This window comes from Pipistrellus hanaki (assembly GCF_964339955.1).
Source record: "Pipistrellus hanaki genome assembly, chromosome: 1".
NCBI classification, from domain to species: Eukaryota; Metazoa; Chordata; class Mammalia; order Chiroptera; family Vespertilionidae; genus Pipistrellus; species Pipistrellus hanaki.
Window position 1 is genome coordinate 31897634 of NC_140503.1, and position 144179 is coordinate 32041812.

Below are 144179 nucleotides of genomic sequence, written 5' to 3' on the forward strand. Positions count from 1 at the left end.
TGAATGATGAATATGGACGAAGCTTTCACTTTATACCTTTTGTTACTTTGTCCCCAAATATGGATCAGGCTTCTGGACTTTTCGCGGGCTTTGTAGCCCTCTGTGAGTTAGAATAGGGCAAGTGAGATCACACTCAGAGGCCTGTCCGGTGCCAACGCTGCCAACCCCCTCAGGGGGTTGTATATGGTTCATGGCTTATGGTCTCTGTAAAATGGGAGTATTCCAGAAAACAGGTTCTGCAAGGCAGGACAGGCATCACAGGTAGGAATGGAGCTTATCGGCAAGCAAGAGTGTGCGTCAGAATGCAGGTTACTGGCACAGATTCAGATAGCTATGTCTTATTTTCCCCTTGAGGACCAATTCTAAGGAGACATGATTAAATTGAAATATAAATGGGAAGTACTGACTTGTAATCTGATCATTCAAGAACTAATTTGAGAAATTGGTAAATTGACCCAAATAAAACTGCCATTTTGGTAGATGGTCAAATATTGGAAATTTCATTGGCTTAAATTAACACCTGGAAAAGATTTTTGGTAGTTACCAGGAAAGTTATAGGGCAAGTGCTTTGGTCTGAAGACCCAAGATTGGACCTAAACTATAGCAGAGAATAGACGATACATGTAGTGTGTTTAGGAAATCCATTATTTAGGTAACAACACAGCTATTAACATCAAACACATGAACTAATAAAAAGCTTTTTAGAAACTCTGAATCATTTTAATAAGGTATCAGGACAAATAAATATAACTCTCATGTACACAATAAGAAGTAGCAGAGCACATGTTTTGTGGCAAGTAAACAAAAGTCTTATGGAGGGCACGCAAGCCAAGGTTTTCTGGGGTAATTAATCTACAAACAGACTTTTTAACTGGAACAGAAATTTTTGTGATTTGATGAAAATTTCAGTATGAGCTATTAAGCAGTAACAAGGGAAAAAAAGAAAGATGAGTACCCCAGTTATTAGTTTCTCAGTGCAGTAAGTAATCAAGTAGGGGGGTAAATAACTGAAATAAATCTTTTACTAAAAACAAACAAACCTAGCTTCAACTTTCAAATGAAAAATTAAAACACAAGGATACACCTTGGCAAATGAACATATATTAGCTACATATAGCCAAGTAAATACTTATTTGCCTTAATCTTACTTACTTTTAAAGACTTTAGTTAGGAGGCCCCATTATTGTGCTTTCATTAAAAATTTTACAACAAACAAAATAAGTTCTTGCAGTCACCGAAGTTCACTTACATCACCAATTCAACTTATTCTAAAGTCCCTCTAATTTAATTGGATAAGCGTCTAAGTCACACTTTTAGACAAGAAAAAAACACAGGTAATACAACCACTTAACGTATCAGCAGAGGAAGTAAGCATCCTAAAACACCGCCCCCCACACACACCCACACACATGCGCGCACCCATACACACATATACACATGTCTACTATGAAGCGGGCTGCAACCCACGTCAGAGTTTATACCAGGAATACTATATGGGGAAGTTCTATTCCTAATTCCCAATCTCAACTCTTTAAGGGAATAAGAAATATATATTATCTATAAGAAGACAATAGGAATGATCTTGCCAAAAAAAGTACCTTTGGCTTCTTTATTACTGGAATGTGTTAATTGAAAATAATCATCAAACCAAACTTACTGGCTTTCAGTACTTTTCCTTAAATCAAGAAGGAATAGGTGCAGCTCAAACCGTGACTATCAGATCCATTATTTTATAGCAAATTAACCAATTTCAATAAAAACAAATTTTGAGGAAGGGAGAGGGATAGAGAGTTAGAAACATCAATGAGAGAAGCATAGATCAGCTGCCTCCTACACCACCCCTCCCATCCCCCTCCACTGGGGATGTGCCTGCAACCAAGGTACATGCACTTGACCAGAACTGAACCTGGGACCTTTTAGTCCGCAGGCCGATGCTCTAACCAGAGAGTCAAACCATATACCAATTTCAATTAAAAAAAAAAATTCTTAATGTATCCTAATAACTAATTTAAAAATGGCCAGCCCTAACCAGTTTGGCTTAGTGGATAAGAGTGTTGGTCCGCAGACTATAGGGTCCCAGGTTTGACTCTGGCCAAGGACACATGCCCAGGTTGCAGGCTTGGTCTCCAGTGGGGGACATACAGGAAGCAGCCAATCAGTGATTCTCTCTCATCATTGATGTTTCTGTCTCTCTCTCCCTCTCCCTTCTTCTCTGAAATCAATAAAAATATATATGTAAAGAAAGTCCAGATTTCTTTTCTAGCCAGAAAATGCTGTTTTCAATATCAATCATAAATACACATTGTGCAATTGCCAGTTTACTTAGTGGCACCAGTTTTGCAAACTAGAGATTATTCCTACTTTTCATCTCACATATAATTTGCAACCATTCAAAGGCTGAATGAAATTTATCCAACAGACTTAAAAACAAAAAGTACATTCTTAAAGTTAGAACGAATTCACTTCCTTCCCTTGGAACAGGAAATGATACGTGATACAAAATATACATTTATGGAATTTCATTAAAAGATTGGATCACATAAATTGCAGAGTTGATGAGTAACTGTAGAGAATTTTGTTATACACTGTGTTTAGGAAAAATATTTCTGCAGTTGTATTAGTTTTTTTACACGTAGAGATTTAAAAAATCTACATATTATACAACATGCTTTTAATATGTATATGGTCTCTCCACTAGTAACAGTTATCATTTATACAAATTAAGAGAAATCATTTCAAGAGTGAAACTAAGCAGAAAAGGACATATTACTACAAACAAGTTACTTTCCTTCCGGTATGCTGTTGACTTAGTTTGGGCTAACCAGCTAAGAAAATGAATGGTTTTGTTTCAAAAGTACCACAAATGGGAAGTAAATAAGCTGTAAATAAACATCCAATTTTGGCAACAAAATGGAACAGCTAGTGATTTTTTTCATGGTAGTTATATTTTAGTAAAAATCTCATTAATCCTGTATATTGGTGGCTGCATGTTAACATTCTATATCAGTAAGTAAATATCTAATTCTTTGGAATCTGAAGTGAATTAAACATTTAATGAACTCTAACACCAGGAAGCTCAAAATCTGAGATCTGACTTAGTTAAACACGTTGTTTGTGAATATATTGCATCTGCACCATGAAGGTCAGAAACATTCCAGAAACACTCAATTTCTGTTTTAACTCTTTCCTGTTGACTTTTCCTGTGGCAAAGTCAGAGAATAATTTTATCCTCTGAAACTAGTTTTTCACCTTTAATAAATCTCCATTTCCTCAAAACACAACCTTTAAAAAGCATATTTTAATTACAGGCTAGGCCCACATCTATCTTCCCTATTTTTCAAAAAGTGAAACAATTCCTTAAGAGTCAAATTATTTTGATGCCCTTGAAATATTTCTTATGGCTTTGTAGGAAAAGAGCTGATGCCCTATTGTGCTATTGTATGGGATCTTAAGCAGGGGTCCCTAAACCACGCAATATTGTATACTTTGTGGAGTTATGTAAGGAAGTCCCTAGGATTCACCAGACTCAAAGGGCCTATAACCCTAAAAGATTAAGAAATTGTTATAGTGAATTTAAGCTTATACCCAAACCCAATCATTACCCAATCTCCTACAAAAATCTAACTTCAGATAGTACCATACAAATGCAAACATTATTAAATGTCTTTTACTGGGTCAAGAGTACTGTGTAAAAAGAAAGGAAAAACTAGATTTTTCTAAACATTTAGTTCAATGACAAAGCTATTAGTAAAAAACTGGGTTTGGAGCAATGAAAAGAACTGAAGATTGGGTTTTGTGGTGAAGAACCATTGCATTCATTTTTCTCAGTTTTTATGTTGAAGAAACAGTTTTTATTATTTCCTTTGGTGGAAAAATCATATTATCTGAAGAAGCAAAGTTGGTTCTTGCAGGTTTACTTAATGCAACAGTTTTTAATATATAGCTGGGTCCAAGGAAGACCTTCCTATGACCTTAAAAATAATTGAGTAATCCTCCTCTTTTATCTTTACTGCCATATCCCCACTCCTCCATCTCCCAAGTTTTCTTATTTTTGGACATTTTACATACTATTAGTTGGCCTTGGTGAGGTAATACATTAAGTTTTCTTGCTCAAAAAAAGAACTGGCCAGTTTCCATCTGAAAAAAGAGAAAACACCAAGAGGCTAGTACAGGAAATGAAGCAACATTTCATGAAGAATAAGTGAAAAAGAAAAAAAAAGTCACTTTGCTATTATATCAATTTAACCCCCTCCCCAAATCTATTAAAAAAGTATAAGTTTCCAACTACAATTTCAATACAGTTGAGTTTCTCTAATTGGCACACTCATACCTGCTGGTAATATATTTAGAAAAAGATGAGATCAGAAGCCACGAGTTCAATATATAAAGCAGGCAAAAGAGAAATAATCTGTTGTGGTGAATAAAAGTGGAAATGTTCATTTGACAACGAAGTGGAACCTAATGCTTCTCAGCATTTCTGCATACAGCATTCTATCAGTAATAACTAACACATAACTGACACATTCTGATTAACAAAACAATAAAGTATTAAGATCATAACATTTAGAAAGTGTATTCTTAAAAATTTCAAGCATATTCTGAAGTAATGTTTAATTTAAAACAAATACAATCCAAAACTCATGGCACATTATTAAAAGAAATAAAGTAAAATTAGGATTCTAAAATTTTAAGCTATAAAGAAGTCTTCCTAAATCCTAAAAACAAATACACCTACACAAGAAAACCCTTACTAATGAAAAGACTAGATGACTCAATTAAAAAATGGTCACCTCACCAGCAGGATCTGCAAGCAAAAGTATATAAACCTCTTTAAACTTCCTTCAACCTCAAATGAGTGACATTTATATCCTGAAATATTTACATAATATTTTCTAATACCAAATCCTAACATAAAACTGTACAAATAGCAACCAAAACATTAAAAGGCTTAAACCTTTCACTCAAACTTTATGAATTAAAAGCATATACATCATGAAATTCAAAATTAAAACAGCAAAAGAGAAAACCCTTAACCAATTCAATCATTTCTTTCAAAAGTCACAAACTGAATTCCCATTTGAATTTGTCCAATAAAAATAGGCAGTGAAATTATTTTTAAAAATTAAAACACATAGTAATAATTTAACTAAAATTGGATATTAGCACTGGCAGTATGTTTTCAAGTAAAGAACAGAGTTTTACTTAAATAAGATAAATTTAGCTAACTATATATATTTTAGCTAAAATTTCAAAATCAACCAAAATTTTCAGGGTTGCAGAATGCTATGAAATCCATTATTCTTTTCTCTAACTTGCTGCTCTCAGCAGGAAAGTAAAGGCTATCAAGCATACTGTTCAAGGCAGTTAAGCATACTGAATAGACTTGAGCTTCATCAGTCCAACCTTATTCCTATGCTTAGCAAAATTTTCTTTTGAATGAAATTTTTAACTTTGTGGAGAAAATAAGCAGATTTTTAAATGATAAAAGAAGCATAAATCAGCTGTGTAGGGTAGAGACCTGTGTGTTCAGGAAATTATCTGGCAGACAGGTGGACAATAACTATTTTTTGGATGAGTAACCCAGTTTTATTAACATATCTACTCAAATGTAAACTCCTTGAGGGCAAGGACTTATTTCTTCATTTCTTTATAGTACAAGATGTTTTGCCTAGCACAGTATTTTGCAGATAACTATTCAAAACATTTTGTGGAAAAGCTGAGTTATTAATTGGTCAATAGATGATCACTAAAAGTACTGCTAGAATTCAGAGCATCTGAATTACGTAATTTATTCTCTGACCCAAATTAGTTATTAAGTTAGTTTTTTTTAAAAACTAAGTGGCGGAAGCAGTACACTCATTGCATAGTACTCTAGAAGCAAGTTAATGCTTTATAAAAAAAATTTTGTTTCAAATAGTTCTAAAGCTGAGTAAGAAAAATACCTCTAGGATTTTCAAAAGTTTACACTAATATTAAGAACTGCTTTTGTTATCTGTAAAAGTATAGTCCCTAAGAAAGTAGAAATTAAGAGTTTAACTTGCTAAAACAATAAGAGATCAGTGAAATTCTTTAATGTTAGGGTAACAAGAGTTTACTATACAAAATGGATCTCCCACAAAAGCAGCAAAGTGGGTTCATACTATTAAAACATTTAAGCGAAAGCACAATGAATAGTATATTATCATCACACATGAACTTTTTCCCTCCAAAGAAAATAACATATAACACATCAAACAAATTTTGAGGCAATGCCCTGAGATGCTAATTAGCACACAAAAGGGGGTGGGAGGTCAAGAATTTAAGTGGTACAAAAATGAAGTGCACAACAGAGGTGCAAAAGTGCCTTTTAAAAGTGTGGTTGGTTCCCAACCACCACCATTACCCCCAGGAATGAAGAACACAGTTTGCTGTTATAATGTATATTTTTTCCTATATTTTTATAATGAAAAAACTATATCTAGTATGGCAATGCTGATTCATGTAGAAAAGATTTAGTTTTCTCAGATCACGCTTTATATAGTTTTCTCTCACTTCCAAGCCTAATTTCAGTACTAATAACTTTAACAGAGGAATATTTAACTTCTTTTTTATTTAAAGATCTTCAAATTTTAAAATGCTCTATATATGCTGTTATGATTTAAAATATAGCTTTCTATCACATATCTTCCTTGTGATTTAAGATTTTTCATTTCAAAAACTAATTGAAATTTCCAGAACTAAAAACTGAGTCTACTTAAAAAATTAAGGACCTGGCTTCTCGCAATAGGGATTTAGTTTTCAGTACCAGTATGTCTGGTAATCAATCTATACTACAAGCACTGCTATTCATAAAATGCACATTTAGATGCTTGCAAAGCCATAACTTAAAACATTATCATACTTTGCACTTTACCACAGATTTTAGACATTAAGCATTTATTTGTAAGTTAAGTATGGAATTGGTTCTGTAATTCCAACTGTTATGAATTTCTAAATATAAATAGTACTTGTTTTTCTTCATTCATGCTAGATTAAAATATAAATTAAGTACAATTAAGTTACATTTAATCACCTCATGAATAAGAGGGATAATGAAAAGATTTTGTTGGTATGTAACTACTTAAATCTGAGACATTTCACATCACTTTTCCCACTATTCCCCTACCTTTAGATTAGTTTTAAGTCTATATATACAAATATGTATATTTTCAAATTATGGAAAAAACAAAAGAAAACTGGTTATATTACCTTTTATACACAAAGTTTTGATCTTGTATTCAAATGTATTTTAATATTTTTCTAGTGGGGAATCTGCCTACCGAATGATTAAATTACATGGCGATAAATACAATATTCAACCTAAAGAGACAAAAAAATACAGAAGGGCACAGAACAGTAGTCATTTCAATGTGACAGATTTAAAAACTTACTTTCACATGCTTAATCAGAGGAATTTAAGCCTAAATTAAATTAGTTATTTTTATATCTACAGTTCTTTAAACTTTGAGTTATTTTAAAGGCCAACAGCTAAATATTATCAACATGCTATATTTCAAATTACAAATACATCTTAACTACTTGGATTCTAAAGACATGGGCCAATTAAAAATCACAGGCAAACACACTCACAAACACACACACCTACCACAGAAAGTTAGATTGTCAAGCTCTGACAATTATTTTAATTAAACAGTAGGCAAATTCGAGCTGATACATATCTTAATGAAAAATAAGCAGCCAGAAAGAAACCCATTTAAAAAATAGATTAAGGGACAACAGAGACTAAAATCGTTTAGTCTTGCCAATGGAAAAGAAACAGTTCCATCTATGCCTTGAGTAACAGGATGTTCCAATTAAAAGAGACTAACATCTTTCCCCCTGAAGAACTTCTCATTTTCAATGGCATGGTGCTTTAAAAGGGCAAGGTGAAGGAGGAATTACACATACATGATTAAATTTCTTGTTTGTTAAATCAAGCTTTATTGATAAAATGGAATTCAGAATATCTTACTAGGAACAGCAGCAGGCCCAGCCAATCATGATAGCAAAATGTGGCAGTCCCCTACTATCTGTAGGAAGCTGCTGCTTATCAATTAATAATTAAATGTAAGGACTTGTAAAAGAGGTGCAAAGAATCAAGGCATTTTAGCCCCAAGACTGATATTCTTATGAATATACTGTATAACCTGCAATACTCATGGCAACAAGAAGAGAACAACCTAAAAGACAATTAAGTGAAGGGACCAGCTTTATCAACAATGCCAATCCCACTGCCAAGAACATTAAGATAGTTTCCAATTCACTCCCTGGATGCTCCGCTTTATAAGATTTTGGAATTTTTCTCCATAATCATGTGCACAGTTGAGCGTCTAAGAGCTGACATGGCTGCTGCTCTCTCTGTCCCAACCCCAAGTCCAAACACAACATGACTTGAAAGGTCTATATATTTGTTGCCTCACACAACAAGCCAAACATTTCTTATAACTTTGATAATGATTTAAAGCAGTTCATAATTAAATATGAGCATTTTGTACAAGGACAGTTACACTTTACAAAAAACAAAATCATACAACAAAAATTGCTGGAGTCTGATTTACAACATGAATTATGGTTTAAAATCACGTTTACATAAGTCTCAAATTTACAAAAAAAAAAAAAAAAAAAAATCAGTTCTGGGCTAGCTGTTGTACTGCTGAAGTTCTCTGGTGTGTAATCACTCTCACCCATGTCATATGCTCTTCTTTAAAGTTGAGGATGAATGTTAAAAGGTTCAATGAAGTTGAGTTGTACTCTCCTTTGGAGGTGAAGATAAACTCCATGGCTAGATGAGCAGTTTTACCACATATCATCAGTCGATGTAGAGTCCTTTAAAAAGGAAACAAAACACAAAGAACTAAAGTAAAGCACAGAGGTGCCACAATACATTACTTTCTGGATAATGAAGAAGTTAGGTTTTGTGAAGTTGACTTTCAGAATATGTTTCTTAAAGCTTATGTGTATATGTGTATATGAAATATCAATGTTTAATCTTTCAAAAACAATTGTTAGCCCTTTGTTTTGTTTTGTAGTACAATACTACTTGAAATATGATTTTACCATGAGTTTGACCAAAAGTATTTCTAAGCCAATAAAACCACTAAAATTTTTTTCTTCAATAACTCAATTTTTTAGAACATTATTTTTATAAACTTTTTTATTGCATAGGAGATTAAGACCTCAAGTAACGTGCTATTTGAGGAGGATTCATATATAATATATAAAATATTTCAGAACTTGCCCAAATGATTTGAAGTTACCACTCTTCTACACTAACCATACTATAACATAACTATAATAGGAAACTTAATTGAAGAATGGCATTCCAATGTCTATTTACATAAACAGAATTCTTTAATATTTAAATGAAGTATTAGTACTTCAGGTTCTTGGCAAAAGTATTCCCAACCATAAAAAAACTACTTAGTGGAGATGGGCATTCTTAAGTTCTGTTGTAGCTGCTTACAAACTCAGAATAATTCAAGATTCTGAGTAGATATATTATTACCAACTTCAAAAAATATTCAGTGCAGGCAAACCTCTTGAAATTGACTGCTTGTAGAGGCTTAAAAAACCCACAATAATTCAAAGGGACTTTCTTCTTTTTTGAGAGAGGTGGCCACTCACCATGATTATGTCCTCAATCACTAGAACTGTGGTGCAGGCAGAGTTCAGAGCAATCAATCAGGGGTATGTGTAAAAGAATGGGTGCAGTGAACAACTCTGCAAAAACAGGTAGGAAGGATATGCATTTAGAGTGGAGGGGAAGGAAAAGCAGAGGGAACTAAAATGCTACTTACAGTGTCATCATTTTTGTAAGGATTCAGTCTATTGTAAACGGCTTCAATTATATTCCGCCTAAATTTTAAAAAATGCAGAAAGTTAATTTCTCTTCAGAGCGTAAAGTTGTTTAATAACTCACAGACAGGTGTTCATAAAAATGTCAAAGGTAATTTTATACTTGGAAATTATTTTAGTTCTATTTCTAACTGTCAATAAGTGAGCCTCACTTTAAATACTTGAGGCCCAAAGTTAAAGTAGAGGTAAATTTACTCTAAAATGTAATATTCCACCAACCTAATTAACAGAAGACTAAAGTAATGAAAAAAAAAAAAAAATCAGCCACTATGGTCCATTCCTATTTAACTGTTTAGTGGTTGTAAGTTGGCAATGATGTTGCAGTTTTTAAGACATATTATACTAATATATTCTGGTTAAAAGTTGAAAGTTTTGAACTGGAAGTTAACTTCAACCTCTGTGGTAGTAAAATAATTTACATATACTTTACATTTCCATTTGTGCTTTTTGTAATGCCCCTTTAAAACAGCTTTATTAAAACTTAATTGTGCCTGGACCAGTGGCTGAGTGACAACTCTGAACCATGGTTTGGCTTCCTACCAGGGAACATGCCCGGATTGTGGGCTAGATTCCCAGTTGGGGGGACATGCATGAGGCAGCTGATTGAGGATTCTCTGTAACAGGGGTCTTCAAACTACGGCCCGCGGGCCACATGCGGCCCGCAGAGGAGTCTGATCCGGCCCGCCAGGTTTTTTGGGCAGTGAGCGCAGCCGAGGTGTTACAGTAGGAATTAGTAGTTCATATAGTCCGGCCCTCCAGCTCTCTGAGGGACCGTGATCTGGCCCCCACTTTAAAAAGTTTGAGGACCCCTGCTCTGTAACATCAATGTTTATATCTGTCTTAAAAAAAGAAAATCAATAAAAACATATCTTTGTGTGAGGATTAAAAAATAAACTGAAATGTAAAATATAGTATTTCCATGACAAGTCTAGGAATTCGTTTTTGAATAATATTTTATAAAAAAATCTGTAGTGGTATTTATAAGTTATAGCTTCCCTACTTCCAAAATCAACTTGAAAATTTTATAGACATTTAATTCACAGAAAGTCATATTGGAAAAAAGTGTTTCATAAAAACAAAAGCTTCAAACAGGAAGTTTTATGACTAAATGTGAAAGGATGATAAAAAAAATATGGTTACACTTACAGAATACAGTGGAGAATCAATGAAATTAGTCAATATAGGTAAATTATATAGATATCTGAGGTAAAAATGTTTTAAGCCTTAAATTATAAAATGCCTTAAAATCTTAAAATCTTTAGTTTCTAAAGATGTAAGCTTAATATTTAACATAGTAAGTGCAGCTCTGTGAGATAAAGTGCAAAGAGAAAAAGACAAGAAATGCAACCATACACCAAAACCCAACCTATCAGCAATCAACAACTAAAAACACTGGGAAAAGTCAGATGTAAAAAAATGGATCCAATGGAGGAGGAAAAAGATGCTAATCTCTGAGGTAAATTATCCAGGGCTTGACATGATCAAATATAATAGTGGAAATAGAATTTTGTAGTGCTATGGAATTTAATTAAAAAATTCTTTCACTATATTATCTCACTTATACTATATAAGGAAATCCAAACCTCCACTAAGGACAGCTTTCAGTGTAATTAGTTAAAAACAGTAACATTCTGATATCTATTCTAAACAAGCATCATATATCATTAATACTGGAAAACACTGAATCACAAATAAAATGTTCTGAAGATATAGATTATTGCATCACTTTAGAAATTATGTACTAATAAATATATTTAATCAGCATACACCTAACATTTTCATATACTGAGATAAATCATAAGAGTATGCATAATGTAACTTACTTGCTTGCCAATTCACCTCCTGGTGGGAGGCTGGGGATGTTCTCACTTGCTAATGTGCGCATCACATGGACTAAGTCAGGGACGCCTTCTCCCTGCTTCTTTATGATTTCTGGGAATCAGAAGTACTTTTTTTGTAAGTGTTATCCAAATTTAATTTTTAAAAAACTGAAACAAAGATAACTTAGGTTTTTAAATATGGCATTTACCATATCTGAGATTTTCTAAACTGGTGTAGGGGAAAAAAAAATCAAGTTGATCTTTGAACATTTGTGACAAAGGGATGTACAAAAATGACACAAGACATTTTCAACAATTAATTGCAAAGTGAAAATAAACAAGACAAAAATGTAAAAACAAAATTTCATGTTAAAATCAATGTGTTATATAATAAGATATACATGTGTACAAATGAAAATATTCTTAATAAGCCAACTAGTTACTTCTGAAAGCAACTCCTCTCTTTAGACTAGAAATATATTCCTTGAACTTTGCCCTGAAAATACACTACACAGATTAAACAAAAACAATTTCAAGACTTGAAAAAAAAATTTAACGTTTAAGTACAGAGGAATTTATTGATTATATATTAATGCAAATTATTTTTACATATAATTTTATATTTCCCAAAATGACTCCCAAGTACCCTGTTTCCCCGAAAATAAGACAGTGTCTTATATTAATTTTTTCTCCCAAAGTTGCGCTAGGTCTTATTTTCAGAGGATGTCTTACCTTTCCATGCACTAGGTCTTATTTTCGGAGGATGTTTTATTTTCGGGGAAACACGGTAGCATGTGCAGATTAGGTTATATACTAACATATCATTCTGTTTATAATTTTTGTCTAAAGTATCTTTAAGCAATACAGAGATACATAATACCTTTTCCTTAGTTGATTATTGGAAAAAAGCCTATAGAATGTAAAAGCCTAATTTTATGACCAAATTTTTAAAAAGAAAATTAATAAATTATACAACTGTATTTGAAATCAATAATTCAGTTATTAAATGAGTATAATATGATCCGCAGTGATGCCATGCAGATGCATTCATACCACAAAATACCAACAATTATGTGCAAGCAACCTAAACAACTCTCAAACTATTCACTTTAAGTATAAGTCTTTACTTGAAGTTTTAGCATATTTAATTCTAAATGCAAGATCATGCCAAAGATATTTGTGTAAGTTATATGTTCAAGTTTGTTCCATTTTTTTTGTTTTGTAATGTTTATTATACTAAGATATTTTCTTTGTCACCATTGGGGCAAGAAAATTATCATTCTAGTTCTCAATTTGTAAATACCTTTGAGAATAACAATGTATATAAAGATCTTTCATTCTTTGATCGAATCTCAAGTATTAATAATTAATTCATCTTTAAAGCCACCTATAAAAGACAGACAATACTACCAGGTTTCTTTAAATGGCTCAAACTATCCTTTTAGAATTAAGGCCAAATTTTACCATCTATTATATTTTGCCTTTAAAAAAGAAGAGTCTTAAATCTGAACAAAAAGCAAGGATCTCAGATTTGGTTTGCCAAGTTCCTTTATTGTATAATCTTTAACATCTAGTATATTTATTCTACATGGTTCTAATGCTGGAAATCTGCTATACAAAAATAAAGGGATTTGATGTTTACCTAACTGCACAATTTCACAATCTATAGCTTTCATTACACTTAACATACAGTCTCTGCTAAGCCAATACAATTATTGGGTAGATAACTAGACATAATAGAAATGAACACTGATGATAAATTCAATCAATGATGGTTTCAGGTCTAAAAAAATCATTACCTTGAGTCATCTATGCTTGATGTATCTTACATCTCCTTTGTTAAAATATAAATTAGGATATTTTAATTGTTAAGAAAATTACAGGAAGACAAATTCTTAAAAAAAATAATGTAAGACTTTAAAAACTGTTAATATCTCCTACTCCACAGGGGTAATACATGTAAATTATCTGACCATTAATACTACACTAGCCTTGCTTCTTTCTGCTTTGAAAAAATGAAAAGAAAGAACTTTAATAAGTATTCCTTAATTGTTCTTGGACTGTACATTTTAATTAGAATTGTAAAAAGACTAAATGTCTTTTACTGAACAACATTTATGTATAGAAGATTGATGTTTCATGTACTCATATAAAAACACATTCTGCTCTTCCATCCACTAAGTCTGAGAGATTCTAGCAGTTATCTCCAAATTAGCAACTTTAAAGCTTGGGCACCCAGTAGCAAAGATTTAAAAAATATGTACATGCAAGTATAATCTTAAACTGACTTAGCAGGACCACAATCTTAGGTGATATGGTTTAAATTATGAGTGCAATCTTTTCACACACCAAGAGAGTTAAGTTTTAGATAGGTACAGATAACAGCAGGAGAGCTGAAAAGTCTGTTTTGTTTTTTTTCTGTGATGTGGACAGAGAAGCCAAAAGTATTCAAAACAAATAAAATGAGGTTTAGTAAGTCACAGCAATTTACTAAAGGCATATATTTAAAGAAATAAAGAAAAAGGTATTCAATGTCTGTTTTAGAAGCTAAATGCAGTATTTTTCACTTTTTAAGGTATAATTTTTATAATGCAAATAGTCATATCCTTTCTGTTTTTTAAATATAGTAGTTTTAATGTAATATTTATCCTCTAGTTGCAGTCTCATCAAATCTCAGTAAAGAATATCATTTTTAGTTTATGACATAATAATCTTCAACTGAATGGTATAAGTGTAATAACACTACAATATATAAAAAACATTGAGTATTAATATAAACTGTTCAGGTGGCAATTCTTGTTCAATAATAAGCAACATAAAACTCAATAGTGTGCCACAAAATTATATATCTAAAGCAATTATTTAGAATAGCATCAAAATTAAGAGTGCACATTAAAAAGTAGCAATTTATTTCTAAAATTTGATCCCATTTCATAGTTAATGAAACTACTTATTGTATCTTTAAATCGATAAGAAGACATCTATGCCCAAGTTACTTTAAAGTGCCAATAAATTAAATATCAACTTATCCCAATACATATTTTTCTTATGGCTTCATACTTTTTCAATAACCAATGTGATATGATTTGGTATCACTCTAAATATTTTATTTTACTGTATTATATATAAATAACTTACATTTAAATGATTCATTTAAAATATAAAAATTCTATGATCCTTGTTGAAGAGACAAACTCACTGAATATTATGTCCAATGAATGAAATATTAAACAGTAACATATACACAGTACTAAATATATCACTATCAAGTGGAGAACTATAAAAACAGCAGCTATAGATAGTACTGCAAATCAAAAACAATCATGATTCTAATACCAGACAGATTATAACTGATATCAAACAGTAAAAGGGAGAAAACAAAATTAAAGTGCAGATTGATTTTAATAATGCAGACACAGCAGGATATAATAGTGTGTAGGTCAATGCTTACATGCTAGTAGAGGTCTTTAGCGTGCAAATTAATGACATTAGGAGCCCAAATGCATTTTAATGCTATTGTAGGCATGCCAAGTTTTTCTGCTTAAAGAAACTGCATAATTTACATGCTTATGGCATATCTGCAGTAAAATGGAATTCTCTGAGATTTAATATTTATGTCAAATAGTAACTGCATTAAAGATCATTTAAATTTTTTCAAGGATTTAAAGGCATTACATTTGAGAGTTACAAACATCTTTCTAATCATCTCAAAATAATTTGCAGAATTCTGACATATACACTCCTAGAATTCCAAACTTATTTCTTGATTTTATTCAGCATTTATATTTCTGCCAGGTAGAGACCTAGTGTGTCCTCTCTTCAAGTCTATGTTGTCCAGGTGTGGCAGTTTATGATTTTGGCAAGAAAGTCTTAAAAAAGTTTAAAATAAAAATTTTAAAATGGTGGCACATAGAAGTTGTTAACAACCACGCTGTGCTCTTCAAGTTATTAAAAAACAAAAATAAAAAAAATAAAAACCCTAAAGATCTCAACTTTATATACATAGCTTTACAAAGATGGTAATCAAATTATCACCATCATCAATACTGTTTATAAATAAATGAACCACAAATTACTTTCCTGGCATAATATCACTCATATCAGTGAATTCATCAGAATTTTAAAGCATACAAACACTTGAGCCTTTTAAAACAAAAGTATCCTGAACAGAATGTATAGGACCACACTGGTTGTTATTTCTAGTGATAACTGTGATAAAAACAATCACAAACATCTAAACAGCTACTACAGAAATGCTCTTTCCCTCTTTTGTACACTAAACACTAGATGTCAAAGGCATTTAAAGATATAAAAGCTAATACGTTAAAGTTTGATTGTGTTGAGGTTTTCTTTAATAAAGAAACTTATTTTTTGTTAAATGATCCACCTTCTACTCTGCTTTCCAGGTATTTGTCCAACTCTGCCTCCTTCTTCACTGCTTCTGGCAATACTTTGGGTGCATTTGGGAAACAGATCAATATCACACTCATGTTGTCTCGACTTCCCTGGGAAGAAAAAAGTTTGAGAAAATATTTTGGTTTTCTTTTTTGCTCTTGGAAGCCTTGAGAACCTTTACAGCCATGCCAATTATAAATATACTTGTTTTAGTGAAAATATATATTGTTTTTAAGGAGGAAAAAAGTTTATGAATATGTGGAAGGTACACCTATCCTAACACATATTGTGTGCGCATATATATATATATATATATATATATATATGTGTGTGTGTGTGTGTGTGTGTGTGTGTGTGTGTGTGTGTGTGTATATATATAGTACACGTATAATCAACACTATAAAAACAGGACTGAAACACAAGTTAAATTCTACTGCAATAATAATTTTTAAAATTCTATAAAACAAAAACATTTTGAACATTTGTTGGTGGCCTACTTAACTTGAAGTGATATGATACCTAAAGACAAGTACACATATACACAGACATTCATTTAATTCAAGAAAATAGAAAATTCCAGTGGTGTTTTTAACTATAAGACCTGTAGTTACATATATACTTGACAAACTTACATTTAGAAAATTATAATAAATTGTGAGGCTAATTTACTTAAGTAGATATACATCAAGTTTATAAACCAGATTTAACTTTCAAAATCCAAAGAAATTGACAACTTTTTGAAAGCACATTCATTTTTAAAGCACCTAGATATTCAAAATACTATAATTAAAATACTTGAATCAATATGGAGTGCCTATACTTTCCCTTCCTATTAGTAATTGGAGTTAACATTTTATATTTTATTTAATCTCACTGTATGGGAAAACCGACCTTATATCATTAGTTTAAGCAACAATACAAAGATTTAATAATAAAAAATCTTGGGAAATTGTATAAAATGTGGCAAATGATAAAGTACTGAATAATTTTTTTATGAGAATAGCTTATTTTTAGAGAGAGAGGAAGGGAGAAGAGAGAAACATCAACTTGAGAGCACAACATCAATCAGCTGCCTTCTGTATGCCCCCTATCAAGGATTAAGCCCACAACCTGGGCATGTGCCCTGATCAGGAATCAAACCAGCAACCACTGGTGCATGAGATGATGCCCACGCAACTGAGCTACAACAGCCAGGGCTGAATAATTTTTAAAACAGAGTAGAATGCAGAAGAGAAAAAGTGGAATCTGAACCATATTTACTAATATCAGAATCTGACAACTCTTAAGAAAACAGCTTTTAATTTAGCTATCAAGCATTTAATTCTCAAATGCTATAGAAAAAACCCCAACAAATAGATGCTATTTTTATGCATACTAAAAGGGACAAAGAGCCGGGACCGGTTTGGCTCAATGGATAGAGCGTCGGCTTGGGGATTGAGAGGCCCTGGGTTCGATTCCGGTCAAGGGCATGTGCCCTGGTTGCGGGCATATCCCCAGTGGGGGGTGTGCAAGAGGCAGCTGATCGATAACTCTCTCTCATTGATGTTTCAAACTCTCTATCTCTCTCCCTTCCTCTCTGTACAAAAATCAATAAAAAATATTTTTTTAAAAAAATAAAAGGGACAAAGAACATATGCATCATTGTTTGATTCTCCTCAAATTCAAAAATTAATAGTGTACACTATTAAGTTGCGGCTCTATTGATTTTAACTTAAATGCTGAATGTTACATAAACTTGATTCGTGTTGGATGATACAAAAAACTGGTCTCTAAGCACGATCAGATTTTAATTAAGTTTAAGTAGAGCTGGCAGTGTGCATATAAAACTAGAGTATTGCCCTGGCACATGTGTTCCGTGGTTAGAGTGGTGGCTTGCACACCAAAGGGTCATGGGTTTGATTCCCAGTCAAGGGCATGTACCTCAGCTTTGGATTCAGTCCCCATCCCTGACCAGGGTGCATGCGGGAGACAACCAGTCAACGTGCCTCTCTCACATCGATGTTTCTCTGTCTCTCTGCCTCCTACTTTCTTTGAAAAGCAATGGAAAAAATATCCTCAAGTGAGAATAAACAAAAATTAAAATTAAAAAAATTTTAAACTATAAAGGGTATTATGTTGACTTTCTATTTCTGTATGTTAAAAGAAAATGAAATACATATAGCCTCAGAAGAGTTATACTTAATCAATATTTGTTTAAAACAATAAAAAATTTAGTCAAGGAGCATTACTGACAAGAGAGAACAGTGTGGTAGAAAGAACACTAACTCTAAGTCAAGGCTCAGATTCTAGCCTTAGTGCTACCAGAGAAATAAATTGTATAACCCTCTAGAAGTCATTTTTAACTTCTCTAGGATAGGGAACAGCATGTACACAGTGCACACTATTTGATAAACTCAGCACTTCATATCTATACATTAGCTCATTAATTTAGTTCCTTAATAATCCCAAGTTAGATATTATCTTCATTCAATAGCTGAGAGAAATTGACAATTTGTTCAATACTCTAAAGTACAAAAGTAATAGAAGTAAGCCTTGATTCTAGGTGTGTATGACTAAGTCAAAGAGCCTTCTCTGGCTTCAGCTTCCTCTGTAAAATAAAGGTGTTGAGCTGGCTCATGTTGACTCTATGTCCAAGACTATTTCTATTACATCAGACCAACTGATCACTCAGTTCTCTTTGTTGGTGCTATAGATTCATTAGACCACAGTCTCAAAGCAATAAATATACTGAGATATCACAAGATAAAAATAAAAAATTAAAATTCTAAAATATTTTTCATTTACAGATACTGAGACCTAACCTTTTGCTATCCTCCTTTTTAAAACATGCACTTTTATATAATCGTTTTACCTTTGACAATGTTATACAATATTAAAAAGCTCAAGTAGTTATGGTTACTAAAGGACTAAACATTCAGATTATAACTTGCATATTCAGTAACGGGGTTATTTATTTATAAAAAGTGTTCCTATAGTTTCATAGTGAAGAGTATCCTGCAATTATGGCAAAAATCTTATTTCTGAGAAGTACCAGGTTCTAAGATGATTCAATATTAGAATAGTAATTAAGATGGCATAAAATTATTTTATCTTAAAAAAAAAGTTTAGCTACCTTATACAAACAGGTGTCGACTACTTCATTGCAAACTTTCTCAAGGTCATCAGTGACTTCAAGTCTGGATCTTACAAAATCACAGAGCTCTTCATTTCCCATAACATCCCAAATACCATCACATGCAAGGATAATGAACTGATCATCTTCTTCAGATCTTTCAATATCATGGACTTCAGGCTCTGGAGAGACAAGCTGCTCTGTAGGACCTTTTCCATGGACACATTTGTAATCAAAGTCCCCAAGTGCCCTCGATACAGCCAGAGAGCCATTCACACGCTGAATCATTACAGAACCACCTGCATTCTGAATCCGTTCTTTTTCCAGCGGATTATTTGGTTTGTGATCTTGTGTGAAGAAATGAACTTTTCTGTTTCTACAAAGTAAACCTCTCGAGTCTCCACAGTTAATGAAATAAGTATGGTGAGGAGAAATTAACACACCCACAGCTGTTGACCCACTTCTATCTGCACCATGTTTCTTCTCTGACATAACTCTCATGTGTTCATCGATCTCCAGAAAACCTGTTCTGATTCCATTCTTTACATTTTCAACAGAAGGTGCTCCTGCAGACCCTTTAAAATCCTGGTTATTGGTGATGTGATCTAACAAATGCTCACAGCAGTATTTGGCAACCTGAGAACCAGCATGCCCATCATATACAGCAAAGAATGACCATGTTTCAAGTCCACTTGGCAAACCAATCACAGCTGTATGTGCATCCTCCATTTCAACTCGCCAGCCTTGCATGCTGCTTAGCCCATATCGCAACCCATTACCCTGCCCCTGGGCATTATGCTTTTCCATCTTTGGCTTGTCTAAAAATGCTCCCATTATGTCTTGATCCTTTAGGTCTGCAAAGGAAGAGAAACAAGAAAATTAATAACTATTTTGTAATCAAAATACATATACAACAACCTTTTAAAAGTGAAGGAGATACAAAGAAAACTTTCAATAAGAATTTACAACTCTTGTGATAAGCAGACACTCATTGTATTGCTTACTTGGAACCTAGATATTAAGAAGGAAAAATTGGAGGAAAGACTGACCAGGAATAGCTAAGAATGGACAACAGGCAGAAAGAACTCACGTATCAGGATAAAAACGGCAGATTCAACACTCTTCAAAGCATAAACACTTGAGGCAGAAAGACTTGGTAGTAGCCATCAACTTATATAAACTAGGCTTCATATTTGGGGATGCATTAAACATGTGAATCTTTTAGGGAATCTCAGAATTAAGTTGTATGTGTAAATATATTTTAAAAAGCCAAGTTAATACACAGGATATATGCAAGGCTTACTAAATCAAAAATCTTAAATTTTTAAAAATACATTTTATTGTTTTTTTACAGAGGAAGAGAGAGGGATAGAGAGTTAGAAACATCCAAGAGAGAGAATCATCCATCGGCTGCCTCTTGCACACCCCCTACTGGGGATGTGCCTGCAACCAAGGTACATGCCCTTGACCAGAATCGAACCCAAGACCTTTCAGTCCCCAGGCAGACGCTCTATCCACTGAGCCAAACCGGTTTCGGCTAAATCAAAAATTTTAATGAAACATTAAAACTTTCTTAAGTTTAATTCCAAATTACCTAGTTTTATTCCTACTCCATCAACCCTCTGAAAAAGTAAAAAGTGATCTATTCACAAAGGTCCAAATCTGCACCCTTTCCTTTTAAGTCTTAGCCATGTCAATCCCTTGCCTTTCCTACTTATTTAAAAAAAGCATACCTTTCCTTTAAAGTTTACTTAAATTCTACCCTTTCTATTCTATTGGTTTTTCAGTCTTTGATAGCCAGTAAGTTATTAAATTACCATAAGTGGTCCAGCTTCAAATTTCAAGTTGCAAAATAATTATACATACATATAACAAAGCTTACATATTAATTAATCTACTGTAATGTACTGGTATTCTATTAATCTAGTGTTAATAGCATGTATCACTATTATTATACTCTTCCAGAGGCCCAGTGAACGGATTTGTGCACCAGTAGGGTCTCTCAGCCTGGCCTGTGCCCTCTCACAATACGGGACCCCTTAGGGGATGTCGGAGAGCTGGTTTCAGCACAATACCCGCAGGCCCAATCCAGACAGAAGGGAGCCCGATCCCCGCAGGCCTGATCTAAACAGGAGAGAGCCCAATCCTGTGCATTGAGTGTCTGTCCCCTGGTGGTCAGTGTGCATCACAGCGACCAGTTGACTGGTTGTTTGGTCACTTAGACTTTTATACATATAGATGGTCATTAGGTATAAATTGTAAAGGAGACGAAAGGGACAATGGACAGCACTGTGGACAGCCTGAAAGTTTACCTAATCTAATGCTTAGCAATAATCAAAAACTAAAATCCCTGGTGTAAAAGGAGCCACACAGGCAGGAAGACAGTTGGTCAGGATTTAGGTTGGCCTTTACTTGAGTAATAGTCTAGGAATGTAGAGACTTAGGGTCCAAGTCATCAAATGAGTCACAACTGAAAACAAAGCAATTTGAAAAAAGATAGAATGAAATTTGACAGATGAAGGGGAGATGGGTAGTAGGGAGTAGGAATGGAAAAAAATTACCTAGATAAATCAGGGTACAGTTATGAGACTAGGGGATTGATGAAGTTAGTGATGCTAAGCTCTGAAAAGAAGGTAGGAGAGAAAAGGAAAAAAAGAAAAATGAAATAGTTTACCAGCAACCTTTCCTTGTTCCTTTTCCTACTAGGATCAAACAAATACACTGGCAGAGAAGTCTGGTCAACTGGTACTATAAAATAATCTCCTGCCTACTCCTCTACCCCTGTTGTAATTCCACTAATGGAAGGTAAATAATGAAAACTAATCACCATTCGTTTCTTACTTGGTATTCATCAGAGTGCTGTTCTGACACAAAGTTGATACATATTACTTTGGTAAATGTAGGGTGAATGTTTTGACTGAACAAAAATTAACATGATGACACCTTAATGGCATTGCTTAAGAATTCTAAAACTTTTTAGTGTTTTATAAGCATTATCTCATTCATTCTCCTCAAAAAACCCTATAAAGTACATAATAATAATATTTCCAATTTACAGGTGAAGAATCTTCGTGAGACTAAAAAACTTGGCCAAACTCATTCAATTGATCAATTTAGAGGAATCAGGACTCTAATTCAAACCTGCCTGACTCTAAAGCATCACTTATTACTAAGGCAATGGTTCACACAAAAATTATCTGTGGATCTTCTGAAAACTTAAGATGAACAAATCAGAATTTCCAGGATAGGGCTAGAACCTAGGTATCTGTGGAAAAGATTAGAGATAATGCCTAGAGAGGTAGAGAAGTCTGGTAAGTAGATGATTGAGCCAGATGAAGGTAAGCCATCTGCTGAAGGTAAAGCAAATTGCCTCATCTTGATACCTTTAGCTAGGCTAAAGAGAAAGGAGGAGGTATTATATTTAAGAGCAGGGGTCCTCAAACTTTTTAAAGTGGGGGCCAGATCACGGTCCCTCAGAGAGCTGGAGGGCCGGACTATATGAACTACTAATTCCTACTGTAACACCTCGGCTGCGCTCACTGCCCAAAAAACCTGGCGGGCAGGATCAGACTCCTCTGCGGGCCGCATGTGGCCCGCGGGCCATAGTTTGAAGACCCCTGTTTAAGAGGCTTGATGACCACTAATTTAGCATTCCTTATCTGTGCAATTGGGCATATTAATATCTCTGAATATTGTTGCAAGACTTAAATGAGGTTATGAGTGCAAAGTAGCCATATAGAGTCTAACAAAAATGATGCACTCAGCAAATGGAAACTAATTATTATTACACTAGAGGCCCAATGCACAGCTGTGCACGGTGGGGTCCCTCCGCGCGGCCTACAGGGATTGGGCCGAAACCGGCAGTCCAAGACTGCCTGCCACCACTTGATAGGCTCGCTGCAGCTCTGCTGCAGTCTCTGGGCTGCGGCCAGTCATGAGTCCTGTGTCTGGCACTTGTTGGCCAGCTGAGTGGCACTCCCGCTGTGGGAGCACACTGAACACCAGGAAGCAGCTCCTGCATTGAGCGTCTGCTCCCTAGTGGTCAGTGCACATCATAGCGACCAGTTGACCAGTCATTTGGTCGCTTAGGCTTTTATATATATAGAAGACAGATTCCTACATACGTAGCCATATCTAGATTCTGATTATCACCTAACAGGAGCCTGTTCCCTTATAGAAAAGTCCAGAAATTATTTTCCAGATGGACATATGAAACTACCAAATAATTCTTTGAAGACAAATAGGGTATACTTCCTAAAACCAAAACCCAAACTTTTGAAATACAAATATTAGAAATATAAAATTTTAGGTCCAGCTCAATAGCAAATGTACAATATAGTCATGGCAAACTAATTTTGTGGTTGAACTTTTAATATACTGAAAATAGGCAATTCATAAATCTTACCTCCTGGAGTTCTGAATAATTTATAGAATCCTGGTGTAGGAGCCAACTATAGCTAATACATACAGCAGATGGTTGTGTAAATATAATTCTTACCAGGAATTATTTACTTACAAATACTACGTTTACATAGTCATCTTCCATAAGTGAACTACTAAAGAATATTTTATTAAATTATTAAATTGGCATATATTTATAAGTAATAGATGCCCAAAAAAGATTCAATTTGTCCATGAAAGTTTAAGTTTCTGAACTTACTTAAGAAATTTAGTTCTCACCAAGTCTTAAATCTACTCTCTCATATCTGTTTCTCTCTCTTTCGCTCTTCCTTCCTCTCTCTCTAAAAAAAAAAAAAAAATCAATAAACATCCTCCGGCAAGGATAAAAAAATAAAGTGAAAACTGGTAAATTAAATATTCAACTCAAGTAGTGAAAAGTACAATCAATCACACACAAAACTTAAGAAAAGCTGAAGGAGTGTATTATGAAAAATTAAGGTAAACATGATAAGTTATGAGAGACAAATGAGTAAAATAGATAAACCACCAGTTAGCCTAATTGAGAAAATTATTAAAATATCAAACTAGCCCTAGCTGGTTTGGCTCATGGATAGAGTGCCGGCCTGTGGACTAAAGGGTCCCAGGTTAGATTCCAGCCCAGGACACATGCCCGGGTTGTGGGCTCAATCCCCAGTGGGAGTCATGCAGGAAGCAGCTGACCAATTATTCTCTCTCATCATTGATGTTTCTATCTGTCTCTCCCTCTCTGAAATTAATAAATTTTAAAAAATTAAAACAAAATCTAAAAAAAATAAAAAATAATAATAATCTGAAACAGGCTATCCATACCTCATAGATAGAAAGAGGTTTTATTTCTTTGTTTTACATTTTATAAAACACACTGTACAATTCTTTGCTAATAAATTTGAAAATATGAAGGACACTGACAATGTTCCTAGAAAAATAATTACCAAACTTTTTCAAGCTTATAAAGACCTGTAACCCTCAAATGAAATTAGAAATTTATCGAAGAACTATCCCTCAAAAAAAATGTTCCAGAACAAAAAGACCGAAGAACCATTCATTCCAGGTTAAATAAAACTAAAAGATATTATATCAAAGTGTAATGTGTGATCATGCACTGGTTTATATATATTTGTGTGTGTGTGTGTGTATGTGTGTGTAAAGAATTTGCATGTGCATACACAGAGAGTAGAAAAATTTATAAAACAAATGCAGCTAATGCTAACAGTGGTTGGCCATTTACATAAATCTGAAAGTTCATTGTACTCTTTTCAAATTTTCTGTAAGTTTACAAAGAAAGCTCCCCATTTTTCACAAATCTACCATAATCTACACTAAAAGAAACATGCAAATTAACCATCACTCTGCTACACCCACCAGCCAATCAGGAGTGAGTATGCAAATTAGCTCAACCAAGATAGCAGCCAGCCGTGGAGTTGTAGCAAGCAAGAGGCTTGGGTTGCCCTGGCAATGGAGAAAGTCAAGCTTCCTGCCTGCCCTGGCCTCTGCTCAAGGCTACAAAGTTTCAATTATAGAAGATAAATAAATCCCAACAAAGATGGTGGCGGCCACGGAGCTGGAGCTGAGCAGGAGGCTTGGGTTTCCTCCAGCGATGGAGGAAGCCAAGCTCCCATCTATCCTAACCTCCACTCAAGACTACAAAGCTTCAATTATAGAAGATAAATAAATCCTAGATATTTGCTTCCAGCCAGCCCTGGCCTCTGCTCAAGGAGACACTGGGGGGGGGGGGGGGGGGGGGAAGAAAAGAAAAGAAAAAAAGGAGGGGCTGGGACCTTGGGTAGCTGAAGGGTGATCAGGCCAGGATGGGATGGCAGGGGCTGTTGGGGGTAAGCAGACCAGCAGGGGGGCCAGTTGGAGGTGATCAGGACAGCCGGGGGGGGGGGGGGGGGGAGCCTGTTTGGAGTGAGCAGGCCAGCAGGGGGGGCAGATGGGGGTGAACAAGCCAGTGGAGAGGGAAGGTGGGGGCAAGCAGGCCAGCAGGAGGGTGTGAGTAGGCTGGCACAGGGGACAGTTGGGGGTGAGTTGGCTGGTGAGGGGGCAGTTGGGGGTGATCAGGCCAGCAGGCAGAGTGGTTAGGGGCAATCAGGCAGGCAGGCAGCAGCTAGGAGTCCCAGATTGTGAGAGGGATGTTTGCCAGTTTAAGCCTGATTCCTATAAACTGGCAGTAGGACATCCTTTGAAGGGTCCTAGATTGGAGAGGGTGCAGGCCAGGCTGAGGAACACTCCCCTCACCCCTGTGCAAGAATTTCGTGTAACAGGCCACTAGTACTGATATAAAAACTGACAAAGATAGCACTAAAAAAACCTATAATCTAAATACACTCATTAATACAGATGTAAATAACCCTAAGTAAAACATAAGCATTTTTTACAAATCACCGAGGATACATTTTAGGAATTTAACCCTGAGCCAACCTATTAATGTTTCATTTTTTAAAAAGTTCCAAGTAAAAAAACATCACATCATCTCTTTATATGCTAAAAGGAATCTGATAAAATTCATTCCATAATATGATAATATATACATTTCAAGCCAAACAGGGAGCATAGTGATTAGAACAATTTCCAGAAAACCAGGATACATGCTCTTATCCCTATTATTTAGCAATGTCTAGAAATAGTGATCAATGAAATGAAGATTTTTTTAAAGGGGCAAAAATTATGAGACAAAATCAAAGTATTATTTGCAGATAATGATTATATGATGGCAAACTCAAAATCTAAAACATTAGGAATAAAGAAAGTTCAATAAGATTGGAAATGCCGTATTTTTCGGACCATAAGATGCACCGGACCATAAGACGCACCAGTTTTTAGAGAAGGGAAATGAAGAAAAAAAGATTCTGAAACAAACAGTGTCCTAAAATATTTTATGTGTATTAAAACCCAACATCACAGTCATAAACACATGTAATCAACCCTGTAAAGTAAACAGCAGCATTTAGAACCATTTTAGAGCCGGGCAAGCACACAGAGACCACACAGAGCCGGGCAAGTAAAAAAACTTTTTTTTTACAGTATATGTGTAGGCTATAATTGGACCATAAGACGCAGGGACTTTTCCCCCCCACTTCAGGGGGGGAAAAAAGTGCGTCTTATGGTCCGAAAAATACGGTAATAATCACTTAGAGAAAAACCAAATCTATCTAATTTAAAAATCAACAAGAAATGATTCAAGATCTTTAAGAGAGCCTCAGGATAAAGACACTACCTTTTCTTAGATAGTAAACATCTAAAGCCCACTATTGGCAAAGAAGTAGAAATATATCCTTTTCTTACGCAGGAGAGCAAACTGGTACTTTTCTGAAGGATATGTATTATATACATTAATTTTAAATGTTGACTTTTTTTTTTTAAATGTTGACTTTCATATAAATGTTATATTTACATTTTGAAGGGCTTCTCTGTTTCAAATGTTTTTTTTTAAAGTAGATAACACAGAACATTAGAGACCAAGCTACCTTTGCTAATGATACACTCTTAAGATACAAAGAACTTTGTGAAGCTGAAACTGTGAAACTTGGGCTCAAGTAACAGCGACAGAGAGAAGTCCACATTCTTCAGGGAACTAACAATGTACTGTACAAGGCTGGAATAGACCCCAGGTTTACTGAAGTTACTAGTATGTGCTTAGTGAACAGAAGTATAGAGATATATAAGCCTAATCATTTTTTAAAAGTTGAATTTATTGGGGTTACATTGGTTGGCAAAACCATACAGGTTTCAAGTGTACAACTCAGCAAAACATCTGCACACTGCATCGTGCGCCCATCACCCCAAGCAAAGTATCTTTTCATCCCCAATCCCTAGCCCCCTTGCTCTCCTCTAGCTATCCCCCTACATTCCCACTTTCCCTCTGGCTTATCACTATGCTGTTTGTCTAAGTCTATGTGTTATGTATATATGTTGTTTGGCTAATCCCTTCACCGTCTTTCATCCAGACTCCTCCTCCTCCCTGATAGCTGTCAGTCTGTTCCATAGATCATGACTCTATTTTGTCTGTCAGTTTATTCTGTTCATTAGATTCCACATATAAGTGAGATCTTATGATATTTGTCTTTCTCTGACAGTCTGAGATAAGACTAATCTTGATGTTGTTATCAATAATGAGGGGAACCAAGCGTTTAACCTAAGACATGGTTCAGACTGGGTACCCCAGGGACAAGATGTAGGCACATGCAAAAACATTAAATAAGAGCCGAAACCGGTTTGGCTCAGTGGATAGAGCATCAGCTTGGGGACTGAAGGGTCCTGGGTTGATTCCGGTCAATGGCATGTATCTTGGTTGTGGGCACATCCCCAATAGGGGGTGTGGAAGAGGCAGCTAATCGATGACTCTCTGTCATCAATGTTTCTAACTCGCTATCTCTCTCCCTTCCTCTCTGTACAAAATCAAAATAAAATATATTAAACAAAACAAAACAAAACAAAAAACATTAAATAAGAAGGGTGAAAAGAAAAAGAAAAAATAGCCCAGTTGTGTGGCCAGTTGTTTGAACATTGTTCCATTCATCAGGAGCCTCCCAGATTGATTCCTGGTCAGGGCACATGCTGAAGTTGTGAGCTTGATCCTTGGGATGGGATGTGTGGGAGACAGCTGATCAATATTTCTATTTTCTTTCCTCTCTCTAAAATCAATAAAAGATTTTTTTTTAAAAGCAAGAAAACAAAACTAATAACTTCTATTTAACATGAGATTGCAAAACTGAATTCCAACATACCAGTATATAAGGAAAATTAAGATGGACAGCCAAAAAACCCAATTGTAGGAATTCAATCTAGAAGAAAAAAATAGCACTGGCCAGGTGACTCAGTTGATTGGTAGTAGTATCATTCCATAAACCAAAAAGTTGCAGGTTCCATTCCCCATCAGGGCAAATACCTAAGGTTTCTGGTTTGACCCTAGTCGGAGTGTGTACAATAGGCAGCCAACTGGTATTTCTCTCTCACACTGATGCTAGAGAAACATATCCAAGGGTGAGGATTAAAAAAAATAATAGAAAGAATGACAATTTGTAAGTAACTTAAAAGACGTATGTTTAGGAGCCTCCTAAAGTTAAGAACAGTGACATGAAGGAAATTTTTTTTTAAATTCATAAATCAAACCAGAATAGGTAGCTGTTAAAAGAGAGAAACAGAGACGCAAAGAGAGAGAATGTGAACAGGAGAAACACAGTCAGAGAAACAAAAACTGAGGCCAAATAAACTCAAGGTGTAAATTAGTAAATTGGAAAATAATGCTTAGGAATTGCCTAGAACAGTGGTCAGCAAACTCATTCGTCAACAGAGTCAAATATCAACAATACAACGATTGAAATTTCTTTTGAGAGCCTCATTTTTCAAACTTAAACTTGTTCTAACGCCACTTCTTCAAAACAGACTCGCCCAAGCAGTGGTATTTTGTGGAGGAGCCACACTCAAGGGGCCAAAGAGCTGCATGTGGCTCACGAGCCATGGTTTGCCAACCACTGGACTAGAACACAACACAAAGATTAAGAGGAAACACTGGAAAAGCAATATTCAAAGACATGAAAACTAAGGAATTTTCTAGAAATGAAGTTTTCAGATCAACAATGTATTTCAAAGAGTACCCACAGATAATATAGCATACACATACCGAGGCGTATCATGGGAACATCAAGAATGCTAAACAAACAACAAATCCTAACATTTATATCATACTTAAAATATGTAGGGCTCTGTCCTAAGTGCTTTACATATATTAATGTAATCATCACTACAAACTGCTCCCCATGATACAGACATTATTTCATTATCTCTGTTTAGACTTGCCCAAGATTTCACAACAAGCAGTGGTGACAAGATACAGAATAGGAATAAAAAAAAAAAGAGAGAGAAATTATATATAAAGGTATAACAATTATATAGAGACCAGCCTTCTCAGAGATCAACTCTGCCAATTTTCATAATATGTACAATGAAATATCCTGAGGGTGTTAATAGGAAGGGGGGGGAAAAACCTATGATCCAAGAATTCTTTATTTGCTTTAAAAAATATCTTATGCAAAATACACTTTCAGATAAAAACTAGCCATACTCTGTTATTATGATTACTAAAGGATGCACTTTAGCAAGAAGAAAAGTAAACCTAGGAGTGTGATACAATGAACAGTAAATACCTCAGAAACTGGCAAAATATACTAGCTGATTAAATTAGGTATTAACTATATTTTTTAGAAAATCACTTTTTTGCTACAAAAAGGGGAAATATGGCAATTCTCAAATGGCTGCAGAGTATTAGTAAGTGGAAGTTAACATTGACACTCTCTTAGGACCAAACTGGAACTACAACTAAAATACAGAAAAACTGCCTGAAATATCAATGTAAAACTAGCTGGAGAAAACCCTAATAACCAAGTTGGAAAATGGAAACTGTATAGAGATTGGTAGGAAGTGTGGAGGCATAAAAGGGTTGGCCTGGCTCCCACAGACAGCATCTGAAGCTCTGAAGATCTTTCTGAGCTGTGGAGAGCTCCCACTGAAAACTCCGGGATCTAAACCCCAAGCTGGGCACCCAGCCCAGAGCACCAGAACTGAGAAAGGTGCATAATATCTGGCTGTGAAAAGCATCAGGGTTGCTGTCTGTGAGAGACAGTTGCAAATGCAAGCACCCTCTAAAAGAGCCAACACACAACACTCACCTTGGGCTCCAATGAAGGGAGAACAGAGTGGACCGGAGCAGTATAAAGAAGAGTCCAGGGTTAAGAGCATTGGGGTTGGAGCCTGGAGGGCAGACACCCTGGTTTCCTGTGCTGAGTCATTCCCTCATGCTGCAGAGGACATCTTTCTCCAGCAGAACTTTGCCATGTAAGTAGATATTGCCAGGTGCAAGGCAGTTGCTCCACCCTGTTTGAAGACCTCTTGCTCCACTGTGTGGTTGACAGCCTGAAGCTAATAAAGTTTGAGGGTCAAGTGGACTGCAGGCAAAGGCAGATCTATGGAGGATTTGAGTCTTTGCCTGATCTCTTTCTGGGCCTGAGGCTAGGAAAAGCAGATCTTGGTGCACATCTTGGTATTTTCCAAAGGCACCCAGTCCCAGCAGATGGAGCTACAACCTATGGATTGCTGACAGCTCCAAACAGGGTACTCAGTCACAAACAGCATCTAGCAGATTTCTGCACTAGATATTGGGAGTTGTAGCAGAATTACCTAATGCAGAAACACAAACCAAAAGAGGCGGCCAAATAGGGGTGACAAAAACAAAACAACAAAAAAAAACCGCCCAAAATAAATGAACAAGAAAATTCTCCAGAAGAAGAGATAAATGAAATGGAGAAAAGAAAGTTATCAGGCATGGAGTTCAAATAATGATGGCAAAGATAGCCAACAGCATGAGTAAAGATATAGTAATTATGAAAAAAGACCAGTCGTGAATAAAGAATGACAAAGCACTAATAAAGAACACAGTGGAAGGAATACACAACAAATTAGGGGAAGCTGGAGAACAGATCAGTGAATCAGAAGACAGGACAGAAAAAAATTACTCAGGGAACCAAAAAAACAGGAGCTGTGGGCCAACATGAAATGGAACAACATTCACATAACAGGAGTGCCAGAAGGGGAAGAAAGTGAGCTAAGGATAGAGAACATATTTAAAGAAATCATGGCAGAAAGTTCCCCTAAACTGGAGAAGGAAAAAGTCACACAAGTGCAGGAGACACAGAGAGTCCCAAGCAAGAAGAACCCAAACAGGCCCACACTCAGACACATCATAATAAAATTCAAAAAATTAAAGACAAAGAGAGAATCTTAAAGGCAGTGCAAGAAAAGCAATTTGTTACTTACAAAGGAGATCCCATAGGCTGTCAGCTGATTTATCATCAGAAACTCTACAGGCCAGAAGGAAATGGCATGAAGTATTCAAGGTAATGAAAAGCAAAAATCTGAAACCAAAATTACTAATATCAGGCAAAGCTATCATTCAAAACAGATGGTGAAATAAAGAGTTTTCCAGACCAAAAAGAAGAGGCTAAATGAATTTATCAACACAACTGCAAGAAATGCTAAAGGGACTGCTGTAATGAGAAGAAACAGAAACATAGGCATAAAGAAATAAAATGACAATAAATAAGTACCTATAAAAATAACCTTAAATATAAATGGATTTAGTGCTCCAATCAAAAGACATAGTGTAGCTGAATGGATCCAAACCATAACCCAATTATATACTGCCTATAAGAGACCCACCTTAGAACAAAAGATGCCCAAAGGATGAGAGTGAAGAGATGGAAATTTTTTTTTCATGAAAATAGAAAAAAAAAACAAAAACAAAAAGCTGGGGTAGCAATACTCCTATCTGACAAAAGAGACTGACAAGACACAATAAAGATCACTACATGATACTAAAGAGATCAATCTAACAAGAGAATTATAACCTTGGAAAAAATATATGAACCCAATATAGTAGCACCTAAATATATGAAGAAAAAAAAACTTCTAGAGGACTTAAGAGAGAGATAGCAAGACAATCATAGTAGGGGACTGTAACAACCCACTGACTTTCACTGGATAAATCTTCCAGACAAAAAATTAATAAGGAAAGTCGGACTCTAAAGGATACACTGGATCAGATAGATTTAAGTAATATTTATACAACATTTCACTCCAAAGCTGTGGAATATATTCTTATCAAGTGCACCTGGGTCATTCACAAAGACAGATCATATGTTAGGACACAAAATAAGTTTCTTACAAGTTCAAGAAGATTGAAATCATATCAAGCATCTTCTTAGATCACAGTGGAATGGAATCAGAAATCAACTATAGTAAAATCACTCAAAAAACATTCAAACACATGAAGGCTAAATAGCATGTTATTAAACAATAAGTGGGCTACCAATGAAATCAAGAAAGAAATAAAAAACTTTCCGGAAACGAATGAAAATGAATACACCACCACCCAATATCTCTGTGACACAGCAAAAGCAATCCTAAGTTTATAGCACTTACAGACCTACCTCAAAAAAACAAAAACTATTAACAATGAACCATTTAATCCTACAATTTAAAGAATTAAAATGTTGCCCCCCCCCCCAACTGCCCTCCCTTGCAGGCTCTGTTTCTCCCCCCCTCCCCCCCAACTGTCCTCTCTTGCTGGCCTGGTTCCCCCCAACTGTCTTCCACTGCAGGCCTTGTTCCAAATGTCCTCCCCGCTTGTCTGATCTCACCCACAACTGCCCTCCCCTGCAGGCCTGGTCCCCCCACCTGTCCTCCCCTGCAGGACTGGTACCAATTGCCCTCCTCTGATGGCTTGGTCCCCCCTAACTTCCCACAACTGCCCTCCCCTACAGGCCATCTTGTGGAAGCCATCTCTTGGTGGCCATCTTGTATCCACATGGGGCAGCCATATTTGACCACAAGGGGGCAACCATCTTGTGTCTCAGTGTGATGGTCAATTTGCATATTATTCTTTTATTAGATAGGATAATGAATTCTCAGAAAGAGAAACTAAACAATCCCATTTACGACTGCAACAGAAATACTAAGATACTTAGGAGTAAACTTAACCATGGAAGTAAAAGACTTGTACTCAGAAAAATATATTGAAAAAAGAGATAGAAAAAGATATAAACAAATGAAAGAATATACTGTGTTCCTGGATTGTAGAATTAACACCACTAAAATGTCTATACTACCCAAAGCAATCTACAGATTCAATGCAATCCCCATTAAATTACTGATGGCATATTTACAGAGCTAGAATATTCCAAAAATTTATATATAACCAAAAAAGACATATAACTGAACAGTCATAGCAATCTTGAGAAAGAAGAATAAAGTTGGTGGGATCACCAGATATCAAGTTACTAGTATATTACAAAGCCACTGTAATCAAAACAGCCTGATACTGGCACAAGAACAGGTATATAGGTTGATAGAACAGAACAGATACCTCAGAAATTAACCCAAGCCATTACACTTAATTAATATTTGACAAAAAGAGGCAAAAACATACAGTGGAGTCAAGACAGTCTCTTTAATAAATGCTGTTGAGAAAATTTGACAGGCACCTGCAAAAAAAAAAAAAAAAAAGAAACTAGACCACCAATTTATACTACACATAAGAATAAACTCAATAAAAGACTTAAATATAAGTTGGGAAACCATAAGAATCCTAGAAGAAGCCATAGGCAGCAAAATCTCAGACATCTCTTGTAGCAGTATGTTTATGGATACACTAGAGGCCTTGTGCATGACATTTGTGCCCTGGTAAGGTCCCTAGGCCCGGCCAGCTATCTGGGGCGATCTATGGGGAGACCGGCGGGGCAAATGGGGGACCCCCCACTGGCACTGGCCTTGGCTGGCCTGAGGGCAACTCCTGTGTTGAGCTTCTGCCTCCTGATGGTCAGTGCACGTCATAGCGACTGGTCATTCCACCATTAGTTCAATTGGCATATTAGGTTTTATTATATAGAATCTCCTAATGCAAAGGCAACTAAGGAGAAAATAAACAAATGGAACTACATCAAAATAAAAAGCTCTGGACAGCAAAAGGAAACATCAAGAAAATAAAAAGGGAGCCTACTGTATTATTTACTGCTGTATAGTGTTCCATGGTATAAATGTACCACAGCTTTTTTATCTACTCATGTAGAATCTATGTATATTTGGCAATGATAATCTGATAAAGGATTTTTTTCTTCAAAATATATAAGGAACTCATACAACTTAACAAAAGGAAGACAAACAATTCAATTTAAAAATGGGCAAAGGACCTAAATAGATACTTTTCCAAAGGGGACATACAGATGGCTAAGAGACAAGAAAAAAATGCTCATAGTCACGAATTATTATATTATCTGAGAGACACAAATTAAAATGAAAATGAGGTATCACCTCACACCTGTCAGAATGGCTACCATCAACAAATCAACAAATAACAAGTGCTATCAAGGATGTGCAGAAAAAGGAACCCTAGTACACTGTTGGTGGGAATGTAGACTGATGCAGCCATTATGGAAACAGTATAAAGTTTCCTCACAAAATTAAAAATGGAATTCCCATTTGATCCATGATCCCATTTCTAGGAATATATCCTAAGAAACCTAAAACACCAATCAGAAAAAATGTATGCACCCCTATGTTCAGAGCAGCACAATTTATAATTGCTAAGATTTGGAAACAGCCTAAGTGCCCATCTGCAGATAAGTAGATAAAAAAGCTGTGGTACATTTACACCATGGAACATACACAGCAGTAAAAAAGGATCTCTTACCTCTGAGACAAGCATGGAGGGATTTGGAATATTATGTTCAGTGAAGTAAGCCAGTCAGAGGAAGGTAAGTATCACACTATCTCACTCATTTGTTGAATATGATGAACAAAATAGATCCAGAGATATAGAAGCATGGAACAGACTGTGGAATATCAGAGCATAGGTGGGAGAGGGTGGATGGTAGAATGAGATCAATAAAAATTTGTATGCATATATGCATGACCCTTGGACACATACAATACTGTGAAGGCTTGGAATGGGAGATGCAGGAGGTCTAGAAGAGGTCAATAGGCAAAAAAAGGGGACATATGTAATACTTTCAAAAATAAAGATTTAAAAAAAAATGTTAAAAAGGGGGAAAAATACAATTGCAGGTAATTATACAGATGATGGAGGAAAGTTTATTAGTGTTTAATCAAGTATGAGCTTTAAAAAATCACTAAATATAGAAGGAAACAAGCTGCTATGAATAGGGGTCAACATATAATAAATATATATCCCTTAAAACTTCAAATAATTGAAATCAGAGAATATAAGATATAAAATAAATATGTATGAAATGTTTAACAAGATTTAAAAAAAGAAACAGAAAAATGAGTATTTAAAAAATTACCAGGCAAATTGGGAAAGAATTAAATAACTATTTATTTGTTTATTTAAAATATAATTTATTGATTTTTTTTACAGAGAGGTAGGGAGAGGAATACAGAGTCAGAAACATCAATGAGAGAGAAACATCGATCAGCTGACTCCTGCACACCCCCCACTGGGAATGTGCCCGCAAACAAGATACATGCCCTTGACTGGAATCAAACCCGAGACCTTTCAGTCCGCAGGCCGACGCTCTATCCACTGACCCAAATCGGCTAGGGCTAAATAACACTTTAGAAATTAAATAAAAAATTGAACTATTAAAAACTCAAAGGATGATTTAAACAATGGATTAGAAACAAATGCAGTATATTAGCTCACTGAGTTAAAATAATTTTTTTTTAAAGTTTGCTTAAAAAAACAACAAAAAAACTTCAACCAAGAATGACAGAAAGGGGGAGAAAAATAAAATTCTCCAATGATAATAGCATAAGTACTCTACAGATGAAGGAACTAAGAAATTTAAGACTAGGACACTAATACCTATGAAAGTCCAGAAACTATTAACTAATCTCTATGTTAAATCCCTGCAATAGGCAATGTATTATAATAGTAGAGTTCTGTAGATTCTTACTATCAACACACTCTACTGAAAGAATCAGAAAACACCAGCCAAATGATGTTACCTTAATACAGTAAAGCTTAATCTCACTGAACAAATGCTTCTCTGGTATTTAATTTTTGTTCTAAACATATGCATAGCAATCTTTAAATTCTCACATCTTTCTTTAGTTAACAGTAGAAATTTCTTATAAGACCTATTAGTTTGCAGTCCTCAGGATCATGGTCTTTATGTTTCTCCAATTTCCCTCAGGACTAAATTTTCACAGGTTTTTCTGATTAAATATTCATTTAACAAAGGGAAATATGCCGAAACCGGTTTGGCTCAATGGATAGAGCGTCAGCCTGAGGACTGAAGGGTCCCAGGTTCGATTCCGTCAAGGGCATGTACCTTGGTTGCGGGCCCATCCCCAGTAGGAGATGTGCAGGAGGCAGCTGATCGATGTTTCTCTCTCATTGATGTTTCTCGCTATTCCTCTCCCTTTCTCTGTAAAAAAATCAATATATTTTAAAATAAATAAATAAAAAGGGAAATATTACAGATTAGTCAGTTAAATCAACAATTATTCTTAAGCCTCTTCTTCTACAATTTAACTAATATACAAAATAGTTATGAAAATTTATAGCTGACCTTTGAACTACATGGGAGTTAGGAGCACTGCCCTCCCCCATGTGGTTGAAAATCTGAGTATAAGTTTTGACTTCCCCAAAACTTAATTACCAATAGCCTACTGTTGACCAGAAACCTTACTGATAGATTATATAAAAAGTCAATAAAACTTATTTTGTACTAGTGGTCCAGTGCAAGAAATTCGTGCATAGGGTTGGGGGGGTCCCTCAGCCTGTCCTGCACCCTCTCCAATCTGGGATTCCTCTTGCAATCCAGAACCACTGGCTCCTAAGCGCTCACCTGCCTGACTGATGCCCCTAACTGCTCTCCCCTCCTTGTCTGATCTCCCTAACTGCCTATCTGCACTCTCCTCCTGGTCTAAACCACCTAACTGCCTAGGTGCTCTCCCTCCCTCTCTGAACCTTCAGATCCTGGAGTAAGAGTGATAAGAACTCTTAGCCAAGACTCTGCCCCCATCCTGATGCCCCCTCCGTGCCGGGGGGATCCTCAAGCCTGCATGTACTTCTGCTGGGGGGAGGGAGGGGCTGCCATGGCCGGTCCTGATGCCCCCTGCATCCAGCCTCATGTCCTGGTGGTGCAAGTCCCCGTCCACCAGCTCCTGTGTGAGCACACCTTTGACTGGTCGTCACCAGGACACCGTTAGGACCAATTAGCATATTATCCCCCTCCCTCCCTCCCTCCCTCCTCCCCCCCCCCCTCTCTCTCTATATATATATATATATTTGTTTTATTATATATTGCATTCTTTTCTTATCCTCACCCCTGGATATGTTTTTATTGGAGAGAGAGAGAGAGAGAGAGAGAGAGAGAGAGAGAGAGAGGAGAGAGAGGAGAGAGAGGAGAGAGAGGAGAGAGAGGAGAGAGAGGAGAAGAGAGAGGAGAGAGAGGAGAGAGAGGAGAGAGAGGAGAGAGAGGAGAGAGAGGAGGGGGAGGGGGAGGGGGGAGGGGGGAGGGGGGAGGGGGGAGGGGGGAGGGGGGAGGGGGAGGGGGGAGAGAGGGAGAGAGGGAGAGAGGAGAGAGGAGAGAGGAGAGAGGAGAGAGGAGAGAGGAGAGAGGAGAAAGAGAGAGAGAGAGAGAGAAACATCAATTGGTTGCCTTCCATACATGCCCTAACCAGGAATTAAACCCACAACCTTTTTGGTGTACAGGACAACACTCCAACCAGCTGAGCCACCTGGCCAGGGTATATACTTTATTCTTGCAATAAAGTAAGCTACAGAAAAGAAAATAATCCACTTACAGTATTTATTAAAAAAAAAAAAAATTCTGTGTATAAATGGCCCATGCAGTTCAAAGCCATGTTGTTCAAGGGTCAAATGTACAGGATGGGCAAAAGTAGGTTTATAGCTATGAGTATACAAAACAGTATATCTTGTACTATTCTCTATTAATTACTGCATTATTTTTCCATACCCACAATTGTGAACCTACTTTTGCCCACCCCTGTATGTAATGCTCTTTAAGAAAGGAATACTTGCTACCTCAGAGGGAAAGTAGGGAGGGTGGGGATAAGGGAGAGAGATCAACCAAAGATCTTGTGTGCAAGCATATGAGCCTAACCAGTGATCATGGACAACAGGGAAGTGAGGGTATGTGTGGGGAGGGGTTTGGGATGGGAATGGGGGGATGACAAATATGTGATACCTTAATAAAATAATTTTTTAAAAAGAAATAAATTATATACACAAATATTTGGTTAAACTTAGTTTCCAATACTAAAAACATTCATTTAAATTATATAATATACTTTACCTGTTAAATAACAAACCTGTTATTCTAAAAAAAAAATATGAATAAATTATTCATAGCAGGCTATTTCATGAGATATACAAGATGCTGATATAGGCTAGAAATCTCTGATCAAAAAGTTAGCTAGATTCTACCTATAGGAAATACCAAAAGGCAAAAACCTATAGAGACAAAAAAGTAGACCAGGGCTGGAGAGAATAGGGAGTAACTGCTGAGTACAATGTTTTTTAGGGGTGATGAAAATGTTCCAGCCCTACCCGGTTTGGTGTAGTGGTTGGAGCATTAGCCTAAGGACTGAAGGGTCTCGGGTTCAATTCTAGTCAAAGGCATGTACCTAGGTTGCAGGCTCCATTCCTGGCCTGTTGGGGCATGTGCAGGAGGCAACCAGTCAATGTGTCTCTCTAACATCAACATTTCTCTCTCTCCCCTTCCCTTCCCAATCCTTTCTTTAAAAAAAAAAAAAGTTGTAAAATTAAATTTTGTGGTAATGGTTTTACAATCCTATCAATATAATAAAAAACTACTGAGCTATAAATTATTTTTTTTGAGCTATAAATTTTAAATGGGTAAATTTATGCTAAGTTATATCTCAACTAGAGGCCTGGTGCATGGGTTCATGGACTGGTGGGGTCCCTCAGCCTGGCCTGCGGGGATCAGGCCGAAATCAGCAATCTGACATCCCCAGAGGGGTCCTGGATTACTGTGAAATGTCCAACTGGAAAAAGAACCCCAAAGTATTTGTCTTGAAGAGATAAGACTTATATCCATACAAGCTAACATTCTTAAAACAAAATTATTCACTGAGTTAGTCCATGAGATGCTTTGTGTATATGGAAAAGGGTGCTGGAAAAATTGTTAAACAAAGTTTTTTTCAGTGAAAATTTCATCTTTCTAAACACACATACACCCTCCTATACTTTATTAGCCTCACGTTAAATGACATGGCCCAAAATGGCATTTCTCAATTCCCTACCACTTCTCCTACCCAGTTCCATGACTCAGGAAATAAATCTACATTAGTCATGAGCTTACAGAATCCTGTATTTTCCTTATCAAAGCATATAAAACCCTGTGAAAGAATTATCTCATTTTAGATTTTAAGATCCATGAGGGAAGGGATCATGCCTTTTTATTCATAGTGCTTACCATATTATAATATTTGATTAATATGTAAGACAAATGAATGACAGCCATCATTGTGCCTTCTTCCTCCTCAATAGTTAGGAATTCTTTTCTACCCAGGCATTCCCATAGAAATTGACTTGCAAATAGTATCTTGCCATTTCCATTTTGTTATTCTTTAGAATATAGATCACACTAGGTGGCTCAGTAGCTGTTGAAGTACTCGCTTGTATCAGGAGGCATGTTTGCAGATGGAGAAAATGAAGACAACAGATAAGGAGTAACACAGGATTAAGTGGTGGGTTGTCTACGAAACAAAAGCTGCCAATTCTAAGATCAGCCTCTTGACATCCAAAACAGCCTACAGACTCTCAGCAAAGATAATATTCTACTGCTTTATAAAAAGTGAAAATTTTATGTATTGCCTATTTACATTCTGACGCATGATGGCATACTTCAAAGATGTTTATCAAAGCCTGGTTAAGTTTTATGATTCTGTTTGCAAAACCAAACCAAAAATTATACACAGTCTTTCTTCCCTTATCCTTACCATTAACATTTTCATTTCTGAATTTTGGCAACAAAGGTAGTAAGCAAGCAAGTTGCATCTCCTAAAGATGAAAGTCATAAAATTGTGTTTGGCTTGTGGTACTAGTTGTATTACAGGAGTATCTTATATGTTTTTTTAATATTAAAAATTGAATAGTTCTTCTTGGTGAAAAGTTTTTAAAAGGAGTTGACATGACATAATACTGTAACCTCAAATTTAGCATACACTTCCACTTCAGAACCCAACACAATCACAAGATTCACTTTTTGGGTACAATGAAACCAGTCATACCCTCCCCATACAGATTTTCTAATCCATCACAACTGCCAGCATATTTTCTTTTAGCAATAGCAACAAAACTGCTAGTAACCCACAAATATAAGTACCTTGAAGAGTCCAATGACATGTGTTTGGTTTCTGTCAAACTTTGGGCAGGTAATTTAACCTCAGTCTATTTCTTCACCTATTAACAGATAGATAATAGTATATATCCCATATAGTTATGAATATTTAATGAAATAATACTTGAAATTTTCTATAATAATACTTGGCATGTAAGTGCTCAATTATGCTCTATAATTATTAGCTAATGTCAAGGCTAGAAAAAATGAAGAGGCACACAAAGAATCAAATTCATGATTCTGGTCTCTTTAGTATCATTCACCAATAAATTACTCTAAGCTGCCTATATAAAATTTCCACTTAAACATTTAATAAAGGAAATTTTATAGGTATTTTGAAAATATATTTTATTGACTTTTTACAGAGAGGAAGGGATAGGAAGAGAGAGTCAGAAACATCGATGGGAGAGAAACATCGATAAGCTGCCTCCTGTATACCTCCCACTGGGGATGTGCCTGCAATCAAGGTACATGCCCTTTACCGGAATCAAACCTGGGACCTTTCAGGCTGCAGGCTGACGCTCTAGCCACTGTGCCAAAACAGTCAGGGCTGTATTTCCTAAATACTGGAAATAGTTTTAACAGTTTGATAAGGTTTAAAGTTTAGCTTAGAGGTTTTAATGAACAAACTATTCATATATTAAACATTGGTTTGGTTCACATTAAATCAGTTGATAGTTGTAATACACAATTCTTCTGTTTAAAAGAATGTATAGTTCATAATATCTGCAAATGTAACTGGAAACAGAGATGCATGTTATGAATGTCCTATGAAGCTTCGAAGCTTAAATACAGAAAATTAAAATGAAACCTTTAAGGTCCAGAATCAGTCAAGTTAATTTTCTATACCGACATAAACTCTGCCACATTTCAGATTTGCGTAATATTCGCTCTTAAAGGTAATACTAACTTCTTCCACCACTGCCTACAGCAATCACTCCCACTCTCGGGTAGATTTTGCCTAATCCTAACAAAATATCTGAAAGGCATTGTGCTAGGCTTTGGGTATAATAAAAAGTTCTTGTACTGTCCTAGCCAGTTTGGCTCAGTGGATAGGGCGTCGGGCCTGCAGGGGACGTCCCGGGTTTGATTCCAGCCAAGGACATGTAGGGTGGTTGCAGGCTCCCCGCCTGGTTGGGGCTCGTGCAGGAGACAACCAATCGATGTGTTTCTTTCACATTGACATTTCTCTCTGTCTTTCCTTCTCTCTTCCACTCTCTAAAAATCAATGGAAAAATATCCTTGGTTGAGGATTCAAAAAAAAAAAAAAAAGTTATTGTACTTTGTGGAGAATTGTATAATTAAAATGAACAAACAATTATAATTAAAACACAAATACAGAATAAATTGTATTACTAAAGCAATAGATATAATAGATATAATACAACAGATACATATAAGTACAGAGAAAAAGAGAAGAAATACTCTGGTGATCAGGGAAGTTTTGTGGAAGAGGAAAAATTAGAAATGAGCTTTCATAAAGGAGAAAACAAAAGGTGAAGAAAAAGCAAGAATTTCAAACTACTAGTTAGCATAAACAAGGATTCACTGAAAGTACAGGGTACATTCCAGAGATGGCAAGTGTACCAGTTTGGTTGAAATTAGGTCAGTGCTGAGGTCCAATCATGGAAAGTGTCAAAAGCCAAACCAAGATTTCCAAACTTTATTGTAGAGGCAAAGAAGTTATTGAGTATACTGGATAGATAAATAATATGATGAAAATAGCATTTTAGAAAGAATTTTGTTGTTTATAGAATGGGGGAGAGAGACACAGTACAAGATGCTGGTGGTAAAGACCAGTTAAGCATTCTAAAACCATGGTCTGGGTCTGAGGTAAGAAGACTAGAATTGTTCCAATGCAATTCTTCAACTTTAAGTAACCCAGGATCCACATATAAAGTTTTATTAAAACTCCCTATTTCTTTTTTTACAGGAACAACTAAGTTCATTAGAATAAATTCATTTTCTTACTCTTTCATCTTTTCCTGTAGCAATATCTTCTTGCCCATTTCTAATCATGAACTGTTAACTCCTCTTTGAAATATCAACCCTTGTATTTCCCTTACTTACTGAACATTCGCCTTTGCTTTATTACTTACTTTTTTAATCCTCTACTTAATTTACTCCAAACCCATGTCTCTTCTCCAGCTTCATAGTCAAATAAATCTACTCATATGTAACTTTCCCATTATCTCTTAACTTCTCATCTATTCATATGTAAGTTTTATAACCCCAATCTCTTCTAAAGTCGCTACTCACTCTCTTACAGTTCTTTTAGCTTCCAGCTCAGCTGGCATGGCTCAGTGGTTCAGCATTGACCTATGAACCAGGAAGTCACAGTTCGATTCCCAGTCAAGGCACATGCCCAGGTTGTGGGCCCGATCCCCAATGTGGAGGCATGCAGGAGGCAGCTGATCAATGATTCTCTCTTATCACTTACTAGAGGCCCGGTGCATGAATTCATGCACCAGTGGGGTCCCTCAGCCTGGCCTGTGGGATTGGGCCCAAACCAGCTCTCCAACACCCCCTGAGGGGTCCTGGATTGTGAGAGGGTGCAGGCCAGGCTGAGGGACTCCACCAGTGCATGATTGGGGCTGGGGAGGGCTCCAGGGCGTGTCTGGCCTGTTTCACTCAGTCCCAATCAGCCCAACCCCATCAGCAAGCTAACCCACCAGTGTCTGGTGGTCAGTGCACATCACAGTGAGTGGTTGAGAGGCATTAGCATATTATACTTTGATTGGTTGAATGGATGACCGGACACTTAGCATATTAGGCTTTTATTATATATGATGTTTCTATCTCTCCCTTCCTTTCTGAAATCAATGAAAGTATATTTTAAAATAAATAAGTAGCCGAAACCAGTCTGGCTCAGTTGATAGAGTGTCAGCCTGCGGACTGAAAGGTCCCGGGTTCCATTCCGGTCAAGGGCATGTGCCTTGGTTGCGGGCACATCCCCAGGAGGGGTTGTGCAGGAGGCAGCTGATGGATGATTCTCTCTCATCCATGTTTCTAACTCTCTATCTCTCTCCCTTTCTCTCTGTAAAAAATCAAAAAAATATATTTAAATAAAAATAAAATAAGTAAAATTATACTCAAAGACAACCCTCTCATACCCACTAAGTTTCTATGTCCCTAGGTATCTGAAGATTTCATTTACTCAATAATAGCATATACTCAATAATAATAGCTACCATATTTCTTTGGTACTTCATGGTAGAAAATATATCAATTGCTTTACATAATTATTTCACTTAATCTTCAAGATTACCTTATGAGAATAGCTTTTCCATTTGACAGATAAAGAAAACTGAGGCTTAGAGAAATCAAGAAGCTTGTTTAAGATCACCCCACTAGGAAGTGTTACCTTCTCTTTGTAGCCTTCAATGTGGCTCTACACAATGAGAGTACCCAAAAACATTTCCCTTAGTATCAATTTTTCAGTACATCGATTCATTCCTCAATTTGAGCAGTGGTAATTAAAGACATAAAATTAACTCTGCTGACTTCTGAAACTTTGGGAATGGGGAAATGAACTTAGCTTCTTAAATCTTTCCCGAACGTTTTAGAAGAGACCCTTGCATTCAAAGATTTAAGTAAATGTATAAATACTCTTAACTCTAGGAATCTGGATCAAAAGTATTAATATTCAGCTTTTCAAATTTTAATTCCTAAGAACAAGAAGGATCATTTAATTGGGAAAAATCTACTAAAATATTTTGGAAATAATTTTATATCTATACAGATCTGATGTTGGCATGTAACTTTAATTCTGAGCCAATATTTCATTTTTGAAACAGAGATAGCAACATCAGATATTTTAGAGGGCTGTGGTGAAAATTACAGTTTGATACAAATAAGTAGTAACAAATTATGGCTTTTCTTATTCACTTTCTTCTGATCTAAAAGTACTTTGATCTCATAGGATTTTAATTAAAATCTTTTCAGCCACAAAAACTCTAATGACTTTCAACCTGAATCCTAAGTATGAATGCTACATAAAACTGGTCAATGGATTCCAAATAAACATATTAATAATTATAAAAACTCAAGTTCCCTCATTTATTGCACATTTAACTCAAGCAATATTTAAAACTTTTAATTTTATAAACACAGTAGCAAGTTTAGTTTATTAATATATGCTAATATCCAGTATCTTTCCCTCAGTTTCTCACAAAAACTCTAAAGTGTGTATTACATTTTAGATAAAGATTACTGAAGCTCACCTCTCATAACTGTTTATTTTCTCTAGCTTCTCCTACCTGCCTCAGCAAAACAAGAGTAGAGATTACCTAGGTAATACAGAGACAACTAGGACATGCAAAGGTCACGGAATACATCCTGGAGACTCAAAATAAAATATAAAAATTTTACTTGAATAATATGGTGCACATTAGATATTAGAAAGAGGCAAAAAAGGATATAATCAATCTCTTGATTTTGATATAATTTATCCCAAGCTTCTTTCATATAAGGATCCAGGTGGGAATAATCCCAGGTGGAAATTCACAGAATTTATACATAGAAGTTAACAGTAAAATAATAAATGAAACAATTCAACTTAAAAATTTTTGGTCTCCAATGTGATTTGAGATGGAAAGTAACATATTCTGGAATAAAAAATACTACTCAAAGGAATAGGAAGACAAAAACTTTTCCTAGTAGCATCAAAACACCTTCCTTCTTCCCAAGTCCATATATTTTACAGGGCCACACCTTGTTTTACCTTCTTGTTTAACCCTTATAGCACTCCACAAGAGCATTTTCTTACATGGCTGCCTCCTTCCTCTGATTGGATTAAGGATGGAAAGTAGTCAAGAGTAACATTCATTATCAAGTCATGTTTATGCCCTCATTTTATACACTTGTATCTATCAATAAACATTGTGATACTTGGGGGGAGTGGGGGCAGGGAGAGAGGTAACATTCAGGGTCAGGTGCCTAAGCCAAGAGTTAGATAATCATTTCGGGTGATCAAACTACCAAGGGTCATGTGATTGTTCAAACCTACAGTCTCAACCACCCTTTGTCTCTTGTGTAATTTCAATCACTCTTCCTCCCAAGAGTTTTTCCAGACTTCCCAATCCTGATAGAAAAGTCAATAAAAGCTACCTACTGGATATCTTTTCTAAAGAACAATCACTAACTTAAAATTCTTTTAAATAAGAGAAAACCCCAGGCAGAAAATTAGCTTTAGAATGCTGAAACATTAAAGTACATACCAAGCATTTGGTCAAGGCACATTGAACAAGATAAAAAAAATTAAGAACTGGACAGTACATCTGATAATATAATCTACTCTTTTGGCTTTACCAATTTGTAAGCTGAGATTCAAAAGGTTAAAAGACTTGTCCATGGACACAGATATGTTGGAGCACAGCCATGACTAAACAATTCTCGTCTCCTAGTGCAATGTTCCCTTCAATAGTTTATACTGTAATTATGGTCATCACTCAGCCCTTCAAACTAAAATATAAACAGATACAAACCATGTTAAAAATAATATATATCTATATCTATCTATATCTATATATAGATAGATATAGATATATATACACATATACACACACACACGTATATTTATATTTATTTATACCTATGCCATGTACAAAATTTTGATGAATGCAGGCTTCAAACATGTTACTTCTCAAATATATGAGGTACCTAACCAAACCTTACTTCTCTCAAAATGATTTCACTGATGTTAAAAAAATGTTTATAGATATCAAATAAAAAATATCTTAAATAACTTCCATGTGTAGTTCATTAAATTAAAAGCAATCATGCTTACATGATTGAATGTTTAATCAGAAATGTGAGTTACACACAAGAAGAGGACTGTAAAATGAGACAAGGAATGTTTGTGCTTCAAATTATTTACAGGAAAAGGAAATACTAAGTTAATAAAGGTAACACGTATGATTAGGAAACAGGCAGTTGGGTGGGTCACTGTCTTCCTAGTCCGTTTTCTAATCTGTAGAGTTACAGAAATACCATCTTTGGCATAGGCCCAACATATAAATAAATGAAAGTATAAAAATGAGGTTGTTCCAATTAAGGAGTTGGGAGAGCAAGCCCTGCTGGACCTCTGAGGGCTCTGGAACCCCTAACGCTCAGCAGAGTACTCTTTAAGTAAATAAATCCTCTTGACTCTTCAGAGCTGTTTGCATCTAAAAAAAATGGTTGTATTTAAAATCCCAATGTGCAAATTTGAAAAAGATTAAGCCTTATTCCTCAAAAACAATTTTTAAAATGTCTGATTTCTTTCAATGTCAAAATCATTCACTGCCAGAAAGTAACTATCCCCCGTACTTTTACACCCCTGAAACTCTCCCAATCACTTATTAGAATGCATTAGGTTCATTATTTCAATTAGCAGACAATGTAAGGGGGGAGGTGGCGCATAGATTTCTTGGCTTGGACAACTGATGACCTCTGTGGATTTTTAAGTGCCACGTGCTTGAGGAAAAGGAAAAATAACTCAGGTGATGAAATTTTCAAAACGTATCTAAAACTGGCTCTCCACAGCCAGAAAAAAAAAATATTTCAAAAATCTACAAGCAGAAAAGAACTAGATACCTCAAAACCAAACGTTACCATCAAGAACTTTCACCCACACAATTAACACGGCTAAAGAGACGGAAAGAAACCAGTGGGATTTACTTCAATGGATCTGTTCGATGCCTTAATAATGAATGAATCGGAGGCATCACTGACTTGAGTTCTGAATCGGCCTCACTCTCAGCTCTGCGCCCTATAAAACCTGAAGCAAATTCTACAGAACTTGGTGTACCGAGGCCAAATTCGGTCCCAAGGAGGGCTCCCCCCGCCCCCCCTTCTCTCTCGGCGGGCCGCCCTCCCGCTGGTTGGAGTCCGGGGCGGCCAGGCGGGCGGGGGCGGCGGGAGCCCCCTGGCCGCTCGGGGAAAAGTTCCGCCGGCCCGGCCCGGCCCAGGGCCCTCGCCCGCGTCGCCGCCACCAACACCCACCCCGGCCGAGGGTCGCGCCCCCTCTCCTGCCCTCGCCGCCGCCGCCGCCACCCCGCCCCCGCCTCCTCGCCGACGCCCTCGCGGAGCGTTAACCCCTCGCCGCCCGCCCGCCGCCCGCCGCCGAGGAGGAGGCCGGGCCAGGGGGAGGAGTTGTCGCGTCTCCTCCCGGGAGCGCCCCGGCAGACGCCCGGCTTGTTTACAGGCCCCAGGCCCCAGGCCTGGCCGCCGCCGCCGCGCAGGCCCGCGCCGCCCGCCCGCCCTCCCTCGGCCCGAGCGTCGCGCTTACCCGGAGCGGCCGCGGGCGGGCAGGTCCCTGGTCGGCCGAGGCGGCGGCGGCGGCCGGGCAGAGGGCGGGATGGGGGTCACCCCGGCGGCTGCGGACCAGGTCAGACTGGGGAGGGGGCAGAGGAGGGGAGGAGCCGGGCTGCGTCCGGGCCCCCGGCTCTCGGCGCCCTCGCGGCTCAGATCATCCGGGCGTTGGAGCGGCCAGCGGAGAGCGGGTCCCTGAGGAGGAGGAGGAGGAGGAAGAAGAAGAGCCGAAGATTCATCGCTTTCGCGGCCCACCTGCCTGGAGTCCCCCCCACCCCCCTCCCCAACCACCGGTTCCGGAGCTGCAGCCGCCCGAGCACCCGAAGCTGCGGGCCGAGCCGGCCCGAGACCACTGCTCTGTCGCTCCTGCGCGCGCTCCCGCCCCTAGAGCCGCCGCCGCCGCCGCCGCCGCCGCCGCCGCCTTGAGCGCGTCCTCGCGCAGGCGCGCTCACGACGGAGCCCTGCGGCCCCTCCCCCACCGCTCCGCCCTCCCCGCCCCGCCCCGCCCGGCTCCGCCGCCGCCGCCGCCGCCGCCACCGCCGCCGCCGCGGCGCGGCCGGGCAGCCGAGAGACCCGGATGTCGTCAGGCAGGAACTGCGGCGAGGGCCGTCCGGCGGGCGGGCGTGGGCGGGGCGGCCCCGGGTGACGCCACTCCCTACCCAGGTCTCCTCGCCGCGAAGGCCGGGACACCAGGCCGAAGTCAAGGAAGTATTCGAATCCCCGTTTCGGAACCGGGCACCGGCGCTGGGCAGTGTCGCCGACTGTTAGGAGCAGTGCGGGGGGGGGGGGGGGGGGGTGGGGGTGGGCGGGGAAATGGAGGGCCTCTCCAGCCCAGCAATTGGCCGTGTCGGACTCGGAAGCGCTCCCTCGGCCGTCCGCGCCTCCCGCCCCGCGCTTCCACCTGTCTGCAAATCCACAACCCACTCCCCGCCAAGACGCCGTCCTCTGAGCCCCGAGGACGGACCTGCCCTTTGGCCAGGTCCTCTCTCCAGCGCGGTCCCGGCCTGTCCGCCACCTGGCGGCTGCGTGTGGCTCGCTGGGTTCTAGGCCGCCGCCGGACCCTCCTCCCCTAAGCTTGCCCTCTGTGGAGCCATTCTCCCCCAGTGACCCCAGGAGATCTCTGCAAGCACCCCGACCACAAACCTCGCGGCCGAAGGGTGAAGACACACGTACAATCTCACACACACACACAATCTCACACACGCGCACGCACTACCCCCGCCCACCCACAGGCACGCACAGGGCACATGCTCGGATTTTCTGGCAGGTTTTCTGTCCAGCTCGTGGGATCCCACACTGTGTTTATCTGCACATGTCAGTCACATGATCCTGCCACTGGGAACCGCCAACGACCTCCCGTGAAATGAAAGGAAAAGAGGTTTTTCAAAAGCTAGAGTATAATCTGCTGCTGTGAGGAGTCAGAGATGGACTGAACCTAATTGAAACTGCGCGCAGGAGGCCGGAATCCAGTTTAGCTCGCTGGGCTGCAGAACACCCGACCCACGCCGTCTGTAGACGCGGGGGTAGGATGACAAACCCTAGCCGGCCAATGAAGGAGAGCTTGGGAGCAAGTACATCACCAGCATGGGTTCCCATTGGCTGGGTGCCTTTCCCTCCTCTCTTGTCAGAAAGCTTAACCTGTTCATGGGTTTGGCCTACACCCCATTGGCAGGAATAGAAGTTTAAAAGAAATACCTGTTTTTAAATGCTCTGATATATACAAAGAGAAGAACAAACATATACATACTTGACTGTAGTAGACAGGTACTTTAAAAAAAATATTAGGTAGTCAGATTGGGTTCTGGACAATGAAATGGTAAATTTGTTAGGAGGCCTCTCCATTTTATTTCAGGAACTTACTCTAGAGGGCAAGTTGTATCTCTCCTAAAACCACTTTTTTGCTCCAACTCTTATTTTGTCTTTCTGTCATCAGCAACCATTTAGTTGCTTTTAGAGCTGTAAAAGTCATCTCCAATTTCTTCAACATGACTTTTTTGGGAAGATTCTGTTTATTTCACTTTTAGGGCTGGGATCTAACAGGATCAAATTATCACCAAATGGTCACTGGCAGGCCAAATCTTTAAGGAACCCCCAAATCATTCTACCCAATATGTTTGAGGTTATAATTTCTTAGAGTAAGATGAAGATGGATCATTTCCATGTATACAAAGTAAAATAAAATTCACTCCTGCACTTAGTCCTAGTATCATGTGAGGACACATTTCCTAAGTACCTCTTGCCAAAAGAAAAAAAAAAAAAAGGAAAATTAGATCAAAGATCTTTGAAACTGAAATCCCTAATACTTCAGACATGTAAAAGCATGATTAGCTCATGTGGCAAACAGTTTTTGGAGTGTCTTAGGAAACAAATTTTCTTATTCATAAGGCAGAACCAGGGTTGCCAATGGCAACAGTGGCATTGAACTTGAAGGTCTTGTCTGTCTTTCTACTTCCTTTAGGCATCCATATCTTCCTTCTCTCTGCTCTATATTTGTAGGAAAATCTGGGTCAATTATAGAAGAAGAGGAAAAAGAAATTCTGAGCATAAAGAGATTTTTAAGGAGTCTCTACAGTATCAAAAACTGCCAATAAAGTTGCATTTCTATTATTATTATTTTTTGATACAGCTTGCAGGGACATTTTTGAAAACTAATGGGAAACTAAGAAACTCGTGGGTTATAAGATTATCATTTAAAAATTTGGAGCAAAGCTATGTTAATATTGCCTGAATATATATGCCTGATATAATATTCCCTTCCTTATAATAACTATTATTTCCTTAAGTTTTATATAAATATTTATTAAATATTATACTATCTAGAAAGGGGTAAAAGGACATTGAAAAATTATGTTAAGAGTTTTGTTTTCTTTTGAACTATAAGGATTTTATTGGGCCTACACTTGTTAGGGATGTTCATAGTTTTTGTGAAATAGTTTGAATAGACTGCAATAGCTGTAGTTTAGTAATTTTTATAGGTATATTTTTAAAACTATCCTACTCTGCTTTGGAAATCTGTTTATATTTCAGTTACCAAAGAAGAAGAAGATGTTCTGACAGATTGCCTTTCAAGTCCTGAATTTAAGTACTATATGCTATTAGCCTAGTAATCGGGAGGCTTAGGTGGGACAGGGGCTGCAGTGAGCAGTCTAAAGCTTAGACTGATGAGTAATACTCTTTTTTTCTTCCACAATCATGATTTTTTTTTTTAAAAAAAATAACATTCCTGGTTCCAAAATTACTGTTGTGAATCCACCCAAGAGAGTCACCCCTGAGCAGCCTTGCTTGGACCCCAACAATTTAAGTGACTCCTCAGGGAATCCCCGAGGATCCCCCTCACTTGACCCATTCATCCTTTTACACTAAAGCCAGGCACTACCCAAGTTCCAAAGCCCAACAGAACATAGGTTCAGCTCTTCCATCCTCCTCCTCCTCTACTACCTGCTTCATGTTTTTTCCTCATGAACATCCTCTTCATTTGTCGTCTTCTCTCTTTTCTTTTTATTATGCTTTTCTTCTGTTTTCTTTTTTTTTCCCTTACCCTTTCCCCCATTCTTTTTTCCTCTCTTTTCTTTAGCTTAGTCCAAGTTACAGCTTCTGCTAACCACTTTCTACTGAGGCAACGCATATTGGCGAATAGTGCCCCTACCCTAATTTTGTTGGGGGGTGCACCCTCACTCCAGTCCTCCTTCCTCTACTCCCCTTTACCCCAACATATCAGGTTATGAAAAACGTAGCTGTTTAAAGGACTGTTACAGAATGAAAAGGGTTAGAGAATTCTATCCTGTGTGACATCACTGAGGCCCATTTAGGGTGGAGCAGAGGGAAGTGAGCAGTCTTCTGCTGCAACTTGGGCTCCTCCTGGTCCCTGAGAGCAATGGGCACTGTGAACACCACAGGCCAAGCCTTGGTTACGCTTTAGAATAGGCTCTTGCCTCAAGAGAATTGTATATTGCTATGCCTTACGACATTGGTGTGGTTCTTGTCAGACAAGTTCATCTGTTCAACAAATAGTTATTGTGTGCTGGGTGCTGGGGGTAGGTAATGACACCACTGGGCAAATGCCTCAGCTCCCAAGGAGCTGACATTATAATGAGGGATATAGACAAAGAAGTAAATAAATGAACAGATTATGATCAGTGCTGTAAAGGAAATAAGAAACTATAACAGGGAGATGGCTTGAAACAAGGAGTCCCTTTTAAGAAGGTCGCATTTGAGCTGAAGGATGAGAGTCAGCTTTGCAAAGAATCACGGCGAGCTCTCCAGGCAGAGAGATCAGAGTAGACAAAGGGCTTGACGGGGGAAAGATTGTTGGCAGAGAAATAGTTGTCTGTCTATAGACCCAAGAGAAGTTCTGCAAATTCAAGGCAAATATTTTGTAAAGCCACTCAACTTTAGAATTTCAACTTAGGATACTTGGGATACTTAAGCCAGTTACAATTAGGCCACTCACTGGTTCCATGACTTTAAGCAGAGGAACATGATGCATACAAACTAACTTAGTGAATTGGTCTGGGCCAAAAAAGCAAAGCAGCTTGAAAAATCAAAAATTAAAAATCAAAGGACCTTTATGTAATTGCTGAAATTAAGAAGCATTCCACAAACCCAGGGAGAGTTCCCTTCAGACAATCCAACAGCAGCTAAAAATGAGTAAATTGTAAACTTTGAAAACATGGTTTTTTCTCCCAATAAAGATAGCTGTTCTTGGTGAGTAAAGACTAGCAAAAATTTGGACTTCTTGAGAGCATTTTTTTTTTTTCTTTTCTGGGCATTTACTGTCTAATGCGGGCAACACAGAAGATCTCAAATTAAATCATACCTTTGAAAGCTGCAATACATTTTGCATCCTTAACAATGAAAACCAGTGATGAAATGACTGTCAACATAAAGGTCTTTTCCTATTTCTGGCTTTGAATTGCCACTTAAACCAATCAATTTAATCCTCACAAGAACTCTCGTGGGCAGGCAGGGCAAGGACTGTTGTCCTCTTCCTTAACAGAAGAGAAAACTGAGTGTAGGAAGGATAGCAAATATACAGAGCCACCAAAATAATGGGTACCCAGGTTTTCCCGGTAGCCTATGGATCAAGCCTAGCTTTCATATGCCAGTAACAAAGGCAACAAAGAAAATCAAGGAGTAGAAACAGCATGTCATGGTGTGTGGACCTGGCTTGTACTAGCTCAAGAGTGTTGGCTGTTAAATCTTTAGCAATTTTGCCAGCTGTAAACTTCTCATTAAGAGAATTTTAAACAAAGGTAAGGTATACTTAAAACTCATCACTCTCAAATTATTTTAATATATTTTTATTATCTATACTTGAGATTACTTATATGTATTGTATGTGTATGAGAAAAATTCTCTATAACATGTTGCTTCACATCTCTTCTCAACATCACATTCAGTGACTTCACTTTGGTAGCTTGAAATTGGCTGTGGAGGGAGTATTTACACCTCCACAGATCAGGGCTGACTTATAGCTTTGTTGATTGTCTAGACCTAAGAAAGTGACGGAAAAAATGTTAATAATGCAGATTAAACTTAAAAAGCATGTTGTGTGTATATAGCTGTTACATGGTGAATAGCATAAAAGCATCTGATTCAGCAAAGAAGTCACTCAATCATAGACAAGTATGTTCCCATATAGTATATTTTTTTGTTTCACTTTTATCTTAAATGAAAATATTAGCCTACTGGCAAATGAACTACATTTGAAGAGCTGGTTGTTAAATATTTACCAGAACACCACTGGACCTACATCCACTGTGCCAGCTGGCCACTCACTGGTTCCATGACTTTAAGCAATAAGTTACTTAACTTCAATAAGTCACTTAACTTTCAACAAGTCACAAACTATAAGCCCAGTTTTATTCTCCACAAAATTCTCCCTCTCAATATGTATTAATGAGAATTAGAATAGATGAGACACTCTTGACCATGTCCTTCTTCCTTCTCACTGGTAGACCCTTCCTCTCACTAAAGTTTATATATGGATACATGTTCTCTGGATCTCCCATGTAGCCAAGAGCAGAGTGTTCTATATCTTTGTTCCAGCATACATTGGTATGTCCTGAATGGGTTATAGACATGATGAGATATTGATACCTTAAACCTCAGAACATTCAAGGGGAGTTCAGCCTCTGAAGTTCTGAGATGATCCCATCTGGCCACAGGCAACTTCATCCAGGTACCCCTTTGTTTCAAAACATTCTATTTGAAACATGAAAAAAATTAGGGAGCACTGGCTTAAGGCATGGGTAATGTGATGCAATTCTGACAATGGAACCTCAGGGAAAGACCTGGGGAGATGGATGTGGGAAACATTTTTCTCCCTAATAAAAAGAGTCACAAGAGAGATAATGCCTTCTTCGGCCATATATTGTTATATCTATACTAAAGGCCTAGTGCATGAAAATTAGTGCACTCAGTGCTGGGGGTGGGGGGTGGTGTTCCTCAGCCCAGCCTATGCCCTCTTGCAGTCTGGGACCCCTGCAGTCTGGGGAAGTGGGCCTAAGCCATTATTTAGACATCCTTAGTGCTGCTGTGGAGGAGGGAGAGGCTCATGCCACTGCCACTGGGCTGGCCAGCCATGAGCCAGCATCTGGTGCTCCCCTGTGGAAGCACACTGACCACCAGGGTGCAGCTCCTGTGTTAAGCGTGTGCCCCTAGTGGTCAGTGCATGTCATAGCGACAGGTTGTTTCAGTTGTTCTGCTGTTAGGGTCAATTTGCATATTACCCTTTTATTATATAGATAGGACTAGTGGCCCAGTGCACAGAATTCGTGCATTGGGGGGTATCCCTCAGCCCAGCCTGCACCCTTTCCAATCTGGGACCCTCAAAAGATGTCATACTGCCAGTTTACAGAGATTGGGGCTAAACTGGCAGTCAGACATCCCCTTCACAATCTGGGACTGCTAGCTCCTAACTGCTCACCTGCCTGCCAGCCTGATTGCCCCTAACCACTCTGCCTGCCAACCTGCTTGCCCCCAACTGCCCCATGCCACTGGCCTGCTCGCCCCCAAATGCCCCCTCCTCCACCAGCCCGAACACCCCCAACATCTCCCATGCCAGTATGCTCACCCCCTAATGCCCCCCCTGCTGGCCTGCTCCACCCCACCTTCCTTCCCCACTGGCCTGCTTGGCCCCAACCCCCCCCCCCCCCACTGGTCTGCTTACCCCCAACAGCCCCGCCCCCCACCAGCCTGATCACTCACAACTGCAGTCCCATCCTGGCCTGATGACCCACAACTGCCCTCCCCTATTGGCCTCTAACCGCCTCTACCTCGGCCCCGTCATCATGGTTTTATCCAGAAGAATGTCTGGAAGGTCTCCTGGGAGGTCTCCCAGTCTAATTAGCATTTTATTAGTATAGATAGAAGCTTGGTGCATGGGTGAGGTCCGACTAGTTTGACCTGAAGAGTGTCCCAGATCAGGGTGGGAGTTCCCTGAGGGCATGAGGCGGCCTAGTTGAGGGGCCTGTGGTGGTTTGCAGGCTGGCCACACCCCCATGGAGTGAGGGTCCCTGCTGGGGGGGTGTCGCCAGCCCGGGTGAGAGGCTGAGGGCTGTTTTCAGACTAGCCACACACCTCCGGCAATCCAGACTCCCAGCCCCTTCTTTTTTCTTTTTCTTTTTTTTGTTCAGCACCTCCTTGAGCAGAGGCCAAGGTTAGTTGGAAGCAGGTATCTGGGATTTATTTATCTTTTATAAGTGAAACTTTGTAGCCTTGAGTGGAGGCCAGGACCTGCCAGGATGGGAGCTGGGAAGCTTGACTTCCTCCCAAGCCTCCTGCTCACTCCAGCTCCATGGCAGTTGCTGTCTTTGCTGGGTTAATTTGCATCCTTGCTCCTGATTGGCTTGTGGGCGTGGCTGGTGGGTGTAGCAGAGGTACGGTCAATTTGCAAGTTTCTCTTTTATTAGTATAGATGTGAGCCTGGAACTCCTGGGTACTGTGAAAAAGGGGAATAATGGCAAGAGTTTGAGTTTTTCACCTTGTTGAGCCATTGAGCCCTCCCTGGAATTGTCTACCTTGGGAATTTATTTTTTGGGAGGAGGGGAAAATAATAAATGTTCCTCATTGCTTAAGCCACTTTTGTTTTTGGTCATTTGTAGCTAAAAGCACCCAAACACAGTATATCGCTGACTCCTAGTGAGTGCTCAAAAAGGTTAATTACCAAAATAGACCCTTTGACTTTATTTTTATTTATTTTTTAATTGATTTTTAGATAGAGTGGAAGGGAGAGGGAGAGAGAGAAACACTGATAGGCCACCTCCCTCATACCTTCTACTCCACATTCCCTCCACTGGTGATTGAACCCAGCAGTAAACCTAGGCATGTGTCCTGACCTGGAATCAAACTAGCAACCCTTCAGTAGAGGGGATGATGCCCAACTAAGCCACACTGGCCTGGGGAATCCTTTTCCTTTAGAAAAGTTGACAAGGTCAGGTGAAAATTGATCTTACCCTTTAGATATTTAAGAATTTTTTTCCAGTACTTAGATTGCTTTTAATATTTATCTTTATTGTTACTTTCAGGAAATAATAGTAAAAGCGTTAAATGAAAAATGAAGCTCTTTTTAGCTTGAGAATAATTAAATACAGTTATATTAAAATGCATTTTTCTTTTCTTGTAGGATCTAGACAAACTAGAGCTCCATTACAGAAAAAGGTAAAAACCCCTTTGTGTTCAACAAAGTAGAACTAGAACCAAATTCATGGGAATTTCAGAGAAGGTTAATTTTAGTTCACTAGAAAGGGATGAGAATGACCTTGACCTAGACAGAATGTGCCAAGCTCCATACCAAGCCTCTTATAAGTATCATTTAATTCTCATAACAACTTGCAAAGAAGATACTATTTTTCCATTTTACAAAAGAGGAAACTAAGGTTTAAAAACAGCTCTTTTGCAGACCTAGTACCATCTGATTTCAAAGTCACTGCTTTTTCTGTCGCAAAAGGTACCTGGACCTTCTTAATAACTTGCTCTCAGCTTGAGGCTCTTTCCAATGCATTTTTCCATCCAAGAAAAAAGAACAGTTTAAACAATGGTATCTTTACTGACGGTATCTTGGTGAGATGGAAAAGGAGTTATGCTACACATTACACAGAAAAAAATATTTTACAAGCTTCATGTAAAATCATCACTTTTCCTAGAGTTTTGCTTCCAGCTTTCACCTTCTCCATTCTTCTGCTCTCTCCACACAAGGAAAACTTCTCTCTCCCCTTTTAACACACCCTCCTTTTGACACACCCCTTAAAAATCCCACTTGCAAGACAAATGCTCACACAATACCCTTGACCCTCATTCCACAAGTCACTGTAGAACCTATCATCCTGCCATCAGTACAAACATGGCAGAGGCCTCTTTGTAGAAAAGCATCATGTAGTGGGGGAAATTCAGGTTAGCATCAGACTGCAAACTTCATAGCCTACGATAGGGACCAGGCAAGTCGCCTTAAATGTGGCTGGGTATGGGGGAAGAGTGGAAAGTAAGAGCAAAGGCTCTGGAAGTAAGAATGGCAAATCAAGAAACAAACAGAACTCTGGGATGTCTGGGGCATAATGAAGGAGGGAGAGAGTTATGAAGGCAGAGTGCCTGTGGGCCATAGTAAGTACTTTGATTTTTAAGTATTATGAAGAATCACTGGAGGTTCTGATGCAGGGGAATGACATGATCTGATTTATGTTTTGCTCTTGCTGCTGTATAGAGAAGAGATTTTAGGAAAGCAAAGGTGTAGGTAGGAAAATCATTTCATGTCAGTTTCATCAATTGTTACAGAGAACGAAAAAGTAGTTTTCAGCTTTAAGTAGCACAGAGTGATTACATTTTCATGGGACGAATGTGGTCTTCTAGAGATATTTTATTACTGGGGCTCATGTTTTCATTATCTGCGGAACTATACTTAGATATTTTTGCCAATGACTCATTAAGTAACCTTTCTTGGTAAGTTTAGTAAAATATATCAAGGAATACCTTGTTGGAAAGACCAAGAATCATTGGTATTCATTTAAGTGGTTCAATATAGGTGAATACTTATTGCTATCAAAAATACTCTGTGAAGACTTCATTGCTCTCTCCTTCATAGCTCTCCCAAGACACATCTGAAGGCTGAAAATTAAAATTTTACTAATTTATATCTTGTGTGTCGAGTGAGGATGATAGTTTACGCGTTCCCACCTAAGGCAGACATTTGCACCTTAATAAGGATAGTCTTTAGATTTTTTAGACTCAAGTTTTAATACTTGGTAAGCAAGTTGCCTTGACAGGCATTAGTGAAATAGGGTAAAATAAATTTAAGAAGGAATTTAGTAAAGACTAAACACAGTCATGCTTAGGTCCAGTCTTGCTCATGAATCTTTGAAATAAATACATATACTTCATATATTTAGTCTTCTTATTTGCTACTGGATTTTCTTCATTTAATTTAATATTGGTATTCTCCAAAGTAAACCTAAACTAGGCCTTTGGCAAAAGACCATGACCAATTCTTTGTTTAATCTTATAATAAGTACATCACAGATAACCTGTGAAATATTTTTATAATTACAAATTATATGGCGATTATATGACATCTATAGAACCTATAGTTTCTACATTGATGATTCAAATAATAATTTCTGCCAAATTGAGATTATGCACTAAATGGTGTAGATCATAAGCACCTACCATTGGAAAGAATAATCCATCATTCAGAACCAAATATTCATTTAGGACCTACCATGTGTCAAATATGGAGAGGGATGCAAATAATAGCTGCTGAAATATATTTCAAACCTCCTATTTGCCAGACTCTTGTCCCATCAATTCTGTGTAAAACATCTGTTAGAAATAGTTTGTTGTTCAAATTACATTTATGGCAATTATAAATTCCTGAAAGAAATATTTAATAAAATAGATGCATCTGTACTCTTAAAGAACCATATGTACTAGTACATCTCTTGGAGGTAAGTAAAAGTACTGACCTTTATCCAAGTAGGCAAGACATACAAAACTCTTTTGTGTTGTCAATCACAACAAAAACAGATGAAAGGGAACATCGTGAGTGCTTTAAACATGCGATGCCAACAGAAAATTTGTGACTTGATATAAAACACCAGTGATTTGTATGGCCTGGTGAGTCATGTGTATCATATCTGGGCTATGTACCCACAAACATTGGCTCAAAGGCAGAGTCAGACTACTTAAACTGTCACCCCTAGACTCATCCACACGTGTCAGTCCTTCCTGAACACAAAAATTAAAGTATAGAAACACATGGAATTGACAACGTATCAAATTTCTGCCGTCCTACACTTGGATTTCCAAAGGCAATGCTACAAAAGGGTGTTCAGAAGCCCATAAAATGCTCCGTGCAATTCTATCTTGTATTAGCTAGATATTTAAAAAAAAAAATTTGTTTAATGTCTATTAAGAGCAAGAACTTTCACTGACTTATCAATTAAATGCTCTAGATGAGGTAAATCTTATCCCCCAAGTATGAAAGAATTTAGTTAACCACTAAGTATGGAATATGTGTCAAACCCTATTAAACATGGCAAGAGATGGAAATAATAGCTACCATTTATGGAGCATTTCCTGTTTGCTAGAATCTTTATTTCTACAGTACTTAACGTAATCCTGGTAACATCCCTTCAAGGTAGCTGTTATTACTATATTTTGCATATGCAAAATGGAGGCTGAGAGAGGATAAGTCACTTGTCAAATGAATAGGGTAAATGAGTGGATAGAATTTGAAACCCACGTGGTTTTAATTTTTGCTGTCCTTTCTTTTTGAGTGTTTTATTTTGTTTGTTAATCCTCACCTGAGGATATTTTTTCCATTGATTTATTATTATCATTTTTAGAGTCTGATATATATATATATATATATCGAGAGAGAGAGAGAGAGAGAGAGGGATACAAACATCAAAGATGGGAGAGAATCATTGATCTGCTGCCTCCTACACATCCCACTGGGAATGGAGCCTGCCATGACTAGGAATCTAACTGCAACCTTCTGGTTCATAGGTTAATGCACAACCACTGAGCCATGCTGGCCTGGCTCCATTGATTTGTAGAGAGAATGGAAAGTAGGGGGAGAGACAGAAAGAAACATTGATGTGAGAGAGACACATTGATTGGTTGCCTCTTGCATGTGCCCTGACTTGGGCTGGAGATTGAGCAACTGAGGTACATGTTCTTGATCGGAATCGAACCTGGGGCCCTTGAGTCTGCAGACCAAACCACTGAGCCAAACCAGCTAGGGCATAATTTTTGTTGTTTTATAATAACACAAAATTGATGTTAAAATATATAATCTTGGTGTCTATTAAAACATTAGACTATGCAAAGAAGGAATCAGAATATGGGGTTTTAGTCTTGGCTCTGATGATGTGCCACTGTGTGTAACTTGAGAAAGTCATTTCATCTTTTTGAATTTCAAGTTTCTGCATATGTAATTGATTGGGATTCATTAGAAGAAAGACACCCTGTTGTTTGTATAGGATGGCTGGCAGTAAGAATAATGAATCGAATCCGTGCCTAAAGTCAAATCCTCCTCTGGAGTGTTCAGTTTGTTGAGGCAATATATTCTCTCTTCTGTTAAGCCGGTTTAACTAAGTATTTCTGTCTGTTGGTTCATAGATGTCATAATAGGGATATCCTTGAAAAAAATAGGCTGGATTTACATTAAGAGAAGACAGTGGGGGAAAAGTTATGTTCAGAATCTCTGAGATGGGAATGACTCCCAAAGTGTGAAGAGGCAATTAGATACTAGGGGGAAAAAAGTTATATGAGACCTAATTGTCAAAAATTGTGAAAGCCTTCGGGTGGACTTGAGACATGATGGTTTTATAAGATTTATTTTTCAACCAATGCCTTTACCATCTGTTCTTTTCCACTTTCCCTTTTCCAAACCTTGACTTCTTGGATCTTCTTCATTGATTTTGGGTGAGTCTTTGGAACTTCCTCAACAAATAGAATATGATTAAAGTTACTCACATTACTTCCAAGCTAGGTCAATTAGGTCAATAAAAAGCATTACAGTTTCTACCCAGGACATTTACTCTTGGACCCACACATAACATGGGATGGCCATGTGTAGAAGTTCTAGTTGCTAGCCTGTGTAATAATAATAATAATAATAATAATAATAATAATAATAATAAAATTAGTCTTTGTCCTTAGCTCCTGGGAAGTAACCTCTAAAACCTTGGAATTTCCTAAATGATAGGAGTGTCTTTGTGAATTGTTATGTTCCCTGATAAGTGACTAATGGTGGGTCATTAGATAATTTAAACAAAGAAGATGACTCAGGACAAAAGTTGACCACTCTAGAAAGACTAACCATGTGATTAGAGGGTTGTACCTTTGAATAGAGTGATATTAGATCAACCCACTAGGAGGATCGGGAAGTTGGAGATTGAGTCATATAGCCAATGATTTAGTTAATCATGCTTCTGTAATGAAACCCTAATGAAAACTCTGGACACTGAAGTTTGGGTGAGTTTCCTCAGTTGGCAATGTGCTGCATATTGTCACACAGTGATGTGCTGGGAGAGTAGGCCCATTGTAATCATGGTGCCCTTATAACAGGGAGGTAGGAAGAGCGCAGCCAGAGAAGGTGATGTGATGATGGAAGAGGAGGTCTGAGTGGTATGAAGAAGGGCTCACAAACTAAGGAGTACAGGTGGTCTCTAAAAGGTGGAAAAGGCAAGGAGATGGATTCCTTCCTAGAGCCTCCAGAAGGAACATGGCGCTACAGACAAATCTTGTTTCTGACATCCAGAACTATAAGACAATAAATTTGTGTATTTGAAACCACCAAGTTTATGGTAAATTTTTAACAGCAGTAAAAGGAAATTAATGCATATACAGTAGTCCTTCCTTACATGCAGGGAATAAATTTCAAGATCCCCCGTTAATGCCTGTGACTGTGGTAGTAGTAAACTGTATATATACTATATTTTTTCCTATATTCACATATATACTTTTTCACTTAAAGGAAGCACCTTAAGGCTTCCCTTTGGCATATCTGAACTGCCAGAATCACTACTGTTGCACTTTGGGGCCATTATTGAGTAAAACAAGGGTTACATGAACAGAAAAACTGTGAGACTGGACAGTTGATCTGATAACCCAGATGACTATTAAGTGACTAACGGGCAGGTAGCATATACAGTGTGGATACTCGGGACAAAGCGATGATTCACGTTGAAGGTGGAACCAAACCGGGTGGCATAAGATTTCAGCACACTACTCAGAACGGCATGCAATTTAAAACAATGACTTGTTTATTTTTAAAATTTTCCATTTAATATTCTCAGACTACTTTCCTCAGGTTATCATAACAAAGTTCTATAAACTGGCTGGCTTAAAAAAACAAAAAATTATTATTTTACAGTTTGGCATCAGAAGGCCAAAATCAAGGTATCAGCAGGGGCCCATGCTCCCTGGGAAGGCCATGGGGAAAGATCTCTCCAGGCCTTTCTATGAACTCTGATAGTTCCTTGGCATAACTAAAATCTTCACATGGCATTCTCCCTGTATATGTCTGCCTTCAAATTTCCCCTCTTTATGAAGATACCAGTCACACTGGACTAGGGCCCCATCATACTTCAATATGACCTCCTTTTTACTCATTACATCTGCAAAGACCCTATTTTCAAATAAGATCACATTCTGAGGTGCTGGGGTTAGGACTTCAACCTATGAACTTTACAATGACACGATTCCAGCCACAACAGGGTTGTAGTCCCAAAGACTAAACATAAGGCTTGTCAAGAAGATGAGAGGGGTAATAACGGTTATCTTTTATCCTCACTGAGACTCTCGAAGGTAGGTGTTTTTACTTCCACCTCAATAATGAGGAAAGTGAGGCTCAGAGAGGGTAGGCAATTTCCCTAAGTTGACACAATTAGGTAGGCCAGATTTGTGTGCATTCCCAGATTTGTGTGGCTCCAAATCCCAAGCTTTTAATCACTTTGCTCTGCCATCTCCAAGAATCATGAAAGGAACAAATGACCTGGTTTGTAGGCCCAATTCTGTCACATATGACGCATAAGACATTTAATAAATCATTTACCTTCTCTAGGGCTTAATTTTCTCTTCAGCAAAATGAACCTAATTATAATATGTGGCAAAGAATAAGTACTTCATAAACAGCACAGCATCTTGCCACTGTAATAAGTATTGTTAAGAGTGGCATCAGCATAAGGCAAAGACAATTAACATGTTCCCTCAGTGGCAAATGGTGATATGTTTGTGTTCCCTAGGTTTTTAGAGTTTATGTTGCCTTTATGGCCCTTTTCCCTCTCTCGTGAGTCTCTCCATCAACCCATACACCTATCTTCTGATCTTTCCCCCAGCTTAGACCTGAATTTTGTTCTGTTAACTACCTGCTAAAAATAAATAGACAAATAATTTTCAGGCTACTTTTTTTTTTTAAAGCAAGTTTTCTAAGTTAAAACCATTGTTTTATTGAGATGGTTCTTTGGGTAGTTGTGGGGAAAAATAGTGTCCTACTTCAGGCTGTTATAACAAAGTACCCCAGACTGGGTGGCTTTTGAACAATTGAAATTTATTTTTTAGCATTCCGGAGGCTGGGAATTTCAAGATCAAGGTGCCAGAGATTACATGTCTGGTGAGGGCCTGCCTCCTGGTTTATAGATGCCCATCTTCTTATTGTGTCCCTGCATGGCAGAAGGAGTGAGATAGCTTTCTGGGGTATATTTTTATAAGGGAACTAATTCCATTCATAGGGCTCCACTTTCATGACTTAATTACCCAAAGACCCAACTTCCAAATATCATCACTTTGTGGCTTCAACCTATGATTTTTTGGGAAGGGCACATGCAAGCATCAGTCTTTAACATACAGAAAATGGAGCAAAATCTCTTCAGAAGCCTGTTAAATCTTCTCTGTACTTTGCTATTTGATCTGTTAACAAACTTCAAAAAAGCATACACACACCAAACACAAAACCAATGAATTCACCTGACAACTTCACATAAATCTATTTTTTAAAACTTAGCTTTTGTTTACTTTTTTGAAATTGGCAAAAAATTCATGTTTATTATGAAGAATTGAATGAGACACAATAAGTACAAAGGAAACAAACCTCACCAATAATTCCATATCTCATATCTGTGTCCCAAGAAAACACCTGTTAAAAATTTGGTTATTTATGAAAAAGTAAACTTTTATGAACATTTTGCTCTCTAAATTCATTATTACATCATGAGTATTTTCATGTCTTTTAAAATTCTTTAAAAAATCTTTATTGTTGACAGTATTACAGATATTTCCCTTTTTCTCCCCCATTCCCACTTCTATCTGATTTCTGCCCTGCCTCAGGCTTTCACCAACCTATTGTCTGTGTACATAGGAAATGTATATATGCATATAAGATCTTTGGTTAATCTCTTTCCCCACTAGTTTTTATATATTGAAGTTATGGGGACTTCTATTCCCAGCTCTGGAACCCTGGGCTAGCAATCTCGTGTGGGGCTGGGATCCCTTGCTTCTCATGGGAGGCCTCTGCAGTGGTGATATCCCTACTGATTAAAAAAAAAATGCCACACGTGAGTGTTGGACCAGCCAATTCCATGCCTCTGCCTCTTCTACCAGTCTTGATGTACTTTATTCTTTACTTCTCTAGTTGTAGGACTTCCATTCAGTCAGATTTCAGGTGGTTCTTAATTATGGTTGTTCTGTATTTTGATTATAATTTTGATGTGGTTGTGGGAGGTGGCAAATAATAGCATTTACCTATGCTGTCATCTTAGTTCTTTTCTTAATATTCTTTAAAAACTTGATTTTTAATTATTATTTAATAGTCTAGACCAGCAGTCACCAACCTTTCAGACCTCACGGACCACCAGTGGTCCACGGACCACCAGTTGGCACCTTCTGGTCTAGACTATAGATATATTATAATTAATTTCACTAATTCCCTATGGGAGAATATTCAGATCATTTCCATGTTTTTGCTACTCTCAACAGGGCTTAAGATACACTTTTACTTAAATGCACACATTTCTAATCATATCTAAGGATATGTCCTGAGAAGTAAAAATACTGGGTTGGAGAGCTTTCTTTATATAGTACCATATCAGTCAAGCCACAGAAACCATTGCAGGAGCTTACTGCAAGGGACTGTACATCCTACAAATTTGTCAGGAGAGCTACAGTCACAGGCTTAGAAAATGGGCAGGAATGGAGGAAAGGTGCAGCCAGAGACACAGCCAAGACCATGCCACAGACCCAGTGCAATGAGGACTCCTCTGCTATTGCCACTGAGGCTGAATGGGAGCGGTACTTGCTTTGCCACAACTGCTGGTGCTGGGCCTGGACATTGGACACTAGACACCAAAGCTGGCAACACTCCCTTAGAGCTCCTTGAAACTGGATGATGCACTGCAGCCAGAAAGAGTTCTGCTCTCTGTCAGCTTGTCAGCATGACAGGCAACAGACACACAACCTTGGGTTGTCACATCTGAGTGCCCAAGCCTAGGGGTTGGCAATGAGAGTACCAGGTGTATACACCTCCCATAGAGAGAGAGAGAGGAGACCTGCCTTCTTCAAAGGCTTGCAAGGTGGGAGAGTCCACTCATTGTCAGTTTTATAGGAAAAAAAAAATATATAGTGCCTTCATATTATTCTAATTTGCACTTACTTATTTGCTAGAGATGATGGACCTTTGGATATATCTATTTGTGGTTTGTGTGTATGCGTTTCCCCCCCCAAGCAACCTACATGGCTGCTTTTCTGTGTTTTTTCTTTTGCTAATTACCTAAACATATCTTTTTTATGACTCTTCTATTCAAATAGTTATTGGGGCATTTATTTGCTTGTGTGTGTGTGTGTGTGTGTGTGTGTGTGTGTGTGTGTGTGTTTCAGTCTGTCTTTTTTGTAAGTGCTCCTTGAACAGTACGAATATGAACACTTTAACAGCTATATATGTTTCATCTTTCCTCAAATTTGCCCTTTAACTTAACTGAGGGATTTTTAAATTTAGCCTGCAGAAGTTTTCCACTTTTAAATATATTTTTGTTGATTTCAGAGAGGAAGGGAGAGAGAAAGAGAGAGAGATAAATAGCAATTTTGAGAGAGAATCATTGATCAACTGCCTCCGGCATGCCACCTATTGGGGATTGAGCCCTCAACCCAGGCATATGCTCTTGACTGGAATTGATCCCAGGACCCTTCAGTCGGTATACTGATGCTCTATCCACTGAGCCAAACCAGTTAGGGCAAAGTTTGTTATAAAGTTAAGTCTATCACCTTTTCCCCCATTATGTTTTCTTTACTTTGCTTTTGAACTTTGGCTTTCCCCAATCAGAAGTTAGATAAACATTCACCTATATTTTCTGGCTAACCCAAGTAAATCTAATCTTAAAGTGACATGCATTGCAGAAGAGAGATCTACATTCTAGATTATGAGAGGAATCCACAAAACTTAGTAGAAGCAACACAGGATTCACTTAGGAATAGTGTGGGCATAAAGTGTTTAATTGCCTCCTCTTCACTCCATCAGTAAGAGAGGATTCCTAAGAGCCTTAGGATTAGGGGGCTGGCCAAACACCTGACACCCGACACTGGACAGATGAGATCAACAGCAGTTTATTAATCACATACAGCCTGAGGGAAGAGGACACTGAATGGCATGCAGGGCCACTTGGGGGGTTGCACTTGGGGACAGAGTGAACAAGCAGGGGCTGTGGGAGGCAGGCTTCCCCTGATTCCAACAGAAGGATGTGACTGGCTTGTTTGAATGATTCTGTGAGCTGGCAGGGAACCTTAGGGATAGGCAGGCACTGTGCCCAGTTCCTTTGATAAGAAGGGTTGTTTGGCTAGGGGACCTTATCCACAAGAACAGAGTAGGGAGGGGAACTTGCAGTTAGGCCATACAAGGACCTCTGGATTTTATTTTATTTTATTATTTTTAAATATATATATTTTATTGATTTTTTACAGAGAGGAAGAGAGAGGGATAGAGAGCCAGAAACAACAATGAGAGAGAAACATCGACCAGCTGCCTCCTACACACCCCCTACCGGGGATGTGCCCACAACCAATGTACATGCCCTTGACAGGAATCAAACCCGGGACTTTTCAGTCCGCAGGTTGATGCTGTATCCACTGAGCCAAACCAGTTTCGGTGGACCTCTGGATTTTTTTTTAAATACATTTTATTGATTTTACACAGAGAGGAATTGAGAGGGACAGAGAGTTAGAAATGTCGATGAGAGAGAAACATCGACCAGCTGCCTCTTGCACACCCCCTACCGGAGATGTGCCCGCAACCAAGGTACATGCCCTTGACCGGAATAGAACCCAGGACTTTTCAGTCCGCAGGCCGACGCTCTATCCACTGAGCCAAACCGGTCCCGGTGGACCTCTGGATTTTAAAAGATTTCAAGGGAGTACATAATATTGAGCCTTAATTTTAATAGCACGTCAGGACATTGGTTGATGATGGGCTGCAGTGGTTAGGAGGAGAGAAAATTTCAGGGGAGAAGCTCACGTCCTGAACAGAAGTTACTTTATATCTTTAGAAATCATAGATCTCAAAACAAAATGGCAGAAGGAAGACAATTATCAAGGCAGGTTGGGAGTGGGGGTGTGTGAGGGTGGGCAAAATGGGTAAGGAAAATCAAATGGAACTAACTTCCAGTTATAAAATAAATAAGTGTTAAGAATGTAATGTGACTATTTATATATATAAAATCCTAATATGCAAATAGACTGAACAGCAGAACAAGTGGTCACTATGACATGCACTGACCACTGGGGGCACACATGCAGAACATGGTGGGCATCAGCAGTAGGCAGCAGAGCGTGGAACATGGCGGCCATTGGCAGCAGTTGGTCACTGTTATTCGGGTGAGCCTCTGGTGGTTACTGAAAATTCTTTGCTCCCCCTCCATGCCACAGTCCCACCGGGCACTCACACCCACTGCCAGTGCCTGGCGCTGGTCCCAATCGCTGGGTGCCATCAGAGGATATGAGCACAGCTGCTGGCCCCCATAGCCCCTGAGGGCTTCTTCACCTCCCCCTGCTCCTAAGGGGCAATGGGGGCAGCAGCCACTGCTCACACCTGCTGACAGTGCCAGCCCCGCTTATTGCTTATTCCTGCTGCTGGCTCTGGCCCCGTTCGCTTCGCCCCGTCAGCGAATATGAGTAGGGCTGACACCATCAGTGCACGAGCAGCCGTGACAAGAGCAAGGCTGCCAATAGACAAGGGACTGGTGCTGTATCCAGAAGGGCCGGGAGGGGGTGCGGAGGATTGGTCAAGACATGCCCCTCTGCCCACCTCAGCCTCGTGGCCCACAGTTCTTTTCAAGGTGCACAAATTTGTGCACTGGGTCCCTAGTAGTTAATAATATTGTATTACATATTTGAAAGTTGCTGGAAGAGTAGATCTTAAAATTTCTCATTACAAGAAAAAAATTGTAACAATATACAGTGATGGATGTTAACTAGACTTATTATGGTGATCCTTTTGCAATATACAAAAATATCAAATAACTAGGTTGTATACCTGAAACTAACATAATGTTATCCGTAAATTATATTTCAATCGCATAAAAAAGAGAGGAGAAAGGGAAAAATGACAGGGTGGGAGAAAAAGATGGTGCTAAGAAGGATCCCACTCATGGTACCACTCAGAAGACTGCTTATTGCCCCTCAACTCATGTCCAGTGAATCAGTAATGGAGAGGGTGAGTATCTGTAACTTAACCTGCCTGCTACAAAAAATAAGTTCCCTTCAGTCAATGCTGCACTGTGAGGAACGAGGAAGAGAAAGCGAATCCCGTGGTCCTGGTCTCCAGAGACCCACAAATGCTTCACTCAGGTGATGTCAGCGTTAGAAAGCAGCCAGAGAAACTTCTGGGGGCTTCCCAGGGATGTTTGTCAAAGTTTGACATAAGATGCTGGATGGTACTTTCCAAACAAGCCAGATCTATCTTGGACCCAGGGTTAGCGGCATACAGTACTGGGTCCCACATCACTCATTTTTCATCAAGATTTTAACGAGCTCCTACTGAGCACCCAGAATTTTGTATCAGGTTGCACAGGACAGAATCCTTTCCCTCAAGGAGTTCCTAATATCCTTGAGAAAATAATATAATTTATATGAAATGGCAATGCAGAAAAGTATATTAATATGTTCCATGAAGAAGAGTATAGAAAAAAGAATGTTGTAATGGAAGTCAGTATATTTTTCCTTATATTGCTTACATTTGTGCTTTAAACAACTTACTATGCAAAACATTATGTGGTGAGACTTTTTAGGTTAATTTTATTAAATTTATTGGGGTGATATTGGTTAATAAGATTATATAAGTTTCAAGTGTTTAATTTTATAATACATCATCTGAATATTGCATTGTGTGTTCATCACCCAAAGTCAAGTTTCCTTCTGTCACCATACTATATATTTGAGACGCCCTTTACTCTCCCTCCACCATCTTCCTTCCCCTCTAGCATCCACCATACTGTTGTCTGTGCTATGAGTGTGTTTGTTTGTTTGTTGCTTTCTATTTTATATACCATATATGAGTGAAATCATATGATTCATAGGTCGAGAAATTGTCTTTAGAAAATGGTAGCAATTATTTCCTTCATGATTACCAAGCAGAGGTAAACACACACACATACACACACACACACACACACACACACACACACACACGCATATGATTAATATGGTGCAGGGGTCCTCAAACTTTTTAAAGTGGGGGCCAGATCACGGTCCCTCAGAGAGCTGGAGGGCCGGACTATATGAACTACTAATTCTTACTGTGACACCATGGCTGCGCTCACTGCCCAAAAAACCTGGCGGGCAGGATCAGACTCCTCTGCGGGCCGCATGTGGCCCGCGGGCCGTAGTTTGAAGACCCCTGGTAGAGGATGTTAGGAACATGGGTTCTGGCTATGTCAGCCACTCTACTAGTACATTTTCAGAAAATCCAGAGAAAAAAATAGGCTGACCCTAGGGTGGGGTTCCCCAGGGCTTTTTGAGGACATAGTTTTACTTTACAGATGAAACAGGTTGCCAGACACTTAGATCTTATAAAACACATTGAAACCAATTCTCCTTTCCTCATCCTCCAGCCTCAAGCCCTATTTGGCAACTAGGAATATCCTCAGGCCACATCCATATCACCAACCCACTCCCTGAGGATCTCCGTGCTTCCCAGAGGGGCCTGGGGTTTGGAATGCTATCATGGAGGCCCACGGGAGGCCACAAACTCCTGCTCCTGGGTTCTCTAAAGACCACTGCCACCATTCAGGGCTCAGAATCACAGAAAAATCAAGACTTCCAAAGGGCGTGCTGGTCTTCCCTTCTGCACTTGGGAGTACAGCCTAGTTGAAAGCATGAAATGCAAATTGTGTCCACTTTTGGTACTCAGAATCATACTTTGAGTCCTGAAGGGTGCCTTTCAAAACTGAATGTGCCATCTGTGTAGTCTTCTGGCTATACCATCTCCAGGACACAGGGACTGGAATTGCACAGAGGCCGTTAGGTGCTCTGGGGAGGGAATGCATGATGGCACAGGCCTCTTAGCAGGCAGCTGTTCTCAGGAAGTTGTTAGTTTGGCTCATGTCTTTGGACTCAGATAGACTTGAGTTTAGATCCTGACTCTGCCCCCGAATAGCTGTATGGTCTTTGGAAGGTCACATGCTTCGCTGACCTTTGTTTCCTCCTCTGGAAAATGAGGGCACTAATATCTGCTGTGCATTATACACTGACTAGAGGCAAAGTGCATGAAATTCGTGCACAGGTATGGTCCGTAGGCCTGGCCTGCAATCAGGACCATCTTCCCCAGCTGCCTGCAGCTGGCCCTGCCCCTCACTGCCACCCACCCCTGGTTCCCCGTTCGCCATCAGGTTATCAGTGCCTGATGGCCGGGGAAAGGGACCGAGAGGTTGGCTGTTCCTGCCTGCTTGCCAGCCCTGCCCCTGTTGTGGCTGGCCATCAGGGGATGGGAGCCTGCTGGCTGGGGAAAGGGACCAAGAGGCGGTCAGTGCACCTCATAGTGACTGGTCCAGTGGTCGTTCTGCCATTAGGGTCAATTTGTGTATTATCCTATTATTATATAAGATTATATAAGATAGAGGGCTGGTGCATGGGTGGGAGCCGGTGGGGCCTGCCCTGAAGGGGCCCTGGATCGGTGTGTGGGGGGTCCTCGCTGGGAGGTGGGATCCGGCTGGGTGAGGGGCCTGGGGCAGTTTGCAGGCTGGCCACGCCCCCGATCAGGGTGGGGGTCCCTGCTGGGGGCAGGGCCAGCATAGGCGAGGTGCTGTGGGCTGTTTGCAAGGTGGCCATGCCCCCCAGCTTTGTCAGGAAGATGCCCAGTCTAATTAGCATATTACCCTTTTATTAGTATAATATTACATGCTAATGAGTATTATGCATTTTCACTAGGAGGATAATTAAAAGCAAACAAGGTGCCACATTTGTCATTTATTCCTCATTGTGAGTTAGTTTAATCAAGACCCTGCCAGGGAGTGAGTGATAGGGAAGTAGAAGAAGTCCTGGACTCTGAAAGTGAGGAACTGTCTCTCTCCAGCCTGCCTCCAAACAGAGTCCCTGGGCACCTGGGCGCAAAATCAGGCCACATCTTGTACATCTTAAGCAGATGGACTGATGACAACTCACCCCCGACAACTGACACACAGCACAGCCATCTCACCCTACACCTGAGTCCTCTTTATTGCTATTCTTACCAAAAGACTTCGTACATCGGCTATGGAGAGATTTTTTACCTGTTTGTCATTTTCAATAAAAAGTGACTCCAACAACGCACTGTAAAGTTGATGTGTCCCAAGAAACAGAACTGTTCTCTATCTGGTTTTGTTTTCTTTTATTGCTTTTGAAATCCAGCATTCCTCTTTTCATTGCTGGCCTAGGACACAGGGCAATACTGGTTTCTCTCAAGTGGATTATCTATTTGGGGTTGATGGAAAAAAATAAAGCTGGCTCAAAGAAGGGTCAGGCTAGCCCTAAAGATAATCTCAACAGAAATAAAGGGGTGGCACATAAACCAGATGGGGGTCCAAACCGGGTTGGTTTCCATATACCAGATATTATTGACTTCTGAGGAGCTGTGTTTGAAAATGAGTGTGGGACAGGGCCTACAACCTCCCCATGGATGCAGTATGTATTGATAAATGAGGTCGAATAGAACAGAGCTGGCATGGCCCCACAGAATCAGGGACAGCGCTCACAGGCAGGGCCAAAGTGGGAATTACGAAGAGTTTGTCTCCAGCCCTTTGTTTCCATGTCCAGTGGGAAACTCGGACTGCCCGCTCACTAAAGCCACCATTGTGGCTTCCCACCTCAGCCTGTCCAAGGAGCCAACTTATTTCCAACCCATTTACTCAAGTCCTGATCCTGCTTTTAAAACTAATGGTTTAAACATGTGGTTTCTTTCTACGCAAAGTATTTGGATTTTAACGAGGACCTTCTGCTGAATCCAAACAAGTCACTCTCAGGGTGGGAAGTCAGGCAGTAGGATAGATACTTGAGAGTAGATTGTCCTTCAGTTTCCTTCAAGTCCTGCACAGAGGCAGCTGTCTGCTCTGGCTCGGTAGGACTGGCGCAGTCACAGATCTTTGCTGTGGAGTAAAGGTAGGTCAAAGGGCAGAAGTGCACCACATGGAACCGAGAATAGAAAACAGCACATGGAGATGGTATTCTGTCCATGGATTGGGGATTACTATCCTAAGCAGCCAGGAAAGTTTTACACAATAAAACAAATGGGTTTTGCACTTTTAACTTTTAAATAAACATGGGGGATTTATTTCTAGCCATAATGTAAATTGGTGATGTGGAAAGTTATGAAAAAAGAAAGCGTGCTAAGACTTCAGACCTCCTGGTTTCTGTCAGCGTGCTGTGTGCTTAAATAACATTGATTTCTACATAAATAACTTCTTATACAGTATTTGTGAGATATTTTACTTTAAGAATCCCCCCTCCCCTTAAAAAGGGTACTGTAAATATGAACAAAAGTTTATGGAAACTAACATGAGTAAACCAAGGGCAAAGTTTATGGAAACTAACATGAGTAAACCAAGGGATGGATGGATATATATATATATATATATATACACACACACACACACACACACACACACACACACACACACATTCTCATTTGAGCTTTTGCTTTTCTGTATTTGTGGTTAAAATTACAACTGAATATTATGACCCAAGTTATCCATTCCTAAAATGTACTATGGTATAGTGGCTTTCCAATCTGTTTTGACTTTGACCTTTAGTAATAAATCTATCTTACCATGTGATCCATGGAAAATCCAATGAAACAAAACAAAGCTTATACTTGTTATATGAAATATACCCTAGTGTTTCCCATTCTATTCTCTTTTATTATTTTTCTTTCTTCCTTTTAAAAAAATATTTTTATTGATTTTAGAGAGAGAAGAAGGAAGAAGGATAGAGAGAAGCATTGATGAGTGAGCACTGGTTGCCTGCCTCCTACATGCCCTCTACTGGACATGTGCCCTGACCAGGAATTGAAGCAATAACTCCTTGGTTCGTGGGTAAGCACTCAACCACTGAGCCACACAGGCTGAACTCTTTCTTCTTGTTTTTTCTTTTTTTAATTGACTACCTACCAGCAAGTTGGGACCTACAAATTGAAAAGCATTGCCTTAGAGAAACTCTTCTGTACACGTATGAAAATGTCCACAGCAGCATTGTTTGAAATGGAAAAAAAAAAAAAAAGTGGGAAATGAATATGGCTAATGATAAACATGTGCGTAAGGTAATTGTAGGGGTATAACTTGCACTGAGTATCAGGAAAGGACTTTCTTTGGAAATGACATTTAAATTTAGGCTAGAAGGCAAAGCCTGGCAAAAAGTATTGTACACTGAACAGACCTTAAATAAACAAAGAACTCGGAACCCTCATGGAACCGAGGGAGGCAAATGTGATTGGGTTACAGTGAGCCAAGGGAAGATACAAGTGATGAGATTGGGATGGTAGGTGGGAGGTAAATTATGAAATACACTAAAGGCAATATTAAAGAGAGCAGATTTTTATCCAGAGTTGCCATTGAAGCATTTGCGTCAATGCTACTAAATTAATCTTTTCAACCATTGCCCTGGTTCCTGTATGAAGAATGGATTAAAAAAAGATGAAGGGAAACCAGGTAAGAAACTATTGTAAGAGCCTTCGGTGGTTTGGATTTGGTTAGAGTATAAACAGAGAGAAGTGGATCCATGCTGGTAGTATTTTACAGGTGAAATCTATAGGACTTGGTAATCGCTTATTTGGGATTGAATTGGGGGTTAAGAGAAAGAGATGAGATTGAAAGTAAGGAATATGTCAAGGATTCTAGCAAGAACATTGGATAGATGAAAGTATTATTTATTGGTGGGGAACACCAAAGGAGGAGCACATATGAGTGAATACAGATTAAGATTTTGGTTTTGTAAGTCTTAAGTTAGAGGTACCTGTGAGTCATTTGAATATTGAATTCAAGTCAGCATCTATCTATGCAAATCTGGAGCTAATCGAGGAAATCAGACTGGAGATACATATTTGAGAGTTGGTGGCTTAAACAGATGGGACTAGTCTGGGAAGACAGAACAGAATAGAAAAGAAGCGAGGGACCACAGTAGAGCAGTGAGGAGGCCCGACTTTCAGAAGTGCCTTGAGAAGGAGGAGCCAGGCCAGGAGTCTGGCCACAGGGTTGACAGTAAGCCAGGAGTGTGTGCTCTCATAGGAGCCAAAAGAATTGGTCAGTAGTCAACAATGTCAAATGCTGCTAAGAAGTTAGATATGATGAGACTGAGAAGTGTCTTTTGGATTTAGTAGCATGAATGTCACAGTGACCTTAGTAAGAACTGTTTTTATAGATTGGTGGGGGTAGAAGAATGCAAGGAAGAGACAGTGAGTGCAAATAACTCTTGTGAATCTTGCCTGGGAATACAGGCAGAGGAGATGTATCACCAAGGGAGGTATTTTTGGTGGTTGTTTGTTTGAGGGTAGGAGACATAAGAGAATGTTTGAGTGGAGTTTGGAAGGTATGACTGGAGAATAAGAGGCTAAAGAGGCAAAACAGAACATAACCACTGGAGCAAGGTCCTGACATGGAAGGAAGGTCATGTGTGGCAGAATGACTTTGGAACTGTGGCTGGATGTCTCCTCTATTGCGACAACAGGAGAGAAAGAGAGCTTGTTGGTAGGGAGTTCCTGTCTGATGAATGTGACATTATTCACTGTCAGATGAGTTAAGTAGGTGAGTCAGTGTAGATGCTTTAGCTGCAAGTAACAGAATATCCAATCAAAATTGGCTTAAACAAATAAAGTTTTATTTTTTTTCTTCCTTAATGTGAAATCCAGGGCTGAGCATTCAGGGATGGATCAGTAGCTCAGCAACATCATCCTTTCCATCCTTCCATCCCATCATTCTCCTTGTGTCAAAGATGCTTCTTCCCTCAAGGCTGTAGAATGGCTGCATCTGCAAAAATAGTTGCATTCTCACAAGACAATATAACAATAAGGGAAAGGAGATTCTTCTCTAAGGAAACCCTCTGCCACTTCCCTCTGAGGCCTCACTGGGTAGGACTTGGTCACATGCTCACCCCTAGATCAATATCTGGCAAAGGAGAGCAGGAATACTATGATTGGCTTACAAAAGTAATATGTAGCTATTTTGCTTAGGATTCTCTAGAAGAATTTTGAAAATCAGTTACCTCCTTTTATATGTTTAAGTTAACATATAAACATTTTCACACAATTTAAATGGTTAATAAAAATGTAATTTCTGCTATAATATAAAATTGATATTAAATAACTCATATCATTCTTTCAATGTATCTAGTGGAACACAAATACTATAATGGTTTAATACTATTATTCAACAAAACATGGTCAACTTCCTCTTTAGCAGTTGGACATTTTATCAGTTATTTTTCTTCTTAAAGCCATATTTTTATTCTATTCCTATCAGAGAATTTTATCCTAATACAATATGTTTATACTTTGAAGTCTTTAAGTGGTCACTCTGTCACATGGCGCTGCAGTCACAGAGTGACCACTTCATGCTTATGGATGAAATTTTACTATTTTAATAAAATTGAATAAATGAGCTCAAAATGTTAACACCAGGAGATCATGGTTTGATTCCTGGCCAAAGCATATGCACAGGTTGTGGGCTCAATCCTCAGTGTGGGGAAGGTAGGAGGCAGTTGATCAAAGATTCTTTCTCATCATTAATGTTTCTATCTCTCACTCTCTCTTCCTCTCTGAAATCGATAAAAAATATATTAAAAGAACAGCACAGATCAGAATATATATATATTCAGCACAGATCAGAATATATAACATGCAAAGTAAAAAATCTATTAGATGTGTCTTTTGATAAAATGCATAGGATCTTTTAAAATTAGTTTCTTTATCTGTGGATGAATATCATTTGTGGCTTAAAAGAAACAGGGTTCAGCATCAAGTCTATTCCTATTTTTTTGTTTTTATGGATATAAATGCGAAAAACCTTGTTCTTGCAAATAGGTTGATAGTAATAAAAGGAGTTTTGGCATGCACTGCTATTCAACTTTTTTAGTTCTTTCTGAGTTACATAACAAAATCGCAGTTACCTATAATCAAAATTAGTTTTAGTTATCTATTATGCTTAATTAGGTCCTCTTTCAATTTGGTTTGAAAGGAAGAATTGGAATCTACCTGATCTGCAAAGAAATTTGTTAACCAGATATTATTCTCTTATTTTCTCAATACCTGTGAAAAAAATTTAGAAGGCCTTATGAAATGTCGTTTACTGCTCTGGGTGGGTGGCTGAGTTGGTTTGAGTATTGTCCCATATACCAAAAGGTTGCAGGTTTGATCCCCAGTCCTGGCATGTACTCAGGGCGCTTATGGGAGGCAACTGATTCAGCTCTCACATTGATGTTTCTCTCTCTCTCTCTCTCTCTCTCTCTCTCTCTCTCTCTCTCTCTCTCTCTCTCTCTCTCTTCCTCTCTCTCTCAAACAAATTTTTAAAAAATCATGTTCTCAGGAGAACATTGAGAAAAAAAGAGGTCTTTTACTAAATGACTATTAATTATACCAACCACTCATTTAATTTCACCTTGTTTATGGAGCTTAAATTGGATCAAACCTGTTAAAACACTGTAAAATTGGAAATTGTATATTTAGATTTTATTTTCTTTTCATCTATAAACAAAAACATAGATATTCATACCCAAAATTATATTTTTAGGTCCAAAGGAAGGTAAAACAGGTATACCAGGAAGCAGATACTTGGGAATTACAATTTATAGATAGATAAATAATTTTATTCATGATTGAAAATGATTACATTTATAGCTATCCATTTGACATAGTTAGAATTAAATATGGCTAGAGAATGAAGCCAGCCTTACATTCTAGGTTGCATTTAAAAAACTTATTGTCCTACATTTGCACATCAATAGAGATCTACTTTTTATAGTGTAGTTGAATCTTTGTGAAAAGCTACAGAAAATAAGAGAAAAAGAGGAGCAGAAGGTAATAGGCCCTTTGAAAACCCAGGATTCCGAAAGGATTATTAAGGATTGTTATTACTAGGGCTGTTTGAAAAGTTCCCCCTGGAATTGTGCAATGTCACTGCACTAGTTGTTAAGTGCACAGTGGAATCTAGTATCGATACATATTCTTGTTGGGATAGTCCAACATTTACAAGGATGGTAAGTATAAACACATAAGCAGAGAAGTGTTTGATGCTGACAGCCAGTAAGAGATGTTTACTTAAGAAAAAGTGAATGTGAGTTTAAATCCAATACTATTTTAATAAATATTAGGAAAATGTTTTCCTACTAGCCTAAACAAATGACTAAAACTTGAACTCTGATCCATGTTCCTTTTATTCTAAGCTATATTGTTTACCTGTTGGAAGCCAGCATAGAAGTTTTCACCTTTTTCTCTCTTAAATCCAACAAAATCTGCACAATTGTAGACACAGGAAAAGGAAAGAACTCATTCAAAAGTGTTTTCTCACTACCGTGCATAGTGAGATTCAGAGAGACTAGCTTCGATGCTGACTGGTGTTTGCCATCATGCTTTTTACCATCTTAAATATATGAATTTCAAGATAGAAAGGGGAAATCTGGGAGCCTCTCCATGGATAAAATCGGGTACTCCATCTTTAATATTCCTAAGTCATTAAATTAATATTGTCATCACTCTCACTACCATACACTACAATGAATCTTTATTCAAAAATCCCAATGGAGTCCAAATGCCCCATTTTAAAAACTATGCTTAACTCTTAATGGAAATAAGTTATAAAGACAAGAAACCCTATCATGAGTTTATGGTGCCTTCATTTAAAAAGTTTCTCTGATATCAATATTTTGAAATATCTCTTGATTTAGAACATCATAGGTTACATCAGCGTAAAATACCACACAGTAAGATTTATGAAAGGTGGATGTATTAATTTCTTCCATAATCTCAAAGAAGGGTAATTGCAAAAGGGGAGGTGAGAACTAAGGAATGGGAGGGCTTGTTCAGGTGGATCAGTTCAGAAAAATTTACAAAAGGTGGTTGAGGACCTGTATTCATATTTTCCTGGCAAGTCTTAGAGTTTCCCTAAAGGTTCACATAACACAGGTTAAAAACGGAAGGTTTAGCCCAAATGTGTTGCCATCTCACTGATACAAAATTAGGATTCTGTAAGAAGACACACCTATAATGTCTGCAGTAGGTGTTCTTCTGAGAGTGAGGGGGACAGGATTCCAGAGAAATAGTTAAAGAGAATGGAAACTCAAGCTTTCTAGGGAATAAAAGTAAAATTGCTGGGTCATGTAGAACACTTGCTAAAATCTATAATTGAGATTTTATTGCAATACCAACCTGGATTGCTTTTGTTATATTTATGACAACACTTAGTTGCTGAGGAGCCGACACTATGGTATTCACTGCATTTAAACTATTCAAAAAATAAATAAAGGAGAACATTGTTGAAAGAAGAAATCCTTTGAATGGGGAAAACCTCACATAGTTTGTAGGCAAGGGAGGAAAGCATTCAGAGAGAGAAATAAGTGATAAAGGTTTCATTTGCTGCTGGGCTTTTAGCACTTAGGATAAAAGGAATGAAGGAAAGAGGGAGAAAGCAAGAAAATTAAAATATACAGATTTACAAAGTCTGCTGGAGAGAAGATTCCATTGATGTCAGACACTTATTTGTTGTTGTTGTTGTTCCTAGCAATTGAATGTGTTTTTTTCTTTAGCAGCCTCATGCTGTCACTGTCATGGATGATCACAGCCCCAATCTGAGATTTTGAAGACTGTCCTCCCATGACTGCACAGTTTCTGTTTGGTTTTTCTTTTTCCCATTGATCTTCCATTAGGCGCATGGCCTGATTCTCAGTCCGGTCCAGCTCAGCCTGCAGTCCATGAACTAAGTGTAACACATTCTAATTTGCTCAGTTGGTATGCTGCTATTCTTTGAGTGGGGCCAATAGATCTGTCCTCCTGCCATCCACGTGATTGTGGTTGAGCTTCTTGTAATCTCTGGCTCTCATTTTTTTAAGTCTGGCAAGGTATAATAGATACAGGAAGAAAACGCAGCTGCGTGGTTCAGGAAGAGATTACCGCCAAGACTTTGATCTCTTTACATAGTGTTCTGCACAAAGGAAAGGGTAGTCATTGGTCTCAGTCGCTCCTTTCCAGATTCTCTTATGCAGTTCAAGAAAACCAAGACTAAAAAAAAGTGTGCTTTTCTCCCTAACTCACTTTCACCAAAACAACCATAAGAAAAACTTAATTATATGACAATGAACAGCGAGAACATAGAGCCTCACTCCTTTTCATTTGCCAGCAGCTTGATGTCTGATGCTCCTAGAAAGATCTAACATCTAAAGAATAAAAGATGCCCCACATTTGAGAATCTGTGAGTTCCCTGTTAACTTAACCAATGTCCTACCAATTGTGAAATGGAACAAGGAACAATAGGACAAGCTAAAAATGATTTATGAAAAATGTTGCCAAAACCGGTTTGGCTCAGTGGTAGAGCGTCGGTCTGCGGACTGAAAGGTCCCAGGTTCGATTCCGGTCAAGGGCATGTACATTGGTTGCAGGCACATCCCCGGTAGGGGTGTGCAAGAGGCAGCTGGCCGATGTTTCTCTCTCATCGACGTTTCTAGCTCTCTATCTCTCTCCCTTCCTCTCTGTAAAAAAAAAAAAAAATCAATAAAATATTTTAAAAAAATGTTGAGCACTGCTGAAAGACATGACAAAGGCTATAAACAAGCAGTGGAGATATGAAAATGGGTAGTAAAATTTAATATATGTGTCATTTTGTTCAACAATTCTTTTCTTAGGAGATTAATGCTTTGGGAACAATTAGTACAAGGATACTGTATAATAGAAAGAGACTATAATGGCCTAAATACCCATCAACTAGATTTGTTGAATAAATGATGGTACAGAAAATAAAGTGGATTGCTATGGAGCTGTTAGTAAAGATGATGGAGTGCTACATTCACTGACAAATAAGTGCCCATAACTTTCTGATAAGTAAAAATGCTGATGGTAGAAGAGTATGATAAAATCTGGACAAGACCTGCTACCATGTGGCAGGGTGAGAGGAGAAGCTCACCTTTTTCTTTTCTTTATATCATTAATTTTTTTACAATAAGCACACATTGCTTTTATAATCAGTAGAAACATGAAAATTGTTCCATCACAACCCCCATAAAACACAAAGAAATAAAAAGTATTTGTGTGAGCTGGTAAGAATTGACGTAAAAGGTGGTGTTATTAACACCTCTCCCTTTCCCTAATCCACTCTCTGCCCCCATGTTGGAATTCAAGATCAGCCTCACTATGGCAGTGACACCAAAGGTTTGATGTTTCAAGAACGTTGTTGAAGAAACTCACAGGCCTGAGGGTTTAAGGGAAATCTATAAAGCTGTCTCCTTTTATGGTGGTGTGTCTTTATGTTTGCATGCCTTTGACATAGCTTCTCATGCATCTTTTCCAATGAACCTCGCAGAGCCTCTGGGTGAATGTCAAGGGTGTGGGCTCCTTTCACATTCCAGCCTTCCCTCCCTCTTCCCTGGAGGAAGCACTCCTTTCGGAATGTGTAGCCAACACCAGCCCTGCAAAAGCTTCCCACCTCTTCCCTGGGGACTCAGGGACTAGGGGACTTGCTTACTCTTCCAACCTCCCTTCTCACCGCCCTGTCACCTGAGGCTACTCTCCAACTGCCTGTTTTTGTCAATTGTGGTCTTCAGCACATTTTAGTGATAAGTATCAAAGTCTTAAAAATGCTTATACCCTTTGAAAAGCAATTTGTGAGGAAAATATTCAGTGATATTGGGCAAAAGTTTATCTACAATGATACTCATTGAACGTTTCTCATAATAGGGAAAAATAGAACAAAACAAGGGATTATGTAAGTAGATTTTGTTTTTACATATGAAGGGATAATATGCAGCCATTAAAAATAATGTTTTAGCCCAACTGGTATAGCTCAGTGGTTGAGTGTCGACCTATGAACCAGGAAGTAATGGATCAATTCCCAGTCAGGGCACATGCCCAGGTTGAGAGCTTGATCCCCAGTATGGGGCACGCAGAAGGCAGCCAGTCAATGATTCTCTCTCATCACTGATGTTTCTATCTCTCTCTCCCTCTCCGTTCCTCTCTGAAATCAATAAAAAAATATCTAAAAAAATATATGTTTTAGGAGACTATATAATGCTATGGAAAACTGCTCACAGTATATTAAATGAGAACACTAGCTTATAAAACAGTGCAGTACCAATATTTTTAATATGAATTTTTGAAGGCTGGAAAGACATACTTTAAATTTTTAGCAGATGTTTATTTCTAAGCTATGAAATTGAAGGTTATTTTATTATTTTTTTAAAATTTCTTTGTTTTCTATAGAGATCATGTATTATTTTCATTGAAATGTTAATTGAGATCATTGTATGGTAAGAAATGATACAGAAAAACATTCCATAGCCTTTCTACCCTATTGGTAACCTCTTGCAAAAACTGTAGTAAATATTATAACTGGGATATTGACATTGATACAATTCACTGATCTTCTACAGTTTCTTATCTTATAGTACTCGTGTGTGTGTGTGTGTGTGTGTGTGTGTGTATTCTATACAAATTTTATCACACGTGTAGGTTGGTGTATCCATCATCACAAGCAAGATACAGAACAGTTCCTACCCCATAAAAGCATCCCCCCTGTTCTCCTTTATTCCCACCCTCTCCCTTCCCCTCCACCCTCCCTCCTGATCCTCACCCTGGAAACTACCAATCTGTTCCCTGTTTCTAAAATTTTATATTAAATAGCTTCAATAAATGTTTAAATTTAACTAATTTAAAATATCAAATGTTAAATAAATAGAACATTAAATGTTGAAAATGTTAAAATATATTAAAGATTGGAATGTAAATATTAACATTTAAGTGTTAAATAAATAGAATAATACAGTAAGTAAGCTTTTAGGACTGGCTTTTTCAAACTCAGCATAATTCCCTGGAGAATAATCCAAGCTGTTGCGTGTGCCAATGGTTTCTCTCTTTTTCTCTCCTCGCCCCCTGCCCCCTCTCTCTTCTGAGTAGTATTTCATGGTATGGCTGTGGCATGGTTACCTAAACCGTTCAACTGTTGAAGGATCTCTGGGCTGTTACGGTTGTGGCTATTTTGAATAAAGCTACTATGAACATTTGGGCACAGGTTTTCATTTGGATGTTAAGTATTCATTTCTCTGGGATAAATGCCCAAGAGTGTAGTCACTACACTTTATGGTATTTGTGTGTTTACTAGTAGTTTTTGCAGAAACTACCAAACTGTTTCCAGAGTGGCTGTACCATTTTATATTCTCACCAGCAATGTAACAGTGATCCAGTTTTTCACCATTTCTTGCCAAGGGTTTAATGTTGTCACTAATTTTTATTCACCATTCTGATAAGTGTATAGTGATATCTCATTGTGGTTTAAATTTGAATTTACCTGATAGCTAATAATGGCAAACATCTTTTCATGTGCTTATTTGCCATCTGCATTGAAATATCTGTTTATGACTCTGACACATTTTTCAATTATTTGGATTTTTTTTTTTTAGTACTGAGTTTTTATTTTTTATATATTACTAGTAGCCTTGCACACAAATCCGTGTGCCAGTAGGTCATTGCCGCCCTCCTGTAGCTACTCCTACCCCTTTTCCTCTCTTCTCCCCTTCATAGCTTGCTGCCCTGCCCCCTCCTGTAGCTCTCCACTGCCTGCTTGTAGTTTGCTGCCCCACCCTCCTGCAGATCTGTGATCCAGTTATTAGCATATTCCTCTCTTATTATATAGGATAGTTACAGATATGTGGCACACAAATATTTTCTCTAAGTCAGTAGTTTGTCTGTTTATCCTGTTCACACAGAGCAAAGGTCATTTTTGTTTTTTGGGTTTTTTTTTTTTTTTTTTTAGCCTTATGAATGTCCACTTGGTTTTAAAACTTGTCCAAAGAGCATTTGAGGAACTGGGTATTTCTGACAGTGGTAGCGTAAGATTGCTGGGTTATATACAAAACTTGTAAATGTCCAAAGATTCACACTCTAACCATTGGGGTTATCTATTGCACCGGATGGAAATTACTTGTATTTATATCAGACAAGAATCTGTAATCTGACCTCCACTCCTACAGAGTTGCAAATATCCTAGACAAAGAAAATCAAGCTAAAAAAAAAAAAAAAAAAAGTCAAGCTCTGATGATCACATTGCTGAGTAATCATCTTTTGCTTCTTCCCAAGTTTAGTAGTGTGTCGGGAACACAAAACTGAACTCGAGGCAGTGAGAATTCTCAGGTCTTGAGATTTAAATGATAGTTTTCCAATGCACAGGTGACGACACAACCTTCTGGTTCATGGTAGAACGCTTAGTTTTGGGGGGACCATTCATGCTTCCCAATCAACTGAATGATTTGCTAGGTAGTTTGCATTCCTAGTGAGTTTGAGGAAGGCTTGATAGGCTTAACTTAAATCTTCCTGGGCAGCAATTTATAACCAGGGGACTAAGTCAGGTGGCCTCCTTGGTCATGGCCAAATGCAGTGACAACTCTCTACTCGTCACTCCTCTGGGATTAGAGGTTCCATTTAAAATTGTTGGCGTCCTGCCGACAGGCTAGTAGTCCCTGGAATGCTTTCTTCTTCATCTCAGAGCACATTCACGGGCCACCAAACCCTCTGGGGACTGGCCAGTTAATAAGCATGCCGGTGTTCATGACTCTTCATGACAGTGATAGACAACCCTAATTTGGATTCAGAAGCGGCAACCTTGACTTCTCTGTTGGCAGGAGAATGTTCTGGTATGAACTGAAGAAAGGACTCTTTTTCCTGGAGCATTAGCCTCCAGGACCTGCAGAGCACTCTCACTTCCACTGCTCAAAGCCTTTCAAAGGCACATCTCCTGATGGTCTATTACTTTGCTTTGAGGAATTCGAAAGAGCACGTTTATTCATTAAACAGTGCTTCTGAAACATACTCCTGGATAACCCAATCCTGCAGGTGGCTCAGTTTCATTAATCAAGGTCTCAGCTCACTTCTCCAGCCTTCAACTCCTACTTCAATGATCTGAAAGTGGTTTTTTCCTCTGGAAAATGTATTTTCTCCTCTTCATCATCCCTGACAGACAGGCCTTTTTGTTCGGGTCTCCTCTGTTTCTTCTTTTACAAAATATAAACTATAACATCACAAAGGAAGGAGCATAAACCACAAATGGAACACTGTTTAATGCAAATGCAAAATTATAAAGGAAAAGATCTGCGAAACCACCACGTCAAGAAAGAACATTGCCAGGTCAGAAGCCAACGTGCCCCTTTCCTTCTTCCCTTCCCTCCTCAGAAGTAACTGTTTCTTGACATTTGAATCAATAATTTCCTCACTTTGTAGTTTTACCAGTTTTGTACGAATCTCTAAATAGTGTAAATTTGCCTGCTTTTAAACTTTTTTATGGAGTCATATGCCTTGCTTCTTTTATTAGCCATTATGTTTATGAGCGTCATTCATTCTGTTGACTCTACATTTAGTTTGGTATACATTCATTGTTATAAAGTAAGGTGTGATTATACTGTATGTTTGCCCATTTTTAATCCATTCTACTCTTGTTGACCATCTGAGTTGTTTTCAGACTTCGGTGAATAGGAATAGTACTCCTCCTCACAATCTTGTACATATTTTTTGGTTCAAATGTGCAAATAGTTTCTCCAGAGTAAATGCCTAGGAGTGGACTTTCTGAGTCATAGAAAGTCTGACTTTTCTAGATTGTGCCAAAGAGGATTGCCAATTTACTCTCCAGCCAGCAATCCCCGTTACTCCACGTGAGCAGGTGTACTTTTAGAGTTCTGGTGGAACGCCCTGGGTGGCTGCTGATTTCACAGGGTGATGCCTCTCTCCTTTGGTTCTGTGAGTCCCTGCGCACCTAAAGTGGCCACACTCTCTAGAGCTCAGATTGGCTCTTTTGAACACTTAAGATAGCTTTGTAAAAACTAAAAATATTTGTTGCATTAAATGACATTATCAGAAAACAAGAACCAAATCTTTATTAACAGTCTGTCACTCAGTAAGTCACACTGTTTTTTCTGTATTTTTTTACAGACCTGGCTCAACTTACTATTTCAGTGTTTTACATAGCTGTATTCACAACATGGATATGATTTTGTGTTTTGCTCTCTCTCCTTAAGATATCATGAGCATCATTTTCTGCTACATAAGATTACTAATAATTATTGTATACTGTGCAATGTTTTGCCAATAGTGGCAGCTCTGGGGGAGATATTTGGGACAGGTTTTCATGAACTTCAACCCCATTCGCCACAAGCAACCCCAAATATTCAGTCAGGGAAAAGAGCACCCACTCTATGTAAATGCAGCTTTCAGTCCCCAGGCCTCCCTCAAACAAAATCCTGTTTCCCAACCCACCTACTGTATAGGAATGCTGATGGCCTACTGACTACTAAGGGTATATAACAAGTTAATTGTTCACCTGTTGGTGAGCTTTCAGATTGTTTCTAATACTTTGAAATTTTAAAGCATGCTCATTCATATGTCCATTTTTCTTCCTTTGGACTATTTTTTTTTTTAGCATAACTTCCTAGAAGAGGGTTAATGAATCAGAGAGGAATGTTTTCTGGGTCTTGATATATAACACTAAAGCACTCTTCCAATTTAGAGTTGCACCAAGGATGTATGAATGTACATACTAAACTAATCAGTGTCCTTAATTGCAAACTAAGAAATTTATTGATCCTTCCAGAGGTCCAGGGAATATGTCCTGGAGGCTCCACAGCCACAAAGGATGCCCAGACCACACTAAGGGACTGTTCCAGAAAAGACAGTGTTGTTGTCATCAGGAAACACTACCACAGTTCACCTGCTGCATCTAGGCACTGGCTGATGCAAGAACCTTTGCTGTCCCCAAGCTAGACCCCTCTGCTGTCATCTCCATCGGAAAGTGAATCCTGTGCATCATCTGCTCCCTCCTGTGTCCTTATTCTATATCAAACTCTTAATTGGATATAGCTGTAGGTGACATGTCTACATTTCTGCTTCAAAGAAGCTTGGAAAAATGAGTTGTGTATTCTCCTTAAGAGTTAGGATTCACAGTAAGACAACTTCCCAAAATATAAGAAGGTTGATCAAGAGATGTTGGTGGCCACAGACATGATATATGTCTGCCTTACCTTTCATCACTGCTACATTCTATAACTAAATTGTTTTTGCTAATCAGTTACATGATAGTTCCCTTTTCATTTATCTGATTACTAATTAAGTTTCTTTCCAAGTCTCTAAGTGCTAATTTTACAACCACTCACATAAACTATCACCTTTTTTTATCTATAAAAATATTATAAACATTTCTATTAAATGTATCTGGAATATATTTATTAATATACTAGAGGCTCAATGCATGAAATTCATGCACTCAGGGGAGGAGGGAGTCTCACAGCATCAAGCCCCCACCAGCACCCACAAGACCCCAGGCCTCACCGCACGTGCAGCGTCAAGTCCCCGCCCACCCACGTGAGCTTGCTGTGCACGTAGCCTCCTAGTGATGGGCTGTTACGGTGTGAGGGCATCATGGTGAGAGGCCGTCATGAGCACATAGGCTTTTATATATAGGATTTCTCATAGATGCATAGAAGCTTTTATATAACATAGAGATTGACCATCATTGTCAAATTTTCATCCTTCAACATCTAAATGTCACAATCATTTCTATGCAAGGAGAATGTCAGGTAGGCTCAGCTTGTCTGGCCTTTGTGCCCTTTCATTGCCATGATATCATTTATTCTAAGAAGCAGCTGGTCTATTGACATATGCCCAGAGAATTCTGAGTAACTCTAAAAGGAAAAAAAAAAGAGAATAAAAAATCACAAATATATGTTTTATACCTTTGTGCATATCATGAATCCAATTATTTTAGGAAACATAAGAATATTATGCTTTTAAGGGGTTGAGGTATTTATGCTCCAGTGGTATTTTTTTTTCTTTCATTTTTTAATTAAGGTATTATATGTGTACATATCTTACCAATCCACACCCCCCCCCCAGTTTTGTGTACATTGGTTATGCTTATATGTAGGGGTGTCGAACTCAATCAGAGAAGGGGCCAAAATCTAAAATCCAGCCTAAATCGAGGGCCGAATGGTTTACTGAACAGTCATAAACTGACAATGTCATAAACTGACAGCGGAGTGCAGTGATGACAGCGCGGTGCGGGCCACATTGCAAGGCCTGGCGGGCTGGATTTGGCCCGCGGGCCTTGTGTTTGACACATGTGCTTATATGCATGCATATAAGTCCTTTGGTTGATTTCTTATCTCCCCCATATCTCTCTACCCTCCCTCCAGTGGTATTTTTGAAAAAGAAAGATAGACTTGACCTTGACATTTTCCTCCAATCTTTATTTATCATGGATGATTGAAACAGGCAAGGGAAATAATTTTTGTTCTTTATGGCTAATCCTTCATTCAAAAGATCATCCTATATAATAAAAGGGTAATATGCAAATTGACCCTAACAGCAGAACAACTTCTGGACCAGTCACTATGAGGCTCACTGACCATCTCTTGGTCCCTTTCCCCAGCAGCATTCTCTGATTACCTGATGGCCATCCACTGCAGGGAGGGGGCTGGGAAGCAGGTAGGAACAGCTGACCTCTTGGTTCCTTCCCCTGGCCATCCAGCATTGGTCACCCAATGGCAAGCAGGGAACCAGGGGTGGATGGCAGTGAGGGGTGAGCTGGCTGCGGGCAGCTGGAGAAGATGGTCTTGATCGCAGGCCAGGCCTAGGGACCACACCCGTGCACAAATTTCGTGTGCTGGGCCTCTAGTTCATTTATAAACATGGACCTCAAATGAAATCCAAGCCTAATTCTACATGCTATAAATGGCCATTTTACATTTTGGGGGAGAGGGGGGGAAAGAATATAGCAGTTATTTTATTAAGATTAAAATACTGTTACAACTGAGTCGGAAATCAGATACTTCTCAGTTTTGGTTCCAAATTGCTCCTATCTCATATGCCCTTTATACAGAATTGTACAACTGCCAAGTCACATTCTCAAGAGCATGGGCATTAGGCAGCATTTCTTTGGGGCACCAGGCCATACTCTTTTCTCCTCCACTAATAAAAATACAAAACATACAGGTTACCTCATAGACCTTTGAGCAAATGCCTAAATCCTCCTGGATCAATCTGCCCATACTTTCTGACACATACAGATTTGCTTCTGCTAATACTGCCCATGATTGTGAATTTCTATGAAAGGGCTTTTATGGATAAATGGCATTTTCCACTACTCAGTGAATTGTGTGCTCCCATGGATAATAAAAATAAATCCAAGCATCATGATTGCATTTTAGAGAAGGGGTGGTGGAGCTGGGAGCAACCAATCAGAAGTATCTAAAGCACCAAATTATGCCCCAGAGGAGTCATCTTGCTTATCCTTGGTTCTGTTTCCATGGTAGAAAGGATTGCTTGGGATATTCAAAGGCAATTTAAATGCATTTAGGGCACAGCGTACAGGGGATAATCTTAGAAAAATCAGAAGTGAGTAAACATTAACAGCTAGTAAAAGAAGCTGTGTTAAAAAAAAAAAAATCACACTCCATCTTGCTTGCTTTTTTATTTAATGAAGAAACAAAAAATTTTTGACATCTGGAATTTATGTCTGCTTCTAACTTGGGCTTAGGATAACTTGTTTCAGAATAGTGTTACAACTGTCATATGCTAGAATACAGAAATTTGGGCTGTTTATTATTTTTTAATTTAATTTTTAAGCTCAAAGGTATAAATTCACATTACTATTCTCCCCAGGGCCAGCCTCAGGAGTGTGCAGACCAAGCTCTTAAGGGTGTCCCCACCTGAAAATACAGTTCTTAGATGACATGTTAGAATTGGGGATTCATTTTTTTTTAAGTGCTGGTGACTTTCAGCCTTTCACAGTCTCCAAAGGGAATTCAAAGTCCCCTCAGAGACGGAAGCTCAGACTGGCACCTGAAACATCACCAGTTGTGATTTGCTAACACCCTGGTAGAAATCTGGAAAGGGAACTCAAGATAAACAAAAAAAGAAGAAGGGACTGAACAAAGAAAGTGTGGGTAGGAAAGACAAAAAGTCTATTTCCTAATTTTCCCCTAGGGCAATGATTGCAATAATGGAGCAAAAACCCAGCATATATATATAATATTTTTATAGACTTCAGAGAGGAAGAGAGAGGGAGAAAGAGATAGAAACATTAATGATGAAAGAGAACCACTGATCAGCTGCCTTCTACATGCCCCACACTGGGGATTGAGCCCGCAACCTGGACATGTGCCCTGACCAGGAATTAAACTGGACCTTCTGGTTCATAGGTGAGCACTCAACTACTGAGCAATACTGGCTGGGCAACAAATATTTTCATAGCATTTGCTAGATGGTAGACACCATTCTATGCACTTTACAAATGTAAATAATTTAGTCATCATAACAAAATTAAGAAGTAGGCACTTTTAGTATCTCCATTGGGTAGAAGAGGAAACATGCACACAGAGGATGAAGTGAGAGCCCAAGGTTACCAGCTAGTAAATGGCAGAACTGAGGTTCTGGACCCAGGTCCAGATGTGGCTCCAGAACCCCATCCTATAACCACTTCATTCTGGTCATGTGGGTGAGTGTTTTCAATTCTCTTTGAAAGCTGTGGTGGTAGGGGATGTGGTGAGAAGAGAGATCAGTCTAATGGTGACAGCTAGCTCCCAGAATTCAGCTTTCAGGTGAGAATATCTAATGTCTCTGGAAGACTCAGGAGACTTCATTTGCTTTGGGGAACATTTAGAGAGCTACAGCAACTTGCTACCTCTGCATCCTTGAATGGAGATTCTGAAGTTGATCAGATAAAAATTTTAATTTTGATACAAAAGAGAAGTTGAACTCTGCCCAGGGGCAATTGGGCATTAGCTTGATGGCCTCTGAAAAAAACTTCACCACATTTTGTTCAGTTGAAAACAGAAAATAGTGGGATGAGAGAAAAAAGTAGGGGACTCAAATTATTTTGTAGAATCTGAAACTCTTCTATGTGGCTTAGCATCATGGGAATTTTCTTGGCCTGCTCTGTGAAGGTAGCATGACCCTCTCTCAATGAGGGGTGTGAGTTAGTCACTATTTCAGACCATACAATTGCTTCATTATGTCCACACCCACATTTTTCTGTTTACGGCCAAAGAAAAGGCCCATTGTTGGCGCTAAATCACCATCTGAATACTGTACAAGAGTATCATAATTCACCTAAAATATCTTAGACTGTTCCTGGGAACAGTATATTCTGACTGGAATGCAATTTCCAATTATCCCTTATTTAAGACAATGGTGTTAAATCTTTCTAGGTATTAATCTTTACAGGTACAGTATTAAAAATTATTCTTCACAAACCCCAGAACTTGTGTTTTACTTTTAAAAAATGTTATGTGTCTTGCATATTAGTAGTTTATCCACAGAAACATGGGCTTCTGGCCTGTGAGAGTTGTAGAAAACTGAAGTGGTTGTAAGCCATTGTTCAGAGACCATTGCATTTCAGTGTCTCAGTGGAGAGTGAGTTTTGATCCCCCAAGGAACCTTTCTTTCCTGAAAACAGGTGGTGGGATATTGTTACTGCATCTTGGGAACGGAGGCCAGGGATGCTGCTAAACATTCTACAATGCACCCAACAGCCTCCTACAACAAAGAATTGTCTGGTCCAAAGTGTTAGTGATGGGACTGAGAAACCCCACAAAAGAGATTTTCAAAACCTTATTTGTAGGACTTTTTACATAGACCCTTCGTTTTATGTTCTTTGTCTTTTGTACTTGCCTCCGTCTGACTTACAAGTAACTTATATACACAGCTAGTCAATCCATCTTGGTTATTTACAGCTCACGAGGGTGCCCACTAGTGATCAATGTTCATGGAAGCTCTATTTCAGGGCTTAAGGTTCCAAACTACACTAAAAACAATTTTTGTGAGCTAGCCCAAGAACCTCCCCTTCATTTAGAATGTAGAAAAAGCATCTGCTAAATTCTAGTCTTGGGATGAACTTTTGGAATGCTCATGTTTGAAAATTGGGTGCTTCCTTGATAGCATCTCTCAGTTCAGAACATTGGGATAATAGTTCGTGTCTGCATTGCTCAACTTCATGCTCCTAGGAATTCTACAGAATAAGCTGTATGTTGGCCAAGTGCTGAGTATCATGGGGGCGGGTTAGTGGTTAAGATACTGGGCTGTGGGTGCAAATGGGCTTTGGAGGGGCAGTCTTCCAGCTCTATCCCTCAGTCTGCTCATCTGAAGACAGCGATTTTTATAGAATTGTTTGAATCATATGAAATGGTTTATCCAAAACATGTGCTCCAGTGCCTGGTACATAGTAGCTGTTCAATTAGCAGTCATTCCCTTTTCCCCACCTATTTTTCTTAGAACTCTTCCCTTCTTCTCCTACCTCATAATGAAACATCTAACCTTTGGAAGAAGTGGGAAGGGAACTTCTGTCCTTACTTCTGTTTGTTGTATTCTTCTGCAAGGGGGAGGGAAGACCCATCTGATTGTTGAGATTCGAGAGAAGCATATTTAGTAGAGTCCCATTGAGTTCCCATGGAGCTTTAGTATAAATGAGACAAAAATTCCCTTCTGGATGGACACAGCCCTCTGAACACAGAGCCTGATTAGCAGACATATATACTGATTTTAGAGAGAGGTAGAAAGAGATGGAGAGAGAGAAAGACATCTATCGGTTACCTCCCATATGTGCCCCGATCAGGGATCGTACCTGCCACCTGGGTCTGTGCCCTGACTGTGAATGGAACATACAACCTTTTTGGAGTATGGGATGATGCTCCAACCAATTGCACCAACCACTAGCCAGGGCAGCAGACAGTATTTTTATATAACAGACTCAAGCCCGTGCGCCCTACTTGCCTCGTGGAGTGTGGGCTGAATGTCAGTCCCCGCCTGCCCCTCAGCTGGCTCCTTGCACAGGAAATAACTTGCACTCGGGTATGCAATCACATCTTTAGAGCTGCCCTGCCTGCAAAGAGCAATCCTTTCCTTCCGCCCTGGTTCTGCGGGTAAGCATCCAAGGGCCGGCTTCCAGAGGCAGGCCTGTCTCTATTCTGTGCTTGACAACTGGTGAATGAATAATGATGAGACTAATTAGGAAAGAGGGCATGGAGGGACCAGAGTTTTAAACTTGTTGCATGCACATGATGTCCTGTGTGTCACCTTTAGTTGTCTAGTAACTGGGTGGATATAAGAGTTTGGAGAATATATATATATATTTTTTAAACTAATATATGCCAGATACTATGTTAAATGATTGACATGCTTTATTTCACTTAATTTTCCTCAGACTCTGTGAGCTGTGTATTACCATCTCCACTTTATATAATAGATAAGGAAAGCAAGGTCTTTCTCAAGGCCACACAATGACAGAGGTGGAATTGGAATCCAGGTGTCTGTGCCAAACCCCATGTTGGAGGTTGGGGTTGGAGGGGCTGGTTTGGAAGTCTTTAATCCAAAAATGATGGCTCATTCTGCATTTGCATTTGTCTTATTAAGATTGCACCCAGGTGTTCTTGTCAGTGTAATTTATGGCATATAGTTTAATTTATACAATATAAGCCTGCCTGCCTTCCTTCTTCCCTTCCTCCCTCCCTCCCTCCCTCCCTCCCTCCCTCCCTCCCTCCCTCCCTCCCTCCCTTCCTTCCTTCCTTCCTTCCTTCCTTCCTTCCTTCCTTCCTTCCTTCCTTCCCTTCCTAAGAGATCCTCGATCCTCATCTAGTAGTATCTTTTAATTACTGTTTATTTTTCCTACCTTATAAGTCAAAATTGAGGCTAGATTTCAGTTGGCTTTAACAATGTTACTATGTTGTCGCTCAACAAATCACAATTTAATCTGCTTTGATAGAAACATAACATTTCCACAACGGGAGGACCAATAGCTGACCAAGCTCACAGCTTACATTTTCTTTCAAGAAGTTAAAAGTTTTATCCCATGAGCTAGAATTAGCATACGCAGCATAAAAATTGCAGCTGGCAATGTCACAAAGGAAGTATTTATTTACTTGAATTTATTTTTGAGGTTGCCAAAGTTAGACAGCAGTTCCCATTTATTTTGATGCGTATTATCTCTGTATCACTCTCTCGCTCTATTTATCTGTTGTCTGACTGTTTGTTAATGCATTAGAATTCATTTTTTAAAATTACAATTCTAAAAATAGAAAATGAAGGCTTCTTTAGAGGAACATTTTATCAGACCATATTAAGAGACACAAAGGAATATCCAGACAGCTCAGGTATCTTGGTTTCCATGCACCTTCCATTGAAGTTAAGAAAAAAATATCAAAAATTCTATTTAAATCATCTTGGACAAACTATTGAGTAATAAACACAGATCATCCAGTAGAGGGCAGTGCTGACTTATTCATGGGCACCTTCAATATGAATATGAACACAAAATCTAGTTATGAAACTCTCCTTTTTCTCTCTCTCCTTCCTTCCCTCCTCCCTCCCCTCCCTTCCCTCCCTTCCCTCCCTCCCCTCCCTCCCCTCCCTCCCTCGCCTCCCTCACCTCCCTCCCCTCCCTCCCTCTCTCTCTCCCTCCCTCTCCTTCCTTCCTTCCTTCCTTCCTTCCTTCCTTCCTTCCTTCCTTCCTTCCTTCCTTCCTTCCTTCCTCCTTCTTTCCCCTCCCTCCCTCCTCCCTTCCCTCCTTCCTTTTTCCCTCCCTCCCTCCCTCCCTCCCTCCCTCCCTCTCTCCCTCTCCTCTCTCCTTTTTTCTGTCTTAACAGACAATAGGTGGTTTTATCCAGGATACTTTGAATTCAGCAGCAAAAGTACCTTTGTTACAAAGGAGCACAGCCATCAGCTTTGCTCTCAGAACATCCAAGTTTCTGAGCTGTCTCACCCTCAGTACTTATGAAAAGGCACATTTCTGAATGCAGAGCTAGACTAAGGTAGTGTAGATACCATGTCCCACTCCCCCAATTCCAGTCCCCATTAGTGTTCCTTCGTTGACTTTGCTTCTTCGGGACTTGTGCTGAGGAGGATACTTCCTTCCCCCGGGTTCACGTCTAACCACCCCCATTCTTGGATCTGTAAGTAATACCGTGTTTCCTCCAAAATAAGACACCCTCCGAAAATAAGACCTAGCGCATGGAAAGATAAGACATCCCCTGAAAATAAGACCTAGCGCAACTTTGGGAGAAAAAATTAATATAAGACACGGGAAACAGGGTAGATCCTGTGACTTTACTTCCTTTGTGTGAGTGTATTGAATCTGTGCTTTCTATCAAAGCATCTCTAAGATTTTGACCATCCCAAGAGAAAGCTTCGATGTTGATAGATCTGTTGCTGACCCAGTGTGGGTGGCTTGTGCCTTCTCATTCAGCAGGTCATAATTTGGGTATTATTAATTTAATACACCAACTATAGGTCTCCCAACACAGACATTTTTTAAACGAGTATTTCATCATATTTTTATTGAAATATTATCGATATATCCTATATAATAAAGAGGTAATATGCAAATTGACTATCACTAAGATGGCTGTTCCCATGTGGACACAAAATGGCCACCACCAGATGGCCGGCAGGGGAGGGCAGTTGGGAGGGACCAGGCCTGCAAGGGAGGGTAGTGGGGGGCGATTGGGCCTGCAGAAGAGGGCAATTAGGGATGTCTGGGCCTGCAGGGGAGGGCAGTTCGGGAGAACCAGGACTTCAGGGAGGCCAGTTAGGAGCAACAAGGCCTGCAGGAGAGGGCAGTTGGGGGGATAAGGCCTGCAAGAGAGGGAAGTTAGGGGCAACCAGGTCAGCAGGAGAAGGCAGTTGGGGGTGACCGGGCCTGCAGGGGAGGGCAGTTAGGTGTCAATCAGGCTGGCAAGGGAGTGGTTAGGGGGTGATCAGGCTGGCAGGCAGAAGCAGTTAGAGGCAATCAGTAGGCAGGCAGGTGAGTGGTTAGAGCCAGCAGTCCTGGATTGTGAGAGGGATGTCCAACTGCCTGTTTGGGCCTGATTCCACCAGGATTCGGCCTTAATGGGCAATCAGACATCCTTCAAGGGGGTCCCAGATTGGAGAAGGTGCAGGCTGGGCTGAGGAACAGCCCCCCATCCTGTGCATGAATTTCGTGCACTGGGCCTCAAGTAAACATTATATTAGTTTTAGGTGTAAAACAGAATGATTTGATATTTCTATATTCTAAAAGCCCCACAATAAGTCTAGTTAACATTCATCACCACATATATCTACATTTTTTTTTCTTATGATGAGAACTTTTAAGATCAATTCTCTTAACAACTTTCAAATACACAATACAATATTATTAACTACTGGAGGCCCAGTGCACCAAATTCATGCACTGGGGTGGGGGAGGGGGGTAGTTGTCCCTCAGCCCAGCCTGCATCCTCTCCAATGTGGGACTCCTCGGGTGATGTCCAACTGCCAGTTTAGGCCCAATACCCCAGTTTAGGATCAGGCCTAAACTGGCAGTCAGACATCCCTCTCACAATCTGGGACTGCTGGCTCCTAATCACTTGCCTACCTGGCTGCCAGCCTGATAGCCCCCTAACCACTCTCCTGCCAGCCTGATTGATATCTAACTGCTCCCCTAGTGGCATGATTGAAACCTAATGCTCCCAGCCAGCCTGATCACCCCCAACTATCCTCCCCTGCAGGCCTGGTCCCCTGCAACTGTCCTCCCCTTCCGGCCATCTTGTGACAATGTGGGGGCGGCTATCTTGTGACAACATGAGGGTGGCCATCTTGTGGTGGCCATCTTGTGATGACGTGGGGGTGGCCATCTTGTGACAATGTAGGGTCAACTGGCATACTACCTCTTTATTATATAGAAGGATAGTCACCATGCTACACATTACATCTCCAGGACTTATTTATCTTATACAGTAAATTAAAGTTTGTACCTTTTGGCCATCTTCACCCATTTCACACACACTCCAACGCCTGCCTCTGGAAACCACTCATCTGCTGTGTCTTTGAGTTCGAGGTTATTTATTTATTTTTTTATCTAAAATTCCACATGTGAGCCGGGACCGGTTTGGCTCAATGGATAGAGCGTCGGCTTGGGGACTGAAGGGCCCCGGGTTCGATTCTGGTCAAGGGCATGTACCTTGGTTGCGGGCATATCCCCAGTAGGGGGTGTGCAAGAGGCAGCTGATCAATGACTCTCTCTCATTGATGTTTCTAACTATCTCTTTCCCTTCCTCGCTGTACAAAAATTAATAAAATATATATATTTTAAAAAAAATAAAATAAAATAAAATTCCACATGTGAGATCATACAATATTTGTCTTTCTCTGTCTGACTTAGTTCACGTAGCACAATGCCCTTATGGTCCATCCATGTTGCTACAAATGGCAAGATTTCCTTCTTTTTATGGCTGAACAATATTCCATTGGACCTGGATACCACATTTGCTTTATTCAGTTATCCATCGATGGACATTTAGGTTGTTTTCATGTCTTAGCTATTGAAAATAATAATGCAATAAACATGGAGTACGGATACCTTTTTGAATTAGTGTTTTTAATTCCTCTGGATAAATACTCAGAAGTGGAATTGCTAGATCACATGATAGCTCTATTTTTATTTTTTTGAGGAGCTTTTTGCTCTTGAGGGAGAATATTCTCTCCCCAGACTTCCTCAGCCACTCTTTTCACTCATAGGATCTTTCTCTTTTTTTCCAAGAGACTGCCAAGATTGGAGGATCTGGATTTTTAAAGTTATTTTTTATAGATGTTTTTATTATGGAAGTTGACAATTTTCTTACACACAACTGCCTTCATCTTGGCTGATCTGTGCTTATAGAACTTGAGCCCATACCATCTTGACCATTACTGAAAGGAGGGAAGGTGGAATACCAATCTATCACAGCTGGAATTCCTAAAAAACTTGGTTGGGACTTTATTCAAAGCATTTCAATGACACTCAGAGAAGACTGATTTATTCAGTTTTAACAACTCTCATTCTAATATCAACTTAGGAACTTTAAGGAGGTTGAACGGATAAGGAAAGAAGAATTCAAATAAATGTTATATTAACATTAAGCTAAGTATTGTAGATGCTTCAAAAGACACAAGTTTTGCTACTGTATCTCAAAGAGCTTAAAGCTCCATTGGGGCAATAATATACTAACCCTGAAAATGATTAGAGAACGTTATCAGATACAATGCCCATCAGAAGCAATTGTAAAAGAGTTGAGACTAGGCAGGAAGTGAATATGTCTTCAGGTAGCTCAAAAATTTTTTTCTAGAGAAGAATGGGAATGGGGAAAAAGAGGGAGTGAAGGTTTGCAGAGGAACTGGAAAAGAAGAGCTGCTTAAGGAAATTTAATTACTGCAAGTAACATTCTTTAATACATTTCAAGATGATGAGGAAAGTTTGGTAGGCAAGACTGGAAAATAAAACATCGAGGAGGGTCTTTTTACTTCCATTATTGTTTTAAAGTTGTATTTGACTTCTGCCAAGGAAAATAGGCATTAGAGCATGCAAGGTATTCCAAGAATTAGAGAGGCCAGAAGTTCTGCTGCATGATCGCCTGGAACTTTCTCCATTTGACAATCTATCGCTCTGAGCCATGACCTAGTTTCTATGCACTCTAACTGGGTCTCTGTGAGGCTTGTGGATTGAAAACTCTCTTGCTTTTAAATGCTTAAAAATCAGAAAGTTGCACCTGTAAAAAAGAAGGATCTCTTACCCTTTGAGACAGCATGGAGGGACCTGGAGAGTATAGTGCTAAGTAAAAGAAGCTAGTCAGAGAAAGACAAGTATCACATGATCTCATTCATATGTGGAATCTAATGAACAAAATAAATGGATAAACAAAATAGATCCAGAGACATGGAAGCGTGGAACAGACTGATGAATCTCAGAGGAAAGGGGGAAAGGGGGCAGGAAGAGATTAACTTAAAAATGTATATGCATATATGCATAAACCATGGACACAGACAATAGTTTGGTGAAGGCCTGGGGGTGGGGTTGTGGGTGAAGGGAGAATGGGAGGAAAAGGGGACATCTGTAATACTTTCAACAATAAAGGCAAATTTAAAAAAACAAATAGGAAAGTTGCTGTTGCCTGTTCAATACATGCAGGTGATAAGTAGGGAGCAATTAAATGTTTTGAAGCTCTTTCTAGTGGAAACTAATCAAGAATAGCATCTTAAGCCCAAACCGGTTTGGCTCAGTGGATAGAGTGTCGGTCTGCGGACTGAAAAGTCCCAGGTTCGATTCCTGTCAAGGGCATGTACATTGGTTGCAGGCACATCCCCAGTAGGGGGTGTGCAGGAGGCAGCTGATCGATGTTTCTCTCTCATCGATGTTTCTAGCTTTCTATCCCTCTCCCTTCCTCTCTGTAAAAAAAAATCAATTATATATATATATGAATAGCATGTTAATATTTTGTGTAATTAGACTATGGTGTTTTGCTTTCATTCTGTTTTTATAGTGTTGTCTACTATTAAGATGTGAATCATGGCTTGGTTAGGGGAGTATTTAGCCCCAAACTATGATATGGTTTGCCAAAACAGATACTTCTGCCAAGAATAAGTTTGTGTGTTGTCAGAATCATGTAGAGTGCTGAAATAGAGCATATAATTTCAGTCTTTTTTTCCTAATTGTGAAAGGAACGTTCTAAATCATGGATCATTGCCTTGGCAATGACTCACGCGATGACCACATCACTGTTCTGGCCTCATGAGAAAAAACAAACACACACAAGATTTATCCACTGGCATGGCTCAGTGGTTTAGCATAGACATATGAACCAGATCATAGTTAGATTCCAGGTCAGAGCACATGCGTGGGTTGCAGGCTCAATTCCCCAGTGTGGGATGTGCAGGAAGCAGCCGATCAATGATTCTCTCATCATTGATGTTTTTATCTCCCTATCCATCTGCCTTCTACTCTGAAATAAAATATTAAAAACAAAACAAAACACGAAAAACAAAAGCAAAACAAAAAACAAGACTTGAGGAGAAGGAGCAGCCAATACTGCTCCCAAATGAAAATAGTCAAGGGGGACTAAGCTGCAGAGATTCTCTTTTTGCCTCCTGGCAGTTGCTTAAGAAATAATGTGGCTTATGTTTGAATCGTGTTTTTATAATTATTGAAATGTTATATTTAAATGGTTAAAGTTCTGTCAGCTCATGCATGGATTGATCCGGGAGAGACGGGTTCCACGGCCCCACTGGCCTCAGGAGACGGCTCATTTGTTTATCTGTCCTTTGTTTGCTTTGAGCACTCTGGCTCCCAGTTTTGTGATAAATTCTGTGCCATGTGGGAAGAGGATATTCTGATGGCTCCTATTTATGAAAATCTTGCTGAGCATATTCCCCAGAGGCATTAGATTCGGAGGCTCGATTTTTCTCACCGGTGAAGAGAACAGACAATTTTGCACTGCAAAGATATTAGTTATAATAGTTGTTTTTCTGATGAGAGTAACAGATTCTTTAAACAGATTCTTTAAACATAGTTGAATTCAAAAATAAATTATGCCTCTATTCAGGGAAATTTAAAATTTCTGATATTGAAATTTATATATTAATTTGTTTTCATTTTCCAATGCATGAACTACTGTTGAGGTGACATGACTGTCTGGTTTTATTATAGTTTGCGTATAGTCAGGGTTCTCCACAGAAATAGAACCAATAGGAAATACATATACTACACACACACACACACACACACACACAACAATAAGTAATTATGATACTTAATGAATAGTAAGTCTGAACTGTGATTCTCTCCTTGAATTAATTACTGTGTATGAGCCACATCACGGGCACTTTTCCATTTAAGTCATCTTCCATATACAGACTTCAACTGCGTTTGGCTCAGCTTCCCATGAGTGCTCATGGCCGGTCCAGGCCGACGTTGCACTTCCTGGTCCAGCCTTGAGGCCAATGTCTCTTGCAACGCGATTTCCAAATTTAAGTTGACACGGGACCCACTTAACTCGGAGACTGTGTTAATTCTTCGATGGGGGGTTGGGTCCATTTGATGGTCTGTTGGATTCATTTAGTTGAGGAAAAAGGAGGAGGCAGAGGGAGGTTGCGTCCTTAGGTCCAAATAGATGCGGTCTTCCTGTTGACGCAGCAACCAGAGCCCTGAACACTGACCTCCAAACGACCGCTAAAGAATCGGTTTTGATATTACAATCGCAAGCCTTTGGTTCCTACCACAACCCTCTATCCCCGTCCTCCGTGCGGGTACACTCTCTACCCCCGCGCGCCTCAGGCTGGGGGTGCGGGGCTGGGCGGGGCCCGGGGGGAAGGGGGCGCTACCGGGGGCGGTGCGGGCTGGGCGGAGCCGAGGGGGGGAAGGGGGCGCTCCCGGGGGCGGTGCGGGGTGGGCGGGGCCCGGGGGGAAGGGGGCGCTCCCGGGGGCGGTGCGGGGTGGGCGGGGCCCGGGGGGAAGGGGGCGCTCCGGGAGGCGGTGCGGGGCTGGGCGGGGCCCGGGGGGAAGGGGGCGCTCCGGGAGGCGGTGCGGGGCTGGGCGGGGCCCGGCGGAAGGGGCGCTCCGGGCGGCGGTGCGGGGCTGGGCGGAGCTGCCGGAGGGCGGGGCGGGGGCGGCCGCAGACGCCCGGAGCTGCGGCGCCGCCGGGGCGGGTCCGCCTTCCCCGCGGAGCCGGCGCGGCCGCGATGAGCGGGGACCTGTTGCTCTGGCTGCTGGCGCTGGGCGCGCTGCTGGCGCTGGCGGTGCAGCTGCTGCGCTTCCTGCGGGCCGATGGCGACCTGACCCTGCTGTGGGCCGAGTGGCAGGGCCGCCGCCCAGGTGAGGGCCCGCGGCCGCCCCGGGCCGCGCCAGGCCGGCCCCGGCCGCCGGGATTGCGCTGCCCCCGCGTCCCTCCCGGGGGAGGCGTGGAGCTTCCGCGTCGCCGGGCTGAGCCTGTTCCTGCGGCTGCGGGTGGGGGCGGACGGGGCGCTTCTGCCCTTTGTTGTTGTCCCTCCGGGTGGAGTGGACTTGGTCTGGAATGGGCGGGCGCCGAGCTGTTCGCGGGGTCCCCGGGAGCCTTGGAGGAGGAGGGAGCGCATCCCCCGCTGGGTAAGGGAGGGGTCCCTGTGCGGGCGGGAGCTGCGTATTTCTACTGGCTGACGTCGTTGATCCACGACTTTTCACTCTCCTGGGGTTTTGAAATGGTAAACGTTGAGATTGTCAACGAAGAGAACACCTGGACCTCTATAAATTTAGGGGAGAAGGTTTTTATTTCGGTCAAATTGAGAAGAACTCCGAGAATCCTTAAAACTGTGCCTGAACTTGGGAGCGCGAGGGCTGCTGATATAGGTAGAGAAGGAGTAAGCGGGAAGTACATCCGTGTCAGAGATTAGCATTTCACACCAGGTGGGAAGGATGTACAGATAAGGTTGGGTCGGGCCCCGCTTGTCATTGGGGAATCTGAAAACAGAGTTTGGAGACACCCTTCAAGGCAAACTTCTTTTCAGGATGCAGAAAGAACAGCACTGCTTCCTATCATTTATTTTTCATGTGATTATCCCCATGGAATATGCCCAGCAAGGAATTTGAAAGGCCCTATATTCTCCTTTGGTTACTGTTTTTTAATGAGAGCAAACGTTCTCCACATAATCTGGAGTTCACCTACTTACTGGAATAGTAAAGGTATAAAGTCGGCAAGAACTCAATTGGCATTTTGCCCGGAGAAAGGTCATTATTGGCATACTAAAGGGGGCATTCTGCATGTCCCACCTGTATCTGTGCCCTGCTTACCATTTATTAAATACATTCTAATAAATGTGCTTGGCCCTTTATTATTTACAAGGACTCGTACAAAATAGGCTTTGCTCATGTTACCTTCCAGGTAGGGAAACTAATAGAGAAGCTTAATGACCTGCCCAAAGTTGGGCTTTGGATTCATAAGGGCTGGGGGACGCGGGGTTTCCTTGGACCCCGCTTCCAGGAGGAAAAGAGTCATCATTTAGAGATGTCCGTTTGGAAGTGAGAACGCCTATGCTTTTAAAATGGGGCCGGGAGAGAAGGGGAGCGGTATTGCTTCAGTGAGGGTGAAAATTGGTTCTCGGGGACCGAAACAAATCTTAGAAGGTCCCTCCAAAGCTAAACCCTACCAGACAAAATCTTACTCTGTAGTATTTCATTTCTCTCATTCTTTTTTCATTGGGGAGTAAAACATATGCAACTGACATTATTGAGTTCAGGCAAAATACACCACACATATGCAAGGGCAGTGCTACAAAACTGTGACAAATGGATGGCTGCGGTTGGCAGACTCTCTCTTGATGGTTTGCTCCATCTCAGCAGATGGAATGCACCTGCCTGCTGGCTGCTTTGTGGATGTTTGTGTTTGAGCCTCAGTGCTTTTGAATTAAATTGGATTTGAGAAGTCCACAAAAAATAGTTTATATTTTGTTACTTAATTCTACAAAAAGATATTCAACCGCTGATTATGTCAAGCATTGAAAAGGAGAAATGTTGACAATATCTAGCAGCCAGTTAAATGAAAAGTTATTTTCACATATCAAGCAAACGTTAAAAGTTAATGTTACTAAACATAGATTTTAAGAAATTTAATTATTTTCCAATGTTTTACTTTTGCTGGAAAAAAAAACAATTTTGGAGGATTTTAATTACATTGCTCTTGTGTAGTTATATAATTTGCATATGTAGTTTGACACATTATCATTTATTTAAGTAAACACATTACATTAAAAGTTACCCTGCAAATACGGATGTAAAAGTTAAGTGTTCATTTTTAACTTTTAATTTTTAAATTTAGCTATTCTTACTGAAGAGTAACCTTGATAGAACTCTTTATGTACAGTATGTAAACATATGTAGATTATCAGTGAAATTCAAATTCTATGGGGGGGGGTTATTAGGAAGAAAATGACTCTTGGGGGTGAGGGTGCTACTGAAAAAAAGTTACAGGAATATGGGGTAGACTCAGGTTCCAAACAGCTCAGACTGGGCAGACCAAAGTGAAAAAATATTGTCCTCCTCATCTTCTCTGGAGAGTTAGTTTTTGTTACTTGAAAAATAAGCAATGTATTCACATAATGGAAAATTAAAAATACAAAAGGTTGTTTAGTGAAAAGAAAGCTCTTGCTTCCCCAGCTAGCCAGTATGCCTCCCTAGAAGGCAACCACCATTTCCTTACATATTCTTCTAGAGAAATTCTCCGCATTCCCAAGCATATATCTCTCCCGATGACATTTAAGGGTGACTAATTTTAGATACTGCACCTTAGTCCAGAGGAAAAATCTGTGGCACAAGGCCAGAGCGGAGAAAGTCTCAGCAGCAGCAGCACATGTGGCGAAAACTCAGGTTTTAGTTGACAGTCACCTAAATATGAGTCAACTGCGAACTGAATGCCAGAAAAATTAGGCAAGCCCCGGAGATATTTAGTGTCTTGAGGCAACAAACGGCAAACAACAACAGATGTCTCCTGTCATCCGGGTCAGCCTCTGTGCTGGGCTCTGGGGACCCAGCGGTGACTGCTGCAGCCACCGCCCAGGCCCTCACACGGCCTGTCTTCTGGGGAACAACCGGAGCAGTTCCGTCATCTTCCCCTGCTCTGGATTGCACAGACCCCCGGGAATCCTGTGTCCTGCTCTGCTCAGCTCCTCTCCATAGAGCGGGCCATTGACCAACTAGAGATTGGGCCGAGGGGTGTGAGCGGAAGAGGGCGGTAACCGGATGCCCTGTCATCTGAGGGAAGGTAGCAGAAATCCGAGGTGTTTATGGATTATGTAGCCTTAGAGAGAAGCAGGAGAGGAGAGGACTTAAGGAGGACATAGCAGCTGACTTCAAAGAAATGAGGGATTGTCAAGTGCGAGACTGGCTTGAGTTATTCTTTCCGATGCCCCAAGGCATCAGGTGCTGGCCGGGAGAAGTTAAAGGTACATCATCACCTCGCTGTTAGAATCCTTGAACTCCCTGAGTGGTCAGGCAGGTCCGAAAGAGGCTCCTGCCTCAGAGGTTACTAGCTTCCTTATCCCTCGGGGGAATGAAGTGGAGATTAGCCAACCTGAAGAGAGAATTCTCACACTGGGTTTGGGGCTGAACTATAAGTTTCCTCCCAACTTCTAGAACCTGCTTTCAGAGGCTGTTGCGGGAGACCGCGGTCTATGCCAGATTCTGTGGAATTGGCAAATGAGAGTTAGTGCTAAAAAACGAAAAGATTTTCTTCGCGCGGAAGGTTCCAGAACTTGCAGGTGGACTAAAGTAAGCGTGAGCCTGGGGTTTTTCATCATTGGGTTTCAATAGTATTTGAACATCCGGGTGAAATAAAATCTTTGTTAGTCCTATGCTAATTAGTCAATAGTTATTATAAACAGACTATATTTACCCTCGGGTCTGAGAATTGCAGAACGTTGGAACAATCAGAAGTCTGTGAATGGATAAATGACTATTTGAATATACATTTTGATATTCCTGAGAAAGTCCTGTAGGAGGTGCCTCTGTTGTGCCTTTCCAGGAAAGCATATTATATAATGGGAAAGCGTTGTAGACAAGACATGGTATTTGGGATGTTTGCATCCTCAGTTCAGATATTTACATGAAACCTCTTTCCCGAGGACAAGTTGCTTTTTCTTGAATGGCTGAAAAACAGTTGGGTTTTATTTTTTTAATTTTTAATTTTAATTTTTTAATTTTTATTTTTTTAAATATACTTTATTGATTTTTTACAGAGAGAAAGAGAGAGGGATAGAGAGCTAGAAATATCAATGAGAGAGAAACACCGATCAGCTGCCTCCAGCACACCGCGCACTGGGGATGTGCCCACAACCAGGGTACATGCCCTTGACCGGAATCGAACCCAGGACCCTTCAGTCCGCAGGCCGACGCTCTATCCACTGAGCCAAACTGGTTTTGGCAACAGTGGGTTTTAAAACATTGGTTATTTTAAAATGCGGGCACCATGGTCTAGTGGACTTTGGAGCTAGATGTACCTGGGCTCATATCCCAGCTCTGCTAGGGCTCTTGGGAGATTGTTCTACAGTTATTTATATTAGTGTGCCAGGCACCGAGGATATATAGCAAGGAACAAGGCAGATAGGGTCTCAGCCTTAAGGGAGTTTGTAGTCCGATGTGGTAAATCAATTTCTGTAAACCTCAGTTTCCTTTTTTATAAAATGGAGATAATTCTTACTTCATAAGGTTCTTCTGAGGATTTTATAAGGTAATGCAAACACATAGGAAATAATGAACAAAATGGTAAGCAGTTACAGTTAGTAACCCCATTGCCCCTGGCTGGAAAAATTGGGACATAAGTTATGTTTTGGTTTTAAAATATCTGTTTTTAAGAGACTTAGCAATGATCACAATGAACATTTGATTAAGCTCTGAGTATGAGTCACACACTCCTCTGAGAACTCAACAGGTTTTAACTCATTCCTCTCAGCAGGGCTATAGTCCAATTTTCCGGTTATAGAAAATGGAGGCTCTGAGTCCTCACACAGGAGCGTTTCACTGCTGTGCGGGGTGGAGCGGGGATGTGAACCCTGGCAGTTCCAGGAGCTCAGACTGTCAACCTAACAGGCTGTAGAACTGCTTGATGAAAATAGTAAACTAGTTTCCTGATTTTTCATATTTCTAATAGAAAACCAGAAATGCACATAAGTGGTTACTGGTTTACTGTTGTTTAAATAAACACTTTGGATTAGTAAGGCGCACAGGAATGCTGCATCACAGTGACTACACTTTCAGATAGACAGGCTATCATCTACATTGCAAACAAGTTTTTTTCATTGGACAAGAGGAGAATAAACCACTCGTCATTGCTTTATTCCTATAACATTTTTACAGGCTTTGAGGAGAACATGATTGGGCCAGGAGAGTACAGCCTTTCATCTCACTGTCATGTATTTCATAGTGGGCGAGCCACCGGATTCTCCTGAGATGAAAGTGCAGGCATTTGGGGGAACATGATCTTTACTAAATAGGCATCAGATATGATTGACAGATGGGGAACATATGACTTTCGAAGTCCAGGGTGGTCTTGCCATACCATAGAGTAGGACTTAGCATATTCAGATTCATTATCAATACCTCCATTGCAAGAAATTAGAATAATAGAATTGAAAACTGAATAGGACCTTAGTAGTCATCTTAATCTGAATCCCTCGTTTTATGGAGAAGGAAAATGAGAAACTGAGTCTAGGCAGACTTTCTATTTACTTAGCCTTACTTTTTCTCCATTAAATATACAGATAAGTAGAGTCTTGAAGTCAGACCATGGAGTTATAAAGCTTACCTTGAAGTAAAGTCTGAAAAACTCACTCAAGAGTCTGAATACACAAAATAAAGAATTGATAACTGTTACCTATATGATTTATATTCATGCCTTTTTTTTTTAATTGGGGAGGAGTTGTTTTCTTAGGATATTTAATCATTTTTTTTTAAAAATCACTTTATTGAGGTATGATAATCATATAAAAGTGCACATAGCCTAGTTGGTGTGGGTCAGGGTTGAGCCTTGACCCGTGAACCAGGAAGTCATGGTTCAGTTCCCAGGCAGGGCACAAGCCCAGGTTGCGGGCTCCATCCCAGGAGAGGGTGTGCAGGAGACAGTCGATCCATGATTCTCTCTCATCATTGATGTTTCTGTCTATCCCTCTCCCTGAAATCAATAAAAACATGTATTTTTTTTTAAAAAAAAATGCACATAGTTAATATAAACAACTTGAGTTTGGAGATAAGTATACATCTGTTAGAGTCCAGGAATCTTCAAACTACGGCCCACGGGCCACATGCAGCCCCCAGGGGAGTCTGATCCTGCCCGCCAGGTTTTTTGGGCAGTGAGCGCAGCCAAGGTGTTACAGTAGGGATTAGTAGTTCATATAGTCCGGCCCTCCAGCTCTCTGAGGGACCGTGATCTGGCCCCCACTTTAAAAAGTTTGAGGACCCCTGTAATATCACCATAATATCAAGGCCATAAACAGAATATTTAAATTTTTATATGCCACACATTATACCTTCATAATTAGAGGTATTGTTTAAAATACTTTTTTGGGGGGATAATCTTTCTATATGGGTGTAATCCACAGCTTATTTTCTCCTATCAATCCTTATCCTTTCTCAATAGAATGGGAGCTGACTGACATGGTGGTATGGGTGACTGGAGCATCAAGTGGCATTGGTGAGGAGCTGGCTTACCAGCTGTCAAAACTGGGAGTTTCTCTAGTGCTGTCTGCCAGAAGAGAGAATGAGCTGGAAAGGGTGAAAAGAAGATGCCTTGGTAAGTAAATCTGAAACAGCAATATATCAGAATCCAAACTCAAATACAGTTCGGGGAATTTCAGCAGCCAGATGGATTTTCCTGGGCAGTATACTCAGGCTTCAAACACTCCATGTGTTTTGACCCAAATCCTCTTCCTTCTGGTATCAATTAGCTGCCCTGGCCTCTTTCTTCCCTTTTTCTGCTGTCTGTCTTCCTTTTTTTGCACTGCCTCTTGGCATTAGGAAGTGGCCACCAATTCTCTCAAATGTTGATGGATTTTTAGAAATCACATAAATGTCTTCTATTTTTCACATTGGTTCTTATGTATGACACACATGTACGTAATCGCAGAAATTTAATTGGAAAGGATCCTGACACATTCTTGTTTTGCCCTTTAACCTGGCTGACATAAGTTCACAATATCTGCTAAAATGTCAGATATTAAAGTCATGTAGGATGGTATAACATTTTTGTTATAAAGGATGAAGTTTAAAAAAATGCAACTTGCGACGGTATTTTTCTTTTTTTTTCCAACATTTTTTTATTAAATTATTATCTGTGTACATATTTTAACATTGCCCCCCCTCCCATCCACGCCCTCCCTCCCCAGAGTTTTGTGTCCATTGGTTGTACTTATATGCATGTATACAAGTCCTTTGGTTGATCTATTATCTCCCCCAGATCTCCCTACCCTACCTGCTGTAATTTTACAGTCTGCTTGTTGCTTTATTGTCTCTATATCTATCTTTTGGTTCATCAGTTTATAATGTTCTTTATTATCCATAAATGAGTGAGGTCATGTGGTGTTTCTCTTTCATTGACTGGCTTATTTCACTCAGCATGATGTTCTCCAGTTCCATCCAGGTTGCTGCAAATGATGAGAATTCCTTCTTTTTTTTGGCAGCATAGTATTCCATTGTGTAGATGTACCATAGTTTTTTGATCCAATCATCTGCTGACGGGCACCTAGGCTCCCATTTGACCCAGTAATCCCACTCCTAGGAATATATCCCAAGAAACTAGAAACACCAATCAGAAAGGATATATGCACCCCTATGTTCATAGCAGCATAATCTACAATAGCTAGGATTTGGAAACAGCGACCATTTTTTTGGTCATCTTCCTATCATTCTTTAGACACCTTCTTTCACTTTGCTGATGGAACTGACCACCCAGAAATGAGTCAGTTGCATAAGCTACTAGGGCCCTTTCAAGATATTGATTTTTAGAGGAAGTGAAAGGGAGGGAGGGAAGGGGTAGAGAAAGAGGTGGGGAGAGGAACATCGAGGTGAGAGGCACACATCAATTGGTTGCTTCCTACATGTGCCCTGTCTGGAGCTGGGGAATGAACCTGCAACCCAGGTATGTGTCCTTGACCAGGAATTGAACCTGTGACCCTTTGGTGTGCGGTCAATACTCTAACCACTGGGAAACACCTGCCAGGGCTGGGCCATTTCTTGTGATAATTGCTCTTCCACTGTTGAGACCTGCAATTCCTATGCTGGCAAAGATGAATCATATCAGCATTTCTTAGTTGGAATGAAGCTGATTGTTTTCCTTTTATCTGTTAGACAATGGGTGCAAACTTTCTCTTTTAAAATAGTTAATGTTTCACAATTTACTCCTTTGCCCATAAAACCTTTATATATCTCTCTACTTGCTTGTGCGTGTTTTTTCTTATTGGCATTACGTATTGTATTCCAAGGTTAGAATTCACAAGAAAAAAATACTTTTTTAATGAACAGAAATAGAAAGGGCTGTATAGTACAACATGTTTCCTGCTTGGGAATTCCAGGGTTATGTGTTTTTCCTTATTTGTCTCCTGGGATCTTTAGCTTCTGGAGGGAAGCTTTTATGTGTCATGTCACTGGAGGCCTCTGAACTTCTTACTGATCTTAAGCATAAACTTTGTTTTTCAATGTGTGTTAAAAAGCAACTAACTTTGTGAACCTATCATAAAACAAAAGTGCCTCTGTACTTTAAAGAAATTGCTTCCAAAATGTTTCTAAAATATGTTTTTTATTGATTTCAGAAAGGAAGGGAGAGGGAGAGATAGAAACATCAATGATGAGAGAGAATCACTAATTGGCTGCCTCCTGCAAGCCCTCTACTGGGGATCAAGGCCGAAACCCAGGCATGTGCCCTGACCTGGAATTGAACCATCACCTCCTGGTTCATATAGATTGACACTCAACCGCTGAGCCACATGGACGGGTCCCTCCGATTTTTTCTTAGCATGTAGCACTGTCTTGACTTCTTCTAGATTCTGTTCCAACATTAGACTGTTTACGTACAAGTTGAGGAGAGCTATTCTATTTCCTGTGCACCCAGCCAGCTTTCATCCAATAAGATGTTGCCACATTACCACCAGTCCTCTTCTTGATCACTGAGAAACTCTTCTGCAGAGCCACTCAGAAATGAGTTTGTTGCCAAGTCTGGTTGTGGGATGGGTGTTAATGCAAGTATCAAAGAGCTTGACTGAACTATTGCATGACCTCCTCACTAATTTTTAATGTCTTTATTTAGAGAATGGCAATTTAAAAGGAAAAGATATACTTGTTTTGCCCTTTGACCTGGCTGACATAAGTTCACATGAGGTGGCTACCAAAGCAGTTCTGCAGGAGTTTGGTAAAGTAAGTAGCGTTTTGAATTGACATGCTTTGCTTTGAAGTAGCTGCAAAGAGATTCCCATTTGTGGTGCTTCATTAAAAGGGCTTTAGGCAAATGGGTCCATGCAGTGAGATCAAGGCCTATGAGTTGGGCCTTTTAATTTCTGAGTTGGTGGCTTTGTGAAATTAGTACTTTCCATCCCTTAACGAGTACTAACTCCTCCATGTAGAACACATGTGTCAAACACAAGGCCCGCGGGCCAAATCCAGCCCACCAGGCCTTGCAATGTGGCCCGCACCGCGCTGTCATCACTGCACTCCGCTGTCAGTTTATGACATTGTCAGTTTATGACTGTTCAGTAAACCATTCGGCCCGCGATTTAGGCTGGATTTTAGATTTTGGCCCCTTCTCTGATTGAGTTCGACACCCCTAATGTAGAACATTAGAAGCTAAAAACTCAGTGCCTTTTATTTTTATGACACTACTTTCCATAAAAAGTCACCTAATAGAAATTTAATTCCATGGGTGACTTCTAATTTTTTATATTTTTATACTGACTGGAAATATACCAGTCTGTTCCAGTGATGTTTCAAGTTATCAATATAAGTAATCATCCCTAGGGATTCCATCAGTCCATCCATAGGTCATCACCAAAGAGCCTGTTTTCTAATTTTACTGTCTAGATCGACATTCTGGTCAACAATGGTGGAAGATCCCAGCGTTCTCTGTGTGTGGAATCCAGCATGGATATCTATAAGGAGATGATAGAGCTTAACTACTTAGGAACGGTGTCCTTGACAAAGTGCGTTCTGCCTCACATGATCGAGAGGAAGCAAGGGAAGATTGTAACTGTGAATAGCTTCATGGGTATCTTGGGTGCGCCCCTTTCTACTGGATATTGTGCAAGCAAACATGCTCTTCGGGTAAGTCTGCTCAAGCAAACTTTGATAGAACTGACCTAAATGTACATGGGGATATAATATGGCCATCACTGTAAGAGGTCATTGGAACTGGGCAGTTATGTGGAGAGACAGAAAGAAACCCAAGGAGACCTTTGATAGATATCACCAGAAGATGTTAAAAAAAGACTTGAGCCTCACATGCCTCTTTGTAATTCAACAAACATGTATTGAGTACACCTACATTGTGTCATACACTGCCAACAGATCCTGGGGATATAAAGATGAGATATGGTTCCTGCCCTTAAGAAGTATAGTCTAGTCAACATGTCACCCTTCCCCTTCTCATTTCTACCATATCTTCTTGGCAAATTTGGGGTCTACTCCTCACTTTTTTTATATACTGCAGGATGTAGTTTTCCTCCCTATTTCTGTGACTTTTTTCCCCCCTTCCCCCTATTAGGTGGGATTTATCTTACTTGGTTTAAATGTCAGAAATAGGAACTACCCACTAGATGTTTAGCTTTGACCTTCATATTCTTTGCTGGGATTAGCTTTGACTCAATTTACCCTGGGTGCTTTGAAAGAAGAAAATCTAGTCAAGGCAGAGGCTAGGAGAAAAGCTTGGTTTGGTTTGCTTAACTTATGAGATGTGAATATTAGAAACATATGAATTTTTTAATGTTGGCTAAGAGTGGATATGAAGAATTGTTATTAAACTGCAACGTGGAACAAATGAGATCACAAGGCCAAGAGGAGAAGAGTGATTAAAGGAGACACACAATTTATAATTAATGCTATTGAAGGTCAGTGTACATAGAATGTTTCACTGTTGGAAAATGAGACGAATAACTGTCTGATCATCAGCTTCATGAAAATTTGAAGCTCTCGTTCCTTAGGACGTCCTTTCTGTTGTGAAAAGTAGACAGTTGAAGAGAGTGATGAAATGGAATGCTGCACTGATGATTTCCTCATACCTGGCACTATAAGGTATCAGGCACTTCCTGCAGAGCAGTTGCGCAAGTCTCGGGCTGGCAGATGCGGGAAAAGCAGTGACACCGTATGTTTGGCACCAAGTATCTCATAAGACACGCAGGATGTTTTCAGTCAGACAATATGAGTGTCTGGCCTGCCCTTCCAGACTCATTGTTTTGTTATTGGATCTGACACAATGTGGCAGATTGAGACTAGCTGCTTATATCAGTAGCTGAGCTCTGGAACCAGAAAGCTCTTTGAAGAGCACGTTTCCTTCCCGATGCCCAGCAAGCTGTAGCATGAACTTGTTTATCAATGAAAGTTCGCACGCTGTACCAGATGTGATTTCAGACAAGGACAGGTGTTGATGTTTGATGTGTGGGCTCTCAGTGGTGTCTGTCCTCTCTCCTCTTTGCTAAAGCGGGGTGGAAAGCTAAGGGTTTGGGAGTTGGCTCACTTAGCTTTTTTCCCTGCCCGTGAGTTAGGCTCTGCATGTGTCTCTGACAACATGAATCCTCACGGGCCCTATCTGTTTGAGGTCAGCATTAAGGGCTGGTAAAACTATTTAATGTTGTTGGATCATAGGTAAATGTACCCTGGGTTAGCTGTTTAGGCTTTTCAGTAGTTTACTCAGCGTCTAGTCTTGGACCATTTCCTAAATTAGGAAAAAAGACTAGGGAAAGATGTTTACTCCCTGTTTGGGTTATAAATGGCCAGTGTCTTTAAGTCTGGAGGGTCTTTAACCCCCCAGAAAAGATGGGTGTTGGCTGAAACTAATTGTCTGTTAAACTAGTAATAAATAGAAAAAGTTGAATTTTTCCTTGAGAGTGTGTTAAGTACTAATCCCTCTCACTCGCTCTTGCCCCAGTATGGGCACCTTAAACCACAATGAGGGATAAAAAGAAACCAAATCTGAGTGATTTTCAGTGGGAAACATGCACCCCTTTTGGAGTGGGTACACGGGGACTGGTCTAAGGAGGGTGTATCAGAATCTCCAGGGGGCAGTTTTTCACCTATCCAGTGCTTGTCTGCCCTAAAAAAATCACTGATGGCATGACCCTCCACTTCCAAACAGGTGAGTCACTCATAACCGGAAAGAGCTGAGAACGCTATTCTTGATTGCCTCCAGTCTCAAGGTTAAAAATGGCTGATAAGATTGCACAATTACATTTCATGTGCTTTATTCAGGCGTTTCAGAACATATTTCATAATGTGCTGCTATTGTCCTTCACAAAGACAAGTAATTTCATGCTAATAGTAAGCATGAGAAGTGTCTGTATTTATTTTATTTGCTTTATTTCATATTAGGGTTTTTTTAACGGCCTCCGAACCGAACTTGCCACGTACCCGGGGATAGTGATTTCTAACATTTTCCCAGGACCAGTGCAATCAAATATTGTGAAGAACGCCCTGACTAATGATGGAACACAGGTAAACATTTCTAGTTGGGAGGTAATTTGAATGGTTTAATAGCCGTATGTAGGTTTTGTATCACTGTGCCTCAGGGTTTTCATGTTAGAGCTGCTTATGACTTATTTACAAACCTTAACTCATGGCATTAGGAAAATTGTTAAGGTTAGCTGATCGTGTTTTAGCAGCCAGTTTTAATAAAGGCTAAAGAAATTGCTGAGATATTATGGTAAGTGATCCACTATTATGTGATTTTAAAAACCAGTTTCTATAAATTCATAAATTATAACAACACTGAGAGGTTCTGTGTGGCTGAATTTCAGTATATTAAACTGACTGGGCTTTTAAAAAGGAGTCCCAGTGAAGGAGCTTAGAAAAACACTTGTGGCATTTTGATAATTTTATTTTAGCCTCACCCAGGTCTGTGTTTTCCTCAGCTCAGATTACACATCATAAAGTGATTTATCAAATGAATAGCACGTGTCTCACGAAGAATCCAGTGCCACTTAATAATACCCAAATCCCTCTACAGACCAGGAAATTTTTCTTCTTCATCAAGATTTATGTCTACTGAGACATAAGTCTGTATATGCTTCTTTGTAAATGTTAACAGATATAATTTATATTTTCACATTTTTTTTGTGGAGGCTTTAAGGTAAAATAGAATAATTACCCAATTATAGGAATCAAGGGACTTGGGATTAGACCTGGTTATTATAATGATCTGTGTGAGCACAGGTGAGCTGCTACCTTTCTGGGCCTCAGTTTGTCATCCTAATAAAAGGCTAATATGCAAATATTCATCACAGCAGGGACCTGAGGCTGCATGGTGCTGGGCTGGGGCAAGGGACCTGAGGCCATGCCCCTGCCCTGGTGCTGGGGCCAGGAGACCTGAGGCCTCACCCTCCCCAAGACCACGCCCTCTGCCCCAGCGCTGGGATGTAAGGCTGCATCCGGACCCAGCAGGGCTTGACAGGGGTGGGGACGGATGGCCAGATCTTGATGTCACCCAATGAGGGTGGGCCTGTCGGACACTTCTATTATAGAGAAAGGGTAAATAGCAATATTAAAATACTTCCTCTACTTAATTCTTTTTTAATGTGCACCAATTTCATGCACCGGGCCACTAGTTTATTTATAGAATGGTAGTGGGTTAACTAGATCAGCAGTGCCAGATTTGTTCACTACCAAGAAATCACTTTTTATCTTTTTGTTGTTTTACCCCCATGGAGTCTAGGGGTAGCCTTGTTTCCTGTTAGGCTTTTGGAAACATTATAGGCACCTATTATTATCCACTGGGTCTGAAAAGGCATGAGGTCACACTCAAAAGTCAACTAGATGACTTCTGGGTCCTTTCTAGCTTAAAAGTTCTGTGAAATGCCTTGGTTAAATACTCACCATTCCCTTAATGTTTGAAATATTTCTTAGGCTGTACATAGTGACGTGGACCAGTCCCACAAGATGGCAACCAGCAGGTGCGTGCGGCTGATGCTAATCTGCATGGCCAATGACTTGAAAGAAGTTTGGATTGCGGATCAACCTTTTTTGTCGATGGCGTATTTGTGGCAGTATATGCCAACCTGGGCCATGTGGCTAACCAACAAATTAGGGAAGAAAAGGATTGAGAACTTTAAGAAGGGCCTGGTAAGAACCATTTATAAATTTCTTAATACATGTCAATCTTTAGGGAAGTATGAAATTTTTCGAGTGCTTAAAAACCTTTCTTATTAACTGCACTAATCTCATGATATCAACACAAAATATACCGTGTTTTCCCGAAAATAAGACATCCTCCGAAAATAAGACCTACTTACAGGTTTCCTTCTGAGTGAAATATAAGGCATCCCCCTGAAAATAAGGCCCCCCCACTAGGCTAAACATGAGAGATTTGGTCCACTGATTCTGAAAGAAATGGAGTCACAAGAAATTCACCAGGAAATTCAGGAATTGGATTGTTATGATGATGTTCCAGAAGATGATGACATGATTGTCATTGAATAAATGAGTAAATTCTTGATACTGTAGGATTCAGTTTGTCTGGTTTGTGTTGACAACTACCGTACCGTATACAGGTAATAAATTTCCTTTATTTTCATTTAACAATAAATGTGTACCGTATTCTTCTTCATGGAAAAATAATACGTCCCCTGAAAATAAGACCTAGCGCATCTTTGGGAGCAAAAATTAATATAAGACACTGTCTTATTTTCGGGGAAACAGGGTATTAGCAGTATTCTATGCCCCATGCATATCTGTTGGTTTATTACAAATTACTACTGGTCTTGAAGAAAAGTTTTCTACAAGGTAAAATCGAGTCAGAGATTGCCATTTTTTGCTTCTACACTCATTGTTTGGCCAGTGTATGTGCCTAATGCGCTTTCTCCTCACAAACTCGTATTCATCCTATAAGTCTCAGTTCTGGTGTCTCCTCCATGGGTTGATACCTTAGTGCTCCCCGGGAAGTCAACCTTGCCTGGTGCTTACCAGTTACTGTGCTGTTAAAACTGATGTACTCACGCTGGGAAGTGCTGGTTCCTTTGAGTTGATTTAGAAGCACTCTGCACATCTGAGCTGTGCCTATGTCCATGTCTAAGAAAATATGCTGATAACTCATTTTTCCAACAGCCATTCTTTTAGGAAAGTGAGGAATAGTATGAACTGCTTCTGAGAAAATTGTGACCATCAAGAGTTTAATATATAAACAGCACAGGAAATGCAAGGAGTTATGCCAAAAATTACAGATATGATTACACAAAGAAAGGTTATTTCTGTGGATCGTTTTAAAAAAAATATATTTTATTGATTTTTTTTTACAGAGAGGAAGGGAGAGGGATAGAGAATTAGAAACATCAATCAGCTACTTCCTGCGCACCCCCTACTGGGGATGTGCCCATAACCAAGGTACATGCCCTTGACCGGAATCAAACCTGGGACCCTTCAGGCCGCAGGCTGATGCTCTATCCTCTGAGCCAAACTGGTCAGGGCAGGATGGTTTTATTGTTGAAGTATGTCTTTCAGTGATATTTTTTTTTTTAAAGAAAGAAGTTAGTAGGGATTGACATATAAAGAGAATTCTAAAATGGGATCATACCATATGTATCATTATATAACCTACCACTATTTAAGCAATCCATGAATTGCCAGACATTTATTTTGCTTCAACTTTTTGCAGGATAGCAAAAAATGAATTAGTGAAAAAAAAAAAAAAGCAAAAATGCTTAAAACAAAATGCTTTAAAAAGACTTAAAGGTTATAAAACTTCCATGCTGCACTAACCTCTCCAGAGCTTGAAAAATCATGAAGGTGAGGGGGTAAAGGGAAGTTATACATTTTCTACCAACTTGTACTATGGACTAGTTTGCTTTGTGCCAAATTATTTGTTAGTATTTTGGTAATGTTGGGTCTTGGTAGTGTAGGATGGGTCTAAAGGTAGAGTTTCTTCAAAGAGAACATCTAAGTTCTATGGAATACAGCTGATAGAGTGGTATTGTTATCCACGGATGGATAAGAATTCAGAGGGAAAGGCTAGAGGTGACAGCATTCTGGTGCCAGGCTATCTTATTCAGTCCCGTGACCTTGGGCAAGTTACTTCTCTGTAAATCAATAATCCCATCTTACAAAATGGAGATTACTGATGACAATAGCATCTAGTCATAGGATTGTCATAGAGATTGAATGAGTTACAGGGGTCTTCAAACTACGGCCCGCGGGCCACATGCAGCCCCAAGGGGAGTCTGATCCTGCCCGCCAGGTTTTTTGGGCAGTGAGCGCAGCCAAGGTGTTACAGTAGGAATTAGTAGTTCATATAGTCCGGCCCTCCAGCTCTCTGAGGGACCGTGATCTGGCCCCCACTTTAAAAAGTTTGAGGACCCCTGAGTTAGTATGTAGAAGTGTTATACTTATTGAGGATTAGCTGTTAATGCTTTCATTTTGATGGTACAAGGCTACTGAGCTAATAGATAGTGAAGATCCAAAAGTTAAATAAGAGGCCAGAGAGATAATACATTATAGAAATAGTTGTTTCAGAGGGGAAAGAAGGACCAGGGGCTAGAGTTTCAGTCCTACTCTAGCAGATGTTATTTTGTTTTATTTACACAATATCTAATTATAAAGTATAAATATCACTCAGCAAATCTAGCATTTGATTACATTTATCCTTTGCTAACAGTGATGGCCTTTCACTTCCTACCACTGTCTTTAATATATTATTTATTACATGGTCTTATTGCTTTATTACTTTTTTAAATGATAAACTGGACATCATTTTACTTCCCAGGACCATTTCTGAGATATCATATCTCATTTTTCACTCAAAACCATGTGAACTAAAAAATTGTTTCTCACTTTTTTTTTTTACTCAATTCTCTCCTCCTTGCTTCTTTCCTCCACATTATTTTCTATTATATATGCCCATCTCCTTATTTTGATTTGTTTATAAGTATCTAAGTTAAGAGAATGCCAATATAGCTTTAGCCCAAATTAAATGTAGTTGGCAATAATACTTGAGTTTGTTCCTGTCCTTGAGGCTAAGAACAGTATGTCTGGAACTTTGATGAATTTTTATTATTTTAAGAGATCAAGAACAATAGCTGCATTGACTTTTGTGTTTTATTTTTTATCATACTGCAAGTTCTTGGAAGTGGAAAATGCGTATCTTCCCAAATGAAATGTTACATCCTTAGGGATAAATGAGTTGCTTTGTTTTCTATTATAAGCAATATACTAAAAGTTCACAAAAACATTTTAGAGTCATCAAATATTTCTATTCTAAATATTCTGACTCTTTGTAATGATTAAGACAAGTCAGTGTGGGTACGATATGCTACTCTAGAGAAGTACATAATAGATTTCAGCATTTATAAAATGGCATGAGCAGATGCTTCCTAGTGATAGAGACGATAATGATGCTAAATCCATTTTCTAGCTCTAAGCTCTAGAGTTTTAGCTATGATTTTTATTCTAATTTAAGCATTTACTCAGGTTTTAAAAGAATTCTCAACAGTGAATCATAATTTTATATCTCCTTAAAATAGAAGGAATTGTCAAAAACTGGGGTAAATTAAAGGAGGGACTGACTCATGTCACTTTGTTCCAGGATGCAGATTCTTCTTATTTTAAAATCTGGAAGACAAAACATGACTGACAGAGTACTTGCATTTCAAGCCACTGGAGGGAGAAATGGAAAACATGAAAACAGCCATTTTCTTGTGCACAGAAGACTAACTTGTGATTTTACTTCTTAATATATACAATTTCTCTTTCAACATGTAATAAGCAACAAATAAAAGATTATTATGAAACTTGCAATAAAGATGGTAATATGCACTACATTCTTGGATAAGAGATCGTATTAACATATTCTGGCATTTATGCTTATAATCTAGGTTAGTGGAATGCTAATCAAAGAATTATAGAAATCCATTAATGTAAATGCTGGGTAATGAGCATATGTAAAGAAATATCTTAATGGTCATGCCACCAAGGCTAGAGGTGACAGCATTCTGGTGTCTGATGCCTACACTCTTAGAAGAATTGACAGGAAGTAGGACTCCTAGCAGCCATGATTTATTCAATACTGGTTATATGCCATTTGCTATACTGAAGTGCTTTAAAAATATATATATATATATTTTTACTAGAGGTCCGGTGCATGAAATTCGTGCACGGGGATGTGTGTCTCTCCGCCCAGCCTGCACCCTCTCCAATCTGGGACCCCCTCCAAGTAGGATCAGGCCTAAATGGGCAGTTGGACATCCCTCTCACAATCCAGGATTGCTGGCTCCCAACTGCTTGCCTACCTGATTGCCCTTAACTGCTTCTGCCTGCCAGCCTGATCACCCCTTAACCACTCCCCCTGCCAGCCTGTTTGCCCCTAACTTCCCCCCCCTGCAGGCCTGGTCACACCTTACTACCCTTCCCTATAGGCCTGGTCCCCCCCAACTGCTCTCCCCTGCAGGCCTGGATCCTCCCCGCCCCCCAATTGCCCTTCCCTGTAGGCCCAGTTGCTCCCAACTTCCCTCCTCTGCCAGCCTGGTCACCCCTAACTGCCCTCCCCTGCAGGCTTGATCACCCACAAGTGCCCTTCTTTGCAGACCTGGTCCCTCCAAACTACCCATCTTGTGGCAGCCATCTTATGTCCACATGGGGTTGGAGTGACAGTCAATTTGCATATTATCATTTTATTAGATAGGATTTCAGAGAGGAAGGGAGAGGGATAGAAACATCAATGATTAAAGAAGATCATGGATCGGCTGTCTCCTGCACACCCATCTGGGAATCAAGCCCACAATCCGGCATGTGCCCGTGACCAGAATCGAACCCGAGACCCTTAAGTCTGCAGGCCAATGCTCTATCTACTGAACCAAACTGGCCAGGGCTGAGGTGCTTTGTGTTAATTCATTTATTCCTCATGAAAGTACAGTAAGTAGGTGGTGTTATCTTCCTTTGTAGAGGAAGAAAGATGCCCAAAGCAAGTAGGTATTATTTTCCCAAGGTCACAGGGCTGGTAAGGGGTAAAGTCAAGATTAAACTAAGGAAGAATCCATTGGTAATCCCTTACTCTATAATTAATTTTATTTTATTTTATTTTTTTATTTTTTTATTTTTCTTCTAAAATATCTTTTTTTTTATTAAATTATTATTTGTGTACATATTTTAACATTGCCCCCCCCCATACATACCCTCCCTCCCCAGAGTTTTGTGTCCATTGGTTGTACTTATATGCATGTATACAAGTCCTTTGGTTGATCTCTTATCTCCCCCAGATCTCCCTACTCTCCCCGCTGTAATTTTACAGTCTACTTGTTGCTTTACTGTCTCTATATCTATCTTTTGGTTTGTCAGTTTATAATGTTTTTTAATATCCATAAATGAGTGAGGCCATGTGGTATTTCTCTTTCATTGACAGGCTTATTTCACTCATATAATTAATTTTATTTTAATCTTTAGCACCTGACAGTAGATATTATGCATAGGCCACTATAGAAAATCAACAAATATTCCTTAACTCTCTGCTGTCAAAAGTTGGGTGTAAGAGGAGAAAATCCTGGTTCTTTATAAGCAGTTCAGTTTAGCTATCGCTAAGTAATATACATAAAATAACTGTAGAATACTTGTTGAGGAAGTTTGAGGCCCCCTGGTGGCTTTCCTTGGGAAAGAGGGAAGATGGAAGTATACCATGGGGTACAGCAAGTAAAAACAATGGAATAAATGTACACAGCAACATGGATATGTCCTAGAAGAATGGCGATAGAGTGAAGAAAGAACTAGAACACAATTATGTTTATACATACTTAAAGGTAGTGCTCATTTTGCAAGAAAACATACAAGAAAAACATTAGATGTATTATAATGATTGCTTAGAATGGGGAGAGAAATGGGTGTAGTATGGGGATAAAATATAATAAATGTGATGAAAATTATGATTAAAAAATCAACTCTGCATCTGGGGTAAAAACAAAAGGATGGATTGTGGAACAATTCTAGAATGGTACAAAATAACATGTGGCATGGGACAGACTGTAAGTGCAAAGGATAACTTTTTGAACTAATTTTACTTAATGAATTATGTGGTTTGTATGTTAGTCAATTTTGGGGAAATAGCATAGTTGTTAATAAGACGAGGCCTGATGTTACTTACACCTGTGTTCAGAGTTCAGGCTTTTGATTTACATGAGATTTACTAGCTGGACAATTTTATGTATTTTTTGTCACCTATGAAAATTCTCTCAAAAATACTCTCTGCCCTGGCCAGTGTAGCTTATATTTGGTTGGAGGGTCATCCCATACACCAAAAAGGTGGTGGGTTTGATTTTTGGTCGGGGCACATACCCAGGTTGTAGGTTTGATCCCTGGCAACCAATCCATGTTTCTCACATTGATGTTTCTTTCTCTCTTTTTTCTCTCCTCTCTAAAATCAATTAAAAAAAACACAAAAACCCACCCAAAATGAAACAAAAAAAACAAACAAACCACACTCTCTGTGATTATCTGATTTAATGACTGTTTAACATTGACAGATTTAGCAATACCTTAAGTAATGGACATTTTAAGTTGTTTAGAGATTTTCACTATTATCATAATGACAAGCCATGCTTTTTCTTCACCTCCCATCCGCCCATGCCTCTCTCCTTCATTCATGGCAAAGTATCCTCATCTTCCACTTGTCAAACCATTCCAGTCTGGATTCAATTTCTATTCTTTCCCCAAAGAAAGTTTTAATTAAAGTCCTTATTTAGTTTCAAATTGTCAAATCAACTAGTCACTTTTTGTTCTCATCTTATTCGTCCTTCAAATAGCTTTTGATACATTTGAGCACTCCTTGAAGCACCTAATGTTGATAATCCTGTCAGTATTAAATGATGAATGGGATAAATTCTTTTCCTTTCACATGCATAAAAAGGATACTTGGAAGAAAAATATTTTATTAGAAGACGTTTTATTAAACATTTTTATGGTTTCTGAATTGAAGTATATGAAAAGAAAGTAATTATATGGAAACATTTAGTCATTCAGACCATATTAAATGTTAAAATAAAACAGCACAAAGTTTGAAAATACTATAAAATTTATTCGCATTTCAAATAAATAAATATATATACATTATGCAACTTTTAATAGCACCGTTATCATTACTTACAAACACTGATAGGAATATCTTTTTAAGTATGTAAAAATTACATAGTTGTTGACTTTTATAAGTCAAGTCACCTATCACACATTTAAGGAAGCATTAAAAAGTTATTTTCTAATTTTATACAAATGCTTCATATTTAACAAAGCCTACCACAATCCATAGGGCACAAATATTGGCCAATAGTTCTAACTTTTATGTTAGACAAAGTTCCCCGCCCCGCCCCCCCTCCATTAAAATAGCTAAGAGAATCAACTTATAGTACTTAGCTTTTCCCAGGCACCTGACTTTTGGGAAGAGAGAGGGAAGGTCAGTGAAGTTTGAAAAATCACCCAGTTACTCTTCTAGAATGAAAAAATAAAGACATTCCATTTGATGACAATACAAGTCAAAATGAGCTCTAAAACAAATGTATATGGAGAGGTTTTGAAGAATAAATTGGATATCCCAGGGGAGGGTCAGCTGCTTGTACTGTAAGGTTTCTTAAAAGTAGTGGATGAGCTTGTATACTATAACGTTCCTCGTCATCATTTGTGGCATAAAGCAATTCCCAAGAAAGATTGGCCCACTGACCTCTAACAGCTTCAGCATTTAACTTCCCAACGTGGATCAGTAGTTCTTGAAGGGTAAGTACTCTCCCAGTGTAAACTCCCTTTAAAGAATAAGTGGGATGGGGGAGGAAAAAAAAGAGATTATATGCAGGTCTTTATGTTTTACTTATAAACCTAGAAAAAAATTCCATTGTTTGAGGCAAACAGAAAGTGGTGTATTAAAATGTGCACACGAATTGCTTGTCTTCAGAACTGAGTCACCTCTATTAGGTAATTTTATGGATAAGTATGCGAGAAAAGATTCCCTCACAGCCATTTCATTCCATGAACAGAACAGCAAAATCTCACTACTTCTATTTTCTTTTCTATTCCTTCATCAGATCTGGCATCAGCAATGCATAAGTCATAAATACCATTGGAAATCACACAATAGGCTCTTTAATAATAATAATAATAATAATAATATAATAATAAAATTATAAAAAAGCTCCAACTAAGATAGAATTCACACTCCATACAATTTATTTATATAAAGTATACAATTTAACCGTTTATTTAGTATACTCAGATATATAAAATTATAATCAATTTTAGACCATTTTTGCAACCTCAAAAAGAAATCTTATACTCTAGCTATTACCCTCCCAACCCTTCATTCCCCCAGTCCTAAGAACCATTACAGTACTTTCTAACTCCATAAATTTGCCTATTCTAGAAATTTCATATGAATGGAATCATACAATATGTGGTCTTTTGTGAGTGAAGTCTTTAACTTAATGTTTACATGGTTCATTCATGTAACAGTATTTCATTCCTTTTTTATAATATTCCACTGCATGGATATACCACAATTTCTATATTCCTAAGTTGATGAACAGCTGGGTTATTTCCAACTTTTGACAATTATTAATAACACTGCTATCAACATTCTTGTACACGTTTTTATTTGTATCTATGTTTTCATTTCTCTTGGGGATATACCTAACAGTGATATAACTAGGTCAGATGGTAATTCTATGTTTAATCATCTGAAAGCTGTCAGGTTTCTCAAAGTGGTTGCCCCTTTTTACATTTCCACCAGCACTGTATTAGAGTTCCAATTTTCCCACGTCCTTTACAACACTTATCTGATTTTTTCATTTTAGTCATCCTAGTGTGTATGAAGTGATGTTCACTGTGGTTATTTGCATTTCCCTGATGACAAGTCCATGAGCATGAACTATCTTTCATTTATTTGTGTCTTCTTTAAATTATTTCATCACTGTCTTAAGAGATTTCAGCGTACAAGTCTTTCACCTCCTTGGTTAAATTTATTCTTTGGTATTTTATTATTTGTGATGCAACTGCAAATGAGATGTTTTCTTAATTTCTCTCTCTTTTTTTTAAAACATATTTTATTGATTTTTTACAGAGAAGAAGGGAGAGAGATAGAGAGCTAGAAATGTCGATGAGAGAGAAACATCAACCAGCTGCCTCCTGCACACCCCCCACTGGGGATGTGCCCGCAACCAATGTACATGCCCTTGACCGGAATTGAACCCGGGACCCCTCAGTCCGCAGACCGACGCTCCACCACTGAGCCAAACCGGCTTCGGTCTTAATTTTTCTTTATGACAGTTTATTATTGTATAGAAATGCAACAAATTTTCATATATTAATTCTTTATACTGCAACTTTAATGAATTATTTTGGTGGAGTCCTTAGGGTTTTATGCATATATCATATCATCTGTAGTTAGTAACAGTTTTACTTCTTTTCTGATTTTAATGACTTTTTTTTTTCTTACCTAACTGCTCTAGCTAAGACATCCAATACCGTGTTGAGTAAGTGGCAAGAAGAGGCACCTTTGTCTTGTTACTAATCTTAGATTAGCTTTTCACTACTGAGTATGGTGTTAGCTATGGGCTTGTGATATAAAGCCTTAATTACATTGAAGTATGTTCCTTCTATACCCATTTTGTTGCCCACTTTGTTGACTTCTTTAATGCATAGTTTCCTTTAGTCCTTTGAACATATTCATGTCTACTTTGAAATCTTTGTTAATTTGACATCTGATTGATTTCATGGGCAATTTCTGTTATCTTTTTTTTTTTTTTAATCTGTTATATGGATCAGACTTTTCTGTTTCTTTTCATGCTTCATAATTTTTGTTGAAAACTGGACATTTCAGATAATACTGTAGCAATTCTGGGTACTAATCCTCTCCTCCCCCTACCGCATGGCTTGTTAGTGTTATTTGCTTATTAGTTTAGTGTGGTTTTTGGATAAGTTTAGTGACGTTAATCCCTACCTCCATGCCTGCTGTGAAATCTTTGATGTAGCTCCTTGGGTAGTGCAGCTTTGTGAATGCCGTTACCATGTGATAGCAGTGGTTTTTGCAGGGTCCTCTGAGTTAAGTGCTCACAGCCAGCTGTTAAACACCACTGACTGCTCTACATTTTCAACAATAACTTGGGGCATATGTTGCTTCAGAGACTGATCCAATTAAATTTGGGCTCCTTGGAAAAAAATAACTTTGGAGATGAATGTTGATCTGATCCCAGGAGGTCTCTTCTCTGCTGTTTCTTCCCAGGTTCTCCCTGTTAATCTACCTGGCCTGTGGTTTAGCTTAAGTTTTTTAATGAATTTACCAACTAGCTCTTTATTTTTCACTACAACCTCCATAGTTTTTGAGAGAATCTTAGGCTTCTACGTGACTACACTGTTTTGCAAATAACGCTGGTTCCTTTTGTTGTTGTTATTTTGTTAATCATTTTTTCTCTCTCACTGGACAAAATCTCAGAGCCAGAACTCTGAATCTAAAGGTGAGACAATGACGAGATCGGTTTGGCTCAATGGATAGAGCGTTGGCTTGGGGACTGAAGGGTCCCGGGTTCGATTCCGGTCAAGGGCATGTGCCTTGGTTGCGGGCATATCCCCAGTAGGGGGTGTGCAAGAGGCAGCTGATCGGTGACTCTCTCTCATCGATGTTTCTAACTCTCTATCTCTCTCCCTTCCTCTCTGTACAAAATCAATAAAATATATTAAAAAAAATAAAAATAAATAAATAAAGGTGAGACAATGATGTGCTTCTCTCTGAGTAACTCCTCTGCTTCAGGAGATAAGCGCTTGGCAGAGAGGGGCAGCAGTAATCTCAGATCTTCTTTCTTTCCCTCTCCCAGTGTGGAACCTCCACCCTAGGGATGCACAAGGGTGATCAGGGCCCCAGTGGCACCATGTCCAGGTTCAAGTCTCCATCCAGTGAGGTGGGCTATCCAGAAAGGAAGTGTCACATCTTGACTACACATGCTTAGAACCCAACCTCAAAACAGGTAGCTGAGAATAAGATGAGGAATGCTTGAGTCCTGCCTCTTTCAGAAAACTTTAGTTCTCCAACTAGCAGCTGAGGGAGAGGAGCTCTGTTCCTAGCCAAACAATCTAAATGAGCTGGGAGAAAATGAGCCTTGGCTCAAATACTACAGTCTCTCACTGTATTTACTGGGTTTTAGTTGATTAAAAAAAAAAAAATGTTTCTTCATTTGCTGTATACTTTTAGGACTATTTCCAAGACTAAGTACTTGTTTTTAAAAATGACTTTCATCATTTTCATTTTCATTCACCTCTGCAGAACTTCTTAAGTTCTAATGCCAACATGGAACCCATAATAAGCTCATAACATTGAATCTTTCATACTTGTCCACACTCAATGCCATTTTAAATGCTATGAGAAAAGTACTAATTCTCTAAAAAAATTATTCACTATTTGAAGTTTTTAATTTTCACAAGTCAATTATTCTTCAAATAAAGCATAACTGTCAGCAAAAGAAATACTTTGCCAGTCATCAATTAATTTTTCTTCTTGGAGTCAAACTAAAGTGATAATTTCTATACTTGAATTTAGCATAGAAACACAATCCTTTTCATCAAATATTCTATAGCAAACGACATTTACTTGACTATCCTGAGTCAGTTATTACACCACGAATACACAACATTTTTAATTGGCTCCTATTAAGTTTCTAAAAGTAAATAATCAGTCAGTTTAGGATTGGGTTATGTTGACCATAAAGTCACGATTACAAATGCATTAAAACTGTAATTAATACATAGAATGTTATCTTTCCATCACTTAGTTAAAATACTTTATAATTGATTTCAGTTAAGGTAATATACAAAAAAATTTAAAAACTAAGTTTTAACCTTACCATATTAGGATCATACCCCAGAGAAAACAAGTATGGTTTTTCTTGTAAAACTGCTTCCTTCCACTTTTCATCAGATACCGAACCAATGTACCAGTTGCTTTCATATTCTTCAAGGTAGTCAGTCAGCTCTTGAAAGTCTTCTATTGGACCTAAACTTGCTTTATCGACCATTAGTTTAAGAGTATACCTAAAAATGGAGAAACAAAGAATTTTAGAAATTTTTACCAACTTTATAAATGAAATAGATTTTATTCAATCAATATTTCAAGATATGAAACTGAAATGATACAGTTGGTATTTCAGATCAAAAGAGAGAAATGATGGAGTTAAAGTGAAGAAATCCAAATGAAAAATTAATTTCTCCACACAAAGAAAACATAAGGAAATATATATTAAAGTGTATTCCTGATATAATCACAACACATAGTATATAATTTTTTTCATTCTTAGGAAAGTGATTATTTTTTAAAATTAGAAATGAAGATGTATCTTCTCCTAGGTTATTAAAAAACTCAACTTATTCTCGCCAATGTTACAACTTGTATATAATCAAAATGAATTACCTGAAAGCTTTCAGTGTTAGCTGGAACAGTTCTGGCTTTTCTGTCAGCCAATTAAGAGCATTAGACCAAGGCAAAACACCATTGAAAACTCTCAATATATGACCAGGAGTAGGGTCCATATTGTCTCCACAAAATAAACTAAAATAACAAGTCATCACTACATGAACATAAAAGTCTTTTAATGCTCTGTCCTTTGCAATTTCTTCCAGTACATTTGGGCCATTTCCTTCTGAAGGGAAATATTCCAACTGTCTTAATACAAACTGGTACCAGTCTTCTGGAAACAATAAGCTCATCTCTTTCATTGTGGAATTAGGCAAACAATTAGACCTCCACTCCTCAGGTAAGCTGAACAGGTGAGAATGAGAACAACTGAACTCCATGAGAGGAATATATGCCATATCTTCTTGTGCTCCTTTGTCAATAGCAGGGTATCCCATTATAACAGCTTTGTAAAGACTATTTTCAGTAACTTTACCTATAGAATGATCACCACCCATTTGTGATTCTACTGATCCTGGAAGAGGCAAATTTATACTTTGCAAAACTCTTAATTGATCTTTTTCTTCATTTTCCTTTTTGGTAGTTGGCTCATCACCCAAAACATCATCAGACCAGTCATCTAAAATTTCTGAATTTAAACTAACTGTGTCTTCTGAGGATTTGGTTTGTGGTGAAGCATTCAAACCAGGCAGGATTATTAGAGATGCTTTCCCTTTATTTTCAGTTTTGGGAACATTTTCCTGCATGCTGGACCTTCTGGAGCAGTACTGAATAAGTATCCACACAAGTACTTTAATAAGGTCACCTTTAAATTCTCTTAAATTATCACGAAAATCTATTATGCCAGAGAGGACACTCCTGGCATCAGAATAGGTTTTCACAGGCAAAACAGTACAGGGTGTTAAGACATTTCCAAAGTGTCTATTAATTGAACATATTTTTGCACTTTCTTCTTGTACAAAGGCACCTTCAAAAACTTCATCAACTTTTCGAGCTTCAGCAGTATGACAGGATGTCTCTTGCAATTCTAACCCCTAAAGAAGAAATTAAAAAGTACTCAAGTTTATGATCACTTATTACATAGAGAAACGCAACTTGGTAGGATTATTTTCCTTTGAAAGAGAAGGGAAAGGATTGGATTGGTTTCTCAAAATAAAAATATTTTAAAAAAACGTAAAAATTTTCTTTATCTCAAGAGACATACCTTAACTCCAACTTAATGGTACTTAAGATATCTGATGTAAAAAGTAATTCCATTATTTCAAAAGAAATTCTAGAAATTCCACTAGAAATTACCAAAATGATTTTATTCAATATGACTGTAATTTTAAAAGACTATCTGTAGTCCAGATTGAATCACACTTATTCAAAACCTTTAAAAGAATTTTTGGAGGAAAAAAATTGAAATTATACAATAGTTTTATATCCTTCCCTCCTACTTTATATGAGAGCATTATTCTAATGTGTGGCTATGCCATCATTTATTTAACCATTCTCATATTCCAATTTTTTTTTTTTACTATAATAGCATAATAATAATAATAATACAAATTTATGTATTTGGCTATTGTCTGTCTCCTCCCACTATAATGTAAACTTCATAAAGCAGGTCTCTTTTGGCAAAACTATAACTAAGCAAGCTTGTATCCAAAAAAAATTGAAAAAGGAAGAAAAAAAGACTGCCACTAAAAGGTATGTCCTTATATCACATAGTAGAGGCCTGGTACATGAAAATTCATGCACTGGAGGGGAGGCCCTCAGCCCAGCCTGCCCCCTTTCACAGTCCGGGAACCCTCATGGGTGGGAGGCAACTGGGTGATCAGGGGACTGCGACTCCCCATCACACCTCTACTGATGTCACTGCTGACAGTGCAAGCCTCGGCCGGCCCTGGTTACCTGAGCCTCGGCGGCCCTGGGCAGCTGGGAAGCCACCATCAGAGGCACACCTGCGTTTCCGGCTGACCCTGGGCGGCTGGGCAGCCAACATCTGAGGCTTGTCTGCGCCTCAGGCGTCAGCTGGGCAGCTGGCATCCAAGGCTTGCCTGCGCCTCGGGTCAGTCCTGGGCGTCTGGGTAGCTGACATCTGAGGCTTGCTTGCACCTTGAGCCGGCCCTGGGCAGCTGGGGCGCTGAGGAAACTGGGAGACTCTGCACACCTGCTGCCCCAGCTGGGCTGAGGGGCCTGGGCACCGCCATCTTTGTGGGCGGGGCATTCAATTAGCATATTCCCTCTTTATTAGATAGGATGTCATGGAGCATAAAAAGTCAATAAAAGGAATCACATTATTAGGTTTTATAAGCAACTCAAATAAGGCATTTTGCTCTAAAAGGAAGGAAAAAACACACCACAGGGTGTAGCAAGTAGAAGCATTGGGGTCAAAAGGTTTTTATTAAACTGAGAATGCTTATATGATGTAGGTGTGAAAAAATATTACAAAGTCATACTTTTGAAAGGCTCAATTAGATAGGGATAAAAAGAATAGGAGGACCGGATGAAAAGGGGGAAGGTATGTTTTGTTATTCTGCTTTATTACACAATTAGTACTACTGCCTATAAATATGTACATATTGAAATACATTTTTTTTAAATCCCTAAGTGTTTTTACAGGTAACTAAAAGATACTCTTTCAAATTGAACTATTAAGTGTTTGATATGTATATAACAGAAAAATTTTACACATGTAAAATAAATATAGTACTAGAGAGGTTTCAAATGCACACTGACCTTAATGTTAATAGAGCAGTAAGGATAGCCACATTCTAGAATCATTATCCATATTAAACGATCCTGAAAACGGCCCAAGTAGTGAGAACCAGGTAAGAGGAGACCTAAAATAAATTTGAAAAAAAGAAAAGTCATTGTTCAAACTTTTTTTATTTTTCCACATCAATCTTCAAAATTGATAACACACTTTCAGCTAATTCACAACTCCTTTGACCCTCTCCTTAACATCAAAAATAGAAATAACTATTCATTGCATATCATGAGGCATTAAATTGAGCTCTCAAAAGATGACAATACATAAAAGGTCAAAGATATAGTTTCTAGAAAGCAATATATTAGAACCTGCTATATAAAACCCTAACTGCATGTTAAATGTATCAGGAAAAGTATTAAATACTATATATAAAAGCCAACTTCACATTAATGATTTAAAACGTGGACATTTTACATACATGAATAAAAGTGTTTTGTGGGGCCCTGGCCAGGTAGCTCAGTTGGTTAGATACACCAAAGTTCACGCTTCAATCCCCAGTCAGGGCACATACAAGAATCAACCAACGAATACACAGATAAGTGAAACAACAAATCGATGTTTCTCTCTCTCCCCCTTACCTTCTCTCTACAAAACCAATAAATTAAAAATGTTTTATGGTACTAAAATTTACATAACATGCTACTTACTACACTGTACAAATACTTTTAAAAGTATTTTTAAATTTGTAGTTTTTCTCACAACATTATGTCTGAGATTTGCCCATATCCACTGCAAACAGCTTAGTCATTCATTGTAACTACACTGAGATATCATTATGTGAATAGAGCTGAATTTGAATATTCACTTCCCAGTTAATAAACATTTTGGATGCTTCCAATTTCAATAATGCTGCAGAAATTATCTCTGCTCAAGTCTATTTATACAAGGTGTCGTGCAGAAAAGTTAACAAACAGAACTAACTGATATGCCTGAAAGGTCTGCTTATAAAGTTGGCCCTTGACTGGCATTTGGGAACTTGTATTTCAGTGCAAATAATACAGTTTATACCGAACTGGCTTTCCTTCTGGGAGTCTGGAATTTTGGTATGCATTAGGCAGAGAGGGTGCCTCATGACCAGCTCCAGCAAAAGCCTTAGACTTTGAATCTCAAATAAGTTTCCGTAATAGTCAACATATCACACATATTTTGACAATGCACTGCTGGGAAATTAAGTACATTCTGTGTGACTGGGGAGGACACTTGGAAGTTTGCATTTAGTCTCCTACCCAATGTGACTTTTCCCTTTGCTGATTATGCTATATATGCTTTAGCCATAAAATATATATATATATATATTTTTTTTTTAATATATTTTATTGATTTTGTACAGAGAGGAAGGGAGAGAGATAGAGAGTTAGAAACATCGATGAGAGAGAGTCATCGATCAGCTGCCTCTTGCACACCCCCTACTGGGGATATGCCCGCAACCAAGGTACATGCCCTTGACCGGAATCGAACCCGGGACCCTTCAGTCCCCAAGCAGACGCTCTATCCATTGAGCCAAACCGGTCTCGGCATATTTTTCTTTTTTTAAATTTTTTATTGTTAGAAGTATTACATATGTCCCCTTTCTCCCCCATTGTTTTCTCCAGCCCGCCCTTGCCCCCAACCCAGGCCTTCACCCCCCTATTGTCAGTGTCCATTGGTTATGCTTACATGCATACAAGTTCTTTGGATGATCTCTTGCTAAGACTATATCCTGAATCCTGTGGGCCCTCCTAGCAAATAATCAAATCTAGGAACAGTCTTAAACCAAACAAACGTACAAGTTTCTCTAGAATTGGAATCACTTGATCATTGACTCAAATTGGAATCACTAGGTGATGGGATAAAACTGGAATCATTAGGTGATGGGATATGTACATTTTTACTACAGACTATAAGTTTATTCTTCAAGGTAGCTTACAAATTTACACATTTTCTTCTAGCGGGGTTTAAGAGTTCCTGTTCCCATTACCCGTTGCCAATACTTGGCAACTTTTTATGTCAAATTTTTTATATTTTTGCCAATCAGATGTGTGTGAAATGTTACCTCATTTTTCCCCAGGAAATACTTTATAACACATTTCTTGGTTGAGTGTTACCGATTTGGTAATAAAGTATAATTTCTACTTTATTATTAAGGTATTTATCATTTGAGATGTGAGTTTAATCTTACAGGTATTTTAAAAAGTGGCACAGCACTGCCACTTAAAAGTGGCATAGCACTGCATAATAAAAATTAATTGGAACTGGATAAAAGTATTAAAAGTATAAAATATTTCCTATAAAAGGAAAATGATTATTCACAAATAAATTGTACTACAAAGGTACAGATTTTTCTAAATAATCTAACATAATCATAAAGAAAAGCCCAACCCAAGTAAATATTACATTCATATTGTAATCTTAATTGCTATTCTGCCTGGCATCAGTTTGCTAGAAGGTCATCACTCATTTCTAAAACAAGATTCAGGGACCTATGGTAGGAGGTTATACAATGTTGTCATCAGCTTATACCTTATCTAAAACTAGTCTTTAGAGGCATATCATAGTTGAATTTGCAGTTACTGTACAATAAAATTATAAAAGTAACATAAAGTTATAATTATCATAAAATTAATTCATTCTCATTGAAAATATTGCTAATTTACATAGCACTTCATTTTGGGAGGCAACCAATCACTGACCAAAGCCTTTATCTTACCCTGTAACTTTATCAGATTGCTTAAGTTGCTATATAAGAACTAATAATATATGAGCAAACTCCTTTAAGCTCTTCAATCTGATACTACATAAAGTTGTTAGTTTTCCCTATTTATGGGTCTAAAGCTACTGCATCTTCTTGCTATGGATTCACAAATACATAACAATTTGGGAGATAAAGTGTTTTCATGTTTCAATGAGGCTACAACCTGACTTTATTCAAGAAAAAGTTTTTTAGCCAGGCTGGTGTGTCTCAGTGGTTGAGTGTCAACCCAGGAACCAAGAGATTGCGGTTTGACTCCCAGCCAGGACACATGCCTGGGTGGCGGGCTTGATCCCAAAAGGGGTGTACAGGAGGCAGTTGATCAATGATGTTTCTCTCTCATGGATGTTTCTATCTCTCTATCCCTCTCCCTTCCTCTCTCTCTAAAAATCAATAGAAACATATAAAAAAGTTTTTAAAAAAATTGTCAGATCATCTGAATAAAACTTTCCCTTAGTATTTTTATTCTATAACTTTACCTCAAAACGAGGAGAAAACAACAACATCAACGAGCAGGAGCTATACATGCACTTCTATTCAGTCTTCCTGCTGGTACATCCGAGTTTTATAATCTGTGTAAGTAGTTGGCTCAAAAGACTGTTTTGCTGTGTGTTCATATTTTTGTACTTTACGTACATTAGTGAGTATTTAAGCACAAGCCATTTACTTACCTAAACTTCCAGCTACCATTGCAGACTGCAGTGCAGCGGTCAAACTTGGGATCAGTTGGGAGTAGACCACTGTATCTGCACACACACAGGCTGCAGTGCCCACCACTCCTGGCCAACTCTGAGCAGGTCGGGGAAACCCCACCAAGAACAGAGGAAGGGTGAATAGGGGGACAAGGGGAGAAGAGAGTAGTGTGGAAAAAACTATGAAAGCCAACAAGAATGGACAGAAAACAATGTTGAGTATAAATAAAGTGGTGGTTGATTGTCTACGATTTTTCTCCGTCCATGATGCTAAAAGTACAGCCACAGCAAACTGCAATTTAGAGATGAATTGAATCAGACGGTCACGCATGATACCAACCTGTAGAGGCATAAAAATAATTTTTTTTATTCTTAAAGAATCTTTTATATTTCTTTTTTATTATTAAAAATGATTTTTAATTCTTATTCTTTCTCATTTCATGAAATCTAAAATTTATTCGAATAAGAATTTAGTGAGGTTTCAGGACATAAGATTAATACTAAAAAATCAATTGTATTGTACATTGTAGTAGTAAATAAGCCAAAAATAAATGAATGAAACAATTCCATATATAATATTATCATAAAGAATACAATAGTTAGAAATAAATTTAACAAAAGCATAATACTTGTACTATATTGAAAACTATAAAACACTGTTGAAATAAACTAAAAAAGGACTAAATAAATGTAAATATATCTCATGTTCATGGATGGGAAGAAGAAACGTCATTGAAGAAAGAACAGTTTTTCCAATAAATGGTGCTGAGAAAATTGTACATTCATATACAAAAGAATAGATTTGAAACCCTATCTCATTTCCTCTTATCTAATAAAAGAGTAATATGCAAATTAACTGTCACTCTGTCAGAAAGATGGCAGCACCCATAGCCACAAGATGGCAGTACCCAGTCCTCTCAGCCCCGCCGGAGTCCCCTAGTCCCAGGGGGGTGGCCTGGCAAAATGCTTGCCTCGTTGTCCTAGTGACGAGGCAAGCGTTCCGTGCCCGGCTGCAGATGGTCCTCTGGGCTGTAGAGAGCCTCTGGGCAGCAGGCGCAGAGTGGCCAGGCCCCGCAGAGAGCTGCTGGCGCACGGATTCATGCACAGGGCTACTAGTCATATATAAAAATTAACTCAAAGAGATCACATGTAAGAGCTAAAACTGTGAAATGCTTAGAACACAGTAAATCTTTCTGATCTTGGAATGGTAGTGTTTATTAGAAATAAAATAAAAAATACAAGTGGTAAAAGAAAAATTGGTAAACTGAACTTCATCAAAATTAAAAACTTTTTTTTTTTTTTTTTTTGCTTCAAAGGACATCAAGAAAGTAAAAGATAATCTACATAATGTGAGAAAACTTTTATCATATATTTGTCAAGGAACTTGTATCCAGAATAAATAAAGAACTCTTACAGCTCAATAATAAAATGATAAGTAATCCAAATAAAAGTGGGCAAAGTGTTGGAATAGACACTTCTCCAAAAAGCATGCATAAATGGCCAATAAACATATGAAAAGATGCATCATTAGCATTCAGAGAGATACATATCAAAATCACAAGATAGCAGTTTACACTCACTATAATGACTAGAATAAAAGGTCAGATAATAAGTGTTTGTGAGGATTTAGAATAGCGGAATTAGAATCCTCATGCACTGTTGGTGGGAATGTTAAATGGTGCAGCCACTTTGGAAAAATATAAAAATGTGTACACAAATGTGCATAGTAGCATTATTCATAGTCAAAAGTAAAAAACAACCTAAATATCTATTTTCTGATGAATGAATCAACCAAACAACCATAAAACAGAATATTATTCAGCAACAAAAAAGAATAATGATACATACTACAATATGGATGAACCTTAAAAACATAAGTGAAAGAAGCAGGATGCAAAAGACTACATATTGTATAATTCCACTCATGTAAAATGTCCAGAATAAGTGAATACATAGAAACAGAAAGTAGATTAATGGTTGGGGGGCTGGATTAGGAAGTGGGTGTGATGGAGACTAGGAATGATAAATACAATGTGTATGAGGCTTCTTTTTGGATGTTGAAAATGTTCTAAAATTAGATTGTGTTGGTGGCTGAAAAATTCTGGATATACTAGAGGTCTGGTGCACCAATTTGTGTATGAGTGGGATCCAGCTGGCCTGCCCCGATTGGGGCCTATCGAGCCAAGCCAGCTGGGGGAAGGGGCCGCAGGGAGTTCAGGATCCTGGTCGAACTCCCAGTTGAGGGGACAATTTGAGTATTAGCCTTTTATTATTATTAATATATATATATAAATTGCATATTTAAAAATATATTTTTATTGATTTCAGGAAGGAAAGGAGAGGGAGAGAGATATAGAAACATCAATGATGAGAGAGAATCATTGATTGGCTGCCTCCTGCACACCTCACACTGAAGATTGAGCCCACAACCTAGCCATGTGCCCTGATCGGGAATTGAACCATCACCTCCTGGTTCATAGGTTGATGCTCAACCAATGAACTGCATATTTTATTTTTATTTTTATTTTTTAAAATATATTTTATTGATTTTTTTACAGAGAGGAAGGGAGAGAGATAGAGAGATAGAAACGTCGATGAGAGAGTAACATCAACCAGCTGCCTCTTGCCCACCCCCTACCGGGGATGTGCCCGCAACCAACGTACATGCCCTTGACAGGAATTGAACCTGGGACCTTTCAGTCCGCAGACCGACGCTCTACCACTGAGCCAAACCGGTTTTGGCGAACTGCATATTTTAAGTGGACGACTTTATGGTATATGAAATATATCTCAATAAAGTGGTTAAAAAATACACTTACCAGTAAGAGTCTGATTCCCGTATTCAGGCTTCTGTTCCACCATGTGTCTGTACTGGAGGTCAACAAGTGCACTGTGGATACAATGACTATCTCCAGTAAAGCATTTTCTGTATTCTGCCATACCTGCAGCACACAAATAATCCACCTGATTAGGGAGAATTTGATAACCTATGTAACTTATTAGAGTAAACAAAATCATGATTAAATTTAGAAATAGGAAAGTATTATTAAGTGCATACTAGGATTACCATTCTGAAAGCTCTTGAGAATCCAATGGAGACAGGCAGAGAGTGGAACCCTTGTAAGGAACTGTCCAATGAAAGAAATGCTATCATAGCAAATGGTGACACTAAGACAAACAAAAAAAGACAAATTTAATCAAGGCAATGTAACCCCTTCTACCATATTTTATTTTGGTCAAAATGAGGCTTGATAAATGCCCATTTAAGCTATTAACTAAAAACAACAACAAACACATAGTACACACACACACACACACACACACACACACACACAAATCACATCAAACAAATGAACAAACCAAAACATAAAATAAATACTTATATGAAGTATATATTACACAGATATGGGAATTCCATAATATTTCTGTACACTTTATAGATAAAACATAAAGTTAGTAAATTTTTACCTTCCTACCTAGATTTAGCAAAATCCGTCTGACAACACCAATCTTCATGAGCCTTGCTTGTTTTTCTAAGAACAATGTCTCAGTTTGCACATCCTTTGGATAGAAAGGGTTTCGGAAAATTCCAAAGATATAGACACTTTGAATTTCTCTAAGTATCCATAGTACTATAAGTAATATCATCAAAACATAGCCAACAATAGCCTGAGGGCTGTTTTTGGAAATCTGTGAAGAACAAGCAAAGTGATGCAGCAAAATACTTTCTAAGAGAGCCAAGACTAACATAATGACGTAGAAGAGGCATTCCTTCCAAGTAAACTGTTTTTCGGAACCACGGGGTAAAGTCTCAGATTTGATTCCAACTCTGCGTCCAATTACACTGTGTTTGAAGATAAAACCCATCTCACTTAGGTTAAGACTCAGTAAGAACCCAAGTCCAGTCATGAAAAGAACCACTCCATCAGTGCTGGGAATGAAATACGAAGTTACGGCTGTTCCAACAGAAATGATGAACATTATTAATAATCTGCAGAGAGAAAAAAAAGGATTTGTTTGAAAAGAAATAATGTCCTTTAAGAGTAAGTTACATATAACTTTAATATTTAAAATAATTACCGTAGATGGATTGACATAGATGAGCCTCCAAGGCCAAACTCTAAAACCTGCTCCATTGCCCATAAGAAAAGCGCATCGGGTGGGGGCAGAATCCCTAGTGCCCACAGAAAGGGTAAAAATATAAACAAGATGTGTAAAATCTGATTCATTTGTTCTAGAGCTGGTATATTTACCATAAACCTATAGGGGAAAGAAAATATTTAAATCATACAAAAATAATATATAGAAGAGAATCTTTTTAGGAAAAACAAAATGTACATACACCCCTTCCCTCCCACACCAAATACCACCCCTCCTCAAACCAAAGAACACTTACAGAAAGGTCCTAGGCCCAATTTGCAAAAGATCAACACATATAAGTTGTCATCATTGTCCTTCCCTTATACTAGTAACTACTCTCTCTACTCAGCAGTGTACAAATTACCACTTAGAGAATATGTGGATTCAAATGTGGAAAGAAAATGAAATGAAAAGTAATCTCTCTCTCTCTCTCTTTCTCCATATATGTGTGTGTATATGTATATATATATATATATATATATATATATATATATATATATATATATGCCTGACTGAACCACCAAACAACCAGTTGGTCGCTATGATGCACACTGATCATCAAGGGGGTAGATGATCAACACAGGAGCTGCCCCATGGTGGTCAGTGCACTCTCGCAGACATCCAACCTCCCGTGGTCCCTCCCCCTGGCTAGCCGGCCCTGATCTCTTCCAATCGGGACTGGGCAAGATGGCCCTGATCGGTCCTGACCCCGAATTCGTGCACTGGGCCTCTAGTTTACTGAATGAAATTGAATTTAGAAATCTGTAAAACTGCACCGAGCCCAGGGCAAATACATTTCTCCCTAAATGTCTAAACTACATTGGCTATATTCTACCAATGATTTTTTAGAGAATAAATTTTTTAAGTTTAAAATTGCAAGTAACTCTAGGAAAGCCAAAGCCTTCCTGCTATTTATACATTAGTAGCTGGAAGAGAAGAAGCTGTTCTCTTTCTTCAGCTCTCTCATACTGTATTGCTCCCAGGCAAGTTAGTAAAGTTAATAGCAGAAGCCAGCAACATTAGGTTATGAATGTGTCTCTGTGGATAAGCCTAGAAACTTAACTCACACTCTTTAACATTGTTTCTATTCTGTACATACAGTGGTATGAATTTGAGAACACAAACTGGTACTATACAATCTCATAAATCAGAGATGGCTTTTCTCCTAAGTGGAGAAACTGGTTCTTGATATAGCACTGACCAGTTAAATATAACATCATTCAGTGACTTCAAATAATACAAACTTTAAAGCACACAAGAATAAAATTATCTATTTTACTAATTTTTTGAAATGAGGCTAACAACCACATTGTCTGAAAAGCAACAATGTCACAGTACTCATGGAGTTTCAGAGATAACTCAAAAGAGATGAATCTCAAAACTTGTAATTGTACTTGAATACCCAAGTTACTAGAAGTCAAGAAAAAAGGCAACTTCTGTAATAGTCAACACTTAAATGTACGTTAACAGTCCAGAAGCAAATGTATAAAACCTATAGATATAATAATAGCATAAGTGTTTGGTCACACACATAGCAGGAATATGCTAGCTAATGCACTCTGCATGATAATGTATGTCCTTCACATTTTTATAAGCAGAGAAGTAATGAACACAAGGTTAACAATGTTATGCTAAATTAGAGGATAATACTTTGTGTAGTATAGTTTAAAATAAAATTAATCTCCTCCTGAGAAGAAAACACTGAAGTAACAAAAAAGAAAATTGAACCATACAGAATAAGCCACAGGAAGATCAAGGAAAACATGCAGATATATGGAGGGTTTTTTGTTGCTGTTGCTGTGGGGATTTTTTTTTTTTTTTTTTTTTTTTTTTTGTTATTTTTTAAGATAACACTTCTTAGATTCATTGAGAGCAAGCTGACAGCTTTCTGGCATGTGTGGTGGGGGGAGGGAAGGGACATGGAGGTTATTGAGCAAAAAAGAAAAAAAGAGAGAGAGAGAACTCATATACTGAGACAAAAGTATGGTGATTACAGGGGAGAAGGGAAAGGAATAAAGGAGAAAGAGGGGACAGGGGGGACAAAAGGTGATGGAAAAATATATGTATTGTTAAATTACATCTTTAAAAAAAGATAACACTTCTCTTGCTAACATAGTCAAGGATAACATGTAAAATAATGTATACTCAATAAATTTTTTTATCCAAATTACATTTACTCCCCAAATATTTTTTCCCCTGAAAGTAAATAAAAGCAATGGCACAGAAAAGTATTTATATGCAAGGAGATCATAAGTAAATGATCTCCTTGCATATAAATAAGAAGCATATGTAACTGAGGTAACTAAACATTGTGATTACATTCTTGTGTATATGACTCAGCCCAAATGGGTTATTATTGTGGTTAATTCTTTTATATAGAAATGTTTAAATTCTAATGTTTCTGATAACAAGAATTTTATATGGCAAAAAATATGAGAGAAAATACTTCAAGGGAAGGGATCGGGGGAAGAAAGAGGTGACAGGAAAATATTTGACTTTGGGTGATGGGCATATGGTCCTATAGACAGATTTTATAAATTAGCAATCCACACATGAAACCTATATATTCATATTGACTAATGTCACCCCAATAAGATAAAAACAAAACAAAACAAAACAAAAAACCTTCAAATTCTATATACTCACTACGCGATCCTAATGCCCATAAAAGATGTTCTTTATAGTGGCTAAGAGGATATAAATATGCATAATTTATTCAACAATTCCTGAGAGTCTATGAACAAAGCATTATAGATTTAATACATGTCTTTGATAAAAAAAAAAAAACACAACAACTCTGAGTCATTTAAAATTAATATAAAACTGTACTGGGTAGAATAAAAAATGGGAAAAGATCACTACATAGGATTCACCTCTTCAATGTTCACATTCTCTGAAATAAAATTAAGACAATTTGATACACTTGACTAATGTCTAAATTTGAATACTTTACAAACGTCTACATTCTTTATCTGCAGTATCATACCTACTATATAAAGATCTTCTTGATTCTTTATTATTTTATTAATCAGAAGCTAAATATTTTCTAAAAGTGAAGTGGGAGGTAATTTTTTTGCACAAAATGTCATTCTTTAAAAATAGATTTGAACACTGCCGTTTCTTTTAGTTAATTAAAAACACTTCTTTGTAATTACTATAATCACTAAAATTGTTTGAAACCAAAATAGAATATAGTAAAAACATTTTATACTCTTGTTTAAAAATGAAATAATGCAGAAAAGCAAAGTAACCAAATTATAAATCAACTGAGATATTTTTTAATTGAAATAACCTAGGGCATCATTTTAAATACAAAGATATATATATTTCTAATTTCAGAAATGCCACAGTGAGATAGGAACTCAAGAATTTGTATCCTTGGGGGCAGGGGTTGGCTGGGAGAGGTCAATGGGGGGGAAAAAGTATTACAAAGGGACATATGTTTACTGCTTTAGTATATATGTTTAACAGAAAATTTTCCTAGAGTTTAATCATCAAAGCTATAACCCAATTGTTTATCTTGACTTCTATTTCAAAGATACATTTTTTAATATTATGGAGAGGGCTCCTCTTACGTCTGCTTTAACATAAAGCAAGTTATAAAGTATTTGATAGCTTATTACCTGTATGCAAGATCTATAGAAACAAAGAAAAAAATATAAAGAGGTCTCATAAGAGGAATGATTTCATAAGTATCCTGGGTTTGAAAAGTTGCAGTCTCTATGGCTGTGTTTACAATTAATGAATATTCTCCTGTGCATAATGTTATCCATCCAAAGAAAAACAGCAGAACAGCGCCTCCTGCATTGCCATACAGCAAGATCATCCTATTTGGGAGCAGATACCACGTTCCAAGACCACACATTAACCCAGCAAGAACAGAATGAAAAACCATATTGGCTTTATATTTCTTCCCAGGAATTAGAAATTTTATAGTCTCAGCTCCAGTACAACTTGAAAATTCATGCTCATCTTCCTCTGCTAAGATATCTGTGCTTAGCATTCTTTTTACCACTGATGATTTGTTTCTTGCATATAAACTTGTGCACTGGATGACAAATGCGGTGAAAAGCATTAGTCCACCTGAGAGTGCTGCTGTGTAATAGTCTTCCAGGATGCCCAATTGGTACAAAAGCGTCCCTACTCCACCCAAAACCCATGGCATCAGAAAAAGGATAATTTGATTAATATATACGTAAGGAGGGGCACAGAAGCCTAATCTGAGTCGAGGGCCTCCAAGAACAGTCTGTGGAAAGCGCTTCAGAAGGAAGTCCTTTTTGTAATCATTCAGGAGGGGCACATCAGGACTCATCCTTCTCACTCAGGAGGACCCTGAAAGTCACATCATGTTCTGTAACACCGCAGTCTCTAAAAAAAAAAAAAAAAGAAAGAAAGAAAGAAAGAAAGAAGTCACTTTTTGGAAATGTCATACTTAAAACATGTAAGGGAAACCCCACATTTCTATTTTATCTCCTCAATTCCTTCAAGGGCAGGATTTACAACCTCATTTCTCTGCCTCCTTTCCATTGCCTGACACATAGTTGGTACTAAATAAATAATGGCTAAGTTGTTTTTCATTTGGAAAAAAACAAAACAAAAAACGATCACCACATTCATTTTTAATTTATCTAGAATGTAATATCTGGAATTAAGTCTTACATTAACTCACAATTTGAGATTTTTGAGACCAAAGGAAAGTTTAAAAAGTAAGTACTTTCAACTCAAATCTGGTTTAACTGATTATTTCCCTCAGAGCTTCTGTTGTTTATTAACTTTTCCCTCTATTACAAGGGGCAGCAAATTTTTTTCTGTAAAGGGCCAAAGAGTGAACATTTTAGGTTTGGGGACCATATGGTCTTTGTTATAATGAGTCAACCCTGCTGTTGTTGCCGAAAAGGAGCCACAGACAATACATACGGAAGTAGATATGAATGATTGTGCTCCAATTTACCCAAACTGGTTGTGGGCCAGATGTGGTCTGTGAGTCACAGTTTACCAACTTCTGCCCTAAAATAAGGATATTCTCTATAATTACCTTGAATTAAATTAGAAATAGAAATGAAAAACAAATACTGTTAGGCATATCATTTAACAATTATAGTAAATTTAGGATTTTCCGATAATTTAAAGAGTTAAATCCTGCTAAAATAGTAGCATTCTGAGAAAAAGCCATTGGCTGCTCATCATGTAGTAGGAAGAACAATGATTTCATCATTCAGCTCAAAAGACCTCAGGTATCAGAATAATGCTTATTATTATATCACAGGATAAAAATTTTAGTCTTTCTTTCTATTGTCAGTTTTCAAAAATCTATCTGCAATAGAAAAGCATTTGAAATAATAACAAGAAATATACATGCTTTAGCCTAGATCAGTGATTTTCCACTGGTGTCCTGCAAGAATTTTTAAAACTATGTATTCAGGGGCACTAACTCCCTTTTCCCTTAGACTATCAAATAAAAACAATGACAACAGCTAACACAATACCTTACTATCAAATAAAAACAATGATAACAGCTAACACAATACCTGGTATGAATTCCCTCTCGTGACCCATAAATATATAGGTCATATATATTAGAGCTGCATCTTGTTGGTCACATAACATAATGAGGTTGCAGCTGATTGGTTAAGTCTTGGTACCAGAAACCCTTATTTATAAGTGTAGACACCTGATTTTTTTAAATCACTTTGGAGCAAAGAGGATAGGCAATTACTACTATTATTATTTTTTTACAAATCAATCAAAATTATACCTTTTTTTTTTTTTTTTTGGTCAGATTGGCAAAAAATATTTTTTAGTGTGCCACAGAATTTTAGTAATTATTTTATGTGTGCCATGAGATGAAAAAGGTTGAAAATTGCTGGTCTAGATTATTTTAATTTAAGGATCACAAATATTTATGTATCAAAACAATGTGGTCTTTCTTATTTTCAAGGTTTCCTTTTTCTGGGATATACTCAGTAGCTTATCAAGAAAAACAGTTGCCGCTGAAACCAGTTTGGCTTAGTGTACTATAGAGTGTAGGCCTGCGGACTGAAGGGTCCTGGGTTCAATTCCGGTAAAGGGCATGTACCTTGGTTGCGGGCACAGCCCCAGTGGGTGATGTGCAGGAGGTAGCTGATCGATATTTCTCTCTCATCGATATTTCTAACTCTCTATCCCTCTCTCTTTCTCTCTGTAAAAAAAAAAAAAAAAAAAAAAAAAATCAATAAAATATATTAAAAAAAAAAAAAAAAAAAAAGAAAAACAGTTGCCTAACACAAGGCTAGCTAATGAAGGATTACCTCAAGGATCGTATGTTGAAAATTATGTTTAAATCCATCTTCACAACGACAGACATATATACCAATGGAACAGAATAGAGAGCCCAGAAATAAACTCTTACATATGGTCAAAGATTTGACAAAGATGCAAAACCATCCAATGAGGAATGGACAGTCTTTTGCAACAAATGGTGCTGA

At 38.8% G+C, this 144179-nt stretch overlaps 3 protein-coding genes across 5 annotated transcripts in view; 1 reads left to right on the plus strand and 2 right to left on the minus strand.

Moving 5' to 3' along the window:
• Positions 1–706: 706 nt before the first annotated feature.
• Positions 707–47956, minus strand: PPM1A (protein phosphatase, Mg2+/Mn2+ dependent 1A). 2 transcript variants are annotated; one of them, XM_084883267.1, is made up of 6 exons: positions 47818–47956; positions 19201–20054; positions 16081–16198; positions 11697–11805; positions 9816–9873; positions 707–8844 (listed from the first exon to the last, which is right to left on the minus strand). In XM_084883267.1, exons 2-6 carry the CDS (start codon positions 20032–20034, stop codon positions 8815–8817), a joined length of 1149 nt encoding a protein of 382 aa, XP_084739393.1. In that variant the 5' UTR covers positions 20035–20054; positions 47818–47956; the 3' UTR covers positions 707–8814. The 2 variants fall into 2 exon arrangements, with proteins under 2 accessions (XP_084739393.1, XP_084739392.1); XM_084883266.1 differs by lacking the exon at positions 707–8844 and having other exon boundaries at positions 9419–9873.
• A 52959-nt stretch (positions 47957–100915) lies between these two features.
• DHRS7 (dehydrogenase/reductase 7) lies at positions 100916–118794 on the plus strand. The gene is made up of 7 exons (XM_084893121.1): positions 100916–101149; positions 107436–107588; positions 110097–110203; positions 110864–111103; positions 113363–113485; positions 114893–115108; positions 118560–118794. The coding sequence occupies exons 1-7, from the start codon at positions 101017–101019 to the stop codon at positions 118605–118607; spliced, it is 1020 nt and encodes a 339-aa protein (XP_084749247.1). The 5' UTR covers positions 100916–101016; the 3' UTR covers positions 118608–118794.
• A 299-nt stretch (positions 118795–119093) lies between these two features.
• Positions 119094–144179, minus strand: part of PCNX4 (pecanex 4) — a 32796-nt gene continuing 7710 nt past the window's right edge. Inside the window, exons 2-13 of one of the 2 annotated variants that reach the window (XM_084893256.1) lie at positions 141339–142083; positions 137656–137835; positions 137052–137566; positions 136643–136743; positions 136395–136517; positions 133555–133915; positions 130122–130225; positions 127395–128431; positions 126832–127018; positions 120651–122748; positions 120383–120611; positions 119094–120022 (exon numbers count right to left, since the gene is read on the minus strand). In XM_084893256.1, coding sequence (XP_084749382.1) covers positions 122497–122748; positions 126832–127018; positions 127395–128431; positions 130122–130225; positions 133555–133915; positions 136395–136517; positions 136643–136743; positions 137052–137566; positions 137656–137835; positions 141339–142027 — 3549 coding nt within the window. In that variant the 5' untranslated portion in view covers positions 142028–142083 and the 3' untranslated portion in view covers positions 119094–120022; positions 120383–120611; positions 120651–122496. Of the gene's footprint in view, positions 120023–120382; positions 122749–126831; positions 127019–127394; positions 128432–130121; positions 130226–133554; positions 133916–136394; positions 136518–136642; positions 136744–137051; positions 137567–137655; positions 137836–141338; positions 142084–144179 lie in introns of both variants that reach the window. The other variant, XM_084893255.1, reaches the window with a different exon arrangement.

Coding starts and splice junctions, on each gene's coding strand:
- DHRS7 (XM_084893121.1), top strand. CDS start 101,017: ATGAGCGGGGACCTGTTGCTCTGGCTGCTGGCGCTGGGCGCGCTGCTG. Junction 107,589..110,096: donor GGTGAAAAGAAGATGCCTTG/GTAAGTAAATCT, acceptor GTCTTTATTTAG/AGAATGGCAATTTAAAAGGA. Junction 110,204..110,863: donor TTCTGCAGGAGTTTGGTAAA/GTAAGTAGCGTT, acceptor TTTACTGTCTAG/ATCGACATTCTGGTCAACAA.
- PPM1A (XM_084883266.1), bottom strand. CDS start 20,034: ATGGGAGCATTTTTAGACAAGCCAAAGATGGAAAAGCATAATGCCCAG. Junction 16,199..19,200: donor TCGACACCTGTTTGTATAAG/GTAGCTAAACTT, acceptor TTTTCTTCCCAG/GGAAGTCGAGACAACATGAG. Junction 9,874..11,696: donor GGAGGTGAATTGGCAAGCAA/GTAAGTTACATT, acceptor TTTAAAATTTAG/GCGGAATATAATTGAAGCCG.